Source organism: Panicum virgatum, chromosome 5N (assembly GCF_016808335.1).
Source record: "Panicum virgatum strain AP13 chromosome 5N, P.virgatum_v5, whole genome shotgun sequence".
Classification (NCBI taxonomy): domain Eukaryota; kingdom Viridiplantae; phylum Streptophyta; class Magnoliopsida; order Poales; family Poaceae; genus Panicum; species Panicum virgatum.
Window position 1 is genome coordinate 68,477,156 of NC_053149.1, and position 138,004 is coordinate 68,615,159.

The window sequence follows — 138,004 nt, forward strand, 5'->3', positions numbered from 1 at the left end:
TCCCCCTCCTTCTCTCTCCTCACTCGACGGCTGCAGGCGAGCGAGCGGCGCGGAGCGCCTCGCCGGCGCAGCGAAGGAAGACGGCACCGCCGAGCTCCGCTCGCCGGAGCTGCGTGCCGCAGATGCGGGCGCGCAGCTCCGTTGAGCGTTGCTCGACGGTGCCCTAAGGGCTCCTCACCGGCCGCGCATAGATCCGCAGCGGCGGCGACGGCGAACTTCAGATCCGGCAGTCGCCGGCGTGAGGGGTGGCCCCGGCCGGCACAGTGGTCTCGCGAGGCCGCTCGGGACCAAGTCCCGGGCGAGCGCTCGCCATCAGGGTTGCCATGGCGACGACAGCGGCCACCACGGCGCTCAGGTAAGCCCATGGCCTCTTCTTTGGATCTTAGGGTTAGGATTTGGGGATTTTTCTAGGGTTAGGGTTTCGGCAGTGGGATTTGGGGGGTTCTTTAGTGGATTTAGGGTTTCGGGCTGCACGATTTGGGCGCAAAACTTCATGACAGAGGCATAAACTTAAAAAATATGAACAAAATCACTTCGGTTGAGCATGATTTGTGTGCTCAGAGTACTATATAGGGTTCCAATTCGATGCTAACCAAGCTCTTGATGTCATTGTTAGTTGTTCTAGGATCTTAAGCTCAAAATGGATCCACATAGATAACATACCTTGGTCATTAGGGCCTCCCATCTTCTTCTTTCTTAGATCTTGTCTCTCGTTTTTGCCTCTGTGTGAGCATATGTGTGTGTTTGTGTATGTCGGTGGTGATCCCTGGGGATGGCAGCACGCACGGATCGGTTGTTTTTGAACGGGGTTTCCCCCTTCTATTTATATGCCGCCCACCGGGGGGGACCGACATCCCATGGTCGGTTTCCGTCCCCGATCAGGACGGGACGGGAACGTTCGTTCCCGTTTCATAATTTTCTTTCATTAGTTTATCTTATCGTTTTACTGTAGATCATTTAATGAGCTTACTGTTTAAGCTCACAGATCATCATCCCAACATAGTTTTCACGTCTGCGCTTTTCAATACAAGACTCAAACTCGTCGCATACTCGCATCCATCGAGTTGTCACATTCAGATAAGTTCTTGCTTTGACGAGACATTAGATTAATCTGACATCGCCGAATTGAGCCTGGCTCGACTGTAAAGTTTCTTATGGTCGAACCTACTCACCCGAATTTAAATTCCGACTCAATATATATGATCACATTTCTTTCTTGATTTATTTTTTTCGAACAGATTCGGGGGGGGGGGAGAGATCCCCACCTACTATTTCATTGATCGAAAGAGCTCCGAGACAGAGCCGTTACAATGACACTTACAACGATTATCTCGGCAAGCCGAGGGAGAACAACGTGAGGTCGGCTATGCCGGAAAGAGAGAAAATACAGGAGAGGTTACATGGACACATCACAAATTCTAATACAGCTCAAGAGTACACCAAATGTATTCTACCAATCGTCCATGGGACCAACGCCGAACAACTTGCTTGCCAGGTTCACCGCAGCCAAAGTGCCACCACAACACCCCTCGCAGCTACGCCGCTCTGTGGTCACCCTCCAACGATTTGGGAAGGTTTATCGACCGAATGGGGGCTAAGGGTAAGCGGGAGCATCTTGACCCAAATGTCACCGGAGACGACAACCTCCCTTCAAACTGACGGTACTACCAAATGAGGCACATCCAGACGCCGCATACTGCCATCCAACGCCCTTGGAGGGGAGGAAGCCTCAAAGGAGGGAAGGCCGATAGAGGTGGCGACCGGCATTTGATTTTGATATCCCGTCAACAAGGAAAGCACAGACAAAGTAGAGGCGCCAGCAGCTGGTACTTGTGAAGCAACAGCAGAATCCAAAGGAACACCAACAGGCTTGTAAAATGGTTGGCAGACACGAAGGAGGGAGTGGTGGTCTTCCGAGGGAGCCACTGCCGAGATACTTACTTGCTAGGTTCACCATAGCCAAAGTGCCACCACCACACCCGTCGCGACTACGCCGTCCTGTGGCCACCCTCCAACGAACTGGGAGGGATTGCCAACAGAATGGGGGCTAAGGGTGGGGAGGAGCAGACTGACCAAGACGTCACAGGAAACGACGATCTCCCTTCGAACTGATGGTAATACCGGTGGGGCACATCCGAACGCCGCATACCGCCATCCAACGCCCTTCGGGGGGAGGAAGCCCCAAAGGAGGGAGGGCTGGTAATGGCGACGCCCGGCATTTGATATGGTATCTCCAACAACAAGGAGAGCGTCGATGAAGTAGAGGCACCAACAGCGGACACTTGTGGAAGACAGCGGTGGAGCAACGGTCGTCACCAGTGGCAATGGCGCAAGGAAGAGGAGGCCCTCTTATGACGCCTTCAAGAAGGCACCGGCATGCGTGCCTGCAGGTAAGGGAGCGCTGCGACAAAGCCTCCAACAAGGAACGCGGCACAGCAGTGTCGCCATTGCCGCCCGGCAGAACGCCAGGCAAGGATTTCTCCCAATGCTCCCGCACTAGCAGGCAAGCTCAATGCAGGAGCTCTGAAACAGCGACACAGGTACTGGCTCCCCACGGCGCAGGCGGCCAGAAAGTGGCCACATCTAGCTGCCGGCGACCAGCAGGACTGGATCCACTGGTAGAGCACAACAAGCCACCGGAGCCCCACCCAGCGCCCCACCTAGGCGCCGGCACAAGGGACGCGAGATCCGGCCGGGATGGTGCTGGATCTGCCCGCCGGTGACCTGCAGGACTGGCACCACCGGCAGAGCCCCGCCCGGACACCGGAGCCCCGCCCAGCACCCCACCTAGGTACCGGCAGAAAAGGACGCGAGATCCGGCCGTGAAGGGGCTGGATCTGCTCGCCGGTGACCTGCGGGACCTGCACCACGCGTGGAGCACACCCAGCCATAGAGACCTAGAGCTTGGGGGAGGGCAACTCGGGAGAGGGAGATGCGTGGATGGAGGCCTCGCCGCCGCCGTCCCTGCGCCCGCGCGGACTTCCGGCGGCACGCTCCAGCGACGGCGTGGTGGAGGGGCGGCGACGGGAGGGGCTCTGGGGAGGCGGCGGCGGTCCGCCCGAGCCGCCCCGGGGCGACACGAGCGTTTCTTGATTTATTTCATAATTTAACCAGCACTTTTCTTTCCGTGGTAGATGACGTATCCATCGACAGCGAGATGTTGTTGGTGACTTCATCAATCTCTCGAACCGTCAACGTCTGTGTTTCTTTAAAAAAAAGATTAACCAGACGTCATGCCATGCTGTCACATTTTTTTCTCTTTCTTTATTTGTCTCTCTGTTCATGCGCAGCATTTAGCATTGGTTGGACGGACGAGGATATCCACCACGGGCCAGCGGCCCACAAAGGATTTGATGCTGGTGTGAAATTTTACAGTCGATTTTCTCTCTCTATTCAGCCGACGGCCCACAAAAGAAACTGGGCTTGAGGAGGTGGCAGTTGGGGCCCACGGCAGTTGGAGCTGGGGCGGAAGGCGCGCCAACCAAGCAAATCCTATCCCCTGTTCGCCTCCTCCCTCCAAAACACCAACGGAATCGGATTCCCCATGGCAGCATCCACCACCTCCCATGGCGCCGCCGCTCGCCGTCGTTGGCCCGGCCGTAGCCGCGCCGAGCTTCCGCACCGCCCTCCCCTCCCGCCTACGGCCGCGGAAGCTCCCCTCTTGGCCCCGGGCTGCCCTCCCCAACGACGAGGTCTCGCACGATCACAAACCCGCGCACTGATGCGAGCCGATCATGTTACCATGCCGCATTTGTGATCGGAAGTTTCATTTAAGTGTGTGTTGATGTATAGGATTACTACTTGATCGATGCGGAGGAGTCCATTGGGGACGGCTTCTCCTTCAGTGGAGGTTAGGGCTTGTCAATGACTGAATTCTGGGCTTTTGTCAAGCGGGCTCGATTTGGGTTGCTCAATATTGTTTTTGTTCCTTTTCGTTAAATCGTTATTGGTGCAGGGAAATATGGGGAAGGACCAAGTAAGTCGGACGAGTGGTTTGCTCAGGGGAAAATGGTATGCTGCTGCTCTATTTTCGTGGCTGTTTTGTAATTGGCTAATGGTTCCATCTGACATTCTGACATCGGATTTCACATTTGCAAGCTGAGAAAGGGAAACATGTTGGCGCCTCTTCTTTGAAATGTAGTCTAATTCCATGAATATCTGCCTTTATCCTGCAGGGTGCATTTTGATGTTCCATTTTTTGTGTGCGCACATGCTGGTGTGATGCAATTAGTTGCGGATGCATTAGGTGCAGTAGAGACCTTCAATTTTGATCTGATGGCGTTGAATTGCAATGCAGGTAAATGCTTACCCTGTATATGGGGACAAAGGGAAGGCAAAGGACCCCTTCTTTGGCCTGACGATGGGATCAGGATCTCAACCTTCAGATGATGTTTTCAGGTGAATTGAGCTATATTGGTTAGCAGGGTGTCAGGTACAAAAATGTGTATTGCATTCAATCTTGTACTTTTATGCCGTGTGTCTACTTTCTTGAGAAGTATGTTGACACATTACAGAAAACAGCTGTCGTTTGTGTTTTCACTGTGATGCAGATGGTTCTGTGTGGAGGCTGGGAGCTCTTCTAGTCCTAAAGTGCTTTTAATTCATGGCTTGCCATCTCAGGTGGGGTTTTATCTGCTTATTGCTTATTTCTTGCATGACTAACAGATTGGTTGATTGAAAGTATGAGATATGTCTTTACCTGAGTTCATGTGCCCTATTGAAGATTGGCTAATGTCAGTAGAAATAAAATTATGAGTCTATAATTAAATTAGCATTGCTAAGTTCTTCAAAACCTGCAGTTGCTTTATGAAACTGTAGAGATCTCTTAAACTGAAATTGGCTGAGCTGATCTATATAATTTCATGATTTATTGCTACTATACTTGGTTACAGGCATACTCTTATCGCAATGTGCTGCCTTTACTATCAGACAAATATCATGCCATTGCTTTTGATTGGCTCGGTGAGTTACACACATCTCTTGCAGTCCGATTAATGCAAAAGGTTCTGACTTGGCAGGGAGAAGAACCAGTGCATATATTAATGTTGCCGGTGGCGCAAATGTTTTGGAGTATTGATAGTTATGCCTGATGAGTATATATATACCCATACAGAGTCGTCACTTGTACCAAATATGATCTTTTGGCACCAAAACTCAAAAACAAGCCAACATTTGGTTATAATTTGCCATCTGCAAATTCTACCTCCTGTAAAATCACGCAGCAACATTATAACCTTCTAAAATCCCATTTTGTTTAATCTTGCTACTCTGTTCCCTGGTATTGGGATTGGGGCGCTGAATGATTTGGTTATCTAATTTGAACGCAAAGAAGTTTCTGTCTGCAGGATTTGGATTTTCTGATAAGCCTCAACCGAAATATGGTTTTGACTATACTCTTGACGGTAAAATGATCGAAACATACTGATTGTTCTGTTTACCCAAATATGCGCATAGTCAACAACATAATGATATCAACTCCTATTTTTCAGAGTATACTGCGTCCTTGGGATCTCTAGTCAATGCTGTTGCTCCTGATAAGCTCTCTATTGTTGTCCAGGTTCTTCTCATTGTGACAGTGTTTATGTATGCATCTCTACGATATTTGTTGCATAAGAATGTAAATTTGCAGGGCTACTTTGCTCCAGTTGCAGTCAAATATGCTAGTGAACATCAAGACAAACTGAACCATCTTGTTCTAGTGAATCCACCGGTTAGTTCTTGTTAGTTGTTACAGTCATAAATACAGTTCTTCCTTCACAATCCTCATAGTTGTACGCTGATCTTGAAATATTTTTATATTATAGATAACTGATAAACATGTGAGCCTTCCATCTCCCCTGGCTTCATTCAGTAACTTCTTGTTGGGCGAGATATTTTCTCAGGTTTGCAGACATCATGTCAACTGAGTTGAACCCTATTTGACTGATTTGGTTTTGCATTCAGATGTAATTCCTTTCCTTGAATTCTTTCAGGACCCTCTCAGAGCTAGTGATAAGGTACTGACTAGTTGTGGTCCATACATGATGAAGGAGGAAGATGCTATGGTGTATAGAAGGCCATACCTTGTCTCTGGCTCCTCTGGGTTTGCGCTGAATGCAATAAGCAAAGCTATGAAAAAGGACCTTAAGGTGGTTCCCATCTATCTCATTGTGTTTGCTTCATTGAATTTATACGTTCTAAATTGGATGTTTCTAACACAGGCATACATTGAATCCATGAGAAGCATATTAGGAAGTGATTCGTGGAAAACAAAGACGACAGTATGCTGGGGCATGAGAGATCGTTGGCTCAGCTATGATGGGGTGGAAGAGTTTTTTGGGGGCTTAAACCAGAAGATTGTAGAGCTGCCAATGGTTTGTCATGAAAACTACTTATTTCATGTTTAATCATTTTCATGCTTGTATGTGGCTGGGAGTGTGTGGTTTGTGCTGTATGAACGTATGATGCAATTTCTGAATTTGTTTCTTACTTTTTCTTCATTTCATATTATATTAATTCGTATTCTCCTGTGCAATGACTTGTGCAGGCAGGGCACCATGTGCAGGAGGACCGTGGTGAAGAGTTAGGCAATATAGTCAAAAGTATATTGAGGTAATCCTGTTTCTTGCTTTCCTCCTCTGATAAGTTTTCAAATGGGCAAACTTAGGTTGGCTCTTAATAAAGTTAGGCAATAATGAATTTATATCCCTGCTATTTTTTTTATAACCATCAACTTTTCCTGCTTAGACTGGCTCAGTGATAACAAAACCAAAATCAAATCTGCATGCTACACATTCATTTTAGTAACAGAATGAATAAGCATTCTTCGTACATAATACATGTCAAAACATATTTGATATTACTCAATAACTCCATTTGCAGTTTTGTGCAATGAGGAAAGAAAGCAGCAGACATTTCTTAGCACTTGTTGTCAGTATGCATGTTTGGGCAGCTTCAAGGGAAGAACGAGTTTCATCAGTAGGCTTAACACTGTGCACCCTTGTCTATCTAATTAACTCTAAAACAATATAAAATCCAACTAGCAACGGCAAGGAGACAAGCATCCCAAAAATAACCCTGCAAAATTGAGCAACAATACGGTTAAGGCTAGGAAATTTCAGGAGCAAGCCTTCGACTACTACCAACCTGTAGCCAGATCAAAATACTTACGCAGTACTGAGAACATCAGCATGCAACCCATATTCTTTTGCGAATATAAATGATGTGATGGATTGAGGTAGTGCAGCCTGCAGAAAGTTTGTACAGATATTAGCCTATGCATAAATTCCATACTTCAGGCGGAAACAAAATCTCAAGTTATCAATATTGTACACATATGCTCGCATTACTCACTAGAAACAAATTGAAAACACAATGGGGCACCAAATCCACTCTCAAAAATAAATCCTTTTATCATACGGTAACTCCAACTTGGCGAACGGAAATAATGTTTATCTTTGAGCATACGGAAGCTCCTATCTCTCTAAAGCAAAACTGATACCATTTTACATCCTTTTATCATATTATATATATGACTGGAAGTGTCTAAAATCTAAATGGGGCATCAGTCGATACGGGGAACAGAACAAAGCATTCTCTTCTGTTATTTGACGGTGCTCCACATAAAAACCTTTCTTTCTCCCAAGAAAGCAAACCAATTTTTTTATCAGGTTGCCCTAGTGCATTTTACAAGTGGACGCTCCACAAGAGCAACTAATGGGTTTTAAAACCTTCAGCTGAATTATGTCGTTGGACTTTCTTTATATTTCTATTAACATATTGGACCCGTGTTTAATTAATATAGTTTGATCCATCATTATGCATTATGCTTCTGATGAGTGGTTGATGATGACTTCCCGAGTTGATGCTTTTGACATGGCATTTTGCTTGGCAGATGACCATGAATTGTGTGGGGACAGGCTCCAGAACATGCCAATAACAGATGCGCTACTCTGGTGTAATGATCATGCTGCACTTTCTTGAACAAAGTTCTGTTTGCTCTGTGTATGCTTTAAAAACAATCATTTTTTACCTTCAATGATCTCTTTTCTTTGGCAGGAGTCAAAATGTGGCGAAGCAATAGGGAAATGCACATCTTGTTATGAAAAGTGAGGCTGCACCGACCCATTGAGGCCAGCCCACTCTCACGCTGGATAAGTTTGTCAAGAAAACACTACCCTAAAGTGATCTTCTACATCTTCAGACAACAACAGCATTACTGGTTTTGTGTTCCATGTTCTTGGAATAGGATTCTTGCATTGCTCAGTGTTGGAAAATTTAATATTTGACCCATGTTTCTGTGTGATATGAAAGTATGAGGGTCTGTTTGGATCGGACCCTGGGAAAGCTGCCTGGGCCAGGCAGCGTCTCCAGGCGTCCGATTTTGCTCGCCTGCGGTTGGATGGACCTGCCTGGCGCAGGCAGATTCTCCAGGGCACCAACCAAACAAGCCCTGATTGCTCTGCAGTCTTATACAAGATCAGGATAGCCAATATGCTTATACTGAAATAATGATGATAACAACCATTGTTTGGAATGCGCACTTGCATAAACATCGGGACTAATTAACTACTCTCTTATTGCGCCTTTGGGCCCGCTGTTTATTAAGCTACATATAAGGTTCATGTTTATGGCTGTGCAAGCATTATTGGTCTTAAAGCACAATTGGGTAAGGTTAGTGGTGCTCTGCTGTCCTGGTGCTGACAAGCTCATCTCGAATCTCAATGTGGTGATTTTGTGGTTTTGACATCAGATCCTCCATACCTCTGACATTGCCAACCATACCTCTGATTTGTTATAAAGGCTACTCCGGTTTCCGGTGACCTTTATTCCTGACCCGTCTACACAAACGTTCGGGCGGCTTGTGCGATTTTTTTTTCTTCTGTGGATGCAGTGTAATGTCGGCGCAATGCAATAATGATGGCTGACCTTGGGAAATGTTTCTTTCCCAGGAGTTAAACTACTATATCCAAAAAGGAAGTAATAACTAGAAAGTTGAGGATTATGTCCATGCATGTACCTATCAGTCGTGTGCATCGCGACGTTCAATTGGGAATCGTCAAGGGACGTTTTGTCAAAAGTAAAGTTGCGAGACGTCGGTCTAAAGTGTTGGTAAAAGTTACAGCTAACACGCCTACAGAAGGTAGGTAGATTGACATGTCATCATACCATCAACTCTACGTAGCGACCACCACCAGAAACTGCCTCCTCCTGAGGTTAATTACTATGTAATAAACCATCATATTTGCTCCGCAATTCGTAAGCTAATTTCTTACTCTGTCTGTTTCACAAATCCATAAGAATTTCGTAGGAAATTCCAATGCGAACCACTATTATAATTACTAGCAACTAATTTTTTTTGTGCAAATTTCTTTCCTACCATTGCCAAAGGTGATACATACAGCTATTTTAAATTTCAATGCTAAATTTATAATCCAAAGAGGCAAGCGAGCTGCAAACCGGTACCTGTATGATGGCGACGCGGAGGACGTCGCCGCGGAGGCCGACGGCGATGGAGCCGATGGCCATGGCGGCCGGGCCGAGCGCGAACTTGAGCACGAGGCCCAGCGCCGCAAAGCACGGCCCGCACGCCAGCACCTTCTCCTGCTGCGCCATGAACAGCCCTGCATGCCATGCAACAACAGAAAATGACATGCGCGCCGGCCGTCAGAACTCAGAAAGTAAACCGTCGCAAATCACTATACGTGGCTGGGGCTTCATTATAGTTATTATTATATGAGTAAGGAAACGCTTTTTTTAATGTGGTAAATCGGATTGTTTTTTTTAAACGGATTGCTTTTCACTTTTTTTTAAAGAAGTTTTTCACTTTCTTTTTAGTTATTACGTTACAACACACTCATGCGGCAGATAGAATTTATGCCCTTGCTCGGTTCCTAATCCTACTCCTTTTTATTCCTTGTATTATTTCGGTGATTATCGAATAGAATATGTATTAATGGCTGAAGTATTAGATACGAGAAAGTGGGAATAATGAGTCATTCGAGAAAAAGATTTATCTAGTGTACATGTATCATGCGTATAGATTAAGCATTATTTGCTAGTAGCTTTGCTGCCTGAATAATTTTCACAGATCGATCTATCAGTATATTCAGTCCTATATTCGACAACACTCTTATTTAATTTGTACCAAAAGTTAATTTGTCTACATCTTATTTTTATATATGTTGTATACCATTTTTGGAGGAGATAGAATATGTTATTCATTCAGTACATCTAGTTTGAAACGATTGAATCTAGCGAAATTAAAGCGTACATGCATAAAGCTAGTTTTTGCAGCACATTTATTTATGTTTTGCATGAGTCAGTCAGTGTACTCACCCATGCTGAACATGGCCATTCCTGTGCCTGACTTGGACATGATGAGCACCGAGCCTTCGAAGGCGCTGGGCAGCTCGATGTGCAGCCTGTTCCATTCAGAGACAAAAACAATATAATTTTGCATCGCCAGAGAGATACGCATTCAGATACAAGACTCTGATTTATATATATCAATATATGTAAGTAAACTCGGTGTAAGCTCACATCATGCATTATGTGATGCATTAACCGGAGGCAAGAATTAAAGAAACTGAAATTAGATGTGATGTGGAGTCTGCATTAGCTCGAGCATCGATCAGAGCAGCATCACCATGCATCTATAGCTACGGTCACGAACGTCAGGTGTGCTACACGTCAGATCACAATTCTGGCAGCTAGCTAGCCACCCTGGCTACCACACATTTCGCACTAGCCAAAAGCCAGCCGTCCGGCAAACCGAATGATCCCTAGCAACAAGCCATCGAATCACGCCTGCAACGTTGTGCAGATCATATCTGGCCGGAGTGCATTCAGCATGCATGGACACGATCGACGACGTAGGCGTACCTGTTGGCGACGCAGGCCCAGGTGATGCCGACGAAGCTGGCGTACGTGTTGGGGTTGCGCGACAGCTTGTGCGCCACCACCTTGACGAGCGCCCAGAGCGACGGCTTGCCGCCGACGATGGAGACGGGCACGGCGGCACCGGCGGCGGCCTCGACGTCCTTGACGGCCGCCGAGGAGTCGTCTGCGGCGGCGACGTACATGCCGATGGCGGCCTTCCTGACCTCGAGCACGAAGAGCAGGAGCGTGAGCCAGACGATGGCCTGGAAGACGGAGAGCTGGACGACGAGCTGCTGGGCCCACTCGCCGTACATGGCCCGGGCCATGGGCACGCCGACGACGAGCGAGTTGGTGAGCGTGGAGAGGGAGAAGCTGGTGATGGACCAGCCGACGGCGCAGCCGGCGCCCTTGGCGGCGGCGAACCTGGCCCAGCAGGCGATGACGGCGACGATGACCGCCTTGGAGATGACGTCGGCGGCGACGGCGCGGTAGTTGACCTGGAACGGGTCCGTGTGCAGCGTGAACTCGAAGGTGAAGAAGGGCAGCGCGAAGAAGGCCACCAGGCGGTTCACGGCGTCGCACTGCTCCCGCGTGAAGATGCGCCACCACCGCACGGACCCGTACCCCAGGAACAGCGCGAAGTAGAGCGGCACCGTCGCCGCCACCACCTTGTACACGTCGCCCCACCCGATCATCGTCTCGATCGCTGGCTGCAGCAGGTTGCTTGCTGCTTGTTTAATTATGGATTTCTTCCTCTCTCGATCGAGCTAGCGCTTTCAGCTAGCTACTAGCTAGATAGCTAGGTGACGATCGATGAAGAATCCGGTCAGCAGCAAGCAAAGCTAGCTATAGAAGGAACAGTGCGAAGCGATGTGCAGTGTGAGAGGCAGGGTGTGTGGGGTGGAGAGTTTTATAGAGCGCGAGCTCTAGCTATAGAAGGAAGCCGACGACGTCAGGTGCATGCAGGTAGCGTCAGCAACAAGGGGCAATTGGGCTAGCTAGGGGTGCATGCATGGGTCGGTGGATCCTGGCCGTTGAAACGAGAGCATGGAATAAATATCAGCGACGATAAGCACGAAAGCGAGATGTGAGGTTTAGAGATAGGGAGGTAGAGCTCTATAGACTACAGAGTCTCAGCGCGTGACAGTGGCCGAAAGCAGAGTCCGTGAGGTCTCGCTAGCTTTCGGTCTCATGCGTGCTCTGATGATCAGAGTGGCAACCGTCCGGTGAAGGCGCGTGCGCGCGCGATTTTTCACTACTGAAAACACCCTACTGAAAAAGCACTCATAAGCAGCTCGATCTTTTCATACAGAAGAATTCATTCTCTGAATCTCTGACGCTTCAACGTCTCGGGTGGTCGGCATTGCTGCAAAAGCGCCCTACAAGTAGGATCACTCCTGCAGGTGGACAAAGCAAACCCTAGCTACAATTCTCACGGGCACATATTCGCTCGCGCGTAATGGAGAAGAGACAAAAAGAGACGTAATCCTATGCAGGGTTCACCGATGGATCAGAGCATATATTGGTGCAAAGGAACTAATACTGTACAGCGGTCAGTACGTGGTTATTCACTTATTTTCCTAGCCCTTGCCTGCTGTCCAAATTATTGTTTTTCATTATTTTTGGTGCTTCGATCATGCCTGTATATTTTTTTTCGTGAAACGAGAAATGAATGGCATTGATGTCACTTTGTATTGGCTTTCAAGAGAGTCCTGGAACATATACCATGGATATGTTATGAAAGTACTTTCATAACATATGAATTTTATAAGTTTTTAGGATCATTTTCATACAAGAAGTTAGGGGCAAAGTTGTACGCACTCGAAGACCCTTATTATTAATTGTCGAATGTTCAAAATTCTGACTGCGAATGTTTTTTTGATATTATATCGGTTAGGGTCAAAAGGCTGGAGATCATTAGGCCATGTTTAGATTCTATAAAAATTTGGACGAAATTTACCGTAGTAATTTTCAACCGAAGATTAGAGGGACTAAACATAATCTAATTATAAAACTAATAACACGGATGGACAAAAAATCGCGAGACGAATCTATTAAATCTAATTAATTTATCATTAGAGGTTGTTACTGTAGCACGATATTGTCTAATCATGTTCCAATTAGATTTAAAAGATTCGTCTCGCAATTACACCCGGGGGTTATGGAATGAGTTTCGTCAGTTATTCATATTTAATACTCCTAATTAGTGGTCAAACATTCGAAGTTACTATAATACTAAAAAAATTTGGATCTAAACAATATCCGCTGACCAAGAGTCGTGTTTTTTCAAGAGCATCCCAGCACCAAACAAAAGTAGCAGTTCTAGTCAGACAACAAACACCAAAGTTACTCGATTAGTACTAGAACATAAGTAGCATGTGACGAACTTAAAATCATGATGCAATATGCCCACCTGCATTGAGGACACAGATAAACACAATAGGGTTATTAGCATATGAAGGCACACGTAAAGACCCGGCCTAATTCAGAAACCAAGGCAATAATATTCTCCTTTTTCTTTATGAAATAGGAATACTTCAGCAAATGAGGCAAAGGACAAGCAAGGTAGCGATGTCCACAATATATATTCCGAGAGGATTAGGGAATTAATCCCCAAATGCATCCATCCATGCTGATGCTGATGCTGCTTTGTTTGATCGATGCATGGAACCAACTGCTGACGCCCACATGATATGATGGACAAGTTGAAACATCTGGTTGGTCACGCAGGCAGTACAGAAGTTCCAAAATCCTAATCCGTCTCAACGCAAGTCCCATCGATAGATCATCTGCTACTTCCATCCGCATCCTCCAATGCGATCATGCTGCAATTGCAAATGCCCCAGGCAACTTGCAACGGGCGAATGGCTTCCTCCTCTTCGGTTGCAGAGGGGAATTTTGCCTCCGCCGGATCATGCCCCCCTGCAGCATTCGGCACGAACAGAGGCTCACACGGCGACGGCCTTGCTGCAAAATGGAGATGGCATCTCCCCTCCCATTTGGTTCATGTAGGACCGAGAAATGCGACCAGAGGGGGGGTGAATGGGAGCCTTCGAAACTTATCGCAATTGAAAACTTCGGCTCAAAATCCAAAAGCGCACCCCAACCCAAGAGTCTAGTCGTATTACAGAGTAGCTATAGAAGAGCTGCACGAACACTAAAAACCTTAGGAACAAGTGAAATCGAGCGCGGAAACAAACACACGAAATCAGCTCGATAACAGCACGGTATACTATCACCGGTTGAACCGACGTATACAGCTTAAATACGTCGGTCTATCCGGTGATACAGAGCCGGCAGCAGCAGATAGCAAGCACCGGTTGATCCGACGCCCGGGTTTGAATAGCGTCGGTTCAACCGGTGAGCGATGCCGGTTTAACCGACAAAATCAGAAACTGACGTCGGTGCAGTTGTCCAGAGGGGCAACAAAACGCACCAAATCCGCGCAGTGTGCACCGGTTAAACCGACGTGCACAGAGGCACTTCGTCGGTTCAACCGACGTGCAACAACTGACAAAGCCGAGTGCAGAGCACCGGTTCAACCGACGCTAGGAAACTTGTATACGCCGGTCGAACGGTCAAACAGCACACACAGAAGCAACACCGGACGAACCGATGCTCTAGAGAGAGAAAGCACCGGTGCAATCCAACAACACGCAGAAAACCCCAACTAGCGAGAAACCTACTCACCGGTTGAACCGACGACCTCGAACTCGAGTGTCGGTTTAACCGGTGTTAGGAAGAAATCCAGTCCAAGCCCAGAAACTCTATTTTCCTCTCGGCTCGATCCAAAACTCACAGTTTAAGGGATCAAATCAAGTCCAAACCTTACCAAATTTTGTAGGCATGATCACAAAGGGCTTGTGAACATGTCCACGCAAGGAATTGACGAATCACTCCATGGTTTGGGAGGAATCGCAGGTTTAGTGAACAAGAACGGGGTTTTCTCAAAAACGTAAAAAGCTCAAGAACTAAGATCCTAATGAGCTCGTGATTTCCAGAGGATTTGCACTAGACAAGAAGGGTTAGAATCACGTCAAAGAGCTCAAAGAACTACACCAATCTCACACTTCATGATCCAACAAACGAAATCACAAATCGTCACAACCAAAACATGAAGCGTATGAGATTGAAAACTTACTCCAATTCCCATAGGGCACAAGGAGGGAAGGGCCTCCTTTCCCACGAAAATTCAGTACAAGATCTTCACAAATCCATGGCTAAAATCCTACCTAGAGGAGAGAAGGGAGGAAGAACATGGAGGGAGAAGAGAAGAGGAGGAAGGCTGGCGGCTGGCTCTCTGTTTTGCTTTCACGTTCTGTCCAGCACCCGACCCAGGAGAGGAGGGCGCCCCTTTTGTCCAGGCGCCACCCACTCCCTCTCCCCCTTTGCTTCTCCTCCAAGTCTTTCTCTAAAGACTAAATTACCCCTAAGTGCTAGAATTAAACTAGAAAGCCCTTATGGGCAAAACCGGAAAAGATACATTGAAGACCATCCGATGGCTGCGACGACTTGGAGAAGTTTGCTTCGACCCAACGCAATTCCTCTGATGTCGCCACGCGTCCTTCTGGAATCTTCACAGGGGCAGTTTTGGGAAAACCGCCGAAACCGAGTTCGGGTGCGGTTTTGGAGGAACCGCGAAACCTACCCGCGCGATGTTTCCAGGCACACCCGCCAAGCCCGATGTCGCCACGTGTCCGACCTCCCGCCAGAACCCTAGCGCTTTCGTCATCCCTGACGCCATCACCATCTCTCTCCGACTCGGCCGACGTCGACGCATCTCAGCCGTTGGTTTTTCCCGAGCTACCAACAAACTCCACGCCGTCCCGCCTTGGCGCCAGGAGTGGATCGCTACGCGGCCTAGCAGTGGCCCAAGCATCTGGGCCGTCCTTCTCCACCGCACGGTCATCCGGTCGGGCCTCCAACGCCACCGCAAGGTCTCCCGCCTCCGCATGGTCGTCGAGCTCCCAGCCACCGCAACTCCGCCGCATGGTCCATCGGCACGCGCCTCGCTCTTGTCCAAACCATCTCGCTGCCACCGCGCCATCCGTGTACCTGCACACCACAGACCAAGAACTGGCGTAATCTCCACAGAGTCGCGACTACACACAGTTAGTCCACTCCACGTGTTGGCAATCACTCATCACACCAAGGAGCAGGCCTCCACTGCCTCTCAATCTCCCCCTTGATGAGTGCATTGTCAACACCACACCCCACACGGGCACTGGTGATAGAAAAAGATAACAAAAAAGAAATAGAAAACAAAGTGAGCTAACTCAAGTGATCAAAAGCGAATGAAGGCCAGAAAGGATCACTTGAAGATAGCAAAGCCAAAAGAGTCAGCCCCCAAGACAAGGGCAACGACTCGACGCACTGACTCCAAAACATGCTTGACCCCTCAAGAAGGAGGCAAGGCTCAACACAGCCAAGCATGTGCAAAGCTGGTCCCTCCAGAAAGAGGCAAAGCTCAACGCAACCAGCAAAGAGAATGAGAAAGCTCAAAAACTCCCCCTGAAATGCAGCTCCCCCTCACTATGCAGCTCCCCCTCACTATGCAACTCTCCCCCGATGTGTGCACACTCAAAGTCTAAATCTCTCCCTGAGACCAAACAAACAATCTCTCCCCCTTAGGACAAGGAATTCTCCCCCTAACCCCTAAGGTGAGACACAATGAGACACAAAAGAACATTCTCTCCCCCTTGTTGACAAGGCACACGTCAAGGAAACTCCCCCTGCCTAGATGCTCCCCCTGGAAATATGCCATGAAGTGCAATGCATGCGTGCCTAAAAGCTTCCAGGTACAGATCAGAAGCATTTGCAAGGGTCGAAACAGCACAGCATATGAGGGTGCATATATACAAAGACAAAGCATTGAGAAGCTCATAAGAATATATCTATACAGATCATGAGCAAGCATTTGTCATTTGTAAAAGAAAAGCATCATCATAAAGGACCTAGCATACTAGACGGTAAACAAGCATGCTAGTACTATCAAGAACATACATGTGAGCTACCCAAAGCATATCACAGCAACTGCCACTCAGATATCCTTGAAACCAATTGAAAAATTCTCAAACACAAAGAATTGGTGCCAGGGGTTGAAAAACTTGCAAGTGCTTAACTTAGTGAATGTGCCAAGCCTAGGTCAAGGACCATCAGAAGCTTAAGACACCACTCTCAGTCATCCACAGCCTTGTCCAAGTTCTCCAGAGGAGCAGTCTCGGATCAAGAACAGTGGTGCAAGCAATCCCACCTGGATCTTTTCACTCAGAGCAAACCAAGATATACCAGATTGTTGGACTTTTTGAAATTAGATACCAATTAAAACACACCAACAGGAAGCAAAAGAGGGCAACTTGTTGCATATGATAGCAAAGGACCTAGCCACTAAGCATGAAACAAGATAGCATAAGCATACAAGCCTACACATGCTAGTAGCAGATCCTTAAGGTGACCATGTTTTATGATTTTCAAAGAATAAAATAGCTAAGCTCAGAGCCAATATACAACATATTCAAAGGAGCTAGCTACTCATGGTCAAAGCATATATACAACTCATAGCACAACACAAAACACAAGCAAATACAGATATCATACATGAGAAGCTTAGTGCAAGTGTAATGCATATGAGCAAATGCAATGCAAGATGGTATGTACACAAAATGCAAGAAAAAGCAAAAAGAAGGAAAAACAAAACCTAAACTACAAAAACAACTACCCAACTCAAAATGGGTAGCACACGCCAAGCTCTCCCCGCAAGCGAGCATAGGTGGCTTGTTCCAGGGGCTTGGTCAAGATGTCGGCTACTTGATTATCGGTGGACACATGGGTCAGCTCGACATCACCCTTCTCATAGTGATCTCTCAGGAAGTGGAACCTCACGTCTATATGCTTGGAGCGAGAGTGTAGGACGGGGTTCTTGGCTAAACTAATGGCTGAGGTGCTGTCAATGAAAATGGGAACTCTGCCATAGGTTAGGCCAAAATCGCTGAGAGTGTGTCTCATCCAAAGGATCTGGGAGCAGCAACTAGCAGCAGCTATGTATTCGGCTTCTGTGGTGGAAAGAGCTACACTAGTTTGCTTGCGGGCAGACCAAGACACAAGAGAAGTTCCAAGAAACTGACAGGTGCCTGAAGTCGACTTGCGATCAATCCGACACCCACCATGATCAGCATCAGAAAAGCCAACCAACGCAAGAGAAGAGGAAGCAGAGTACCATAAGCCAAACTCTGGAGTGTATCGAAGGTACCTGAAGATCCTCTTCACAGCATTCCTATGAGAAGTGCGCGGAGAAGCCTGGAACCTCGCACAGAGACAGACCGCGAACTGGATGTCGGGTCTGGTGGCCGTCAGGTACAGGAGCGAGCCGATCATGCTCCTGTACTCCTTCTGGTCCACAGCAACACCTTCAGTGTCCTCATCCAGCGCCGTAGAAGTGCTCATAGGAGTCGGCATGGGACTGAGGTCCCCGAAGTCGAACTTCTTGAGCATGTCCTTGGTGTACTTGGCCTGGTGGACGAAGGTGCCATCTCGGGTTTGCTTGATGTGCAACCCGAGGAAGAACTGAAGCTCACCCATCATAGACATCTCAAACTCCCTGCTCATGTCATCAGAAAAGCTAGAAACAAGAGAGTGAGAGGAGCCACCAAAGATGATATCATCCACGTAAATCTGAACCAACAGAAAATCAGCACCACGCTTGAGGAGAAACAAAGTCTTATCTACCGATCCCATGACAAACCCCTGCTTAAGCAAAAAGGCTCTCAATCTCGCATACCAGGCTCTAGGGGCTTGCTTCAAACCATACAAAGCCTTCTGAAGCTTGAAGACTCGGTCTGAAAACTTGGAACTCTCAAAGCCAGGAGGTTGCTTCACATAGACCTCCTCCTCTATAAACCCGTTCAAGAAGGCACTCTTTACATCCATCTGGTACAGCTTGAACCCCTTCGAAGCTGCAAAGGCTAAAAAGATCCTGATGGCCTCTAAACGAGCTACAGGTGCAAATGTCTCCTCGTAATCTATTCCCTCCTGCTGACTGTAACCCTGAGCTACTAACCTAGCCTTGTTCCTCACAACCATCCCATCCTCACCCTGTTTGTTCTTGAAAACCCATTTGGTACCTATAGGGTGGCAATCTGATGGAGGCTCTACAAGGACCCAGACTTGGTTTCGCTCAAAGTTTTCTAGCTCCTCATGCATGGCATTGACCCAGTTAGAATCAGATAAAGCATGTCCAACATCTTTGGACTCAAAGGAGGCAACAAACGCTGAATGAGCAAAGCCAGCGATACTTGTTACCTTGGACCTCATGGTTCGCTCGTTGAGGTCACCTAACATTTGTTGAGGTGGATGACGACGCTGAATGTGTCGTGGTGCTTCTCTTGACGAAGTCGCCTCGCCACCGCCCTCAACATGGGTCCCGGAGGAAGAACCTTGAGCTTGACGTGGATCGGCCGTAGTCGAAGCTGTGGGGAGCGGGCCGCCATCGTCGTCAGAACTCGAATCTCCAGGAAGTGGGCCTGCAGCCGGCGCAGGGACACCACCATCACCCTCAAAGGCCTCAGGCTCATCCTCATCCTCGAAGATGTCCTGGCCAAACTCATCATCACCTGCACATTCCAAAGGAGCAGACAAAGAAGGAGTGGACTCGTCGAAGGTTACATTACAAGTTTCGACGATCCGGTTAGTCTCAAGAATAAGAACACGATAGCCTCTAGATTGAAGAGCATAGCCAAGCAGAATGCCATCAGAGCTCCTAGACTCGAACTTATCAAGATTTCCCTCCTTTAGAACAAAGCATCTGCAACCGAAAGCACACAGGTGGGACACTCTGGGCTGTCGACCAAACCGCAACTCATAAGAAGTCTTTTTCATGAAAGAGCGAAGAAAGATGCGGTTGGCAACATAGCATGCGGTGTTGATCGCCTCGGCCCAAAAACGCCTAGGAGTCCTATGCTCATCGAGCATCGTCCTGGCCATCTCCACTAGGGTCCGGTTCTTGCGTTCAACCACGCCATTCTGTGGAGGAACATAAGGAGAGGAGTACTGGTGATCGAGACCAAAGCTACGACAGAAGTCATCAAAACGAGCGTTCTTAAATTCAGAGCCATTATCACTGCGGATAGCCCTCATGGCATGTGGAAGCTCGTTCTGTAACCTCAAGGCAAGGTCTCGAAAGTACTGAAAAGCCTCATCCTTAGTCTCCAAGAAGAAAACCCAAGAGTACCAAGAAAAGTCATCAACGATCACAAGAATGTACCACTTCCCACCGACAGAGCGCACACGAGCTGGACCAACGGTGTCCATGTGAAGAAGCTCGCCTAGGTGCGATGTCATCACCTGATTCACAGGTGGGTGCGGAAGGGAAACCATCTTCCCGTGACGACACGGGTGACAAACAAGGTCCTTGTCCAACTTAAGCTTGGGCAATCCTCGGATCAAATCAAGTGAGCTGAGCCTAACTAGTAGGTCAAAACTCAAGTAACCAAGCCTCCTATGCCACTTCCAGAGCTCAGAAGACTGACCAGTCACCAGACAGTGAGAGGTGCTAGAATAAGATCTAGAAAAGTCAATGCGAAACACACGGCCAAAAGGAACAATGCCGCACACAAACTCTCCTCTGGAATCAAGAACATGCGAGCAACCTCTCTTAAAACTCACTTCAAACCCATCATCAAGAAGTTGTGAAACAGAGAGCAGATTAAAACCCAGCTTATCAACAAGAGCAACTTCTCTCAAGGTGAAGTCATCTGAAATCCGAATAGCGCCAACTCCACGTACCTTTCCTCTGCTGTTATCCCCGAAGGTGATGTACTCTTTGTCCTTCATCGGGGTGAGGCTGGAGAACCATCTGTGACTTCCGGTCATGTGGCGCGAACAACCGGAGTCCATGAGCCATATGTCCTCCAGGCCTCGAGTGTCCTGCTCAGTAAGAAGAGAAAGAGCGGGCAAATGGCCCGACACTAGGGTTAGCACAGAAAGAAGCAAACCAGTGTCGTGCCATCTGCTCGAAAGCAGGGTAAATATCCTCAAACGAAAACTGTGGTTGGCAACCACCACGCTGAGGAAAACGTGGTGCGCCTCCGCCACCAAAGCTTCGGCCACGCTGACCATCACCGAAAGCACGGTGTGGAACAGGGCCGGCGAAACCACCAACAGGAGCACGGTAACCACCACCGCCTCCCCCTCCTCCACCTACACGACATGGCCTGGCATCCCGCCTCTTCCCACGTCGAGCTGGAGTGTGTCCACCTGTAGGCTGGTGGAACACCTCCGGAGCGCGCCTCTCAGACTGCCTGCGCTCAAACCTCAACCTCCGGAAGCAAAATTCTGCCAAGTGACCCTCCCTTTCGCACCACTCACACTGGTAAGTCCCTCTACTGTGTGTAGGATGTGGTGTAGGAGCTGGGGCTCTCTGAGGCACTCTGGGGGGCTGAGTCCTCGCCTTGGGTTTAGGAATAGGCTTGCCACTAGGAGGGAGTGTATCCAGTGGGTTCTTGAGGTGGTTAGGTTTGGGAACCCACACTGGTTTCTTAGGTGGAGCTTTGGGTGGCTCAGTGAGAATCCCATCCTTAACTGGTGCTGGCTTAGGAGCTGGTGGAGCTGTGAAAGCAGAAAGTTCACTCACTCTAGGCTCAAGCATCTCACCAATCTTGCCATAGGGTTGGATAAAATCAGCAGGAGTAAAAGCAAAACCAACCCCAACACCATCAGGACGCTTAAACTGCTGAACCATCATGCCCAACTGAGGCTCGCGGGCGGACACCCAACTGAGAATCTCCCGAAGATGGGAATTCTCCTCCTCCATCCGGGTCTTGTCCTTCCGTGCCTCCTCAAGCTCAGAGATCAGGCTTGGGCACACAGTACAATCAGCAGAGCAAGAGCTAGGAACTGCGGATTTCTCCAACTTCCTCAAAGCAGCATTCTTCTCCTTAAGCTCTTCTCTAAGCACTGGGCATTCCTTACAAGCACCCAAGAGGGTAGGCCGGGACTTGAGCTCGTCCAAGGCCTTCTTGCCCTCCTCGAGCTTGAGCAAGTTCTCATCATACTTGCTCCTGAGCTCGGAAAGGTCAGACATCAATCCGATGCACTGACTGCACTCATCCTCCTCAACACAATCCTCCACAATAGGGACAGACTGAGCAATCTCTAAAGCTAGTTTAACTTCCTTCAGCTCCTGTCTCAAAGCTCTAAACTGCCTCTTAGCATCCTTAATGATCAAGTCCTGATTATCTAGAGCAGTGTAAAGATCCTCCAACTCCTCAGGAGTGGGGTGCTCAGGACGTACCTCAGAGCTTGGCTCTGGCTGAGGTGCAGGCTCTGCAGTGGTGGGAGGAGTTCCGTCGGCGTCGGAGTCGATGGCCATGGTGCAGAAACCGGCCCCCTTCCCAGTGTGGAGGCAAAGGCCAGTGAAGCCTTCCGTGGCCTTCTTCTTGGTGCTTCGCTTCTTCTCGCCGCGGTGGTGTGAGTCGGAGTCGCTGGAGCTGGATGAAGATGAAGACGTCGAACTCTGGCTGGTGGAGGAGTGATCCTCGCTCTGGGCGACAAACGCCTGCTTGTCCTTGTACTTGCCAACATTCTTCTTCTTCCGCTCGTGGTGCCGCTTGGAGCGTCCGCCATTCTTCTTGTGGGAGTGCCCACTCTTGTGCTTGTGGCGGTGCTCGCGGTACTCCTCGTGCCTGGAGCGGCCGTCATCATCCCTGGAACTCTTCTTCTTGGGGCACTCGGCGGCGAAGTGGCCGGTCTTGCCACAGTTGAAATAGGTCTTCGCTCGTGCTTGTCTGTTGTTGAAGGCACGCTGGAACTTGTGGATGATCAGTGCAAGCTCCTCATTTCCCAGCACCTCCAGCTGCTCATCTGTCACAGACACAAGAGAAGACAAGCAAAAACCTCCAAGAGAAGAGTCAGAGTTAGCTCCAGAGTTGCCTACAAGGGCCATCGACTTGGAGGCGGAGGCATCAGCATGATTGCCTTCCATCTTAGCTCGAGAGAGCTTCTCCACCTCCGAAGCCTTGAGCTTACTGAACAGCTCATCCACGGTGAGGGTCTCATAGCTAGCAGACTCTATGATAGTCTGGACCTTCACCTCCCAGACCTTGCGATCAAGAGCATAGAGAAGCTTCATAGCCTTCTCATGATCGGAGTAGGCCTGGGTGCCCTGTGGCTGGTTCGCACGCACCTTGTTCACAATCGACTGAAAACGACTGAACATGGTGTCGATGCTCTCACCCGGCAACTGAGAAAAGTTCTCGTACTCCCGCCGGTGAGTCTCATACAGCCTCGACTTGACATGGTTGGTTCCTTCATGGAAATTGGCCAACCGTGTCCAGATCTCCCGGGCTGTGAGAAGGTCGCTAACACGGTCGAACTCAGGACGAGAGAGACAGGCTATGATAGCGTTGTACGCCTTGCTATTGACCTCATGTCTCCTAACCTGAAGCTCGGTCGTGCGGACCGCAAGGTTCACATAATCAGGGTCCACGCAAATCTCCCAGACCTCGGAACCTAGACTCAAAAGATAGGCACGCATGCGCACCTTCCAATAGTCGTAATCGGATCCATCGAAGATCGGGGGTTTGCCTGGTGAACCCATGGTCGCACAATGGTTTCGAACCGGAGAGGGCTATAGAGAAACCGTCCCGGCTCTGATACCAATTGTAGGACCGAGAAATGCGACCAGAGGGGGGTGAATGGGAGCCTTCGAAACTTATCGCAATTGAAAACTTCGGCTCAAGATCCAAAAGCGCACCCCAACCCAAGAGTCTAGTCGTATTGCAGAGTAGCTATAGAAGAGCTGCACGAACACTAAAAACCTTATTAACAAGTGAAATCGAGCGCGGAAACAAACACACGAAATCAGCTCGATAACAGCACGGTATACTATCACCGGTTGAACCGACGTATACAGCTTAAATACGTCGGTCTATCCGGTGATACAGAGCCGGCAGCAGCAGATAGCAAGCACCGGTTGATCCGACGCCCGGGTTTGAATAGCGTCGGTTCAACCGGTGAGCGATGCCGGTTTAACCGACAAAATCAGAAACTGACGTCGGTGCAGTTGTCCAAAGGGGCAACAAAACGCACCAAATCCGCGCAGTGTGCACCGGTTAAACCGACGTGCAACAACTGACAAAGCCGAGTGCAGAGCACCGGTTCAACCGACGCTAGGAAACTTGTATACGCCGGTCGAACGGTCAAACAACACACACAGAAGCAACACCGGACGAACCGATGCTCTAGAGAGAGAAAGCACCGGTGCAATTCAACAACACGCAGAAAACCCCAACTAGCGAGAAACCTACTCACCGGTTGAACCGACGACCTCGAACTCGAGCGTCGGTTTAACCGGTGTTAGGAAGAAATCCAGTCCAAGCCCAGAAACTCTATTTTCCTCTCGGCTCGATCCAAAACTCACAGTTTAAGGGATCAAATCAAGTCCAAACCTTACCAAATTTTGTAGGCATGATCACAAAGGGCTTGTGAACATGTCCACGCAAGGAATTGACGAATCACTCCATGGTTTGGGGGGAATCGCAGGTTTAGTGAACAAGAACGGGGTTTTCTCAAAAACGTAAAAAGCTCAAGAACTAAGATCCTAATGAGCTCGTGATTTCCAGAGGATTTGCACTAGACAAGAAGGGTTAGAATCACGTCAAAGAGCTCAAAGAACTACACCAATCTCGCACTTCATGATCCAACAAACGAAATCACAAATCGTCACAACCAAAACATGAAGCGTATGAGATTGAAAACTTACTCCAATTCCCAGAGGGCACAAGGAGGGAAGGGCCTCCTTTCCCACGAAAATTCAGTACAAGATCTTCACAAATCCATGGCTAAAATCCTACCTAGAGGAGAGAAGGGAGGAAGAACATGGAGGGAGAAGAGAAGAGGAGGGAGGCTGGCGGCTGGCTCTCTGTTTTGCTTTCACGTTCTGTCCAGCACCCGACCCAGGAGAGGAGGGCGCCCCTTTTGTCCAGGCGCCACCCACTCCCTCTCCCCCTTTGCTTCTCCTCCAAGCCTTTCTCTAAAGACTAAATTACCCCTAAGTGCTAGAATTAAACTAGAAAGCCCTTAGGGGCAAAACCGGAAAAGATACATTAAAGACCATCCGATGGCTGAGACGACTTGGAGAAGTTTGCTTCGACCCAACGCAATTCCTCTGATGTCGCCACGCGTCCTTCTAGAATCTTCACAGGGGCAGTTTTGGGAAAACCGCCGAAACCGAGTTCGGGTGCGGTTTTGGAGGAACCGCGAAACCTACCCGCGCGATGTTTCCAGGCACACCCGCCAAGCCCGATGTCGCCACGTGTCCGACCTCCCGCCAGAACCCTAGCGCTTTCGTCATCCCTGACGCCATCGCCATCTCTCTCCGACTCGGCCGACGTCGACGCATCTCAGCCGTTGGTTTTTCCCGAGCTACCAACAAACTCCACGACGTCCCGCCTTGGCGCCAGGAGTGGATCGCCACGCGGCCTAGCAGTGGCCCAAGCATCTGGGCCGTCCTTCTCCACCGCACGGTCATCCGGTCGGGCCTCCAACGCCACCGCAAGGTCTCCCGCCTCCGCATGGTCGTCGAGCTCCCGGCCACCGCAACGCCGCCGCATGGTCCATCGGCACGCGCCTCGCTCTTGTCCAAACCATCTCGCTGCCACCGCGCCATCCATGTACCTGCACACCACAGACCAAGAACTGGCGCAATCTCCACAGAGTCGCGACTACACACAATTAGTCCACTCCACGTGTTGGCAATCACTCATCACACCAAGGAGCAGGCCTCCACTGCCTCTCAGTTCCAGAGCATGATCGCGCAAAGGAATTGTTCTCCCTCTTGTTCCGCTCTTCAGGTGGGGCCAAATAGTAGCCTTTTTGTGGAGCCCTTCTGTCACGGCTACCACTGAAGACTTTGTCAAGCACATTCAGTCATTCAGATTAGTAGACTGGAAGTGGAAGGTCCATGAAATGTAAATTCAGGGTGATTGCATTTCGCTGAACTCATTATTAATTTACCATCATTCTAAAACTTTACCCAAAATAGGAATTTCGCGTTTCTTAACAAATACTCGCAGCCGTTAGTTTGGAACAAATGCATGGATCACTCATGGGCAGAAGACAGGGTGTAAACGAGTGGCAAGAAATCAGAGCTCAGTTGCTGCAGCCTGCAAATGGCAAGATTGAGTGGTCAGAAGCAGTTTTGTCCTAGCTCTGCTATCTGCTCCACCTCCACTTGTACAGTGTATATGGCTGCAATACTAAGGCAAGCGAATGTCAACTGTTGAGGGAGCATATTATCTTATCTTGGTACAGGATTTCGTATATTTTAATCTGTATTCTGCATAACCAAATGAGCGAAAGAGATGTGCATATTAATTTAATCGGATATTCTCTTGTCCACAGACCAGAGTCTTGTCGGTCTGTGGTTCTTCGAAAAAAAAAGAAAAAGAAAAGAGTACTGTCGAATGTCGATCTCCGATGTGCACTAACAGCGGTGTCAGTTTAGCCACATCTAAGGACTGCAAAGACCAACTTATGCAGATAATACCACTGAATGAACTGATGATTGGTGAATCATGTGCTGCTTATCTGCAGACAGAAAGATAGTTACATCACATATAGTACGAGCTCATTGCTTGCCAGAATTCAGGTTTGGGTGTCAGACGATGAGAAGCAACATAACTTCATAGCTCACAAAATTTCAACAGATCTGAACAAGAAATAACATATTGAAACACACCGCCAACAACAGCATGTTTGCTCCATGTCCATGTCCAGTTCAAGCGGCCATAGGTTGTACATTAAAGCAGAAAACAAAGCTAGAAGAGACCAACGTTCTCCTATCCTCTACGAGACCACACCAACCAACAGATGCGCCCAGACCATTTGGTCGACCTCAAGAACTACGCTGTGCGGCAAACCAGAGGATATCTTCGCTTGCATCTCAGGATGCATACACTGGAACTCATCCAGTCGCAATGGTGTTCCCCGCTTACAGTTGGACTTCCCTGCCATATACCCAGCTGAAGGGCATTGTGCCAGCTTTCTTGGCTCTGCTTTGGGCCCTCTCGTCCAGCCTCCTGATCCTTGAAGCAAGGGTGCAAAGGTAGTCCTGGGCCTTGTTCCCCTCACCAGACAGACCAGTCAGGTCTGCCACCTTCCACCTGTTGACAAGGAACTCAAGGATGTCGGCGTAGTCCCTAGCGGTGTACACACCAAGCCTCTGTGCGACCATGGAGAAGTGCTCAAACAGCTTGTCGTCCTGCCCGTCAAACATCAGGTGGGCAGGCATGGAAATCTTCTTCTTCATCATGTCAGCCAAAGCAACGACAGTGCCATCAGGGTCAATCTCAAACAGCTTCTCAACAATCTTGGTGTATGCAGTTTCATGCCGCTTCTCATCTGAAGCGATGATACCACAGATCTGCGCGAGCTTCAGGTCACCATAGTCCTTGGCATGGCGAGCAGTGTTCCCATGTGAGATGAAGGTCGCACGCTCTTGGAATGAGGTGTAGATGAAGCCAAGGTAAGGATTGTTCTCAGTCCTTGGATCCTGAAAAGGGCACATCAGATGAAGCCAAGGTAAGGATTGTTCTCAGTTATTTATAACCAGCAGCCAAGACAGAAAATTTCCAAAGTGAGAGAAAGAATTAACTAATGACACAGCTGAAAATTGAACCACTACTTGAAAATTTTCACAACAAAGGTCACAAGTATGGTGCATATAGTAAATAAACATCATAAAAAAAATCATGAAAGAACCAAACTCTCAACTAACCAAAATAAACACTTTGGAAGCATGAATAGCTGATGGTAAGAAACGTTAAATAGGTAAGAAAAATTGGAAAAAGGAGGAAGAATATGTTACCATTCCGGAGCCAATAAGATACTGAATTGTCTTCTCAATTTGCCTCATATCCACCCTCCCAGTGAGGTACAGATATTTGTTTAGGAGGTCACCATGCCGGTTCTCCTCAGCAGTCCATGCCCTTGTCCAAACTGCCCAGCCGGTGGGGCTTGCACCTGTCTCATCCCTGACACCATCGAGGGTGTTAAGCATAGTCTGGTATGTTGGAAGAGCTTCCTCAGTAATCATGTCTCCGACCAAACAAACTAAGTAATCATCAGGGATTTCCTTGGCACGTTCTCTGAGCTCCTTAACTTCATCATGAAATCCTTCAGATGCTGGGTCAGGGAGGAAATCCTGTGGCTGCCAACACTTCTCGACTGGCTTGAGATGAGTCAAGATGTTATCTCTAGCCCAGTCATCAAGAGACTTGAATATTTCAATCTTCTGGGGTGGCATTGAATGTGTAACCTGGACATGTACCTCCCTTGGAGGAGCAAATGACTTCTTAACCTCAACCCTGGAACAGTTTAGGTGAAGAGGTATGATTAGTTATCAATTACATGGTGGCTCCATCACTCGCTATTCACGTAAGCAAATCTGGAACAGGTGAGCTCGTGGTTCAAAAATTCAGCCAGATAACATGCAGAATTCAAGTCACTAATGAAACGACCGCAAACCACATCTAAGCCCCAGCAGACCTGCACTACTTGCCAGTTTGTTTCCATTGAGAATATTTATAAGCACTCAGATATGCAGACCATTTTGCTGGCTCACATTGGTATGTATAAGGTATGCATATGCTAATGTACTGTATTGCATCAGATAGGCACACAGATGTTTCATATCTATAACTGCGCCGACATGTAAACTGGCATACTTGTTCTCCAATGTATTGAATATAAAAATACTGTGTAAGCAAGCCTGGCCTTAAAATGATTTCAATGGAATCCCGTGCACATGTAAACTGGCATACTTGTTCAATGGAATCCCATACAAATTATGATGTGATCCCCACAAAGTACATACTTCAACAGATCACTGTCCCTTAGATTTATATTAAAAAAACACACACACAAAAAGTTCCAAAGGTGTAAATAAGACGGGTGCAACTAGTCAACTATGGTTCTCTAACCTTACATCCAAATCGATTACAAAAATCAACACGTGGCTCAAAGTAGCCTTGACTAAGCTAGAATTAGCAGGAAAACCTACTTAGATAAACTTCACACAGCAATACCTATGGTATCGTGGTTTCTGAACCACCTCTTAGTAAATAAATAAATAAGTTAACAAATATGTCCCAGAATAGAACCCTGGATGGGCTTCCGTTTTCAAATTAATATGCCTATGACATAGCAGAAGCAGTTTATTTTATCCAACGTTGGACGGTATTTATTGACTTCATAAACCCTGTCGGCCCAAGCAGATGAACAACAAAGAGCCGCCACGAACCAGCAACCCAAGAGCTCAATGGTCCTGTGGGGGAGAGTCAAATTAAATTCCACCAAACTAGACCACCAAAAAAATGGTACGGGCTACAGAGCTACCACATCGAACAACCTCGACAGCAAACAGGCATCTTCACCTCCGACGCAACCTACACAAAACCATGATGGGCACCCCCGTGGACATTTGCACTGAACCACAAACTTCTATAGCCAGCACAACCACTACATCGGCGCAGTGCAACTGTGCACGGTGATATATGGTACCAAGGCCTCCAACAATTCTAGAATGCAAGCCATTAAGAGATACACCGAGAGGACGAGCTGCCAGGGTCCCCTCTCAAGTTGAAGGTCCAAGGTAAATTTAATGCCGAGGAAACACGGCATCAAAAGAAATCTGAAAGGGACCAGCACAACGGAAAGGGGCTCGCTTCGCTTGCGGTCGACGGCAAAGCAACCGAACGCGGCGCCAGAACGGCGCCGGTCCCCCGCCCCCGCCGCGAGAGAAAACGACCGACCCATGCAGAACTTAATGGCCAGGCTGCAACCTTCACGCCTGATCTGCCGAGACAGCGAATGGTGTCGCCCGTGTGAGGACGTCGCGGCCACCGAGACCAGGGGAGTTCGGCACAGGCAGGAGCGAATCTGACAAGCCTGACACGGGGGCCGACCCAGAACGACGAGAACGAAAAGGAGAACAAAAAATCGAATCTAATTCAATTCAACATTGCACCCGGAGGCGGCGGCAGACCTCGCGATTATGACGCGGCAACGCCGGATTACCAATCCGGCACGAACGCGCCTAAATCCTTCCTGCTCAGTGGCGCAGATAGATAGAGAAAGCGGCTCATCCAATCCGAGGAACCAATCTATCTATCAATGGGAGGAACACGGACTCCGAGAGGCGAGGGGGCCGCGAGCCAGGCCCCGAGCGGCTTACTTGGTGGAGACGGTGGAGGGCGTGGAGGCGACGGCGAAGACCCTGACGCTGCCGGTGCGGCGGCGGCGGCGGGCAGCGAGGGGCGGGGAGAGGCAGAGCGTAACGTCGTTGAGGCGGAGCGCCATCCTGGAGGCCATTGGGGAGCCGCGCGGTCCGCCGCCAAGGAGCAGGGCGCCGCCGCCGCTGCTGCTGCTGCTGCTCGTGGCCGAGAGATTGGGATGTGGGTGGTGGTGGTGGCGAGCGCGAGCGGAACAAACGGCGGTACGAGAGATGGGGTGCCCCGCGTGCGATCTCCACCTCAGGTTTGGCCGTTTGGGTTTTGCAGACGGCTGGCCTGGATGCCACTCGGCACGGGCGCCGTATTTATGTCCCTTTCCACCCCTGGAATGACCGTTTCGCCCCTGCGATTTCACTCTCACCTTCTACTTTGCTACTTCTTGTCATTTCTCCGTCTCGGAGCAATGATAATAATTTAGTCCGCTGCTGATTGTAATAATACTTGCAGTCTACCTCTCAGTCCATTTGTATAGTATTTAGTCTATTCGTCATTAATGTATGGCCCACATATCTGTCTCATAAGTTTTTTTTGGTTTTGTGTCAAAACCGGTTGTAAGTTTACAGCCCGCTTTCTCTCTCATCTATCTCATCATTCAGTCTGTTTACAGCCTGTTATAATACTTATTCTCACTAGTCAAATTGTTCTTCTCTTTCACCAAGGTGGCTAACCGGCTATGCTAAACCTTCGGCTTAGTACTTTGAGTGGGAATTAAGAAAGGGAAGCACACGTCTCTCCTTCTCAAGAGACAAGCCGTCGTGGCCGCCTTAGGAGTATCGAAATTCTCTAGATCCCCGTAGATATTCGCTCCACCCTTTGAAATTGCACGCCCTTGATGGAACATGCATGTATAGCAACAAATTGATCTTTTGGATGACATGCAGCGCTCTCTCCGTAACACATGTACACTCAAACACGATTATCATTTAATGTGACAATTATTTTTCATGCGAAAGCTATGATTTTTTTTACACAAAAAATGTTAACAGTGTTTGTTGTTTGTTGTGGTGGAACATTTCTGTTTGGATTTGAGTCTTGTTCTTTAGTAAAAAAATGAGACGTGTGATGACCTCATCAATCTAAAACCAGAGGATCATATTTGTTTTAGGTCTCATTTGGTTTTTAAGTAGTCACATTGAATATTTGAATGTTAATTCGAAAGTTCGGATGCCAACTTAATATAAAACTAATTGTATAAGTTGCAATTAGAGCTCTAGATGAATTTATTAAATATAATTAATACATAATTAGCGAATGGTTACTCAATTAGTAGTCAAATTATGAACTAATCAGGCTTAATAGATTTGTCTCATAATTAAGTCATGACTTATAAAATTAATTATGTAATAAGTCTATATTTAGTACTTCTAATTAGTGTTTAAATAATACAATATGACGAGACTTATGACTTAAACTGAAAAAACAAACGAGACCTTTATGTTTAGATCCAAAAATTTTACACAAAAAATGTCGTATCGAATATTTGGACACATGCATGGAGTATTAAATAAAATCTATTTACAAAATTTTTGCACGGATGGGTTGTAAATCGCGAGATGAATCTAATGCGCCTACTTAATTCATAATTTGCAACATTGGTGCTACAGTAACCATCCATTAATCATGAATTAATTAGACTCATTAGATTCGTCTCGCCATTTACAATCCATCCGTGCAAAATGTTTTGTAAATAGATTTTATTTAACACTGCTAAATAGCAAGATTTTCTTTAAAACTTTTTTGCCAAATGAACTAAACACTAATGTAGACATTTGACATTTCCCTAGACTAAACAGTGTGTGTGTGTGGGGGGGGGGGGTAACTGAAACGTGCGGCCGTTCTGCGGCCATGCTGAAAATCGCTGTCTCTAGCAGCGAATAAAACGCTTGGAGAAAGGAGAAAAACGAGTACGGGAGGGTGGGTGGGATAATTGTCTCCGGTCGAGTGCTGGGCAAGATCGCCTTTGGACAAGATTTCCGAAAGGCAAGTGTGCTGCCTTGGATTAACGAGGAGATCACTTCTGAAAGACCCCCCGCTGGTGGGCAAAAGCCTCAGGGAGTCAGGGGCACCACCGTCCCCTCGAGAATCCTGCGAATCTTCACGGCCGGGCCCGGCCTAGATTTTCACCAGCGCAGCGAGAGCCACCGTGCACCCCCACAGTCCCACGGTCCACGGCGGGGCACGTCTCGCTTCGCCAGTTTCGCCTCAGTGACTGGCTCAGTCAGTACAGTACCCCGCGCTGACGCAGGGGAGCGTCGGGACGGGGGGCGGTGGTGGCAGTATAGTAGGTGGCGATCGGCGGGCAGCGCCGCGCCAAAGGCACCGGACGTCGTCTCCCGCTCCGGGCCGCGCGGCACTCGCGTCACGTCTCGGCACGGCCGCGCGCCGAGGCCACGGCACGCAGCCCCATGCCACGCGGCTGCGGCGGCGCGGCGCGGGTGTCCACTGTCCAGCCAGCCAGCCACCGCGACACGAGGCGCCCCGGTGACAGGTGTGCGGTGGCTCCGCGCCTCCGCGGGAAGTCCGTGTCCAGCCACCGCCCGCTGCCCTGCGTGTACGTGGGACGTGGCTGGCGCGCGGCGGCCGCCGCCCCGCAGCAGCAAGAGGCCAAAAGAGGAAAAGAGCGCGGCGCAGGGGGCAGAAGCGTACGCCCTGGCCGGTAAAAACAAGCGCTTGTCTTCACGCGGGCTGCGGACGGCGGCCACAGCCGGGTTCCGGTGCCGTCGATGAAACCGAGGCTGGCGGCGACGGATCGGAGAGAGACGGGAGGACAAGAGTACCCGGAGCGGAATGATACGGATCCCATCCACGCCGGCGCAGGCGCCCGGCCACCAGATCGCGATGTGCATGTAGGACACGCTGCTCCGGCTCCGACCGACAAGTGTAGGCTCTGCCGGTCTCCCCGCTTTGTCTCGGCTCGTCGGCGAAGGCACGGCTCGAGTGCTATGCGCCTGTGCCAACTCCGTGTCTCCGCGCAAAGGCGTGCATTGACTAGTGCTGTGCCTGTGTGCTCCTGCCGTGTCCTGAACCTGAATCTCTCTGAATTCCAACCTACCTTTCGCAAATCAAGAAGAAATCGTTTGAGATGGATCATGGATGGGCAAAAGCGGTAGGAGCGATTTCAATAGAACAAGTTGTAGAAAGTACGAAGGCGGGTGTCATGTCATGTCAAAAATAGAAGGAAATTCAGAATTGCTTTGCTTGCGAGCAACCGAAGGACATGAACAAACCGACGGCCCAAGAACTCGGACCGAGCCAGGCAACATGAGAAGAACGGCCCACAGTCCTCGCATTTTTCCTTTCCTTTTCAAATACGGCCACTTGAGGGCTGTATATTATTCAGTCCTTTGCTCTTACCAGTACATTTTTCCACTGTGTTCCTGTACTGAACTACTGATGGAAACGTTAACCACGCTGAGATCTAACAATGGAAGTCTGGATTTTGAGCCTGATTGGTTTGCTACCAAAATTTTGGCAAGCCAAAATATAGGCAAAAAATTTGCTATTATTTTGGTAAACTAAATGTGAGATATTGACAGCTTTTGGTAGCAAACCAAGTGTTGGCCAAAAAATTGGCAACTTTTGTCTAACCAAAATATTGGCATGCCAATAATTTGGCAGCCAACCAATCAGGCCCTTTGTACCACATCAGATTCAAAGCATGCACAGCAACTCAACTATACTCTATACATGGAAAGAGCAAGCTAACATCCATAAGTACATTTGGCAGCATGCAAAATGGAGTGGACTCCCAGGCAAGTCCCAATCCTTATTTGAACCGTCCAACGAATGCAACAATATACCACCAAGTCCTGCGCTATGCAGACCAAGAATATCTAAAACTCTCCAAACGAACCAACAGACTAACCAAGTGCAGTTTACAGTTCGGTGCAAAGCGTGCACCCAGGGGCGACCACCAACCAATCAACCAAGCACAGTACTGTACATTACGGTGTGGTGCATCAAGCCATCAAGAAGTTGTCGGGCTGGAGCAGGTGCTCCGGGTGGCGGCATTGAAGATATCGGTATAGCCCACCACGCCGACGAGAACGCCGTCCTCCTCCGACTCTGCATCCGTCACCCAAACGTGCGTGGCCCGGTGAGACAGCATCTGTGCCATGACCGCCGCGAGGGTGCTCGTGCTCTTGCAGGTCAGTGGCGTGCTCCTGCCCCGGTGGAACGAGCTCCGCATCCGCCACGCCGACATCTGGTTCGCCTGGAAACCGATGCTCCTGCTGCTGAACTTCTTCGCCCTGGGTGAGCGCCCAGGACTGATTTCTTCCACTGGTGATGATGGGCTGACAGGAGGCTCCGGGAGGACAGACATGGACATCGCTGCATTCTCATCAGCGCCAATGACAAACTGCCCGGCTGACAGGTTTGCCAGCGCCCATGCTGCTGAAACATAGTCACATTTCCACAGTTTGTAAGTAGATATGTCGCCTAGTATCTTACGAGTTCCATCTGGCATCGTTTCCACTACAGCAACGGCGCATGGGTCCTGCGGGATCTTCTCAATTGCTTCCATGGCAGGCGCAGATGCTTCTACATAACAATATTGTGGATTGATGACTCCGAGGGAAGATATCTGAGTCAGTGGGATGGGCGCAAGAGCTCCAAGGCATCCAATTAGAAACCGGAGAACATCTTCCCTTGAAAGGCAGCAAAACTTGTCTGCTAAACCCATAGATGAGGACAGCTGTCTGCTGCTGCTGGCTGCATTTGGAGAAGTTGATTCCATATTCTTCAGCCACTTGCCATTATAAAGCACTGAAAACCTCTTGGTAATGCCTTTCCAGCTCCCACTCTTGCGAACAAGGAAGCGCTTCACTCCATGCCTCATGAGCTCCAGTGCATCAATCAGCCTTGGAAAACAAAAGAAACTTATAAGTAACAGGCAGTATGGACCATAATACATTTGAAAAGTTAAAGAAAAAAACAATGCAGGGAATATGGCATGAGTAGACTCTTTTCTGAAACAGAAAAAACATAACGGGAAATGCAGGTTCAGGTTGTGTAAACATTCAGAAGTTCTTTCCCTTTTTGCAATTGAACTATCTAGTTATTTGTTAGAATATGAGCTGTTGCCATTTCTGGGTATTTCCAAAAATCACTGACACGTGATTGTACTGCCTTGCATTTGCCATGCACTCATGGGCTCATGTATTGTATTTTACTCATGTATCGGTTACAGCATGTACAGCCTTCCACTGTTCCACACACCTTCATGTTTCTGACATTACATTGTGAAATGGACTCATGTCCCCACTTTGCTCCTCTTTAGGTAAACAAAATCAGAAAGACAAGTTCTGTGCCACATGAAACCCCATCCGGCTTGTGTGAGTTTGTAAGAGCATGCCAAACAACTGGAGCTGTCACCATCACATTACAACATGAAACTGCTGTTTTTCGTTTCATGAAGAAAACTTGCACAGCTCAGCAGATGATTGGGGTCTGTTATATACTGAAATTTATTCAGTTCCACCATTGCGCATTTGTAGCTACAAACTAAATATCAGAGTGTTTTTGTTTGTTTTCTGATATTGTACCATTCAGTTGCCAGTTTGTTCTGAAAATGTAAGCTCAGAAGTCATAAAATTCAAGAATTTACCGGTGCATGAAGTCGGATGCATATGAGAACAAATGGAACTGCCCTACCTATTTATAGTGACTGAGTAATATATTTTCGTGATGAACTAAATAATCTTTGTGGTGAACAAACACTTCTACATTACACTCATAGCCGTAATTAAGGTAGCTGATTGCCTTTTCATTGATGACTTTGTTTTGCCTATCAAACAAAAGCTTGAGGAATCTGTGAAGGAAGGGCTATACGCGCCTACGCTATTCCATACGAAAGTCCCATCCAACTCTTCTCATAGATTGTATTTGTAACAGAAATTGATGACCGTTTAAACTTTTGCTCTTTCAGGTTGTTCCCATGACGACTGATCAAATCTACATGGACACTAAGCGGCATACAGAAAACAAATCGAAGACCTGAAAGAGACATCTATGTTCATATTGAGTCTTAAGATCAATCCTAAACTCAAAAGATCAAATCTAAAGCAAAATGAAAGTCATATTCAGTTTGTCCAAAAAAATGCTGAATCAGCATTCTTTAATGCTGCCTCAAAATGAACATGATCTATCATGTGATGTGGACTACATTGATAAATACTAGCAACATGACGTAACAGACGTTATCCAAGCCTCAAAATCCATGACAAAGAGAGGAAGGTAGGCAGCTTGGGTAGTCAATTAGCATTTGCACTCTGCAACAGCAACCTGGAGTGGAACCCCGATCGAAGGAGTAAATTAACTACAAACCCATGTGATCTCTAAGAACAATTGAGATGGACTGAGGAACAAACTTTGCCCACATCGTCCTCGGAAGGTCAAACTACTACTACGATTTAGAAAAGACAAAGATGAACCACCAGATCCAATTAAAAAAGGCTAACGCTAAAGCAGTAAAAAAACAGTGATCCAGCAGAGCAGGAGCCGTAGTAAAAAAAACTTTTCCCAAAAAAAAAAGAAGACTAGAAGACATATCGGCGCACCGTAGGACGTGAAATTGCTTCCCTGACAGATGCCTATAGATAGATACACATAAAGGCACTAGTTGAACATGATTCAGCGGCCAAAACATGGGAAGATTCAATTCCGCTCACTGATCAGTGAAAAACACATGGAATCGCGCGCGTATTGATCGGTTCAATAATTACCGCGTATGATTGGATTCTAGATATTGGGCATAAGCATCCCAATGGTAACGAATCAGTCGAAGTACGCACTCGGAACCGAATTTTCTGGATATAGGACAGCAGCTAGAAGAGATCGCGCTTTATAAACCACGGATCAAGCAGAGACCTCACCTGGTACCCGGATCGATCTCCCTGAGCAGCCCGGGATTGGGCTGAACGACCTCGCCGACGACCGCTCGCATGGCCCGGTCCCCGATCCCTGCGGCGGCCACGAACGCGGCGATGTCGAGCGCGGAGATCATCCCGATGAACCTGGCCCCGGACGGCGGGTCGTCGGGCGTGGCCCGCGGGCGCCAGACCGGCACGGCGCCCTCGGGGCTGGAAGCGATGGCGCGCGCGGCGTCATCGAGCGTGTCGGTGTCGTGGAGCTCCGCGACCTCCGGCTTGCCGACGGTGAGGTCGCCGACGACGTGGTGGAAGAAGACGGCGGCCATACGCGGGCGCGCGCGGGGCGCCTGATGGGGCTATAAGAGCGAGTGGAGGAGGAGCAGGTGGAGCAGGAGGCTGGAGGGGCCGAGGCTGGGTCTGGGTCGGGGTCCGCCTCCTGCAGCGGGGGCGGCGAAGGAGAAGGAGGCGGGGCGGTCACCGGCGGCGCGGGTGTGGGGATCGCCGGCCATGTCGGTGGGAGGGAAAGCCCATTAAAAGCCAGGGGCAGGGGGAATTGCGGGCGGCGGAGTCCGACGAGCGCTGGGCTCCGGTGAACGAACGATGGGAGGCGGGGGCGATGCGAATGCGGGAGCGAGACGAGACGCGAGAAACACGGCCGAGCGGTGGGGTGGGGGTGGCCGCGCAGGGGAAGGGGAGAAGATGATGACAAAGGGTGTGGGTGGGCAGCTAATGCGGGTGCTTAAGCTTAAATTGGCTCCGACGCTTTAAGATTCGGGACGCTGGCGATTCTGCGAGGAAAGAAGGGGAGAAGAAGAAAAGAAGGGGAGGAAGAAGATGAGAAGAAAAATGAGCCTTTTTTTAGGTGTGTTTGTTAGATTCGTCACCGGATTTGCTTAAGGACTTGACGATGATTGGTTAGTACAGTATCATACGGCATGGTTGTGGAGCTTTCGCTCATCTTGCTCGGCGAGGTTGGTGTACGTTTATACTAGTGACTCTAATACTTTTTTCCTTTTTAACGTGTTATCGTGATCGTAGACTCTTGTCTGTTTTCTCTCTCTTTTTAACGGCATTGGATAATGCTTTTGAAAATAAAAAATAACAGTTTCAATAAAAACGATCGACCAAAGTGCTAGAGTGATGGAAAACAAAACTATCATCACCAGAGACTGAAACAGACGATTACTTCTGAGGTCAGATCTGTGTGCCATTTATTGGTTGTATATATCCCCCACACCCTGTGGATATAGAGACCAGTTTATCCTTTATTAAAAGTATAGAGCACAACGGATATAATTATCATAACCAACGGCGTTATCACCGCCAGAGAATGAAATATGATTAGTTTCAAGGGCGGATCCGCACGCCACCAGAAAATTTTCCACCGGTAGGACAAATTTTATGTACGTCAAAATGCATGTCATTATTGGTCCCCAGACATTCTCATCAGACATACTACTTTAAACCCACTTGCGAACGTCACCTTGGTTTTTTTTTTCTCGGCTAACATCTACTATCGTTTTCGGTCGTTTTGTTGTCTCCGTTAGCCCTGTCGATGAATCGATGTACGTCAGAGCGGTCGCCTATTTTTTTAAACAAATAACACTCGACGAGTGCGTTTCTATTGATATAGCAGAAAAATACAAGGTTATGTCCCTGGAAGGTCATAACCAGGTACCAAAAAAGAAAAAACACACCGACGGGTTGAACTGAGACATCAACACGCGCCAAACTTAACTCTACTCAACAACTCAGCCTGGTCGGATTGGGACATCGACGCAAGCCGCACAACTCATCTGCACGAGACAACTGAGGCCGATCGAAAAAGCACCGCACGACAAACGCAGCAAAACCGAAGTTTTTTCCCGACACCCACCAAACATCCACACTCGTGTAGTTGTCGAGAACCTTCATATGTGACCCTACATTGACAGGGAACCCAAAGAGGACGGTATTGCACCAGGAAGACCACCGCTATGCGAGAACCTCTGCCGCCATACCGCTGCAACAACACCCTCCACCTGACGGAGTGAAACCACCGAAACCGAGCCTCTCGTAGGCTGCCTCGCAGCCACTACCACGAAACACAACGTGCGGGGGCCTCACCGCATCCGCCGTTGGACCTCACTCTCATCGCCTCGAAGAAACACCACGCGCGGGAGCCTTGCCACACCCGCCACAATACTCCACGACACGGTTCCGTTTCTTTTGTCACCATCAGAGGCGAAGAGTAAAGTTGCCCCACTTCCCCGGATCTCCAACAACGCCGAGCCGCCACCCCAGGCCAACTTCATCTCTTTGCTTTACCCACGAAACATAATCTCCACCACCATGGCCGCAAGCCGAAGATGTCGCTTGCGCCGTCTTCCGATGATGTAACGCACCGGATAACTCAGCCAAGCTAAACAACCCACCGTGGTCCGCTGCAAGCCAAGTCGTCCCTGGTGTCGACGCCGCAAGCCAAGTAAAAGAATGGCATCACGTATGATCCAAGGAAATTGGAAACAAATCGCCCAATCGTCTTCCTGCTCGATTGCAGTAATCCGTCCGACGTGTCAATTGGTTGGCACGCCCAATCGCCAACCTTATCCATCGCCAATCACAAGTCTGGTTTGGCCTGGTTGGAAAAAAAAAACAAACCGAACGCGCGGCACAATCATGCATGATCGAGGGCAGTTTGGGTCGCGGATCGGCCCCGCGGCGCACCGAAAGGACGTTTTTTCTTCCGGCCGTGCTGACTTGTCATGGAACTGCCGAGGAGGGACGGAGACCTGAGACCTCACCTAACCTCGATGCGTGGCTTGGCTGGAGGCACGGCGGCGTGGGCAGGCGAGCACGACGGCGATAGGCGGCGACCGGACTGTGTGCTCCGGTGGCGTGTGTGCCTCCGACTGGTGATCGCCGTCGATCGGATCCGAGGCCGAGCACGCGCCTTTGCAGACTGCAGTGAGTGACCGGCGGACGGGTAGAATCTAGAAACCGGCCAGGCAGTGGTTGTGGACGCGCCACGGCGATCCCATGAGGCCATGACCCATCCCATCCCGCCCGACTCGCAAAACTACGACGGCCACACGCCCACACGCCAGCAGGCTGACGTGCCCGGGGGCACGTCGAGCGAGACGCGCCGCAGCCGCCACGCAGTGACGCAGGCGTGGGATGCAGCGCCGGGCGGGCGCGGGTGCGTCCGCAACGGATCCAGAAGCGCGCGTCACTCTTCTTCTCCGCGAGCTCGCCGCCGGAGTTCGGCGATAGGGTTGCCGGCATTCCAATAGACTCCAGGTCTCCAGCCTTAAAAAGGAGAGGGAGGGGGTGGTAGAGAGGTCTGACGGCGGTGGCGCGGTGCGGCTAGGCGGCGGGAGCCACCGACCGCCGATTTTCGGGAAGACAACCGGTGGATCAGGCATCGACCGGGGGAGCACGAGAAGCTGTCGGCGGCGGCGGCGGCGGCGGCGGGAGTCAGCTGCTCGTGGGCCGCAGCTAGCCTTCAGCGACGCGATCGCTCATAGTCGCTAGTCGGACTTAAGTTCCCGAGCGGGCCCCGGTGCATCGCCTGCGGTCTGGGCTGGTGCGCCTGCGCGGGAAATGGGCCGCGATATGAGCTGCCAAGCCGTGGGAAAAACGGCCCGTTATATCGATTTTCCCACTGGGGAACGGAACGATCTTGCTTGTGGGCTGGTTCTCACTAGGTCGCCGGCGGAGGCCTGTGGGCCTCATGCAGCAATCCATGCCGGCCTCTCAGTTCTAGACTCTGAGGAGCATACACACAGCTTCTGCAGTAGTCGCGTTGCTACAGCGCAACCTTTTTTTTTGTCGAAACGTCAAACATCACTTCATCACCTGAATACCTGATCACGAGCCGTTGGCAGCATGAAAGCCAGCTTGCAGATGAGCGTCCTGAGTCCCTGATCAATCAAGCATTGCATCAACCAAACACTTTCAGTCTTTCACGGCCACAGGTGAAACGAGCATCTTGTAACCCAGGATGTAACTGTCCAAACCGTTTAACAAAGCTCTCTCCTTTTTCGCAAAAGAAAAAAGAAAAAAGTGAAACGGGTGACTGTTCGAGATCTTTTCAGCTCATGGTCCCTGCCAGCCTCCTCCGTCTTCCCTGACTCGTAGGTTGTTTACTGACCATGACATCATTCACGAGCCATGACTCGACACAAGACAAGACGATTGGCCCTTGAATGAATCCTATTGTACGAGCATGCCATGTACACGATGCATCATCCACACCTAACGCGGAACATGTATTGGCTTTGTTTGGTTTGTTATAGAGTTTTTAGAATACGCGTCCCGAGCCGAGAATTTTGCACACATAGAGTACTAAATAAAGTCTATTTGCATAACATTTTTAGGAATGAATGTAATTTTTCGCGACAAATCTAATTATGGTAATTAATCAAAGACCTCATTAGATTTTGTCAGGGTTTCTAGCGCAGGGATTTTAAAGTTTGTTTGACATACTTAGGGCATCAGCAATGGGATGAAAAAGCAGTAATTAAGCAATAAATGCACCCCTATTACCTAGTAGCAAACACTGTGAAAGCAGACAAATGCACCCCTATTACCCGGTAGCAAACACTGTGAAAGCAGACAATAACTAATACCCGGTAGTAGCTCTATGACCCGGTAGTAAGAATAAAAAACAAATTATTCCCTCTCCTCTCAGTTTGCTCTCGCCTGCTGCCACTTACGCCTTATTTACTGGTAGGTAAAGATACAATGTGAAACTTTGAACAACTGCTACCTGCTTTTGTTGGATCCCACCATACTTACTGCTTTGTATAGACGATCGAGCTGCATGTCGTTTTCCGTCACCCAGACCCACCTACGGACCTACCTATCAAATAATCCAACCCAAATTACGCCATGCAAGTGGCACCCCTTCGCTCGTGTTCCCTTCCCCCCGATCACCCGCGGGCCGGATGCCCACATGACGTATCATCCGTGCCCATCTCCCTAACGATCGATCCGGTGGCGTCAGTCCATCGACTATCTTTTTTCATTGCCGACGCGATGTGTATGCATCTCACTCGGTGCTTGTTCGACGTGTCCTGGATTATTATTTCGGTCTCGGGAAAAAAATACGGCCTGCTTATTTCAGGGTGACTGTTTATGGGTTCAATAATGGAGACCCCATCTTGGACATGTCCGTTATTAATTCTACATATTTAAAAGTTTCTTTTTTTTGAAAGTTATATTTAAAAGTTTCATTCAGTGATTGTTCTTCACTGAATATATATTCGTCGCCACTTTTTTTTTAACAATTCGCGTATTTTTTGTCTGTCAGAAAAAAGTGACGGTCCGACTGGCATATATATATATATATATATATATATATATATATATATATATATATATATATATATATATATATATATATATATTTGTACCATGTCTTTTTCCATGTCACCTTGAATTTTTCTTCTCCATGTTGGCTCCTCTATTTTTGTCCTTCACATTTTGAGCGTGGAGATGGAGACAAAGAAAAGGTACTCATCAGCAGCCAGCATTGTTGTATCGTGCCACCGCCCAATGGCGATTGTCGGGCCTCTTCACACCTTACACCTATTATTAGGAATTTAGGATGGAGTACTGACTACCCGAATCTTCTGCAATTCTATTGGCACTGACACTGTTGGACACATCGGCAGGTTTCCGGGCGGTGTGCCAACACTGCTAACTCTCCACACGTCAACATGATAATTTCGTCTCTTGTAAGTAAAATAAAATACAATCAGGGTTGGAGGCGTGCACCAAGATCCTTGAATTGGATTAGCTTCCCGTTACCTGCCGCACGGGGCGTCCTGACCTGTGCACCGTATCGTGCAGGACAATCAGTTTTTCGCGACCGTGCCTGAGCACGTATTTCATTAAGAAGAAGCAGTTTACAGACAATTCTTGATGCGATCAAACCGTGCTTGACCGGCACAAGATCACAAAGGACTAAAAACAGAGAAAAGACTGAAAAAACACAGACAAACACCCAACAACCAGAACAAACACACAGCAGCAGAAGCAGGACGGGGGAGAACACCTCCAACCCTACAACCCTAATCGAGGCCGACCCAGCACCAACCAACAACTGAACCTGCAAAAGAAACTACATCGCCAAAGGTGCGAAGATCCGCAACACAATCAAGGTGGCAAAGCATCCACCCGACCAATCAACAACGGCGGCAAAACATCCGCCCGAAGAAAACTCCAACCAACGACGACGGCGGCAAAGCATCCGCTAGAGCAGTACAGCGGCAAAGCAACCGCCAACCGACGACCAACGCGACCTGGACGATGTAGAGGAACTAATCAAAGGCAGGCACAGAAGCGGATCCTCTCCGAGAAGGGCAATCGACCCCCACCGGCAAACAGGACAATCAGTTGACACTGCAGTCGCAGGGAGAAAGTACTATTTAATTTTTCTTCCGTGTTTAACATTCAGAAAGTAACCTGCATAAGGTTCAGATTTCTTATGGCCTGTTGGTAACTCTGAACTTTGAACAAAAACACAGTACAAGTGTCTGCATAACAACTATGACTACCTTTGATGTGTGGAAATGGAATTCAACACCTGATTGCAATGGAATCAGATATGCTACATGACCCGAGTACAAGAGAGGAGGCCATCCCATCTCTACATCCATCACATGAAGGATACGGCACGACACTAGGAGAGCGATGTCTGAAGCCTGAATTGAGCCGGGAATTCAACATCGATGTTGCTCTCTGCTAACTGCAGAACCCCGTGGCCCATGCCCAAAGATCACGCACGTCTCGCCAGCAAGCTGCAAGCCCCGCCACGCTCGCCGTCGTGGGTGGACGTCGCGCACTTGGGCGTGGTTCCAAAATGTCAAGGTCTATCCACGGCCCTGTCGCCATTCCGCTAGCTTAGTAGGACAGAGAGAGCGGACGACCCGACGGAACATGACAAAGAAATTTTTGTAAGCAATAAACTTCGCTTTCCTGGTGTATCAGCTGATTAACTGCTCCCCCAGCCCATCATATTTCTCTAGAATTTATGTAGCAGCTGGTTCGTGATTTGTTGAAAGGGCGACGTTTTTAAGTCATATGCATATCTCTACTACATAGATTTGAAAAGTTTTGGCTATAACCAAGGATTTGACACACCTTAAACCTATGTCACACGACTAGTTGGTCCGGTTGTCAGACAACACACCCGAGGAAATTGTTACTTTGGACATCAACATGGTCTTGGAAATATAGTTGGAGCATCAGTTCATCAAATTTTTGCTCAGCAAATATCTAGGATGAGACGGCGGCGAAGATATATACAAGAGGGTGATTGAAGAACATTTTCTACGAGCAATTATTGGCATCTTGCATAAAGTTCCTTTTCTTCCGTAGAAAATGTGAAATGCTTTGACCAGTGATGATCATGAGGTTTTCCACGTTCAATGTTGGATATTTGATTCTTGTTAGTTTATATATAGTTGCCATTTGTGAAAAAATCACCATTGGAAAATAGTCTGTCCCAAAGTCCAATCTGATCCCCTCGTGTACTATTGTGCGGTACAAGAAAAAAGAGAGAGGATTTCAAAAAAAGAAAAAAGAGAGAGAAATACACTGTGAGCCACAATTAATTATTTCATGAATTAGGACGCCGCCGCGCGTGGCAGTTTCAGAATTGAGGGCCGAGGCCCCCCAGGCCCTTCCCACGCTCGTATCTCAAAAGGAAGAGGCATGGCCGCCCCGGCGTCGCCGCACTGCTCCCACTCGCAGTAAAGAAGCCTACTCCCCTTCCCCTCCCGTCCTCCCCTTGGCTTCTGGCCTTCGTTTCTTCCCTGCACGAGCATCCGCCTCTTCACCTTTTCCTACCCCGCGTCGATCCTTCTCTCGCTCCTTTTCTCGATTCTTTCTCCGTAGGATCTTTGGATAGGAGTAGCCTGCCTCGTGTGCGCACTTGCACGGACATGCTTATTGTTGCGGCTTGAAAGGGGAGAAAAACGGGGATGGGTTCTTGCGCATCGGTTGACAAGAAGGATCCAGGGTTTCCCAAGAAGCAGTTTCTTGCGTCGACCACCAAGGCGAAGGCCGCCAACGGCAAGGGCGGCGGCGTTGCTCCGGTTGGCGATGGCTTTGGTGATCTCAATTCCAAGATCGAGGCGGAGCAACAGCGGGGAGGGTTTGGCCCCAAGAGCCCGGATTCTGGTACGCGTGATGAATCTTTGGTTTCTCTGGTGTTTTTTTTTTGAAGTGAGGTACCGATCTTTATCTTTTTAATCAGTTACTACAGTTTAAAGAAGATCTTTGGAGGTAAAGAATCAGATGGTCAGTCTATGAAAAGGGACCTTTTGGGTTCGCTTACTTATTTATTGGTCTCTGGAAGATTTGATAGCGAAGTGGTGTTGTGTTATCTCTGCACTAATCGCTTCTGGAGATCAGTTAGCTTCCTATTTTTGCAGGGGCTGATGATCTTGAACCGAAAAGGATATTTGTTTATACTGTCTGATTTTTTATTCTTTTAATGGAAGAAGGGGTTCTAGTTGTTACAATTTATTGTTCTTGAAAAGTTAACACTTTCTAAATGACGATGCTCTTCTATCCAAAGTACTTACTCTATTGGTTGGAGGTTTCTTAGCCTGATTACTTCGTTGTTTGGTTAAGCTCCTTAGGATGGACGCGAGTTTTTTTTTTGGTGTAAAATTTGCTGACTAAATCCTAAATTCAAATAACAACTTTGTTGTGGCAAATCAAGAGCTTGCTCAATAACCTCCTGAATATCTTAGTTGCAATGGGCTGTGCTTCAGTGTTTCTTTCCCCATAATAAATTTCTAGCTCCTGAATCATCAATCTGACAGGAAGCATAAAGTTTGTTCTGTGGTTCTGAATTTCGCTTAGCTGAAATTGTTCTCTTCACTGAAACTCGCTCATTTATCAAGCTGATTCAATTTATCTATCCAGTTAGCTGGAAGTACAATAACCTGAATACAGTGGCTCTTTTCGTCAAATTTGCAACTTATTGAATTTAATTTGCAGGTAGCAATGATGAAATGTTCTTTGAATCTCGAGCTTGGTTAGATTCAGACTGCGAGGATGACTTTTACAGTGTGAATGGAGGTAATCAAACCGTTGCGCATGTTTAAATTAGTAACTGCTTAAAGAAGCTTCAGGCCTTGTTTGGCTCCAGGACTTTTTTCAGAAGTCCCTATCACATCAAAAAGAATCTTACTATTTTATAGTATTAAATAAAACCTGTTTATAAATATTTTTTGACAGCTGAGTGCTTTTTCGCGAGACAAATCTAATGAGCCTAATTAATTCATAATTTGCTACAGTGATGCTACAGTAACCGTTCGCTAATCATAGATTAAGATACCTCATTAGATTCGTCTCGCAGTTTAGCCCCAGGGTTCTGCAGTTAGTTTTATAATTAATATTTATTTAATACTTCTAAATACTAAAAAGTCCCTAGGACTTTTTTGAAGTCCCTGTTTCTAAACACCCCCTCAGTCTAGTTTTAGATGAGCATAGTTTTCTTCTATTCTTGTGTGCAGTTGTCCTGGCCCATCATATTGTGATTACATTTGCACCAGTGGTTTAGTTTATCATGCTCATGCCATTACCTTTTTTAGGTTGTCCTATTATTATATTAGTAGCATGTGCATGTGGATTGTTCCACTTGTTACGCCCAAACTGCATGTGCTGTGATAGGTTTATTGATGATACAGCCTCTACTTCTCTCTAGAATCTAAGGGGCCTAACTTATCCTTTGATTGCCTACCGAAACAAAAAGGCGATGCCTTTGATTTTGTCTTTGGACGCTATCATGTTTCTTATCATCTAACATTAAGGACATGGTCACATGGACCCCCACCTTAATTTTCATAACCTATACCTTGTGGTCCATTATCAAATCACTCTAGCATTATCCTGGGAAAACAACACATTCATTTATGGATTTTGATGTTCTGATGCACTCAAGTTCAATAGTTGAACAAGTAGATACCTCATACCTCTGTCAGCCCGTGTGATGGGATTTGCTTTAGTTGCTGCATAATCATAAGTTGTGCTCTTATGCAGATTTCACTCCATCTCGTGGCAGCACACCAAACTATCAACCCAGAACGCAAACAGTGATGACTAACATCTTCCGACCTGACAATTTGGACAAGTCCAAATCATCGGAAGCCTCTCCAACTGGCCGGAGGAAATTAGCTGAGCTCTTGCAGGAGGCAATGCAGAGCGGCGATGAAGAAAGCACCTATGTTGTCAGCAAGGACGAGAAGCAGCAATTACAATCTGTCGCCGTAGATGGGAAGCCGGTGTCTGAATCCACATCCAGCTCCGCTTGCAGTACAGAACCGACACCGACCATGGTCACCAAGGGCCGGAAGGAGAAGGCGTGGTACACCGGGCGCTGTTGCCTGCCGAGTTTTGTTCATAGCCTGACCTTAGATGAGGGTGAGAGGGGGCAGAAAGTGAGCTCCAGGCCATGTGCTGTTTGACAGTGGTGCTCCAGTGCCATCCTGCCCTGAGCGGCTGTATTTAGCATGACATATTACCCGATCCGGACCCTGAAGCTACTGTAAAGAAGGGGGAGGGGGTATTAAGAGTACTCTATCCTTGTAGGAATCAAGTGGATGTACTCGTAAAATTGATGTGCACTGCATGTTGATCAGCTGTGAGAGTAGAGCATTTAGCTCAAGAAATTACCCCTATCTGTGCGTACCTTCTCGAATCTTTATGGGTATAAACATATATTTTTCCAGATGTCAACCGCCAGCTGAGCTAGGGCACGTGGCATGTGGGATACCGGATACCATACCTTTCTACAGTTCATATAATGTGATTGAATTGTGATGCCCTCTTGGCTCTTGCATGATTGACGCCAGACAAATGTATTGCTCTATCCTGTACCAAGTGTACCCTTTGTGTTTGCCCCTCATATATGTGCAATGGCCATGGCATAACATGAGAACTTTCTTCTAAAAAATAATTGGGATTGGTGTCATGAATCGAGCCGGGTGCATTTTTTTTTCAGCACTGATGGAGCTTATGACAAGGACAGGCTATCTGCTCAGAATGCAGAAGATTACAGCACTGCCTTCGTCATTTCTGTTCTCCCCTAACCACCACGCAATAATTCAGGAATAATCGTCAAAGTGTACATGGATGGCCAAATGACCCGCAAATTCTGTGGTTGCTGAACAGACAAGTCTGACTGGAAGTGCAGACATTATGCACATCACGGACGCAGAACAGCAAATTCCAACAATGAAGTGAGCAGCAGCAACAAGCCCATTCTATCAACAAACATGACAACACTGGAGATGACCCAATCCAGGTTCCAGGTTTCACATGGACATTATCATTTATATCAAGATATTTCAGTTTCCCAATTGTGAAATCAAGCATCGGTTGAGCGATAATAACACTGTAGCATTACAAGCTCAGGTTCCTTTAATAAATACAGTATTCAAGGATTACAACCACCGTATCTTGGACACCCGAATATCACGCTAACTACCTGTCTGACCAAGGAACATGTGGACAGCCTCATGAAGATCAATCTGATTCTTTTCATGTCATGATAATGCCATATGCATTGTTTTCCTGCACCCTTGTCCACAACAAGGTCAACTTCCCAGTATTCGTACAATGGTACATGTAGCTCCAACCGTCAGGATAAATGACTACCGAAGTGAGGTAGACGTGAGGAAGGACCGGATACGTTGCAGGAGTTCTGCCTTCACTGAATCAGGCACTGATGCTGTTTCACATGCGAAATAATTGCAAACACTGTATGAGGGGCCACAACAAAGAGGAGCAAATTTTCTCGACCAGGAAAATAAAAGTGTAAAACTGCCCAACAATAAGCATTTTTTATGGGGCAAAAAGACAAGAGTATGCATTATGGATTGTTGAATTGTTTTGTTCCAAGGACGCAAAGAAAGATGAATGCATATGAACACACACTCCAAATTGTATTTTTGACATTTAGTGAAATCAGTTACCTCTTCCTTTCGGAGTAATAACATGAATAAGATCATCTACTGTCACATTATTTCTTCCTTTCTTCCTTGCATATGCCCTACAGACAAACACAAAAAGGAGATGCACAAAAGAGAATGTTGAGCATGGGGAAGATACATAGTATCCAGTTAAAACCACACTTTCTTTATTCCTATCCTACGTAATGCAGTGTTACATGGACACGGGTGCGGGTGTCGGTGTCCGACTCGGGTGCGGGTGTCCGATTCGTTAGAATTTTTGGGGACACGGCAAATAACACTTGAAATCCGACACGGGTGTCGGAATCCGACACGGATGCGGGGTATCCGACTCGGCAAAAAAAATCAAGACACGGGTGTCCGGGTAACACAGACGTAATGTGTAATGTAGCACACATTTCAAACGCTAGTGGCAGCTTAGGGTTTTGAAGATTCCAGAATTAGATTGAATCTTATTGGATTAGCACAGAATTTGGACAGTTAATAAAAGAACCCACTTTCAGCTGAAACATGTCAGTATATGTGCTAAGTGGTTAAACCCTAAATCCCTCATATGAGCAATAACTGTATATGCAAAAGAGTATGTGCTAAGTGGGTTACTCCGAACCTTTAATCTCTACACATGTTTATCTGAGAAATTTTTTGCAGGAAAAAGAATGAACACAGAAACAAATTGCAGATTTTGCATGGATTGTTATAACCGCAGTAGCCATCTTGTAAAATCATTGCAACTATTATTTACTAGAAAGTTTTGAAAAACCAGCCGTAAGTTGTTGTTCTATGGAATTAACTTGTGTGTGCATTAGATCTTACAAATGATCCAATTTATTATGAAGTAACAGAACCCCTGCAATTTATTTTCATGAGGAAACACTTACTTCTTCTTCAGAATTTAGCTGTACTTTTGAGCAAGATAGAACTAAGGGTTTTGACAGATTAACGTGTACCTTTCAGGCTTTCACACATTTTCAGTAGCAAACTAGCAATTCACCAAACTACTAAAGTCAGTTGAGTATAAGACAATCATTGGTAAGTAGGACAAAAACATCATGTTTTCTCAAAAAGTCCAAAAATTTGCTATGCTTAATGCACAGCTCAGAACCCTAGGAATGTGAACCACTTGCTCAGCATCGTTTGAATACAGTTAAGATGAATGCGAGTTATTACTATGAATCATTGAACATACTTTGTCAATAGCAAACATACACTCCGCACAAATGACATTTTAGTTTAATGGGTGAGAAGCCAAACCTGCAGAGCGCCTTCATCTCATCCCTCCAGCCGCACTCGACGAGCCGCTCACGGAGGAGCTCCATTAACTTCTCCTTCTCCCCACTCTCTACCAACTTCACAAACCAAAGCCCATCTCATTATTACCACACCCAAAGAACAACAGCAGAGGTAGAAGTAAAACTCATTGTTTCCTCTTCGTTTCAACTAACCCAGAACCTCCTCTTTCCTTACAACCAAACCCTAACCAAATCTAACGGAGACTATCTACTTGGACCACACGCCAGAAGCTACAGACTCCAGCTTGTGAGCATTAAGACCTCTAGTTTCGAGCCAAAAAAATAAGAAAGCCTGCGATCCACGATTTTCCTGCTCGATTTCAGCAAAGGCGGGGAACAGTACTAGTTAGTACCTTGATGTTGATGGCTTCTTCGAGGGAGGGCTCCTTATCCCGATCCTCCTCCGCGCTCGGCGTCGGTGGCCGATTAATCGAAGCTCTCCTGCCAAAAACCATCGCCCCAGCGCATCACAATCAGAAATCTTTTTCTCAGGCAAAAAAAGATGGGCATAGAAAATTTTCGGGAAACCATTGATAGAACTGTTTGGGGATCAATCTAGAGTGCGCATACAGACAGCAGAAGATGGAATTGGGCAGCTTACATGCTTCAATTCGAGTTGATGCGCCCTCCTCTTGCTTCCTCCCCTCGCTGCTGCTTTGTTTCGCGGGCGTCGTCTTCTTCCTTCGGTTTGGGGGGAGTGCGTCCTGTCAACCTCATCAATGTTTTGGGAGCCGACTCGAAGACTACCCGACAAGAGCTTGATGGGCCGTATTCCGACAAGGGTTGATGGGCCGTATTCCGAGAAAAAATAACGGGGCCTGGGCCCCCAAAGCAGGCTAAGCCCACTGAAAAATATCTGTGCTCTGAAGAGGGAGGATGCGTCTCTGTCCTCTTATCCCCATTTGCCGCTCTGCGCTTCCCGCCTCCCACCTCACCGCCGGCGAGCGATGCCTCCCCCGGCGGGGTTGCTCCCCTGGCCATCGCCGTCCACCACGCGCCTGACCACCCCAACGCCGACTCGCCCTCCTCCACGCACCGCCCGCGTCCGCCCGCCGCCTCCTCCTCCCCCGTACACTCGCGTCCGCCTTCCTCCTCCCCCTCCGCCTCCTACGATGCCACCACCGCCCCGCCTCGAACCCGCCGCGCCAAAACCAACCGCCGCCTCCACCCCCTTTCCTCCGGACACAGTCTCCACCGCGTCTTCGTCGTCCACCTGCCTCGATTGCGTCCACTTCGGAAAGTATGCCTCCCTCCCTCCCTCTTCACACACCCACCCGTGCCGCCGCTCGTGTGAGTTAATTTATCATTGACCCAATTCGAAGGTGCTCAGGCTGCACGCACGAGGTAGACCTCGACAAGCCGCCGGTGCTGCAGGAGGTGGCGAATTTCTTCAAGGGCCACGGTGTCGGAGATTTCACCTTCAGCAGGGGTAGGCTGGTACGTGTGCACTCCATCCAGTCGTGTAGCTTCTAAAAATCCCTTCTGGGTCCCATCCAATTTACCAGTCGCCATGCAGTTGTATGCTGTTTGGGCGGTTTGTTGAGCTCTGCTCCAATTTTGTAATTATCTTAGCCGTTGTCAACCAATAATATACTCGTTTTTGTGGTTCTCGTTGAAACACTCACTTGTGAATAGAACCTCTAACTTATTTCTTCCATGTCCAAAAACGTATATTATCTGACAACTAAAGTGGACATGCCGTTACTTGGGTGCTTTTACTTATTGGTAAATGGACAACTGTGTTTTTAGTCCCAATGGCGGTGCCGGGCAAAGTTAGCAGTTCGTGGAACACCAGAGAACCCGTTGATCGGTTTATACCAGGAAGGGACACATGTCGTTACAGATATTCCGGAATGCAGAGGTTAGCGATCATAATTTACTAATCATAAATTCATAATAGTTATTTAAAGAAGTTACCAAAACTCGTTTCAGCTCTGGAATGTTACACATTATCTGTTTGCAAATAAATCCGTTTTATTTTCACAAATTTTCAGCTCACCATCCAAGCATTAATGCTGCTGTTAAGCTGCTAAGGCAAGGTACATTACCATCGTAAATACATGCTTTCTTCAGTGGACGTGCATAAATACTTTCTTCAGCCTATCAAGTGAAGCTTACTATATTGGAGTTGTAGGTATATCTGAGTTGAATATTCAGCCATATGACGAAGATGCTGGAACTCGTGAACTCAGATATGTTCAGGTAATTGTTAATTTTCTTGAAGTAACAAATAACCATATGAAGAAACTTTATGTTTTTCTAGGCCCAGCATTATACTCCACCCGTGAATTTGTAACTTCTAATATAGAATGCAGATACCATAGAGTGTAGTTGTCTTCCCTACTGTAATGGAGTTTATTTGTTTTGCCATGTTCTCCAGATGGCTGTGACAATGTACAACACATCTATTCCAGTTGATAAAAGATATGAGCAAGGTTAGTCTGATTCTCTAACTCTTCATTTGCTAAATGTTCTTTTCATCAATCTCCATGGCCAAAGTGATCGAAAAATCCCATTACCATTCAGGGAGAGTTCAAGTTTCGTTGGTTTGGAATTCAAGAGATGAGCGTTCCCAAAATGCAGAGAAGCTGGCTTTATTGATAGAAGTAAGTTGTTGAAACTTGAAACTGCGGTTCTGCAACACATGCACCTGTTCACTTTCCATATATTTCCTTGAGAATCTGGTACCAACATATTCCCCTGCTTTGCATGCTGTATCATTTAATCATTGTGAATATACTTCTTATGACAGTTCTTGTGGAGAAATGGTGGGCCAAAAGGTAGTGTTCATCTGATCCATTCCATATGGGCCAATTTTCAGACATCAACAAGCAATGTAAGATACCTTTCTCTTAGTTTTTGTGAATGCAAACCATGTCCTATACTTCTTATACAGTTATACTGCTGCATGCAAATAATACACACCCATTGTTTGGCATTATCATTACAGTCGCTGTAAATAGTTGTATTTTTCTGCAAAGGGAGACAATCAAACAGAGTGAAGATGAAGTTAGGAATTAGAAGTGGATAATCCCTGTAGACATATGGTAAGTTGGTAACCACCCCACATGTCAAAAAATCCAGATATCGGGGCCCACTTGTAAGCAGCATCTAGCAGAATTTCAGCTGGAATTAGGTCATGTCCTTGGTTTGAGTTTCCAGGTGTACCAAGACCACTTTTCCTTGCCTTATTGGATTACATATGCTAGCAGTCACATCTATGCAAGTTGTATGTATACCAGTATATGTACGAGATGCACAGAGCGGGTAAATAATCCTGTTGGACTAGTCAACTAGATTGTCAAAATTTCAAGGTTCTGTTGTTCTTCCTTCTTTGTTACTGTTAGTTGTTTGCCTTGATCAAATATTAGCTGCCAGATCTGTTGAGCAACCAATTTGTTCACTTCAGTATATGATTTTCTTCGCGGGAAAAGGGAACATGTTTTTTTTTTCTTTATAACAATGTGTGGCTTCTTCAGATAATTTTTGGGCATAAATGGAGACATCTCAAAGGGGAGAGAGACCTGTGGGAGCATTATGGAGGAGTTGATATTTCGCTGGACCCTTGTAGCTTTGGCCAGGCTAATACTCTGGTATGTGCGATTAAATCATGCCTGCTCATGTAGCAAAATTTCCTGATATATTGTCTTGGCAATTCAATTCTCTACAAGCTACTTGATACCCTGAGAGCTCCATGCACCACATGCATTGTTGTGTACTTGCACAAATGTCTCAGATATGTCTGGAGCTACAGTGCTACAGTTTATGTGAAGTTTCTCGTGCTATTTTCTTGCTATTACACAGTGCTTTGTTTTCTTTGCAGTCATTTAACTCTTTGCTGCATAAGCTGAACAAGTATGTACCACGTGGTTCAACAGTTGTTGATATGTACTCCGGTGCTGGTGTTATTGGGCTATCGGTTGCTGCTTCAAGGAAATGTAGGTGAGATAAATGCACCCTAACAGGAACAGATGTTATTTCTGTATTACATCTGGTAAATCAAATATGCTGGTCAGGACAGATGCATTAGTACACTGAGAGCCACGTTTCAATATGCTTTCACGTGCTAAAATATTTGCAACCTGATGTAATGTCTTAATGCATGCATTAATTCTAAGAGCTTTTGCTTCCATATGGTTTCTTGGTTGATATCTTTTGTCCACAGCGGTTCGGCATCGCATTATATGTTTGATTAGTTGTAGGCAGCTAACTAGCCAAAACCAGTACTGATGTGGTAGACCTTGCTGAGTGTGGTACTGCTCAGACTTTATTTCTAAAGGCCTCGGCTGAATAGGCCAAAGGCCAGAGACCAAGTCTGGTCCTGCCTTATGTGATTTGGTCCCAAACCCAGCTTCTTTTCTTTTTTGGAGACCTATTATTGACTGAGCTATAAGCATGGGAAAACAAACTATTGTTAATAAGCTAAGAAATATTTTATTATAAAACCTAACATTTACACACACAAAAATGTGTGCCTTACGCTGTAGTTCAGTGCTGTCCATATCCAATTGGGCATGCCTACTTTCAGCACATTACTTTAGGTTGAATGCTTTCCTACCCAGTTTTCATTTAAAAGTCATTCTACTTCCAGATCTGTGAAATGTGTTGAGATTAACAAACAATTGAAGATGTCTTTTGAGAAATCAGCAAGCCGACTTCCAACGAACCTGGGTTGCACCATCACTTGGCACAATACTGATGCTTCAGTTGTAAGCAATCAATCTTGTATTTCTAATGTACATATATCTTATATTAGGTATTCATTGTAATATTCAATTTTGCATCATGGCACCAGGAACCTGTTCACTGGCTTGAAGGGTCAAGCGTTGTTATTGTGGATCCTCCCAGGAAGGGATTGCATCCATCTGTTATCACTGCTTTGCAGAAAGTTGCTTTATCTGAGCGCAAGGCATACAAGGCTAAAAGGTGTAGCTAGCAGCATTATATTGTTTTTGTACTTTCCTGCTTTTATTTCTACTAATATGCGTGCTAATTTTCTGCGATTCTGAATTCCTTCTCCTTGTGGTAATTTTATTAATAAGATATTAATTTTATGAACACAGTTCACTTGCAAAGGTTAAGGATGAGAAGAGACCATGGATCCTACGGGCAAGGGAGGCAGCTGTTCATGTTGATAATGCGACGACAGAAGAGAGCAGCGAAACCTGGCCTGAAACCCTTATATACATTAGCTGTGGGTGGGAAAGTTTTAAGAAGGTGAGACCCAGAACCTGGTTTAGTTATGTAACTTCTAAGCAGTGCCCAGTTTACACCTTTTGGACTCAGTCGTGTGACGTTCTGGTATCTGTAATCATTTCCTCTGCAGGACTGCAAAAGCTTGATATCCAGCAAGGCCTGGCAATTGGAGAATGCCCATGCTTTTAACTTCTTCCCTGGCACAGATAGGTAACTATGTCTGCTACTTGACTAGAAAGCACTAAACGATATTTTACTGCAACAAATATCCTTGCGTGTCGCACCAAGTTGTGGACTGCAAGAAGAAAAATTGGCCCTTCCAACTTTGAAGCTGCTATGAATTATGATTGATCCTAATTGCCACCTGTTTTGGGTCATTATAGACTTGAATTTTCTGTAGTAAAGTTGATCATTCTTGTGTGTTGTATTCGTATCTGGAATTTTTCAAGGAATTTTGCCATCATTTCATATCTAACCGATGTGCTTACTGATGTGTATACTGTCAACTTTGAATCATACTAAATGGAATTGCTAGTGCAGCATTGAAATCCTGGCAATCTTCAAACGTGAATCAGAAGCTGGTCAGAAGAAAAAGAAGAAAGCAAAAAAGAAGAAGGCCAAGTAGACTATAACGGCAGGCTAACCCAACTGTAACTGGAAGACTGAAGTGTTATGACCTAAGAGTTTTGGCAAATCTTTAATGCTGATCCAGAATTCCAGATATAGCATGGAATACTGTCATTGGCGCTCTGAGGAATTTTACACACTCCAAACCAATCAGCTCAATGATCTGTGACTAGCTGTCTAAAAAAAAACTGACCTGCGAGGGGCAAGCCGCGCCCCGGGCATTAATGTAAGAAGAAGACCTCTCACGTAGGCCGAGAAAACCCCCGAACTCCTGCCCCACCTTTACACAGGGGCGCCGTAACCCATACCGTAACCCGTGTGAGAGCGGGCCGGGGTGAGCCGGGACCTATTTCCATGTGCTTTGGCGTGTAGGCAGGCGAGGGGATTTTTTAACCTCAGTCTGAAATTCGCTCCCACCGGAAGTCGAACCCAGGACCTGAGGAGTGCTACTGATGCCACCTAACCAATCCGGCTAGGCACCCTTTCGCGTGACTAGCTGTCTAGCTCATGGTAATTTTGACACAAGGTAACTCAGAGAAACTTGCTCAATATATTCAACCGACGAATCTATTTTACTCAACCGATGAATCTTCACCAACTGTTGATTTGCTATTTCTAATAATCCAAAATGTAGCCGTCCAAGAGGGGCAGCTTATCAGATTGTTAGGGTGATCGTGTCCGAGATGCACTATCAGCAGTGTGCAGACAACTAGAGGCGGGAATTTCAGACAGCGAGGAGGTCCTTTTGTATAAATATAGTTAGTAGGTCGTTTGCTGTTTTTTTTTCTGCAGTCGCTTAATGTAGTTTGTGTTTTATGTCATGTATTTCACTGTATATTGTTCAGATACAAGTATACAACTATAGTTTGCATGTATACGATGGAGCTCCTCCATTGTGCTTATCCTTTGTACTTCGTTAAAAAAGGAAATCCTTTTTACAGTTGCACATCTTTGGTTATGCCATGAGTTCAGGAAGAAAACCAGATTGCGCTGCTCGCACCATCTCTTTCTGCTGCAACAAAGTAGATAATGGAAGGAAGAGAAGCGGATTGCACTTCTCGCGCCATGTCTTTGCTGCTGCAACGAGAGTAGGTGTCTAGATACTGAAAGCTGAGTTGCACTTGCGAACCGAAACTGAACGCCGCTTCCTGTGTTATTTGCAATGCAATACGGCGTTTCAATTTTGGACCTACAAGTTTAAAATGACTACTGAAATTTAAAATTATTCATGAGCAATCACAATTAAAAATTACTCCTAACTCAAGTCTCAAGTATAGAACTGCAGTACATGAAGCATTATGTAAAACAAAGAACGATCCTGTTGCTTAAAAATTATTCACCAAATCACAATACTGATTAACAATCACAATTATTAAACGAAGGCTTCACAATTCAAAGTAGAAAAAAAAGGAACAAGTGTGACGTCGCAACTTTTTGTACCACCATACCAGCCATGTCATATTTTGCACGGCAAATCCGTGGTAACATACAGGCCCTCGGCACTACTACACCTAGCAGAATTTTCCATAGCTTCTTCCATGGGTCCGACCGTCCGAACAAAACTATACCCATCACTGATATCATTGAAGACAAAATGACTGGGCAAAGATATACTGTACAGAAAGGCAAAATGACAAAACTCGCACCACGTCAGGCTTCATCGGCGCAGCGCTACAAAGAATATAACTAGAAAAAAAAACATATCTATGGGTGCCAACAAACTTGATGTGGTTCAATCACCAATCTGGGAGTGGCGAGAGTGAAATGTGGCATCAAAAACCATTGCCACTCATATTGGTATTGAAAGGGGGCTGCTCCCCTGAATGGTTGGATCTCCTTGACCTTGATTGCTTTGGGGTTGAATATGGTGAACTTCCATCATTGAATCTATGAAGGGATGAGGAAATCCCATGGGCCCTTGGTAGACCAATCACATCAGAGTCAAGGGAGTAGCCACCCCTCTCAACTGCCTCAGCGTCGAGTGGTATCTCGTCCAAAGTCTGAATAATGCAGAAGAAACGTGTGAGGTGAAAAAAAGCAGGTGTTGGTGAAAACAAGTGGCACCAGACTTTTGAATGGAGGAATTAGTCACGAAAACATACTTTGTAAGCTTGCTGAAGAACCTTAAGATTTTCTTTTATCTGCTTCCTCTTTATGGTTATCTCATCAGGTTCTTTGAGCAAGTCCTCCAAGAGATCATCTCTGAATTGGGTAATAGAGAATATTTAAGCGTTTGGAGTGAAATTGTACCATAGCACATAAAATGTATTTGCTTATACATAGAATAGAGTTTAATAAAACAAGAGTAAACATGTACCTACTTGTAAAGTTTTGTTATGAGGTAATTATGCAGCGCCCTTTTTGTGTGATTAACCTGCAACAGAATCAGTGTCACAGATCAGTGAAATGTTACAAGACAACTTTCTCAAATCCATATCCCATTTTTCTTAAAGAAATTTGGAACGTATAGGAGCAATCTGGTCACTGGAATGCAATGTTTAGGACTGATGAAGAAACCAATCACTTAAAGAAGGATTGATTTTCAATGACCATGCACACATGATCAATCCAGAACAGTAGTGGCCCCACCAAGGATAACAGTGCTATTGGTAATCAACCATACTTGATATAGACATACAGTTGATACAATAGATTCAGGGTTCATAACACTTCCCTCTAAGCCTATGCATGCCATTAAAAATATAGCACAAGGATTGCATAAGAAATGACATGCACACAGAAATAGAGAATCTTGTGGACAAATTGGTTAGTAATCACATACCAGGAAATGCATAATTGCTTTTGGTATGAAGTCCTCCACATTTTTCCTGACTATATTGTAATATGACTTCAATAGCAATTTTGTGATTGCTATTTCGAGTGCTTCCTGCTCAGACTGGTGTTCTGAAGGTTTAAGGACGACTGGTGGCTGTTCAACAAAAGTCCCTCCATCACTCAGTGTATGTGAACAGCATTAATGGGAAAATTAATAAGATTCCTCACCTCTCTTAACTGTATCGTGGAGAATGAATGTTCCAGATTGGGTGCAGGCACAGCATACGATCTGCTAGCTGAATTATCTTTTGCAGATGCATGTGTACGGTCCTCATTGGAAGTAAATATTGAATTCCAAAAGGATGTGCTTCCACTACCTAAAGATACCAGGTAATTTGGAGTAATAAATGGTTTCAGAACACTAGGATGATAAAAGATGCCAGGTAATTGGACTGAGATAGATTGTTTCAAAAACACCATGCCAATAAAAATGCGCAGGAAAAATCATAAAAAGAAAAGCAAAAAAAGAAAGAAAGAAAGAAAGAAAGAAAGAAATCAAAGACACAGAACTTTCTTCTACATGGTAACACACAAAACATATATTTTACATTTGCAGTAAAATTCCTTACCAGAAGATCCTGGTCTCTCAGCCTCGGACGCAGGCCTTACACCCTTGTAATTAAAAAAGAGGAAACAGTCAAGGTACAGGTGCCAAAAAAATTCCACTAATTGAACAGACATATAACAGCTAAAAGATGGTGATGAGAAAAACCTGGATGTGATCAGTAATTACTCCATTTACAGTTCTACCCAATACTGCGCGTGTTTTTTGAGTTTTTTCAGAAGCCTGTACCTTATCAGCATCAACTCCATCCTGCGATTCAATATATTATTAAATATTTGTGGATAATCGGTAAGACGTGAGCTGAACTAACTTGCAAACAACTTCTGAGAGAATATAATAAAAAAAACTACGTGATAGAAGGCCTCCAAAAAAATACTTCATTTTACAATATATGATGTTTAATTAGTTCAAAAGAACTCATTAGCTTGCCCTAAATGTATGAACAGACTAGTTTGTCCTAAGCCCATATATATTTAAAAACGAGGGAAATAAGAGAAAAGCAACTTTTTCCACAAAATAAAAGGCCAAAGGCGCGTGAGAAATAAGTAGCAGACTAAGTGGAATAAACCTACATAACGCTAAAAGTGTCCCAAAGATAACCTACTGCCTTTCTCATCAAACAAGAAACAGCAAGTGGTCACAACTCCAATTATTCATTCTATCACCAAGAGTTGTAGCATGGTCCTACGATTTTGCTTAACCATTTGCCAAAAAAATTCCAAATGAGAAAAAAAATAAAGTTTGACATCAATCTATTGATGTCCATAAGCATAACAGACTACCCCCATTTGCATGCACTATTCCAAAAATGTTAAAAAATCATGGACATGGAACATGTGATGTTAATATATCATTGCTGGTATAGATTCTAAAGGTCACTCATAACTAGATTTGTAATAACAGTAGATGTAACATGCATACCTTTCTTACCACCGATGATGACATTTTAGCAGACCTAACTTGCTGTTGTGCTTGCTCAACAGCCTTGCTGCCACCAATAAAATTTGGGTGTGATGTGTTTATGTAATCCTCCTGCACAATTTATATCATTGCTAATGAAGAAAAACAAGAAAAGATGTATGAATGCAAAGAGTCAGGTAAAGTATCATGCAGGTGATTACAGTTATGGTCTATTTGAAAGGTGGTTTTAGGATCTAACTCCCTAGGATTTAGTAGAAACTACTGTAAACTAAATCCCAAAAGTTCATACACCACTCCATCTTTTCCAAACAGGCCATTAGAAACCACAAAGATTTACCCAATTCTTCTTAAATTATTCACAATTTTAGTGCGCAGTAAGGAATAGATTTGGAGGTTCAGAACTTCAGATCAGGGATGGGTAAGCATATCAAGTTTCAGAAGTCAGGCAGCTGCCAGGGAAAAATTAAGTTAATAACCACAGTGCAAGAGTGTGTACCTCCATCTCAATAATGTGTGCTATCATACTTTCTGCTGGTTTAAGCCCATCCCGCAAAAACTTCCCAATTACTTCATCCATGCTTCTGCGGAGTATAGGAAACTGCTGCAGCTCTGTTGCAAGGCAGTGATGGCTCATCTACAACAAAAGAGTGAAGTTATGAGAAGTAGCAATAGAAAGAGTATAGCAGTATGTTAGATAGCACACTAATAAAGTGATCAAACAAATACGTATTTCAGTTTCCAAAAATATACAACTGGACATTATTAGGAATTGTCATGCCTAGATACATTACAAAATCTGAAATCATATAAGGCGTGTAATAAAAAAACTGTCCAAAAAAGGCCATAAAATTGATGTGGAATACCTTTACTAGCTCATCATATATGAATTGTGCACACTGAAGACTTGGATCAAGCAATCTGCTGATCTGCCTACGTACAAGGACTTCAAATGGTACCTAAGAGATTGTTTTCAAAAGAATTGTCAGCTAAACTGTTCAAAGGCTAATGGTATGTCTCAACAATGCACGCAAAAAGACAGGTGTGTCTTACTTCAGGTACAAACAGCGCACTTCTAGGACCAGTTGCATTTTGGATAGCCATGCGGATGTCTTCATCGGTAACATCCTCGCAAGGGTCAACCTCCTGTTGAGGCACAGATTTTATACTCATGTTAATATGTTATTGTACGATGCACATATAATGAAAAACACTATGCAGTATGGAACAAAAGAAAACAAGCCAGCACATCAACTGTAACTACGCACCTCTAAGCTTTTTACAAAGATAGACTGAAAAATATAATGGATTCTTGCTCCTCCAGAAAGTTCAATGGTTGATATATCTTCATTTTTTCCTTCCACCATCGAGGAGAACGCTGTGGCATACACAAGCTATTAACAACCTAATGCTTAAAAATAAAGACACAGCACAAGAAAGTAATAGACACATCTATCTTTTATAGAGGCATACATATAGCTTCCATGTAAAAATGGTCATGGTTCAGTATTTACCTTCACAGTATTTAGCTAGAATGTTCAAAAGCTTCGCACCTTGCCCGGCCTGCAACCATGAAACATATTGATGGGCCGTCACAAGGAGACAAAAGGAATGAGAATACAGATGAACTAGAAACAAACAAACAAGCAGGTAGTTCTATTTATGTTATCACTTTGTCCAAAAGAAAACTAATGTAAAACAGACCTTTGAATCAACAGGATCACCATATATAGCAAGCTCCTTAGCAACAGCAGTCAATTGACTGCTTATGCGTGACTTAAGCCCCGGCAGAACTGTTTTTATATGTTGGACCAGGATCTGAAACCATATAAATGGAATTAGTTTTGAATCACAATATAAAAGCTGTACTAGAATGGGCATCTCAATCAAAACCATACCTGGTTTAGCTTCTTTGCTAATTGCGGTATTCCGCAGTACTGAGTAAGACCATGATATGCCTAAGAAGGGGCAAACAAATTCCATTAATATGGAAAACAGGATTGTGACAGAAAAACCAAATAAAAGAAAGCAAACTCTAGAGCAGCATACCGGCTGAGTACGGAAGAATTTTTCTTCACGAGCCAGAGCATCTTTGATACTAAGGTCAGAGTTGATATCCTGCATCATTAACAAGGTATAAACTAGTCTAAATAAAAACCTTCGACAACACCAAGGAAAATGCATGTATTTGATTGGTAAAGCAAGATTCAGATAATAATCGTTCATCTTATTAACTAAATATAAAGAGTTCTTTGCTAGTTTCGTAAAGCTACAAAGTTTTCATCCACTACCAGCAACTAGGAGGCAGAAATTCAACAACTGAATGTTTCAATTATCCAAGTAAATACAAAATCGAACTATTTCAACAAGACGGCTACAGCCAAAATTTTAATACAGTTGAACCCTTCAGTTACAAGATTCTGTGAATTGATCTTAACCAAGAAAGAAAAAGTACCTGCTGGCTTCGGTTTACCACGCCAACATAGCCGAGTTTTAAAGGGATCACATTTCCCAGCAGAAAGTTGCAGGCATCAGTGCCCCTGTCCATTATGTCCAGCTGGAAGCAATAGAACAACAGACAAGACCACAATGAGGAGGAGACAATATATAGATAAAAAGCCTGTGGAGTGTGGACTTGAAATTAAGGCTCAGGAACAAACCTTTGTGATAACACCGATTGTTCGAGAACCTACAAGAACAATAAATCAGCCTACTAAGATATACAACTGTGAACTGAAATGTTCTACTGGACTAGACGTGGATTTTGCAGTGCTCACGTACCATCAGGATCAGCAACCCGAGCCATTTGAAGAGCATCAGAATTTGCTAAATCTGCATTTGCTGGTGAAACAGCTAAGATGATACATGTCTTGTGTCTGATGTACGACATTATCATAGTCCTTATTCTGGCCTCAATATCAGTTGGTTGGTCACCAACTGGCACCTTAGTGATTCCAGGCAAATCGACCAAAGTAATGTTAAGAACATTTGGTGAAAAAATCTTCAAACGGATCTGCCTATCTGACACACCCTTGTTACCACCCGCCTCCCGATCCGTTTCTGCCTGCATATATGCAGAAGAGGAACATTTACCAGCGGGTTCATATAATCTAGCAATTATTGCAACTCAACCATCAACCCCCACGATAAATAAATAAAACATCATAATTGAAGTAAAACAATACCAAACTGATAATATTGTTATTTTATCAAATACTGCATGAACCCAGAAAGCTTCTGCACTCCCAAGTTAGAGTTCACAACTTCACATATCCACAAATCTTCCTAACAACCACAGATGGCAACCAAATTGCACTGCAAATAGCATCAAGTATATCCACATGAAACTACCAGATGATCCAAATAATTTCAAAGTCCAAAAAAATTGTTAAGACAACTCCGCAAGGGCCAACCTAGAAATGACTAGGTAACCCTAAGATGACATTATGTAGTCTGATACAACCACAAAATCATCTGAGGACCAAGCAACGAAACAGCATCACCACTAACGCTAAACACGAGAGATGATGCCACATAACCCAGCATTACCATCGTTACAGTCCCAGAGCACCATCATGACTCCTAAACAAACATCTCAAACCCTAGCAAACGGTCTCAGCACAACATTATTGTCACTATACTCCCTAGCACCAATCCTATCCACTGAAAGCAAAGGCCAAAACAACTGATTATTTCCAATACTGATGGGCTGAATCGCTGAACGCGGTGGTGAGAAAAGGGAGTGCCGACCTGGATCTCACGCCGGATATCTCTAAAGTCGTAGAAGCGGCGGCCCGAGAGGTGCAGGAACTCGCCCCACTCATCGGCCTCGGCGTCTGTGGGTCGTCGCGGCTGGTGCACGAGCTGAAGCACGAGGGGGCGGCGCGTGCAGATGTCGGAGCCCCGGGGGAGGAAGTCGCGGCCGACGAGCGCCTCGAGGACGCTGGACTTGCCGCTGCTCTGGCTCCCCACCACGGCCACCTGCGGCAGGTCGATCGTGGAGCTGCTCCCCAGCTGCGCGAAGATGTCCTGCAGCTTGTTGACGATCGGGATCACCGACGACCCCACCGCCGCCGCCGCCGCGGCCGCCGCGGCCGCCGCAGCCGACGGGGCGGCGGACGACGCGGAGGAGTAGTGGTCCTCGGCCATGGTCCGGGGCGGGCGAGCTCCGCCGCTAAGCTGGCCTAGGGTTTTGGGGGGAGGAGGGGAACGAGAGGCCGACGGGAAGGGGATCCCTAGATCGAGAGCTTTTCCTTTTTCCTCTTCTAATTTTTTCCGACTTCGGGGTGGGGATTTCAAATCGAGAGGCGTCGAGGGGGGGTTTCCGGATGCCGGGGGGAAGGAGACGTGCGGGCAAATTACCTTTATAGCCCCCAGCTTCTTGGCTTAGGGAACAAGAAGAACGTGCTCCTCTTTGTAGGCCTGGACTGGAGAGTGGAATCCGCTACAGAGACGTCTGCCGGGGTTTACAACTGTTTATACCCCAAGTCCCCAACTGATGTGATCCATGTTTCTTGATGAGGAAGAATTACAGCGGTAAATCGGCAATTTTATTTGGATCATACACATACTAAACCCAGGCTGTGTTCAGTTCCCACAAAATTTCCAAACTTTCCATCACATCTCTATCACATCGAAACATTAAATATAGCAAATGACCCATGCATGGAGTACTAAATGTAGGTAAATAAAAAAACTAATTGCATAGTTTTGATGTACATTGCGAGACGAATCTTTTGAGCCTAGTTAGGTCATGGTAGGACAATATTTACCACAAACAAACGAAAAGTGATACAGTATGCTATAGTGTTTTTTCTAGCACTACAGTGTTTTTTCAGGGAACTAACACACAGCCCCCGTTGTATTCGATCAGAAAATCAACCACGAGTCTAAGGACTACCAGTACTTATGAAGGTGCCAGCATCTTTGGATGCCGGCTGGCCAAACTCATAGTGAATGAATAATACTAAACTGTGACCAGAGGTTTACTGCAAATTATATGAGTCATCGAATAACCCAAAATCTTGAAGGATAAAACGGGTAAAGGCCAGTTTTGTCCTTTTTTGCGAGACTCGCTGGAGCCTGAGCGGTGGCGGAGGTAGGATGGGGGACAGAGGGCTGAATCAATGGAGTTGTTAATTTGTATGAAGATTTAATGGTGATTTAATGTTTTGCTACAGTATTTTAAGTGTGATTAGTTGCTTTAGGGGGCTGGAACCCCCCAGCCCCCGTGCATCCGCCGCTGAGCCTGAGCACAAGGACACAGGTTGTAGAAGGTGAGCACGGTGAGCGCGACAACACAACCTCCCCCCGTCGCTCGGGCAGAAGAGTAGGGAGCCGGGGATGCCCGTAAGGGGCAAGGAGCTGCCGCCATCCTTTTTTTTAAGCCTCTCATCTGGATACAGCTGTAAAATTTATTCATATACAACTCATATTAAATCTACACACGCACATCACGCTCACACCATATGTACACAAACAAACCTACAACTACACTCAGACCACCGGGTCCATCCAAGACTCCGTAGGCGACAGACACATCGCAATCTCTTTGTAACTCCACGCGTGAGAGACAACGAAATTCAACGAGAATGTACTGTTTCCGGTGGGAAATCCCGGGACGAGCAGAGCTCCAATCAGGGTTTAAAATTTCGGCGGCATACCGCCGAAATTTCGGTGTATTTTTCGTTTTCGGTCTTCACCGGTTTTTGGTTTTTCGGTGTTTTTCGGAATTTTTCGTTCCGAATTTAAAAAAAATTAAAAAATTTATAAATAACCATTAAAAAATCAGCAAAAATTATGATAAAAAACTAGAGGTTTTTATTAGCTAATAGCATTTGAAATCATTCAAATCTAAATTAATTTGGTAGGTTAAATTGATGATTTGGGTTCATATCCATTACAGACCCGTTAACCCATTAAGAAAATATCCACTCCCCTTTCACTCCCCGTGACCAACGGCCTCACCCACTCCTTCCTCCCTCTCCCGCGCGCTCACCCACGCTCTCCCTCTGCTCGCGCATGTAACAGTCTACGTTTTAGCGTTATAAACCTAAGTCAGGAAAATCGCATAACTTGCAAACCACAAAATGAACGAAGGTGAAACTTCATGGGCATGTCACACAAATCATAACAAACCAAAATCCCAACAAAGTCAGAGAGAGAAAATAAAATTTTACACATGAAATGACGAGTTGTTCCAACTCCGATTTTCAAATTCAATTAACTGAAAACCGGTTTAAATGGGCTAAAAACCAAATTGCAATGTGTTGTATTAATTGGACTATGGAATTAATTGTAATAATTTTAATAGACTTTGTACTTTGGACTAAGTACGTGTGCACTTTGGACATGAATTATGTGTTTCGTTTTCGTATTTCTCATTGTGTGCTGGAGTTTCTTATATATTGTGCATTATAATCTATCAATATAGACAAACTCCCCAAAATTTTCAATTTCTTTTCATAAATACATAATTTCCCTATTATTTTCCAACTGTTTCCATCATTTTTCGGTGAAAAGCACCGAAAAACCGGTGAGATGCACCGAAAAAACCGGCCGGTATACCGAAATTTCGAAATTTTGAATTTGAGATCACTTCCCATCATTTTCCGACGGTTTCCATCATTTTTCGGTGAAAAGCAACGGAATACCGGTAAAATGCAACGAAATTCCGGCCGGAAAACCGAAATTTCGGAATTTTGAATTTGAGAGCTCTTTCCGGTCGAAATTACCGGAAAACCGCGAAATTTCGGCCGATATACCGTTTTCGGTGGCCACCGAAATTTTTTTCAAAAACGAAAACGTAAACCCTGGCTCCAATCCGCGACCGGTGGCCTCCGCAGCTGGAGAGCACACCAACCGAGCTAAGGCTCGGTCCCCGAGCTGCCGCCATCCGGGCCGTCCAGCCTGAGAGCGGCGACGAGGTGGGCCGTCCACTTCAGGAAGCAAGTGCGCGGCACTGGCCAGTAGCCCACGAGTGACGAGCCCACCATGGCATGGCAGCACGGCTCCGCCCAAAAGGGGCCCAGCCGATGTGGACGGCCCATGGGGCCCATCTTCAGACGCGCGCGAATCATTTGGGAACTAGTGGTCAGTGGCGCGCGAGGCCTGGATGATCTGGCACGAGTTGTTTGGAATGTGCCGCTTTACTGAGTTTTTTTATTTTTATATTATTTATTTTTTGATTTTTCAAAAATATATACCGCAAATTTTTTTTACAGATCTAGTCTCATGTCGTCAGTTCAACTGGCGGTAAAAGCATACCACCGGATGAACCGGCGGTAGAGGTACTCTAGCGATGTTATCGCCGATTCATCCGGCGGAATTTTTTTGACCTGGGCAGTTCATTTTCAAAAAATTATAACTAATTTATATGAATTTGGATGGAGATAAATATTATATGAACATTATATGAACTTAGATCGAGATCTACAACTTTGTAGTACAAACTTTTTCCATTTGGAGTGAAGCGTCCCCTCATAAGAGAAAACTTGAAAGTGATACAATATCAGTCCCAGGAGGCTCATAACACTTTATTACATCAGATGATACATCACCGTACAACTCTACGCGGAAGTGGGCAGTGAAGCGCCACTATCGCGAGGATAACAACTAATACCCACACAACGATATTAACTACGAAGAGGGGGTCATCAGAGCCTTGCGCATACGGAACTTCCTGCGGGTGACCCTATCCATAGGCAAGGTTGGGTGCAGGACGGGACCTCTACTCAACGTCTTCGGGAACGAAGTCTGGGTCTTCCTCTGTAAAAATTTAAGAATGGGGTGAGTACAAAAGTACTCAGCAAGTCCAACCACACTCACGGAGGGGTATAAACAGAATATAATGCACAGGGTAAATCAAGGATAAGGCTAGGGTTTAATTTGCGGAAAGCAAATTTTTATACAGGGGTTTATTTGAAAGAAAGGATTTTCAAAACAAGTTTTTCTTGTACCGGGTAACACATAGTGTTGACCCACATAGGATCCAAGTTTTAAGCTGCTACCAGACTCCTCATCCACCGTAGCACACGGCACAACTGCCGGACACTTTTCCAAAACCACTCGCGCCAACCCGTCCATTCCCAGAAGAAACACTAGTTATGTGACCACCACACCGTAACTCGGTCCTTAATTGTGACAAGATAGATATCTCCCTTCCTTATTCAATCACACAGGCACGAGCACACCATTTGGCAATTCACACAGAAGTGCCATCCATCCTGTCTAAACTTATTTTTCAAAAAAATTCACGTTTTCCCTTCCCACACATACTCACGCATTTTATTTATAAAACAAGTTATACCGTGTATAAGGTCCTAAGCGTTCTAGCAGCGATTAACGTCCAAACAAATCACATTCAGACATTAATCTAGGTGGTCAAGGAATGATTATAACAAATCAAGGGGTGGCTATCCAACCATATTTTCAGCAGGCAAAACATATGCAATTTTATAAAACAGACCAATAGGTTGTGTTTATAAAAATTAGGACAAAATATGCATCAAAGGGTGGAATTGAACTTGCCGTCTTCAAAGCCTTCCGAGAAGTCCTGATCGTGGTACTGTCCTTCAGGTTCGGGGTCGCGGAACTGGTCCTCGTTCACTTGCTCGCAGTACTGCTCGTCGACGGGTTCTTCCTCGTTCTCGCCATGATCTACGACGCATACAAACAAGCACACAATCAAGAAAAAGAAATAAAGGTTTATCGCTGAGCTCGATTTGGAAACAATTAAATATGGAGACAGGAGTAATATTTTTGGGCGGTTCCCTAATGGCATGGCCAAAACTATGTTAGGATTGGTGTGGTAAAGTTTCAGGTCGATCAGAGATGGTTTGGCGCATGAAATGATAGGTTACAGAGAGGTTTAGGGGTTAAACCGGGATCAAGGGCTTATTGGTAAATATTTTTGAGAGGGCAAGGGCTTGATTGTAATTTTCAAAAAATATCAGGGTCACTCTTAGATAGAGTAAGGATCTAAACATAATTATATTCTTTATTGTGGAGGGACTGATCCGTAATAAGGGAGAATAGGGGGGCTTCTTTGAAAAAGATCTAAAGAGGAAAGGGTTCATAAAAGAAAAGAAAGAAGGGCAGGGGTCTAAAGGAAAAACTGCCTTTCTTCCTCCCCTCGTCACTGAGAACAGAGGAGGGGGGATTGGGGCGCCGGCGGCCCTATGGCCGGCGTCCTGGGCCACGGCGGCGGCCGGGAAAAAGGGGAAAGGGCCAGGGGAACGCGAGGGTTCGATCCCCTTCCTCAATTTCGGGAAAAGGGGCCCGCGGGGAGGAGTGCGACGGCCATGGCCGCCGCGGCGGGCGGCGGCCATGGGTAGCGTGAGCAGGGGCGGCCAGGGGTGAGTACTCGTGGGGAAAAGGGAGAGGGAGGGACCGGGCACCTACCTCGGCCCTTGGCTCGAGCAGGGAGGTGCGGAGCGGGCCGGCCATGGGAAGCAGGCTTTGCGGCGGTGGCGCTGCTGCGCAGAGGAGGAGGGCGCGTGGCGGTGGAGGTAGTTGTGGAGCTAGGGAAGCGGCGCGGGAGCCTCTTTATAGGCCGAGTAAGGCGGTGGGGAGAGCCGTGGGGCGGTGGACGCGGTGTGGTCGGCCGGCGAGCTTCGCGGGCGCCATTAATGGCGTTTGGCCGCTTGCGAGCGTCGCGGAGCGGCGCGCAGGCGGCGAGGCCGGCTCAGGATGACAGACGGCTCGGGCAGGAGCATGTGGGGGAGGGCCGGCCACTGTGCGCGAGCAGTGCGGCTCGGCGGCGAGGCGGGGCGCCGTACTCGGCTCTGTCCTCGGCGGCGCGAGTCCACGAGCGTCGAGGTCGTTGGCGAGGACGTGGAGGAGGGGCCGGCGCGGCTGAGCAACGCCGGGCACTGCGCGAGAGCAGTGCGGCCCGGGCGGCGATGCGGTGGCGCTGTGCCGGGCGGCGCGGCGAGCTCAGGGCGGCGGCGTGGTGCGCGTGGGGCGCGTGGAGGGGAAGGCGGCGGCGAGCTGCTTCGACAGCGTGCAGGAGGGCGAGGTCGGGGAGCCGGGGGCCGGGCGTGCGTGGGCCGAGCGGCGCTCGGGAGCACGCGGTAGGGAGGAGAGGGAGGAAGGAGAGAGAAGGGAAGGGAAAAGAAAAGGGAAATAGGAAAAAGAAAAATGGAGAAAAAAAGAGAGAGATGGCTGGAATCGCGGCGGCGACCGCGGCCGGACGCGCACGCGCGCCGGTCGAGCGTGATGCGCGGGACGAGGGCGAAAAGGGAGATGGGACAGCGATGAAATCGGATGTCGGGACCGGTTTTTCGGGAGATCAGGAGATCAGGCGGAAAATGTCTGAGCTCAACGATGAAAAGAATTTCGAAAACTATTTTTAGCGCGTGATTTATTTTGGTAGATTTTCGGGATGTCACAAACCTACCCACTTAAAATGAATCTCGTCCTCGAGATTCGGTTGGCTCCTAAACAGATGGGGAAACTCCTTCTTCAGAGCATCTTCGCGCTCCCATGTAGCTTCTTCTACTCCGTGTCTGCTCCACTGAACTTTGCAAATCCGTACTTCGGAGTTTCTTGTCCTCCTAGTGACAGTGTCCAAAATCTTGACATGTACTTCCTGGTACCGAAGGTCCGTCTGTAGATCTATCTCTTCTTCTGGCACATGCTCTTTCTCTGGTACTCTCAAACATCTCCTTAGCCGGGACACATGGAACACGGAGTGTATATCTGACATTCCTTCTGGTAGCTCCAGTCGGTATGCTACGGCTCCGACTTTCTTCAGAACTTGTTACGGTCCAATGTACCGAGGGGCCAACTTTCCTTGTACCTGAAATATTCGAGTTCCCCGAATAGGTGAAACTTTAAGGTAGACGAACTCTCCCGGGTTGAATCTTATTTCTCGTCTCTTCTTGTTTGCGTAGCTCTTCTGTCGAGACTGGTTGGCCTTCAGTTTTTCTCTAATCTCGGCCACTCTTTCTTCGGCTTCCTTTATGAGTGCGGGTCCAACTAGGGCACGTTCTCCAACTTCTGACCACATCAGAGGAGTTCTGCATTTTCTCCCATAAAGAGCCTCGAATGGTGACATGCCCAAGCTTGCTTGATAACCATTGTTGTATGATAATTCCGCATAGGGCGAACTCTGCTCCCAATCCTTGCCATAGGTAAGGACGCATGCTCTCAACATATCCTCCATAATCTGATTTACTCTTTCTGTTTGGCCATCCGTTTGTGGGTGATAGGCGGAGCTGAAATCCAATTTGGTGCCCATGGCTTTATACAAACTTTTTCAAAACCTAGAGGTGAATTGGGTCCCTCTATCTGAAACAATTCTGCTAGGCACACCATGCAACTTTACTATGTTTTTCACTTAAAGCTTGGCTAGCTTTTCTCCACCGTAATTGGTCTGTACGGGTATGAAATGAGCCGCTTTATTGAGTCGGTCCACTATTACCCATATGGAGTCATGTCATTTCTGTGTTCTGGGCAAACCCACTACAAAGTTCATTCCTATCTCATCCCATTTCCAAACCGGGATGGGTAGGGGTTGCAACAATCCTGCTGGCTTCTGATGTTCGGCCTTGATCCTTTGACAAGTATCACAATGGGCGACAAACCGTGCAATATCCGCCTTCATTCCTTTCCACCAATATTTTTGTTTTAAGTCCATATACATCTTGGTGGATCCTAGATGGATGGAGTAGGCCGAGTTATGGGCTTCATCCATAATTATCTGCCGGAAGTCTCCTTTCTGGGGCACACAAATTCTATTTTTATACCATAAAGTTCTCTCATTATCCACTCTAAAATCCGGTGCCTTATTTTCTCCAGTCTGCATTCGGATTCCCATCAAGTCCTTGTCCGAACTTTGGGCTTTTCTAATTTTGTCCTCCAGAGTGGGTTGAATGCTTATCTTGCGAATGGAATCTCGAGGGATAATGTGCACATTCAATCGTGACATTTCTTCCTGTAGATGGGCATCTTTGGGTCCATAAGATTTCCAGCTTAAGGCATCAGCTACCACATTAGCATTGCTAGGGTGGTAATAAATTTGCACATTATAATCCTTAACCAGTTCTAACCATCTTCTTTGCCTTAAGTTCAAATCTGGCTGAGTGAAAATATACTTCAAACTCTTATGGTCGGTGTAGATCTCGCATTTATTTCCAATTAGATAATGCCTCCAAATCTTAAGGGCATGCACTACAGCTGCAAACTCCAGATCATGCATTGGGTAATTCTGCTCATGGGGCCTGAGATGTCGGGAAGCATAAGCTACTACCTTCCCATCTTGCATGAGGACACATCCTAAGCCTTGTCGGGATGCATCAAAATAAATGACAAAATCTCGATGAATATCCGGCAGGGTCAGCACTGGGGCGGTTGTCAACCTATTCTTCAATTCTTGAAAACTTTTTTCACATGACTCTGTCCAGGTGAATTTCTTATCCTTCTTGAGCAGCTCTGTCATGGGCCGGGCTATCTTGGAAAATCCTTCAATGAACCTCCGATAATACCCAGCTAATCCAAGAAAACTTCTGATTACACTAATATTGGTTGGTTGCTGCCAGTTGGAGACTGCTTCGACCTTCTCAGGGTCCAGTGCTACTCCTTCTGCGGTCAGAATATGGCCAAGGAAAGCTACTTTCTCGAGCCAGAATTCACACTTGCTGAATTTGGAATATAACTTATGTACTCTCAGCTTTTCCAATACTACCCGCAGATGTTGCTCGTGTTCCTGGACACTCTTGGAGTAAATAAGTATGTCGTCGATAAAGACTACAATGAACTTATCTAACTCGTCCATAAACACCTTGTTCATGAGATTCATGAAATAAGCAGGTGCATTGGTGAGTCCAAAAGACATCACCGTAAACTCAAACTGTCCGTAGCGGGTGACAAAAGCTGTCTTTGGAATGTCACTTTCTCTAATCTTGAGCTAAAAATATCCTGACCTCAAATCAATCTTGGAGAAGTACTTGGCTCCTTTTAGTTGATTGAAAATGTCATCAATCCTGGGGAGGGGGTACTTATTCTTGATGGTAACTTCGTTCAATTCCCGGTAGTCTACACACAACCTCATACTCCCATCCTTCTTCTTGACAAATAGGACTGGGCTCCCCAAGGCGACGAGCTTGGTCTGATCAAGCCAATTCGTTGTAGTTCTTCCAATTGCTTCTTTAATTCTGCCAATTCAGAGGCTGCCATCCTATAGGGTCTCTTGGCTATAGGAGAGGTTCCAGGGACAAGGTCGATGACAAACTCTATATCCCTATCTGGTGGCATTCCGGGACGTTCTTCAGGGAAAACGTCTGGGTATTCGTTTACTACCGGGACTTCTTCCAAGGACTTGGCTTCTATGCTAAACAACATTGGGTCAGATCCACCTTCTCGGGTATGGCAGGTCACTCGTACTCCTTCTGGGTTCGTTAGGTGTACTACCTTGTTAGTACAACCTATGAGACCATTGTGTCGGCTTAACTAGTCCATTCCAAGGATCACGTCTATTCCTTTAGACTTAAGTACTACTAGGTCTGCTAGAAATTCTACCCCACTTAAATTGATCCTTACCCGCAGACAACCTAGTTGACACTTGATGTCACCTCCAGGTGTCCGGGTTAATAGGGGTGTTTTTAGTAGTACTGTAGGTATATTGTGTTTTTCCACAAAACTTGAGGATATGAATGAGTGCGATGCTCCAGAATCAAATAGTACTGTTGCAAGAGCTGAGCTGACTAGGTACTCACCGAGCACTATGCCCTGAGCTCCTTGAGCCTCTTGTGCGTTGATGTGGTTGACGCGGGCTCGTCCAAATGACTACTGGGGCTGCCTCATCTACTGACTGTTGTTGTTGGTGTTGTTGTTGTTGCGGATGGGCACTCGGTTGGCACCTGACAGAACTAGCCTTGGTCCATTCACCGTGTTGGAGAAGGCTGATGTAGCAAGCTTGTTCTTGGCATATGGGCAGTTGGCAATGAAATGCCCTGTCTCACGGCAGTTGAAATAGGCCCTAGCATTGCTGTTGTTGGTGGTGACTTGGCTGGCATTGCTCTGCGGGGCCTTCAGGGTGTTCTGGCTTCTGAACTGTGTGGTAGGAACCTGGGAGCCTGTCACCTGAGACTGGGTCCTATACTGCATTGGGACCTGAGATCTTGGTGTAGGATAGCTGAAGCTTCTTGGTTTCTGAAAGCGGTCCTGCTGGCGGGCCTTGCTTTCCATAAACTTGCGCTTGTTATTCTTTCTCTCTTCAGCTTTGGTCCTTTCTGTGAGAATGGCCTTGTTCATCAGAGTGTTGAAGTCCGGGTAGATCTGAGGGGTAAGTAAGGTTCGGAGTTCTGGATTCAATCCCTTCTTGAACATGTCCTGCTTCTTTTCATCATCGTCCACTTCCTCTGGTGCATACCGGGCCTGCTCCATGAACTGGTGAGTGTACTCTTCTACTGACATGCTTCCTTGTTGCAGTGCGCGGAACTCATCCGCCTTGCGCTTCATGATGGCCGAGGGGATATGCTAGCGGCGGAACTCCTTTACAAATTCCTTCCAAGTGATGGTGGAGGCGTCTTCGGCAGTGGCACATTAATTCTCCCACCAGGCTAAGGTAGTCCCGATGAGTTGGTGGGCTGCCAGAAGAACCTTGTGTCGGTCCTGGCATTCGAACGGCTCGAGCTTTCTCTGGATCACACGCAGCCAGTCGTCTGCATCCTCAGAAAAGCTGTTAGCTTGTCATTCATGGTCTGCTCTCGTGTCCGCTTGCTTACGAGGGCATTGGCCAGTGTTTCCAGTATGAGGGTCTGGTTGTGTTTATCTGTGCCAGGTCCCCGAGGGGGGGTGGTGGTGGCAGTGGCACTTCTTGATTTTCTCCTCCGTTCTGGCTCACTTCCTGTTCCTTCTGAGGAGGGTTCTATCCATTAGGTTGTCCTCCCGCGCCAGCGGCTGCAGGGGTCCGGTTGTGGGAGGCCCTCGTACCGCTTCGGGAAGCCATCTGTAGATTGGGTAGAGTCTTTGTGAGATTGTGATTAGAATTAAGTGATGTTTAAGTTGTTTAATTCATATTTTTGAAAAGGCAGAATCTACCTTCCGCCAAAAAACACACAAGCTAACAACAAGCACATAAGCTAGCAAGCAACAAGCACAAACAACTTTATTACTGCAAGGGGGTACAACACTGGGGCAAGGCTAAACGCATACTACACGTCTGGGTATAGGGTCACATTTAAGGGTACAACTTAGGCCAAAGGGGCTGGGGCGGCTTCGGGGCATGCTACTCACGGGGCGAGCCTTCTTCGGAGTGTGCTTCCAGGGGAACGAGCAGTCCTTGCTCGCCGTCCTCTAGGTTTCTGTTTTCCCGGGGTTGCGCAGCAGCCTCTCTTTCAACGGCGGCAGTAGACCCTTCAGGGTTCTCGGGTGGGACTTGTGGGGTTCTCAAGAGTGGTCCCCATCCTATGACGGGCGTTCCAAGTAGGACATGGTCTTCCCCAATTGCCAGGACTGGCGTTCCACTTCTGGTCCATTCTTGCATACGCCGGTCCCGGGCCTGCCTGTGGCTCTCCTGGGCAACCGCTTCGCTGCTGACTGCGGCTGCAGCTCTTGCCTCGGCTTGGGCTGCCCGGATCTGTTGCAGTCTTACCGCGAGCTCTGCTTGCTCGGCTCGATGGGTCTGCTCCCTCAGGATGCTGGCTTGCTCATCAAAGAGCTGATCCAAAGAGGCTAAGTAGGTAGCCACCTGGTACAGGGGGTCTTCTTCATGGCGGCGCCATTCCAGGCTTCTCATACGAGCTTCCCAAACTGGGGTTCTGATGGCCGGAGGGAAGAACCTCATTGGTGTGGGGGCTAGGTGTCCTTCAAAAATCCGACACAGATAACAGAGTGCCTTCCTGACGGCTAAGGGATAGGTGTCTTGGTGCCTAAACCCTGTGGCGGTCACTCGTCATGACTGGATGTCGGGGTAGCGGTCACTTCTGGCGATGACCAGGATCACCCTGCAGCGGAGGGTATCATGGTGCTCGTACTCTCTGTTGTAGTACCTTGGGCGTTTCGTAATGCCAGGACTTTCTAGGGCATTGATCAAGAGGCTGGGGAAGCTAGGTGCAGCTTGGCAAAAGCCCTGGGTCCATCCTTCCTCAGCCATCTGAAAACAAAGATAAAGTGAACAAGTTTTGCACAAATATTTGGGTACAAAGGGGATAGATGGTATTTATTATTACAACATGGTGGGATACAGATTTCCTGGATACACGATTATTAGGATAGGGGTTCTAGCTCGGAGTGCTACTCCTATCATGGGGACTCTTCTTCGGTCTAGATAGGGCGTTTCTTTGGTGGAAGACACTGCTCCATCACATCATCTTCAGTCTGAGTACCCCTATCCCAATGGGTTTCTTCGGGTTCTTCTTCTATCCACCCACCTATTTCTATGCGAGCCTCGTATTCTTGCCATTGGGCTTGGAGAGCGGCTAGGGAATACTCGGCTTGTACGGCTCTTGTCCTGTGGATTTGGTGCTTCAGTTGCGCCGCCTGTTCGTGGTAGAGCTCATTCAGGCCGGTGAGGTAGATGGATAGGTGGGAGACCGTATCTTCTAGGTCTTCTTCTTCTCTCCCAAGTACTCTCATCCAGGCAATCCATGAGCGTCCTCTTCCTTCAGCAGGCGGAAAAAATCCCATAGGAGTCCGCTAAAGATGATGCTTGTAAACCACACGCAGACGTCACAGGGCTTTACGGGCGGCTTTTTGGTAGGTGTCTGGGAAGCGAAAGCCAGTGGTGGAGATGAACCAGGGGTCCACGTCAGGGTAGCGGGTGCTCTTTCCCACGAAGATCATCAGGTCGAATCGAAGAGTGCCCCTGGAGTCGTACTCCCGTTAGACATATTCTGGTGGGTCCACAACTCCAACGCATTCCAGGCTGAGTATCAATATCTTAGGAAGGCCGGGCTCTGCGTGGCAGATTTTGCCACTCCATCCATTGTCAGCCATCTGGAACAGGACAAGAATCAGCTGTGAGTGGTTGTGTGAAAGAAGGATTAAGAAAGGAAAAGCCCTAATGTGGAAAGACTAGAAAACGGGGTCTCAGTCCTAGGGTCATGTCCTACGGCCAACCTACGGCTCTGATACCACCTGAAACGTCCCCTCATAAGAGAAGACTTGAAAGTGATACAATATCAGTCCCAGGAGGCTGATAATACTTTATTATATCAGATAGTACATCACCGTACAACTCTATGCGGAAGTGGGCAGTGAAGCGCCACTATCGCGAGGATAACAACTAACACCCACACAACGATATTAACTACGAAGAGGGGGTCATCAGAGTCTTGCACCATACGGAACTTCCTGTGGGTGACCCTATCCACAGGCAAGGTTGGGTGCAGGACGGGACCTCTACTCAACGTCTTCGGGAGCGAAGTCTGGACCTTTCTCTGTAAAAATTTAAGAATGGGGTGAGTACAAAAATACTCAGCAAGTCCAACCACACCGACGGAGGGGTATAAACATAATATAATGCACATGGTAAATCAAGGATAAGGTTAGGGTTTAATTTGCGGAAAGCAAATTTTTATGCAGGGGTTTATTTGAAAGAAAGGATTTTCAAAGCAAGTTTTTCTTGTACCAGGTAACACATAGTGTTGACCCACATAGGATCCAAGTTTTAAGCTGCTACCGGACTCCTCATCTGCCATAGCACACGACACAACTGCCGGACACTTTTCCAAAACCACTCACACCAACCCGTCCATTCCCAGAAGAAACACTAGTTATGTGACCACCACACCGTAACTCGGTCCTTAGTTGTGACAAGATGGATATCTCCCTTCCTTGCTCAACCACACAGGCACGGGCACACCATTTGGCAATTCACACAGAAGTGCCATCCATCCTGTCTAAACTTATTTTTCGAAAAATTCCACGCTTTCCCTTCCCACACATTCTCACGCATTTTCTTTATAAAACAAGTTATACCGTGTATAAGGTCCTAAGCGTTCTAGCAGCGATTAACGTCCAAACAAATCACATTCAGACATTAATCTAGGTGGTCAAGGAATGGTTATAACAAATCAAGGGGTGGCTATCCAACCATATTTTCAGCAGGCAAAACATATGCAATTTTATAAAATAGGCCAATAGGTTGTGTTTATAAAAACTAGGACAAAATATGCATCAAAGGGCGGAATTGAACTTGTCGTCTTCAAAGCCTTCCGGGAAGTCCTGATCGCGGTACTGTCCTTCGGGTTCGGGGTCACAGAACTGGTCCTCGTTCACTTGCTTGCAGTACTGCTCGTCAATGGGTTCTCCCTCGTTCACAGCGTGATCTACGTCGCAAACAAACAAGCACACAATCAAGAAAAAGAAATAAAAGTTTCATCGCTGAGCTCGATTTGGAAACAATTAAGATATGGAGATAGGAGTAATATTTTTGGGCGGTTCCCTAATGGCATAGCCAAAACTATGTTAGGATTGGCGTGATAAAGTTTCAGGTCGATCGGAGATGGTTTGGCGCATGAAATGATAGGTTACAGAGAGGTTTAAGGGTTAAACCGGGATCAGGGGCTTATTGGTAAATATTTTTGAGAGGGCAAGGGCTTGATTGTAATTTTTAGAAAATATCAGGGTCATTCTTAGAAAGAGTAAGGATCTAAACATAATTATTTTCTTTATTGTGGAGGGGCTGATCCGTAATAAGGGAGAATAGGGGGCTTCTTTGAAAAAGATCTAAAGTGGAAAGGGTTCATAAAAGAAAAGAAAGAAGGGGCCTAAAGGCAAAACTGCCTTTCTTCCTCCCCTAGTCACCGAGAACAGAGGAGGGGGGGGGGGATTGGGGCGCCGTCGTCCTAGGCCACGGCGGCGGCCGGGAAAAATGGGAAAAGGGCCAGGGGAACGTGAGGGTTCGATCCCCTTCCTCAATTTCGGGAAAGGGGGCCCGCGGGGAGGGGTGCGACGGCCATGGCCGCGGCGGCGGGCGGCGGCCATGGGCAGCGTGAGTAGGGGTGGCCAGGGGCGAGTGCTCATGGGGAAAAGGGAGTGGGAGGGCCCAGGCACCTACCTCGGCCCTTGGCTCGAGCAGGGAGGCGGCGGAGCGGGCCGGCCACGGGAAGCAGGCGCGGTGGCGGAGCAGGCTCACGGCGGTGGTGCTACTGCGCAGAGGAGGAGGGCGCTCGGCTGTGGGGGTGGTTGTGGAGCTGGGGAAGCGGCGCGGGGGCCTCTTTATAGGCCGAGTAAGGCGTTGGGGAGAGCCGTGGGGCGGTGGCCGCGATGTGGTCGACTGGCGAGCTTCACGGGCGCCATTAATGGCGTTTGGCCGCTTGCGAGCGTCGCGGAGCGGTGCGCGGGCGGCGAGGCCGGCTCAGGACGACAAGACGGCTCGGGCAGGCGCATGTGGGGGAGGGCCGACCGCTGTGCGCGAGCAGTGCGGCTCGGCGGCGAGGCGGGGCGCCGTACTCGGCTCTGTCCTCGGCAGCGCAAGTGCACGAGCGTCGAGGTCATCGGCGAGCACGTGGAGGAGGGGCCGGCGCGGCTGAGCAATGCCGGGCACTGATCGAGAGCAGTGTGGCCCGGGCGGCGAGGCGGGGGCGCTGTGCCGGGCGGCGCGGCGAGCTCAGGGCGGCGGCGTGGTGCGCGTGGGCGCACGCGTGCAGCGCGTGGGGCGCGTGGAGGGGAAGGTGGCGGCGAGCTGCTTCGACAGCGTGCAGGACGGCGAGGTCGGGGAGCCGGGGGCTGAGCGTGCGTGGGCCGAGCGGCGCTCGGGAGCGCGCGGCAGGGAGGAGAGGGAGGAAGGAGAGAGAGAGGGAGGGAAAAGAAAAATGGAGAAAAAGAAAAAAATGGGGAAAAAGAAGAGAGAGAGAGAGATATGGCGGGAATCGTGGCGGCGACCATGGCCGGACGCGCACGAGCGCTGGTCGGGCGTGACGCGCAGGACGAGGGAGAAAAGGGAGATGGGACAGTGATGGAATCGGATGTCGGGACCGGTTTTTCGGGAGATCGGGAGATCAGGCGGAAAAGGTCTGAGCTCAACAATGAAAAGAATTTCGAAAACTATTTTTAGCGCATGATTTATTTTGGTAGATTTTCGGGATGTCACATGGAGCCATCTTGATGCTCAAATAATCGATAAATGCTCCAGATTTAAAATTTAATTTTGGATCTAAAGCTTGTGACAATTAATTGAGCACCAAGGTGGCTTCGAATGAAATAATTTTGAACTACAAAGTTGTAGATATTGTTGAGTTCTATAATTTTTATATAAAGTTTATCTCCATACGAGTTCATATAAATTAATTATGATTTTTTGAAGGTGTGTTGTCTAGTGTTCAGACCAAAATTTAAATTTCAGATCTGAAATTTGTGTCGATTATTTGAGCACTAAGATTGCTCCAAATGAAAAAAGTTTGAACTAAAAAGTTGTAGATCTCGTCGAGATCTACAATTTTCATATAAAGTTTATCTCTATCCAAGTTTATATAAATTAGTTATGATTTTTTGAAAGTGAGTTGCCTAGGTCAAAAGAAATTCCGCCGGATGAATTGGCGATAATATCGCTACAGTACCCCCTATCGCCGGTTCATCCGGCGGTATGCCCTTACCGCCAGTTGAACTGGCGACAGGAGGCCAGATCTGCAAAAAAAAATTCAGGTATATATTTTTGAAAAATCGAAAAATAAATAATATAAAAATAAAAAAACTCCGTTTTACTTGCTCACGCTAACGAAAGCAACAGCTGCTTGCGAGAAACCTGAGGATTAACTGGTCGTCAGCTAATGATACTCTTTATTTTCTGCTGATGAATGCCACCTGGGACGGAACAAACAAGCAACGCTATCTTCTTCGATCAGTTGTTCATTGCTCTTGCTCCTAGCTTGGTTCAATCGGCTAGGTCAGCTTACCTGGCATTCTTCCATGGGAGCACTCGGTTCAAGGGAGCAAGACTAATTTGGAATGGTTGGGCGCCCTGAATGTTAAATTTTTTACTTGGTTGGCAGTCAAAGGTTGTATTTTGGACAGCTGACCGTAAGCATCGTCGTGGGCTAACTACGGATACAGACTGTCGATTGTGTGACCATGAGGTTGAGATAGCTGATCATCTCCTCTACACTTGCAGCTTCACTAAGCAGGTTTGGCACTCCCTGTTCACTTGCTTGGTTACCAATGCAAAGCCCTCCGCCTACTGCAGATTTAAGCTTCCTGGAGTGGTGGCTTACTTTGCGTTAAGACCTGTCCAAATAATAGAAGAAGGGACTAGATACAGCCGTGATACTCGTCTCTTGGATGGGGTGGAAAGAGGTGTTTAACAATGTTGAGCGGACTCCAAATTGTTAGTTGTCCGACATCATAGCCGAGGGAGGCAATTGGATTCAGGCCGGTGCGATGAAACTTAGCTGGAATTGGCTGACCTCTTCGGTCGTCGTTAGGGGAAGTGTCACCTCTAGCTAGTTGGTTGGGCTCGACCGGGTGTTCTTCGATTGTTTATTAGGACTGTATAGTGCTTTAAAGTTCGGTTGAGGTGTGTGCGCGCTCTTTTTGGTCCGCGTTGTAAACTATGAACAATCTGTTTCTTCTTAATGCAATGATACGCAGCTCCTGCGTATTCTTCAAAAAAGGGTTGAGGGTGTGTTTAGTTCATTTTGAATTTTGGATTTTTGGATTTTGGAAGGGAATCTTTCAACATTTGAAGTATTAAATGTAAATTAATCATAAAACTAATTATAGATCTCGTCTGTAAACTACGAGACAAATCTAATGAGTCTAATTAATCTATCATTAGCACATGTTTACTGTAAATTTACTGTAGAAATTTAGTGTCTGATCACGCCCTAATTAGGATCATTAGATTCATTTCGTGATTTACAATCTATTTGTGTAGTCTATTTGTTATTTGTGTAATGCGATTTATTTTTCAACTATATTTAATACACTATGCAGACGATTTATAAAAATTTTGGATTTTGGATCTAAACACGCCCTGAAATGTCAACTACTCGAAAAGACACTGTAATTTCGTGTTCTTTCATTGGTGCGAAATATGCGTGAGATGGACTGGCAACAATGCAGCGTCATGACGTCAACGGACATTGCCGATCACTAGCATAGCATGCGCGCGAGTCGTCACGTTAATTTCTTGAGCTGTGCAGGCAGGGAGGTTTTGATCAAAGCAAATGCCCAATCAGTGCCTACTTACCCCATGAGTTGTTTCAAGTTGCCTGCCAATGTTTGTCAAAAGATGAGAACTTACATTTCAAACTATTGGTGGGGGAGTTCAGTAGACAATCATAAGATTCATTGGCAGAAATAGTCTAAGTTATCATGTCCAAAGGCTGATGGAGGAATGGGATTTCGGGATTTAACTCTTTTCAACAAGGCTATGCTCGGTAAACAAGGATGGAGACTCATGACTCGTCCTGATTCGCTCTGTGCAAGGGTAATAAAAGGAAAGTACTACCCGAATGGTGAGTTTTTGACAGCAACCAGGAAGAGGAAATGCTCGGAAACATGGAAAGCGATTTTATTTGGGAGAGAAGCTCTGAAATTAGGCATGATCAAGCGGATTGGACCGGGGGACACAGTTAATATCTGGACAGATAACTGGATTGTGGGGTTGGATTCTTTCAAACCTACAATTAGGTTGGAGTCGGTCTCTGTTGAACGTGTGCAAGACCTGTTCAGACCGGGTACTAGGGAGTGGGATGAGCAGCTGGTCCGCTCCTCCTTCATTTATAGAGATGCGCTGGAGATACTAAAGATCAAGCCGGGGGCCAGGATGCTTGAGGACGTGGATGCTTGGGCTTTTGAAAGAACGTGAGTTTATTCTGTTCGTTCCTGCTACCGAGCACTGAAAAAGGAACAGGAAACAACAGAATCATATGCAACCGCCAGCGCCGGCTCATCAGATGATGCGCGGTGGTGGAAGAAGCTGTGGGGTTTGAAAATCCCGCCAAAAGTTAGGGTGTTTTGGTGGAGGGCAGTACATGGCTACATTCCTACCAAGGGTGAACTAAAAAGGAGACATGTTGCCGGCGAAGATCATTGCGAAACCTGTGGAGAACCGGGTGAGACTCTGTACCATATTGCATTGCAATGTTCTTATGCGGTGCAATTCTGGAAAGCTGTGAAGGAAATTACTGGATGTAAGTTACCTCCACTTCATCCAGCGACATGGACTAGGGACCTGTTGGCATCTGATATATGTGTGCAAAAGGATGCTGCTCTCATTATTTGTGGAGTTTGGTCTCTCTGGACAGGACGGAATGCACGGCGTCATGGGAGAACACGCTGGAGTCTGGGTGCGACAGTAAGACATGTGGCTTCCATGGTGGAGGACCTCCTGTGCCTTGAAGTTCCGGCAGTTAAACCGACAAGGGTGTCGGGCCGCTGGGCCAAACCGCAGGAGAATTAGATCAAGGTGAACACTGATTCGGCCTTCCATGTATCTTCCGCGACCGGGGCAGGGGGCGTTGTGATCAGAGACTCGGATGGTCGCCTTCTTTCAGCAGCAGCTCATTTATACTCGCATATCCCTGACGCTCTGACTGGGGAAGCATTGGCAGCACGAGATGGCTTGCAGCTAGCTGGAGAGCAAGGACATGCAAATGTTATCCTGGAGGTAGATAACTTGGTGTTGGTAAATCTGCTATGTTCTGAAGACGGCGGTCGCAGCGTCATTTCAGGACTCTGGCAGGAGATCCGAGAGCTAGGTAGGGGTTTCAGCGGTTTCAAACTCTTGCATGTAAACAGGGAAGGCAACGTGGCGGCTCATGTATGTGCAAGCTTGCCCACGGAGTCAAATCCTGAGTTCTTTTGGTCGGACTGCTTCCCGACTAGGCTAGAGGAAGCTATCAAGAACATTGTAACCCCTCTTGATTATTAAAGCTCTTGTGATGTGCTAAAAAAAAAAGTCGTCACGTTGTGACTTTGCGGACCGTATAAATTGACCACGCGGTGAAACGGGCCGAGCCTTCCGTGGGCCAGACTTTGGTTGGGCTCCGGGAATCTCTGTCTTCGTTCTTCTTCAACCAAAGGTGACGTCACGAAATGCTCTCGATGAATAAACAAGCCACAACATATACCCTGCTTTTTAACCTTCCGGAACCAGTCAATCGCGACTTTTTGTTTACCACTACTTTCCGCAAAGGTCATTGATCCGCGAGGTGGAAAAAAGGAGACTGACTGCTCCGGAGCCGGAAGGTATCAGTATTCAGTAGTAGGTCACCAACATTTCGTCAACGCACGGTGCCATCCGAGTTTGACAAGATGACAAGACCAAGCAATAATTCAGCTGGAACAACAAACCAGCTCGACCCGTCACCCCCAGTTAGATCATCTTTATTTTGCGTTATCCGGGCTTCGCTCAGCAAGGGCCACGCGAAATCGTATGAAAGCAACCGAAGATGATCATAGTTCATTAATTAACGTATTTTTAGAACAAGGTAGTAGCGTGAAGCTTTGAACAAATTAATAAATTACTGTACTTAAGAACAGCAGAACAGGCGATAGAAGGTTGTAGGTGTTTAGTAGTGCAGGCTGCTGAGGTGTCCAACGGGCAGAACGAGATTAACCTACATGCATGGTTAAAAAGAAAGGAAAAGCAGTGATTACTCATGCATAAAATCTTTAGTATGAGCCCACGTAAAAAAATACCGCCACCTCTGAGAATGTACAGCACATCACGCTGCAAAATTTGCCATTTAATAAAAGAATGATGGTTGGTAGCGACGTAGTACAATATATATCCAGTAGGAAGTTTCTGAATCTGATGCACATGGACCAATAGGTTGCAGACTCAGATTACTGAAGAAGCACAGGACATTTCCATAATCAAGGCCGAGAAGTTTGACCCTCCACATGAGCATTAGAAATGCACATGTAAAGACAGTGAGACATAACCATACACCAATATCCTACGCTGTTTGTAACACCACTGAATCGGTCTCATTGGCTAATGTCACCCTCCTTGACAAGATCAACACCCTAACGCACCAAATTGTTAAGTTTCTCTCGTAGGATTTTTTAAAGGGGGGGAAGGAAAACGAACCAAAGAGTTGAGCAGGCAGTTTCCCCTCTACGGCACTCCTCTGTACCCCTTCTCTGTTCTTGGCTTCTCTCGGTGGCGTTGGCCGTTCGCGGGTTGCGATGTGGAGCCAGCAGAACGCGCTTCACCAGCTCGTGTCCTTCATCCTCGGGGCGTCCGCCGCCGCCGTCCTGCTCTTCTTCCTGACGTCGGCGAGTAGCGGCGCGCGTTTCACGGGGATATCGAGCTGGGCCAATGGAACCACGGCGCTTGATGCCGCTTCCGCCCAGGAGGCGAGCCCGGCAGGAGAACCTGCTGCTCCTGCTCACGCCGAAGCAAAGGTTACTTTTTTTCTGGTCGCAAAGGCAGCAGCTTTTGTTGATTATATCTGTCTTGGCAGCTGATTTTCCCCCTTTTTTTTGCCTCATCCAGGGATCGCCTGCGCCGGAGCAGGACGAGCTGGAGCGGCTTCTGCGCGCCGTCGCGGACGAGGACCGGACGGTGATCATGACGTCGGTGAACGAGGCGTGGGCGGCGGCGGACTCGCTGCTGGACCTCTTCCTCGAGAGCTTCCGCACGGGCGAGCGCATCTCGCACTTCGCGAACCACCTCCTCGTGGTGGCGCTCGACGGCGGCGCCCTCGAGCGGTGCCGCGCCGTGCACCCGCACTGCTACCTCCTCCCCGCGGCCACCGGCCGCAACCTCTCCGACGAGAAGGTGTTCATGAGCAAGGACTACATCGACCTGGTGTGGAGCAAGGTCCGGCTGCAGCAGAGGATCCTCGAGCTCGGATACAACTTCCTCTTCACGGTACGTACGCAGCCGCAGTTGGACTTGGTTGGAATAGTAGTTCTCGGAACAGACCAAAGGAACAGTTGGTCCAATCCAATGTGCGCACATTTACAAAATTACCCTTCAGATGTTACCTCGTAATTACCTTCCTCAAAAGACTGAAATGTCTAGAACGTGGATATTTTCCAACAATTTAAAAAAAACTGAACTGTTCATTCATGAACTTCTCGCATTACATGAACTTCTCGCATTAGCTTACGGTGTAGTGAAATCAAATTGCTGGTGCAGGACGTGGACATTCTATGGTTCCGCAACCCGTTCGAGCGGATGTCGGTGGCGGCGCACATGGTGACCTCGTCGGACTTCTTCTTCGGCGACCCGTACAGCCCGATGAACCTCCCGAACACGGGGTTCCTGTACGCCAAGTCGAGCCGGCGCACGGTGGGCGCGTTCGAGGCGTGGCGGCGGGCGCGCGAGTCGTTCCCGGGGAAGCACGAGCAGCAGGTGCTGAACGAGATCAAGGTGGAGCTGGTGTCCACGCGGGGCCTGCGCATCCAGTTCCTGGACACGGACCACAACGCCGGGTTCTGCAACAACACCCGCGACTTCAACACGCTCTACACCATGCACGCCAACTGCTGCGTCGGGCTCGGCGCCAAGCTCCACGACCTCGGCAACCTGCTGCGGGAGTGGCGCGCGTACCGGAGCATGGACGAAGGGGAGCGCAGCCGGGGCCCGGTGCGCTGGAAGGTGCCCGGCATTTGCATCCACTGATCATATCGAGCAGGGGTTCGCGGCGATGAGAAGGCCACCCGGCGACGCGTGCGCGTGTGACGATTGCGCAGCGTGGATGGTGACATAAGTTTATTGTAATTTTTATGATTGTTTGTATAAAATCGGGGAAATGAGATAGTTTAATTTGCACGATTTCGCATACTCTTAGTGGGAGTATCATGGAAGTATCATGAGTATTAAATTGCTCATATGGTAGAAAAGAGAGAAAGGAAGTGTTATAGGATATGAGAGAAGTGTCGTCACCTGATACTTTCTATAGTTCGGTTAGCTAGTATACAGTTTTGGTCACTGTATGATGACATTTCTCACTAAGACTGGCTTAACTAGCAGGCCCGAAACAAGTTCCAAATATCCAGCTTTAGGAAATAACCAGCCTAAAAACATGAGCGTGTTCGCGGACATGACGACGTGGAGCGAGGTGTTATCCGCCGGCGACGTCGACAACCTGGGGGTACAATTGGCCCAACACGGCGTTGCCCTACGTCAAGGCGACGAGGCGGGCCGTGGAGCCGGTGCGGCGGTGGCGCAGTTCCCGCCGAACCACGAGCGGTTCATGCTGCGCTGCGACGTTACATTCTTGTGGAAAAGTAAGTAACGCTGTTGATTCATGAATATAATCTGAAGCATCACCAAATCTACAGTGATCTTACGCATCTTTGTTTCAGGGGCGAAGGTCCAACTTAGAAACTTGAGCCAGATTCCAGATACGTCGTCAATGAGACAAATAAAATACTTTCAGATCCAGCCTAAACCATCAAACGATTCATCACAAAACCATGCATGTAACCCGAACAACACTCAAAGCAGGCTCAGATTGCGAGTACAGTTCCATCACCTGAAGGAAAGAAAGGCGTACTCAAAGGCGAGCGAGCTTTAGTTTGCATCGACGCACATCATGGTGGAGTGCACGTGGAAACGCCTGCTGGTCGGCGGCGTTTGGGAACCCCTGCTGCCATCTTTGGGCAGCTGCGCGACGGGCCTACTAATATGCGAGCATATGCATTCAGTTTCGCCCATCTAGTCATCGTCTCCGTCCTCTCGATCTGCCTTCCTCACCGGGAGCGCACGCAGATGGGCAGCATGAGCAAGCGGAGCGGGCTCGGCCGCCATTCCGGTTCTTTCCTGCTCGGGGCTCTCCTCCCCACCGCCCTGCTCTTCTTCCTCGCCTCCGACAGGGTCGGCGAGCGCTTGACAAGCATATCGAGCATCGGGAATGGGTATCTGTTGAACTGCCCCGCTCGACAGGCAAATCTCTCGGCACCTGCCGGAGACGACGAGGTTAGTTAGGCTTCGTAATATTTTTCACAAAGTCGCAACGCGATCTATATGCTATTTCCATGGGCCGCAGCGCTTCTGTGCAGGACTCGGCCCAGTGAGCCCACACACATCCTGGGCTTCCTGGTGACGGGCTGACGTACGTAAGTCTGGGCCATGTTTCTGCTGCAGGAGGAGCAGGACGTCGACAGGTTTCCCGGGCTGGCCGAGCTGCTGCCGAGGGTGGCCACGGCCGACCGGACGGTGATCGTGACGTCGGTCAACGAGGCGTGGGCGGCGCCGGGGTCGCTGCTGGACCTCTTCCGCGCGAGCTTCCGGAACGGCGAGGGCATCGAGCACCTGCTCAACCACACCCTCATCGTCGCCGTCGACGCCGGCGGGTTCGACCGCTGCAGGGCCGTGCACCCGCACTGCTACCTCCTCGAGGTCAGGTCGGCCAACGTCAGCGCCGCCAACCGCTTCCTCAGCAAGGGCTACCTGGAGCTCGTCTGGACCAAGCTCTCGCTCCAGCAGCGCGTGCTCGAGCTCGGCTACAACTACCTCTTCACGGTACGTAATTGTAGAGGTGTTAATTGGTGATTTTAGATGTACCTTCAACTTTTTTTTAGTTTAAAATCTTGTAGTACTTTCTTAAAATTAAATTAAATTTTAAAAATAGAATAAAATTATGAAATAAAGAGAATTAGAGATGCATCTAATAAGAATCACTAATTTGCACCTGTACGTAATTGATTGGTTTATTTCACGAAACGAATAGATCAAACCCAGAGGTAGCTCTGAATTATTGAGCTGATCGATAATAATGGAACGATCACTTGCAATGCAAGCAGGACGTGGACGTGATGTGGTTGCGCGACCCGTTCCGGCACATCAACCAGTACGCCGACGTGACCATGTCGTGCGACCGTTTCTCCGGCGAGCCCGAGTCCCTGAAGAACTCGCCCAACACCGGCTTCCACTACGTCAAGTCGACGGAGCGGACGGTGGCGATGGTGCGGTACTGGCGGGCTGCGCGGCCGCGGTTCCCGCCGCACCACGACCAGAAGATCTTCGACAACATCAAGCGCGAGCTGGCGGGCAAGCTGGGCGTCCGGATCGCCTTCCTCGACACGGCGCTCTTCGGCACCTTCTGCGAGTTCCGCGACGGGATCGACGGCGGGGTCTGCACGATGCACGCCAACTGCTGCATCGGGCTGGACAACAAGGTGCGCGAGCTCAGGGGCGTGGTCGCGGCCTGGAAGAACTACACGGCCCTGCCGCCGGCGGAGAAGGAGGCCGGCAAGGCCAGCTGGCCGTACCCGACGCGGTGTAGGGCGGCGCGGCGCGCCAAACCGGCCCGGCCGGCGCCGATCAAAAACTAGCAAACCGTACGTAACACGATATGGTAAATGTTAACCCGGTATATGGAGTACATCAAAAGCTGAGACTTTTCTCTCGTTGTTTGAGAAGCTCCCGTAATATCTAGTTGCAAGATAGTCCAAAGCAGAAGCTCCAGCTGAAACGTACAAGATCGCACGGACCAAATCCGGCTGGGTACCTCGTACCTGATCGAATAACCACCAGCGCCGCCGCCCCACGGCCCGTCCAGTCCAGTCTTCTCACGCTGGACATGAGGAAACCGACCGCCCGCGGACGTACGCCGCTGGCTGCCTCGCGCGCGTCAAAACCGTGGCGTGGCGGGGCGGGGCGGAGCACTGCCTACTGGCTGGCTGCCTGATCGCACGTTGCTTCTTTGAAAACGAGCCCACGTTTGTAGAAATGGATGGATGGAATAGTAGCCGGGGGACATGTATATACAAATACTTTTGTGTTCGCTTGCCGATCGATCGGCCACCTCGCTCGCCCATTTGCGGCTCTGCTCGCGTGGAGAGTCGAGACATGGGACTGCTGGGGTTTGGGAGCAAGGAGGCGGGCGCCCACGCGGCGAGCTTCCTCCTCGGCGCGGCGCTGCCCACGGCCCTCCTCTTCTTGCTCGCGTCCGACCGCCTCGGCGAGGGGCTGTCCAGCATCTCGCGATTCACACCTGATGTATATAGTGTACTCCATGAGGCATGCACATGCCGGTGCGTGCAATCTTTTATTTGGATGCGCGTCGTATGTATCGTGACATGCACCTTGCTTGTTCTTACACTTTGCATGGATTTTGTTTTTGTTGTCACGCAAGTCTTTTTCCGCGGATTGCAAAAGTCTAATTTACTACTCTCAACAATTCAGTTAACGATCTTGAGAACTTCAGTGAATAAGAGGATGGAGTGCGAACGCACCCCCAGCCCGCCCACACGCCGGAGCGCCCGTCCGCCGGCCGCCGGCGGCTTTGCCGGCCCCTGCCACCTCCCCAACCCCTACTACGGAGGCTCTCACCACCCCCTCCCCAGCCCGCTCGACCGCCACTCCGGCACGAGCGGCCACCCCGTCGGCGCCGGCGTCCTGCCGCCCTGCGACCCCCCTGTCAACCCAGCTCGATCCTCCTCAGATCCAGCAGATTTCCACCGATATCGAGACCTCGGATACGGATCTGAGCCCGGAGCCCCTAGATTGGGGAAGTATTGATGATGAAAATGGCGCCTACGGCCCTGGCATGGCCCTTGCTGGGGATTGCTCCCCGATCTGCGTGCCCGAGGATGTTACTCCGACCTTCATTGTGACTGCACCCGCGCCGGTGGATCTGAGCAAGTCGGTCCCGTGGAGCGCACGCCGAAGACCACCTTCACTTCCCCCCTGCCGGAGTCTGTGGCTGCTGGGGTGGTGGAGGGACGCGCTCCACCGTCCGCCATCAATTTGGTTGCTCCCTCCTCCTCCGGCGAAAAGGTTTCCTCTGCCTTGGAACTCTTAGACGGCGGGTGTCTTGGATGGTCGCCCCCCGACCCTTGGCCGTACTCGCCAGTTCGGGGGCTGCCGCCCGACGACGGAGCCTATATGGTGGGACCAGGACCCCGATGACCACCACAGTGCCCCCGCGCCCGCAGGACGACCAGCTGGACCGCGGGCGCGCCCCTGCTTCTTCTCGCCTGGTCAATGGTGGCCAGGGGGACATCGTGCGACGCCGCTCCCGTTCACCACCTGCGGGGCGCCACCGCCAGCTCCAGGAGACGGAGCTCCGTGGGCGCCCTTCGGTCAGGTCACCACTTCGGGTGTGGCGGCCGCGCGACCCTCAGCGGCGTGATGACGAGGGGTGGGAGAGACGTCGCTCCTGTTCCCCTCACCTTGCTCATCGTCACTCGGCCATCCTGGCACCGCTGGAGACCGACCCTATCACCGACTTCTACAAGGTGCTCGACCACGACCCTTCTCCTGTGAGCAGGCATTCTTCACCTGTCTGTTTCGACCCTATGCTGCACGAGTTTTCGTTCGCCTCGACTTTGGTGGTCAGGCCACTATCCTTCTCGCCGGAGCGCCTCGAGGTGGCTGAGGGCTCCCCGGAGTACAGGCCGGTGTCGTCGCTGTGGACACCGCCGGTGCTGCACAAGTCAGAGCGCATCAGGGCGGGGAGGGAGCCAAGCCCTCGTCTGTTTGTTCCGGCACCGGGTCAGGATACGGATGTTGTTTTTGGGCCTGGTGTGCAGTTGGACTGCCAGGCCCACCAGGCTGGACTTGAAGACATTTCGGCCCAGGTCACACGCATGGAGATTGACGCGCCTGGGCCGGAACCAACGCCTCCACCGCCGTCTTCGAGGACCGACACCTTCATCGACCGTGTCTTCTCTGCCCCGCCCTGTGCTGAGCTTCCTCCACCGGCACGAACTCTGCGTCGTGAAGCGGTGGCCCTCAGAGAGCCCTCGGCTCGCCTCAAGGCAAAGGCGCAGAGATCAAGTAGCAGGCTGGCGGCGCGTCCGACACCCATTCCGGCGTCCAAGCGGGCGCAGCATCGGCTCATCCGTGAGCTCAATTTCATCTCCAAGGAGGAAACAGTGGGGGAGGATGTCCTGACTGCCTACATCGACACTTACAAGGACACCCTCCCCTCCAAGGCTATCGCAGCTCTACGTTCAGCCACTCGGCTGGACAACAAGGCGGCAATTTCGGCCCTGGAGAACCTGGCTGAGGAGGAGGCGGCGGTTGCTCTGGAAGCAGCGTGACCGGCGACGGTTTCCTTGCTGTAGTTGTCTGTCCGGTTGTTTTATGTTAGTCCAGATGTCTGTTTTTCTTTCTGCAGTAGTGCCAACACACGCCGACACTCGGTCGGTCGAGTTAGGTCAGGTGTTTGTTTCTGCATCGTTGGGGTTGTGGACCGTTCTTGGGGGAGCCATGTCTTGGGTTCGTTGGTGGTTGGCTTCCCCGCCATGGTGTGCTATGGTCTGGTGTCATTTCTTAATAGAATGCTTAGTGTGTTGGCTGAATAGTGCTCCTTTTTCTCCTTATGAGTAACAACAACTTAAATCTGCTATGTTGGAACGTGCGCGGCCTGAATGAACCGGCAAGAAGGGAAGCAGTCAGATTGCTCTTGCAAGACAGTAGGGCAACTTTGGTCTGCCTGCAAGAAACCAAATTACAGGTGGTCACTAATTCTCTTGCTGTTGAGACGGTTGGGCAAAGACTGAACATCTCTTTCTATCTTCCTGCTGATGGTACCAAAGGCGGCATTCTGCTGGCATGGGATAAGGAATTGTAGGACCGAGAAATGCGACCAGAGGGGGGGTGAATGGGAGCCTTCGAAAATTATCGCGATCAAAAACTTCGGCTCACAATTCAAGAGTGCACCCCAACCCCAGAGTTCTAGGCGATGTGCAGAGTAGCTACAAGGGAGCTACACTAACACAAAACAAGCCTAGGAACCAAAGCGATCAAGCGCGGAAGCAATTGCACGAAAGCAGTGCAAGAACCAAGCAAGGTATATATCATCGGTTGATCCGACGCACACGTTTGAACGACGTCGGTTAAACCGGTGATACAGAGCCTGCAGCAAACAACCAGTGAGCACCGGTTGAACCGACGCTGGGTTTTGAACCTCGTCGGTTAAACCGGTGATCGAACGTCGGTTAAACCGACAAAATCGCAAACTCACGTCGGTGCAGTTGTCCAGAGGATCAACAAAATGCACCAAACCAAGCAATGAACACCGGTTAAACCGATGCTCAAAAACCTCGAGCGTCGGAGCAGTTGTCCAGAGAGACAACAAAACCAAAGTAAATGAACGCCGGTTGATCCGACGTAGGCAAAACCCTATACGTCGGTCAAACGCCCAAAACTGCGAACCAAAATAGTACCGCCGGTTAAACCGACGTCGGGGAGATCAAAGCACCGGTGCAATCACACATAAACCCCAAAAACCCTAACCCGTGACAAAAGCACTCACCGGTTGATCCGACGCTCAGGAACGCCAGCGTCGGTTCAACCGGCGTTAAGGAAAAATCCTGCCCGAGCGGAGCAGAGTTTTTCCAGCCCGCGACCTGAGAGAGATTTGACGTTTGAAAGCCCAAATCAAGTCGAAATCTAACCAAATTTCGCAGGCACGCTCACAAAGACCTTGTGAACCTATCCACCAAAGGAATCGACGATCCACTCCATGGATTGTGAGGAATCGACGAAGAAAGAGGCAAGAACGGGGTTTTCAGAATTTTCCTAAAACTGAGTTCTTGAAGGCTCGCGATCTAGATGAATTCTAGCACTTGGTTAGGATGATTCTAGTCGCCAAGAAAAACCTTAAGAACCACAGCAACAAGTAGTAGAAACACCAGAACAAGGAAATCAAGAACTAGGATGATTCATGCATGTAGAGCTCAGATGAACATGAAACGAACCTTGATTTCAAAGCCCCGAGGGCACAAGGAGGGATGGGCCTCCTTTCCCACAAGATCTCCTTACAAGTTCTTCAAAAATCCATTGCAAGAATCCTAGAGATGGAAGGGGAGAAGAAGAACTTGAGAGAGAGAGGGCTGGGAGGAGGTGGTGCCTGGCTCTCTTCTTCTGTTATGTCCAGCGCAAGAGCAACCCAGGGAGGGGCGCCTTCCTTTTCACTAGCCAGGCCAGCTGCCCTCCCACTTTTCCTTTCTCTCCAAGCCATCCTCTAATGACTAGACTACCCCTAAGTGCTGAAATTAAACTACAAGGCCCTTAGGGGCAAAACTGGAAAAGATACATTGAAGATCATCCGACGGCTGCGACGACTTGGAGTAGTTTGCTTCGACCCGACGCAATCTTCCCGATGTCGCCACGCGTCCTTCTGGAATCTTCGCGGGGGCAGTTTTGGGAAAACTGCCGAAACCGAGTTCGGGTGCGGTTTTGGAGGAACCGCGAAACCTTCCCGCGCGATGTTTCCGGGCACACCCGCCAAGCCCGATGACGCCACGTGTTCGACCTCCCGCCGAAACCTCTTCGACTTGGCCGACGTCGACGCATCCCGCCGTTGGTTTTTCCCGAGGTACCAACAAACTCCACGCCGTCCCGCCTTGGCGCCAGGAGTGGATCGCCTCGCGGCCCAGCAGTGGCCCAAGCATCTGGGCCGCCCTTCTCCACCGCACGGTCGTCCGGTTGGGCCTCCAACGCTACCGCAAGGTCTCCCGCCTCCGCATGGTCGTCGAGCTCCCACCACCGCAACGCCGCCGCATGGTACATCGGCACGCGCCACGCTCTTGTCAAAACCGACTCGCTGCAACCGCGCCATCCGTGTACCTGCACACCACAGACCAAGAACTGGCGCAATCTCCACAGAGTCGCGACTACACACAGTTAGTCCACTCCATGTGTTGGCAATCACTCATCACACCAAGGAGCAGGCCTCCACTGCCTCTCAATCTCCCCCTTGATGAGTGCATTGTCAACACCATACCCCTCACGGGCACTGGTGAAAGAAAAGGGTAACCAAAAAGAAATAGAAAACAAAGAGAGTTAACTCAAGTGATCATAAGCGAATGAAAGCCAGAAAAGATCACTTGAAGATAGCAAAGCCAAAAGAGTCAGCCCCTAAGACAAGGGCAACGGCTCGACGCACTGACTCCAAAACATGCTTTTGACCCCTCAAGAAAGAGGCAAGGCTCAACACAGCCAAGCATGTGCAAATCTGGTTCCTCCAGAAAGAGGCTAAGCTCAACGCAACCAGCAAAGAGCATGAAAAAGCTCAAAAACTACCCCTGAAATGCAGCTCCCCCTCACTATGCAACTCTCCCCCGATGTGTGCACACTCAAAGTCTGAATCTCTCCCTGAGATCAAACAAACAAACTCTCCCCCTTTGGACAAGGATCAAGAAATTTCACCCTAACCCCTAAGGTGAGACAAAAAAAACAACATTCTCTCCCCCTTGTTGACAAGGCACACGTCAAGGAAACTCCCCCTGCCTAGATGCTCCCCCTGGAAATATGCCATGAAGTGCATGCGTGCCTAAAAGCTTCCAGGTACAGAACAAGAGCATTTGCAAGGGTCAAATCAGCACAGCATATGAGGGTGCATATACAAAGACAATGCATAAAGAAGCTCATAAGAATATATCTATACAGATCATGAGCAAGCATTTGTCATTTGTAAAGGAAAAGCATCACCATAAAGGACCTAGCATACTAGAAGGCAAGCAAGCATGCTAGAGCTAGCAAGAACATACAGGTGAGCTACCCAAACCATATCACAGCAACTGCCACTCAAGCAGCCTTGATACCAATTGAAAACTTTCAAATTTCGGTGCCAGGGGTTGAAAGCTTGCAGGCGCTTAACTTAACGAATGTGCCAAGCCTAGGTCAAGGACCATCAGAAGCTTAAGACACCACTCTCAGTCATCCACAGCCTTGTCCAAGTTCTCCAGAGGAGCAGTCTCGATACAAGAACAGTGTTGCAAGCAATCCCACCTGGATCTTTTCACTCAAAGCAACCCAAGATAAACCAAATTGTTGGACTTTTTGAAATTAGATACCAATTAAACTATTCCAACAGAAAAGAGGGCATCTTGTTGCATGTGAGAGCAAGGGACCTAGCCACTAAGCATGATCAAGATAGCATAAGCATACAAACCTACACATGCTAGTAGCAGATCCAGAAGGTGACCATGTTTTATGATTTTCAAAGAATAAAATAGCTAAGCTCAGAGCCAATATACAACATATTCAAAGGAGCTAGCTACTCATGGTCAAAGCATATATACAACTCATAGCATAGCACAAGGCACAAGCAAATGCAGATATCATACATGAGAAGCTTAGTGCAAGTGTAATGCATATGAGCAAATGCAATGCAAGATGGTATGTACACAAAATGCAAGAAAAAGCAAAAAGAAGGAAAAACAAAACCTAAACTACAAAAACAACTACCCAACTCAAAATGGGTAGCACACGCCAAGCTCTCCCCGCAAGCGAGCATAGGTGGCTTGTTCTAGGGGCTTGGTCAAGATGTCGGCTACTTGATTTTCAGTGGACACATGGGTCAGCTCGACATCACCCTTCTCATAGTGATCTCTCAGAAAGTGGAACCTCACGTCTATATGCTTGGAGCGAGAGTGTAGGACAGGGTTCTTGGCTAAGCTAATGGCTGAGGTGCTGTCAATGAAAATGGGAACTCTGCCATAGGTTAGGCCATAATCACTGAGAGTGTGTCTCATCCAAAGGATCTGGGAGCAACAACTAGCAGCAGCTATGTATTCGGCTTCTGTGGTGGAAAGGGCTACACTAGTTTGCTTGCGGGCAGACCAAGACACAAGAGAAGTTCCAAGAAACTGGCAAGTGCCTGAAGTCGACTTGCGATCAATCCGACACCCACCATGATCAGCATCAGAGAAGCCAACCAACGCAAGAGAAGAGGAAGAAGAGTACCATAAGCCAAACTCAGGAGTGTATCGAAGGTACCTAAAAATCCTCTTCACAGCGTTCCTGTGAGAAGTGCGCGGAGAAGCCTGGAACCTCGCGCAGAGACAGACCGCGAACTGGATGTCGGGTCTGGTGGCCGTCAAGTACAGGAGCGAGCCGATCATGCTCCTATACTCCTTCTGGTCCACAGCAACACCTTCAGTGTCCTCATCCAGCGCCGTAGAAGTGCTCATGGGAGTCGGCATGGGACTGAGTTCCCCGAAGTCGAACTTCTTGAGCATGTCCTTGGTGTACTTGGCCTGGTGGACGAAGGTGCCATCCCGGGTTTGCTTGATGTGCAACCCGAGGAAGAACTGAAGCTCACCCATCATAGACATCTCAAACTCCCTGCTCATGTCATCAGAAAAACTAGAAACAAGAGAGTGAGAGGAGCCACCAAAGATAATGTCATCCACGTAAATCTGAACCAACAGAAAATCAGCACCACGCCTGAGGAGAAACAAAGTCTTATCTACCGATCCCATGACAAACCCCTGTTTAAGCAAAAAGGCTCTCAATCTCGCATACCAGGCTCTAGGGGCTTGCTTCAGACCATACAAAGCCTTTTGAAGCTTGAAGACTCGGTCTGGAAACTTGGGACTCTCAAAACCAGGAGGTTGCTTCACATAGACCTCCTCCTCTATAAACCCGTTCAAAAAGGCACTCTTAACATCCATCTGATACAGCTTGAACCCCTTCGAAGCTGCAAAGGCTAAAAAGATCCTGATGGCCTCTAAACGAGCTACAGGTGCAAAGGTCTCCTCATAATCTATCCCCTCCTGTTGGCTGTAACCCTGAGCTACTAACCTAGCCTTGTTCCTCACAACCATCCCATCCTCACCCTGTTTGTTCTTGAAAACCCATTTGGTACCTATAGGGTGGCAATCTGGTGGAGGCTCTACAAGGACCCAGACTTGGTTTCGCTCAAAGTTTTCTAGCTCCTCATGCATGGCATTGACCCAGTTAGAATCAGATAAAGCATGTCCAATATCTTTGGGCTCAAAGGAGGCAACAAACGCTGAATGAGCAAAGCCAGCGATACTTGTTACCTTGGACCTCGTGGTTCGTTCGTTGAGGTCACCTAACATTTGTTGAGGTGGATGACGACGCTGAATGTGTCGTGGTGCTTCTCTTGACGAAGTCGCCTCGCCACCGCCCTCAACATGGGTCCCGGAGGAAGAACCTTGAGCTGGACGTGGATCGGCCGTAGTCGAAGCTGTGGGGAGCGGGCCGCCATCGTCGTCAGAACTCGAATCTCCAGGAAGTGGGCCTGCAGCCGGCGCAGGGACACCACCATCATCCTCAAAGGCCTAAGGCTCATCCTCATCCTCAAAGATGTCCTGGCCAACCTCCTCATCACCTGCACACTCCAAAGAAGCAGACAAAGAAGGAGTGGACTCGTCGAAGGTTACATTACAAGTTTTGACGATCCGGTTAGTCTCAAGAATAAGAACACGATAGCCTCTGGATTGAAGAGCATAGCCAAGAAGAATGCCATCATAGCTCCTAGACTCAAACTTATCAAGATTTCCCTCCTTCAGAACAAAGCATCTGCAACCAAAAGCACGCAGGTGGGACACTCTGGGCTGTCGACCAAACCGCAACTCATACGAAGTCTTTTTCATGAATGAGCGAAGGAAGATGCGGTTGGCAACATAGCATGCGGTGTTGATCGCTTCGGCCCAAAAACGCCTAGGAGTCCTATGCTCATCGAGCATCGTCCTGGCCATTTCCACTAAGGTCCGATTTTTGCGTTCAACCACGCCATTCTGTGGAGGAACATAAGGAGAGGAGTATTGGTGATCAAGACCAAAGTCACGACAGAAGTCATCAAAACGAGCGTTCTTAAATTCAGTTCCATTATCACTGCGGATAGCCCTCATGGCATGTGGAAGCTCGTTCTGTAACCTCAAAGCAAGATCACGAAAGTGCTGAAAAGTCTCATCCTTAGTCTCCAAGAAGAAAACCCAAGAGTACCGAGAGAAGTCATCAACGATCACAAGAATGTACCACTTCCCACCGACAGAGCGCACGCGAGCAGGACCAACGGTGTCCATGTGAAGAAGCTCGCCAGGGTGCGATGTCATCACCTGATTTACAGGTGGGTGTGGAAGGGAAACCATCTTCCCGTGACGACACGGGTGACACACAAGGTCCTTGTCCATCTTCAGCTTGGGCAATCCTCGGATCAGACCAAGTGAGCTGAGCCTAACTAGTAGATCAAAGCTCAAGTGACCGAGTCTCCTATGCCATCTCCAGAGCTCAAAAGACTGACCAGTCACCAGACAGTGAGAGGTGCTAGAAGAAGATCCAGAAAAGTCAATGCGAAACACACGGCCAAAAGGAACAATGCCGCACACAAACTCTCCTCTGGAATCAAGAACACGCGAGCAACCTCTCTTAAAACTCACTTCAAACCCATCATCAAGAAGTTGTGAAACAGAGAGCAGATTAAAACCCAGCTTATCAACAAGAGCAACTTCTCTCAAGGTGAAGTCATCTGAAATCCGAATAGCGCCAACTCCACGTACCTTTCCTCTGCTGTTATCCCCGAAGGTGATGTACTCTTTGTCCTTCATCGGGGTGAGGCTGGAGAACCATCTGTGACTTCCGGTCATGTGGCGCGAACAACCGGAGTCCATGAGCCATATGTCCTCCAGGCCTCGAGTGTCCTGCTCAGTAAGAAGAGAAAGAGCGGGCAAATGGCCCGACACTGGGGTTAGCACAGAAAGAAGCAAACCAGTGTCGTGCCATCTGCTCGAAAGCAGGGTAAGTATCCTCAAACGAAAACTGTGGCTGGCGACCACCACGCTGAGGAAAACGTGCTGCGCCTCTGCCACCAAAGCTTCGGCCACGCTGACCATCACCGAAAGCACGGTGTGGACCGGGGCCGGCGAAACCACCAACAGGAGCACGGTAACCACCACCGCCTCCCCCTCCTCCACCTACATGACGTGGCCTGGCATCCCGCCTCTGCCCACGTCGAGCTAGAGTGTGTCCACCTGTAGCCTGGTGGAACACTTCCGGAGCGCGCCTCTCAGACTGCCTGCGCTCAAACCTCAACCTCCGGAAGCAAAATTCTGCCAAGTGACCCTCCCTTTCGCACCACTCACATAGGTAAGGCTCTCTCTTGTGTGTAGGCTGTGGTGTAGAAGCTGAAGCTCTCTGAGGAACTCTGGGGGACTGAGTCCTCACCTTGGGCTTAGGAATTGGCTTACCACTAGGAGGGAGTGTATCCAGTCGGTTCTTGAGATGGTTAGGCTTGGGAACCCACACTGGATTTTTAGGTGGAGCTTTAGGTGGCTCAGTGAGGATTCCGTCCTTAACTGGTGCTGGCTTAGGAACTGGTGAAGCTGTGGAAGAGAGTACATTCACACTCGGCTCAAGTATCTCACCAATCTTACCATAGGGTTGGACAAAGTCAGCAGGAGTAAAAGCAAAACCAACCCCAACACCATCAGGACGCTTAAACTGCTGAACCATCATGCCCAACTGAGGCTCGCGGGCGGACACCCAACTGAGAATCTCCCGAAGGTGGGAGTTCTCCTCCTCCATCCGGGTCTTGTCCTTCCGTGCCTCCTCAAGCTCAGTGATCAGGCTTGGGCACACAGTACAATCAGCAGAGCAAGAGCTAGGAACTGCGGATTTCTCCAACTTCCTCAAAGCAGCATTCTTCTCCTTAAGCTCTTCTCTAAGTGCTGGGCACTCCTTGCAAGCACCCAAGAGGGTAGGCCGGAACTTGAGCTCATCCATGGCCTTCTTGCCCTCCTCGAGCTTGAGCAAGTTCTCATCATACTTGCTCCTGAGCTCGGACAGGTCAGACATCAAACCGATGCACTGACTGCACTCATCCTCCTCAACACAATCCTCCACTACGGGGGCAGACTGAGCAATCTCTAAAGCTAACTTAGCTTCCTTCAGCTCCTGTCTCAACGCCCTAAACTGCCTCTTAGCATCCTTAATGATCAAATCCTGATTATCTAAAGCAGTGTAAAGATCCTCCAACTCCTCAGGAGTGGGGTGCTCAGGACGTACCTCAGAGCTTGACTCTAGCTGAGGTGCAAGCTCTGCAGTAGTGGAAGGAGTTCCGTCGGCGTCGGAGTCGATGGCCATGGTGCAGAGACCGGCCGCCTTCCCAGCATGGAGGCAAAGGCCAGTGAAGCCCTCTGTGGCCTTCTTCTTGGAGCTCCGCTTCTTTTCGCCGCGGTGGTGTGAGTCGGAGTCACTGGAGCTGGATGAGGACGAAAACGTCGAACTCTGGCTGGTGGAGGAGTGATCCTCGCTCCGGGCGACGAACGCCTGCTTGTCCTTGTACTTGCCGACGTTCTTCTTCTTCCGCTCGTGGTGCCGCTTGGAACGTCCGCCATTCTTCTTGTGGGAGTGCCCACTCTTGTGCTTGTGGCGGTGCTCGCGGTACTCCTCGTGCTTGGAGCGGCCGTCATCATCCCTGGAACTCTTCTTCCTGGGGCACTCGACGGCGAAGTGGCCGGTCTTGCCGCAGTTGAAGCAGGTCTTCGCTCGTGCTTGTCTGTTGTTGAAGGCACGCTGGAACTTGTGGATGATCAATGCAAGCTCCTCGTTTCCCAGCACCTCCAGCTGCTCATCTGTCACAGACACAAGAGAAGACAAGCAAAAACCTCCAAGAGAAGGATCAGGGTTAGCTCCAGAGTTGCCTACCAGGGCCATAGACTTGGAGGCGGAGGCATCAGCATGATTGCCTTCCATCTTAGCTCGAGAGAGCTTCTCCACCTCCGAAGCCTTGAGCTTACTGAACAGCTCATCCACAGTGAGGGTCTCATAGCTAGCAGACTCTATGATAGTCTGGACCTTCACCTCCCAGACCTTGCGATCAAGAGCATAGAGAAGCTTCATAGCCTTCTCATGATCGGAGTAGGCCTGGGTGCCCTGTGGCTGGTTCGCACGCACCTTGTTCACAATCGACTGAAAACGACTGAACATGGTGTCGATGCTCTCACCCGGCAACTGAGAAAAGTTCTCGTACTCCCGCCGGTGAGTCTCATACAGCCTCGACTTGACATGGTTGGTTCCTTCATGGAAATTGGCCAACCGTGTCCAGATCTCCCGAGCTGTGAGAAGGTCGCTGACACGATCGAACTCAGGACGAGAGAGACAGGCTATGAGAGCGTTGTACGCCTTGCTATTGACCTCATGTCTCCTAACCTGAAGCTCGGTCGTGCGAACCGCAAGGTTCACATAATCAGGGTCCACGCAAATCTCCCAGACCTCGGAACCTAGACTCAAAAGATAGGCACGCATGCGCACCTTCCAATAGTCGTAATCGGATCCATCGAAGATCGGGGGTTTGCCCGGTGAACCCATGGTCGCACAACGGTTTCGAACCGGAGAAGGCTATAGAGAAACCGTCCCGGCTCTGATACCAATTGTAGGACCGAGAAATGCGACCAGAGGGGGGGTGAATGGGAGCCTTCGAAAATTATCGCGATCAAAAACTTCGGCTCACAATTCAAGAGTGCACCCCAACCCCAGAGTTCTAGGCGATGTGCAGAGTAGCTACAAGGGAGCTACACTAACACAAAACAAGCCTAGGAACCAAAGCGATCAAGCGCGGAAGCAATTGCACGAAAGCAGTGCAAGAACCAAGCAAGGTATATATCATCGGTTGATCCGACGCACACGTTTGAACGACGTCGGTTAAACCGGTGATACAGAGCCTGCAGCAAACAACCAGTGAGCACCGGTTGAACCGACGCTGGGTTTTGAACCTCGTCGGTTAAACCGGTGATCGAACGTCGGTTAAACCGACAAAATCGCAAACTCACGTCAGTGCAGTTGTCCAGAGGATCAACAAAATGCACCAAACCAAGCAATGAACACCGGTTAAACCGATGCTCAAAAACCTCAAGCGTCGGAGCAGTTGTCCAGAGAGACAACAAAACCAAAGTAAATGAACGCCGGTTGATCCGACGTAGGCAAAACCCTATACGTCGGTCAAACGCCCAAAACTGCGAACCAAAATAGTACCGCCGGTTAAACCGACGTCGGGGAGATCAAAGCACCGGTGCAATCACACATAAACCCCAAAAACCCTAACCCGTGACAAAAGCACTCACCGGTTGATCCGACGCTCAGGAACGCCAGCGTCGGTTCAACCGGCGTTAAGGAAAAATCCTGCCCGAGCGGAGCAGAGTTTTTCCAGCCCGCGACCTGAGAGAGATTTGACGTTTGAAAGCCCAAATCAAGTCGAAATCTAACCAAATTTCGCAGGCACGCTCACAAAGACCTTGTGAACCTATCCACCAAAGGAATCGACGATCCACTCCATGGATTGTGAGGAATCGACGAAGAAAGAGGCAAGAACGGGGTTTTCAGAATTTTCCTAAAACTGAGTTCTTGAAGGCTCGCGATCTAGATGAATTCTAGCACTTGGTTAGGATGATTCTAGTCGCCAAGAAAAACCTTAAGAACCACAGCAACAAGTAGTAGAAACACCAGAACAAGGAAATCAAGAACTAGGATGATTCATGCATGTAGAGCTCAGATGAACATGAAACGAACCTTGATTTCAAAGCCCCGAGGGCACAAGGAGGGATGGGCCTCCTTTCCCACAAGATCTCCTTACAAGTTCTTCAAAAATCCATTGCAAGAATCCTAGAGATGGAAGGGGAGAAGAAGAACTTGAGAGAGAGAGGGCTGGGAGGAGGTGGTGCCTGGCTCTCTTCTTCTGTTATGTCCAGCGCAAGAGCAACCCAGGGAGGGGCGCCTTCCTTTTCACTAGCCAGGCCAGCTGCCCTCCCACTTTTCCTTTCTCTCCAAGCCATCCTCTAATGACTAGACTACCCCTAAGTGCTGAAATTAAACTACAAGGCCCTTAGGGGCAAAACTGGAAAAGATACATTGAAGATCATCCGACGGCTGCGACGACTTGGAGTAGTTTGCTTCGACCCGACGCAATCTTCCCGATGTCGCCACGCGTCCTTCTGGAATCTTCGCGGGGGCAGTTTTGGGAAAACTGCCGAAACCGAGTTCGGGTGCGGTTTTGGAGGAACCGCGAAACCTTCCCGCGCGATGTTTCCGGGCACACCCGCCAAGCCCGATGACGCCACGTGTTCGACCTCCCGCCGAAACCTCTTCGACTTGGCCGACGTCGACGCATCCCGCCGTTGGTTTTTCCCGAGGTACCAACAAACTCCACGCCGTCCCGCCTTGGCGCCAGGAGTGGATCGCCTCGCGGCCCAGCAGTGGCCCAAGCATCTGGGCCGCCCTTCTCCACCGCACGGTCGTCCGGTTGGGCCTCCAACGCTACCGCAAGGTCTCCCGCCTCCGCATGGTCGTCGAGCTCCCACCACCGCAACGCCGCCGCATGGTACATCGGCACGCGCCACGCTCTTGTCAAAACCGACTCGCTGCAACCGCGCCATCCGTGTACCTGCACACCACAGACCAAGAACTGGCGCAATCTCCACAGAGTCGCGACTACACACAGTTAGTCCACTCCATGTGTTGGCAATCACTCATCACACCAAGGAGCAGGCCTCCACTGCCTCTCAGGAATTGCTTGATGTATCCAATCCCGCTTTTGGTCATTTCTCTATCACTGCCAGGGTAACTTGCAAATCGTCTAATGCTGCCTTCTCCCTCTCGGTGCTTTATGGACTTGCGGAGGATCAGCACAAGTATGTGTTCCTCCAGGAACTAATAGATCTCAAGCCTCCCCAAGATACGACGTGGTTATGTGTGGGAGATTTCAACCTCATTCACTCGGCGGAAGACAAAAATAACCTTAACCTCAACAGGCGGTGGATGGGGCGGTTCAGACATGCCCTCGACGCCTGTGATCTGTTGGAGCTGCATCTGCAAAATCGACGCTATACCTGGAGCAATGGACAGATCCGCCCCACCCTGGTTCGGCTGGACCGATTCTTTTACAACCTGGAATGGGACACCCTATTTCCCAACTTCTGCCTACAAGCGCTCTCCAGTTCCATCTCTGATCACTGTCCGCTTTTCTTATGCCAACAGAACAGACCTCGTGTCAAGGCACATTTTAAATTTGAAACGTTTTGGACAAAAATTCCAGGTTTCTTCCAAGTAATTGAAGCTGCATGGGCTAAGCCGGTTGGGGGCAGAAACGCCATGATGATCCTAAACAAGTTATGTAACACTGCTGCAGAGTTAAGGAAATGGAGTCGCAGTGTTTTTGGCGAAGCTAGAATGCAACTACATATGGTTCAAGAAATCATTTTTCGCCTGGATCAAGCACAAGAACTAGTACCCCTAGGATCTCGCCTGGATCAAATCGGCTTTCGGAGGAAGAAGCTGGACTACTAAAAGACCTAAAGGTGAGGGTTCTGGGGCTGGCGGCGATTGAACGCGCCAGACGCCGACAGACCTCTCGCCTCGCCTGGCTCAAAAATGGCGATGCCTGCACAAAATTTTTCCACTTAAGGATGTCAGCTCGGAAACGACGAAACTTCATTCCGGCATTGAGAAGAAGGGATGGCACTTTTGCTTGGAACCATGATGAAAAGGAGAAAGAAGCGTTTGACCACTACAAGACTCTGCTGGGCACCAAAGTGAGCAGAGCTCGCTCGCTTAACTGGGACGTTTTGCAACTCCCAGTAATTGAGGAGGGGTTGGATGACCCTTTCACGGAGGAGGAAATAAAAAAGGCCATCTCCTGTCTGCCTTCGGATAAAGCGCCAGGGCCGGATGGCTTCACCGGTGCGTTTTGTAAGTCTTGTTGGCACATCATCAAGGCAGAGGTCTTGGATGCTTTTAACTGTCTGTACTCCCTCAACACCGGCCCCTTGGAGCGAATGAACTCGGCTATTATCACCCTCGTTCCCAAAAAAGAAACCTCCGAAACCATCACTGATTTCAGGCCAATTAGCCTCATCCACTCCTTCGCCAAACTCATTTCCAAAGTCCTGGCAATCAGGCTCTCCTCCCAAATAGATAAACTCATATCCATTTCACAAAGTGCATTCATCAAGAAGCGTTGCATCCAGGACAACTTCCTGTATGTACGCAATTTGGCCAGAGCCTACCACAAAAACAAAACGCCAGCCTTACTATTCAAACTCGACATTGCCAAAGCGTTTGATTCAGTTTCTTGGGAATATCTCCTCGAGCTTATGGAAAAAAGAGGTTTCTCCGTCAGGTGGAGGAACTGTATCTCCTTGATCCTTTCCTCTTCTTCCTCCTCGGTCATGATCAATGGCGTACCAGGCCCCTTTTTCCACCATGAACGTGGACTACGCCAAGGTGACCCTCTATCGCCCTACCTTTTTATCTTGGCAAATGATACCTTGCACCGCCTTTTTGATCTGGCCACTGAAGAAGGTGAACTCACGGAGCTTCGCGGAAGACACGCCTCTATTCGTCTGTCCTTGTATGCGGATGCTGCTGCTCTCTTTCTAAACCCACGCAAAGAAGAAGTGGACATAACCTTGGCAATCCTGGAACATTTCGGTGCCGCTACGGGCTTGAGAGTTAACTTGGCTAAGAGCTCAGTGGCGGCGATCCGTTGTGCTGAACTTAATCTGCAGACCATCCTTTCAATTTTTTCAGGAATGCGGGTTAATTTTCCATTATCCTACCTGGGCCTCCCATTAACGTTGGGCAGATTAAAGACGGTACATCTGCAAACAACTCTGGACCGAGTCAGAGCCAAACTTGCTGGTTGGCAAGGCAAGCTTCTCTCCGCTGGCGGCCGAAGAGAGCTAGTCCGGTCGGTCCTGTCCTCTATGCCGATCTACCTTTTAACCACCCTCAAAGTTCCCAAAGGTTTCATCAGAGAGTTGGACAAAGCGCGACATCGTTTCCTATGGGCGGGAGACCAAGAGTACCACAGAGGCAAATGTAAAGTCAATTGACCGACAACATGTTTGCCAACTGCTGCTGGCGGCCTGGGTATTTTGGATCTCGAACGCTTTGGAAGAGCTCTGCGGCTGCGTTGGCTATGGTTTAGCTGGACTAATCCTGAGAAACCTTGGTCCACCTCTGAATTGCCGGTGGACAATACTGATAGGTCTCTTTTTGCAGCCGCTACACGAGTACGGGTGAATAATGGAAAAAAGGCTCTCTTTTGGCATTCAAGCTGGCTAGATGGCCACGCTCTGATCAACCTGTTCCCACACCTATACAGACACAGCAGAAGAAAGAGGAGGACTGTGTATGATGCTCTCACGGATCACAGATGGATCAAGGACATCGCACATAATTTGACCAATGATCTGCTGTCTGAATTCTTTGGTTTTTGGACCAAAATTGGTGCTCAAAACCTGAACTTGGACTCCTAGGACGACAACCAGATTACTTGGACACCAACTGCCACAGGCATTTATTCGGCAAAATCAGCCTACAATCTACAATTGCAAGGCAAATGCAGATCGCCGGTGGCCAAAGCGATTTGGAAGCCATGGGGACCAAACAAATGCAAATTCTTCTTATGGCTCCTTTTACAAAATCGAATTTGGACAGCAGACCGGCTGATGCTACGGGAGTGGCCTAACTCATATTTTTGCCCCCTTTGCTATCGGAACCTCGAGACTGCTTTTCACCTGGTGGCCGAGTGCCCCTTCTCCAAACAGGTGTGGTCGGTGGTGGCAACCTGGCCCTTTTGCTCTAACCTCTCTCCAGACGGCTGGACTGCTGACCAAGACCTACAAAAATGGTTCAAACTTTTGACAACCGTCAGTGGCCACCAAGGAAAGGGACTCCAAACTTTGGTACTGCTGGTTATTTGGTCCCTATGGAAGGAGAGAAACAATAGAATTTTCAAGCAAGAGGAGCTATCGGCACCAAGATTCATTGCCCTGCTACGCGATGAAGTTAGGACCTGGATTTTTGCTGGTGCAAAACACCTGGATTCACTAGTTGGTAGTATTTTTATTGAGTAATTAGCCTTGCTTTATGGCCCTTCCAGCGATCTGCCTGGGAGGGATGCTGTATTTTGGCGCCTTCTCCTCTCTTATCAATGAATGCTGGACAATGTTCCAGGTCTTTCAAAAAAAAACAATTCAGTTAACCCTCCAAACAAAATATCGATTCGATTGACTCCTCAGCACAGTTCAAATTGGACCAAGTCACCCCCTAATGAACTTTGTCTTCATTTCCCCTCCACGTACAAGTTTTGTTTGGGTTTCAAAATTTGTTGGGTGACAGCTGGCATTATGTCACAATTTTATTTGTGAGAAATTGTCCAATTATTTTATCGACTAGAAGCATTCAACAATACTTCAACACTGTAGGTACGAATATACATGGGAAATAACAACAAAGAAAACAAAATATTTTTTCGAAAATAGATTATGATGCCTACTAATCCCCCTAAAAAGTTTTGAACCAGAAACATATATGTACATGGAGCATCAAATAAAAGACAAATCCATTAGGGGGTGAATAGGACCATTTGAATAGTTTGAGCTTAGAAAGAATCGATTTTTTTCTTTTTTTTGCGATTTCACAGTAACTCAGATACTCACAAGGTAGCACACTCACCCCTACGAACACACGCAAACCCTACCCTTATGAGCATCTTCGAAGACTGAGCCAGCAAATCCTCGAAATCACGCAAACCCTACCCCTATGAGCATCAAACCATACCCCTATGAGCATCTTCAAAGACTGAGGCAGCAAATCATTGAGATTGATAAAGTCACCATAGGTGCCTTGCTATCGACGGGAACGTCGCCTACCACTGAAAGCACAACGCCATCAAATCCTGAAATATTCGCTTCCACAGGAATTCGAACCCCGGACCTGAGATGCTACTAAGCCTCCTGTAACCACCAGGCTACATACCCTTTTGCAAATATTTTCCTCTCTTTTATGATCATTTTCCATTTATACAAGATTGTGTGTGCCAAGATAGCTAATCGAGACTTGGTACACCACTGAAAGGGTCAAATTTATTTGGTTTTAACAGTCGAATGACCTTTCTTATCCGATTTTACAGTTGAAGTTGAAAATTAGAATTTTTTTTGATAATTCGAGTGTGTAAACTGATTTTTCCCCTTCTCTTATTATTTGACACGCAGATCATATTCAAGGGCCTACCTGAGCTTCTACCTAAAGTGGCCATGGAGGACAGGACCGTGATAATCACTTCGGTGAACGAGGCATGGGCGCAGCCCGGCTCCCTGCTCGACCTCTACCTCGAGAGCTTCCGGAACGGTGTGGACATCGCGCACCTCCTCAACCAACTTCTCGTGGTCGCCCTCGACGCCCGCGGGTTCGAGCGCTGCAAGGCCGTGCACCCTCACTGCTACTTCCTCAACGCCACGTCCGTGGACATGAGCTCCGCCAAGCCGTTCATGAGCCCGGACTACCTGGAGCTGGTCTGGACCAAGCTCACCTTCCAGCAGCGCGTCCTCGAGCAGTCGAGCTCGGCTACAACTTCCTCTTCACGGCAAGATCAATCATACCCCCAAACACTTTCAGTCTCCATTTTTTCATTAACGAATCTGAAGAACAATCGATGGATGGTCGATCGATCAGGACTGCGACATGGTGTGGTTTCGCAACCCGTTCCGGCACTTCCCCGTGTACGCCGACATGAGCTGCTCGTCGGACGACTTCAAGCCGTCGCGCGCGCCGCTGGACAACCCGCTCAACACCGGGCTCTACTACATGAAGTCGACGAACCGGACCATCCAGATGATGAAGTACTGGAGGGCGGCGAGGGAGAGGTTCCCGGGGCAGCACGACCAGGCGGTGTTCGTCAACATCAGGCACGAGCTCGTGAGCAAGCTGCAGGTCAAGATCGAGCCGCTGGAGACCGTCTACTTCGGCGGATTCTGCGAGTACCACGACGACCCGGAGAAGGTCTGCACCATCCACGCCTGCTGCTGCATCGGGCTGGACATCAAGGTGCACGACCTCAAGGACGTCGCCGCGGATTGGAAGAACTACACCAGCCTGACGCCGGAGCAGAGGCAGAAGGGTGGTTTCAACTTTCAAGTGGACGTACCCGACCAGGTGTCGAGATTCCATGGGGTGGCGTAGGCCTTGAGACACGCAATGGTCTCAAGTGGGTAGTATTTCGCGGCCGGTACACTTGTAACATGATGGGCAGATGGAAAATATGAAATTTAACGCTGAGATCTAAATAAACTACTTAGGTCTATATGCTATCTAAACTCACTAGTAGTCTGGAGAAAATAGAAAAGGTGTATTCTGGTACACTTTAAACTCACGTCCTTATAATTTGAATGTTGGTGAGCCCTCGGATGTGTTAGGTTTCATTTTCAGATGTGATGTCATTATCTCTGATGAGGTGATAAGATACAATAAAAATTAACTAGACAGGCGCGCCCGCCGTGCGCGCCTGTATCAAAGTTTGATGTAAAGCAATATTAAAAATGTTATCGTATACAATTTTTAAAGCAACATTGTATTGATGTATGGAATGAAATCTGAAAGTTCCAGTAGATCGGCGTAGTAGTTTAAAGTCTGAGAGCACGCTAGATGTTCAGATAGTTTTTTTTAGTAATTCATTTTGTTATGTTAGTAGGTATATGTAACATCCCGCCTCCCCGAGACCGGGCCCGCTTACTTCTGGCAGCTTTATATGACATAGACTACCCTCACAGACCAACACCAGTCTTTTCTGTACACTTTGTCCTCACTCGTGCGCACCCGGGAAGAACTTTCCGGTCGGTCACCCATCCCGAAATTGCTCCAGGCCAAGCACGCTTAACTTTGGAGTTCTTTCGAGATTACCTTCCGGAAAAGAAGTTGCAACTTGTTGACATGATTATTCTATCAATCCAATTAAGCCCTGTGCCGGGATGTCACATCCTCACCCCCTTAAGAGACCGACGTCCTCGTCGGTCAATCCCAAGCCAGGAACGTACTCTCTTGGCCACATCTCGTACGTCCAGTGCCAACGGTCCCTGTGCGACGTCCGTGCGTCCAGTGCCAATGGCACATCCCAGATGCCCGCGCACTGACCCGTCATGTGTCCGTCCACATGCCGGTGGCATCTGCGCCCCCACGCGCCCGTCCACATGCCCGTGCACTTACGCCCGTACGTGCCCGTGAAACCGCGAGAGTCAGCTCTGATACCATTCTGTAACATCCCGCCTCCTCGAGGCCGGGCCCGCTTACTTCTAGCAGCTTTATAGGACATAGAGTACACTCATAGACCAACACCAGTCTTTTCTACACATTTTGTCCTCACTCATGCGCACCCGGGAAGAACTTTCCGGTCGGTCACCCATCCCAAAATTGCTCCAGGCCAAGTACGTTTAACTTTGGAGTTCTTTCGAGATTAGCTTTCGGAAAAGAAGTTGCAACTTGTTGACATGAGTACTCTATCAATCCTATTAAGTCCTGAGCCAGGATGTCACAGTATAGTTGATGGATTGTTTTACATTAATTATTGGTTTTGGTTGGGGAAAAAGATAATTAGCAATCAATGGATGATTCAATTATATTTTGCGAGTTTTCGAAGTGAAAGCAGAATCTAATAAATATTTAGTAGAGACTACCACATGTAAACGTAGTATATGAAGTGTGGTTATTATTTCCATATGTAGAAAATAATTAAGTATATTTTATGCATGGATTCTAACTGAATACTACGTGGGTACCATCTGAATAGCATGCGGACCCCACATGGGTTCTACCTGAATAATACGCGGGTCACACGTGGGTCCTGTATAAATAGAAATTCATTTTTTTATGTTAGTAGGTATAGTTGACGGATTGACTTACACTAATTATTGATTTTGCTAGAAAAAAGATAAATTAAAAATGAATGTATGATTCAATTATACTTTATGAGTTTATGAAATGGAAACAAAATCCAATAAATAGTAGAGCTACCACATGTGAATGTAGTATATATAATGTTTTTACTATTTTGGTATATAGAAAATAATTAAATATATTTTATGTGCAGACCTCATATAAATAGTATGTTGGTCCCATGTGGGACCCACGTACGGTTCATGCGGGGCCCATGTGGAACCCACCTAAACAGTACGCGGGTCCCGCGTGGGACCCACCTAAACAGTATGGGCCCGTGTGGGTCCCACCTAAACAGTACGGGTCCCATATGGACCCCGCATGAACAGTGGGCCCCCGACTCATGAGGATGCTCCAAATCTTGGCACATTAGTATATTATATAGACAAGAATTTTTTTCTCGGATATGCAGGAGAGCTGAGAGCTGCGTATCTTTGTATTAATAGGTTCGAGAAAAGGTTTTACAAAGCGCAGTGCCTGAACAAGCTCAACTTTTTTTTTAACGAACCAGCAGGGAAGATCTGCCAAAGACATGAAAGTTCAGCTTCTATTACATGAAGGCTCAACCAAAGACAGAAAAGGAAAAAAAAAACGCAACAACTCGCAAAAAAGGCAACCTAACTTCTTGGCCCCTGATAGCACCATAAAGAAGAACTGGGGTTTCGTCAATATGAAACCAGCCCGGTAAGTGAGAGATCAACCATTGATAATAGATATCATGTGAGAAAAAATGGACCGTTTAGATAACACATGTGGTCTTGCTTTTCCCAGATGAAACTACATAGGCACCAATCCAAACACAAAATACTCCCATGCTTATTTTCCCTATGAAACAACAAAAATACAAGAATTCATTAGTTGAATGCTCTTTTGCAGATAGGAGTGCAAATAGGTGCACCTAAGGGTATCCACCGTCCCTCTTTAGTCCAAATGTTTATACTGGTTTTTCAAAGTGTGGGAGCTCATTTTGAGAAACAATATCCATTTCAAAATGGATACCCTAAGGGACACCCCATTTACACCTTTATTATTTGCACACATGGCACTGTTGGAAACAATATCCATTTCAAAATCACAATAAACTCACATTTCAAAATAATCCTAAATATACCTTCGAATTAATCTACTAGGCAGTGGAACTTTCGAGTCAACTAGCAATAATAATACAAACCTAAATCATACCCGGTTTGCGTGGACTGTACTAAGAAATTTAAATTAAGTTAGTCGCATATATAAAACCTTGAGGAGGAGGTAAAATATCCGGATATATTGAAATAGTCTCTCAAGCAAATAGCACAAGGACAAGACAACTTGCCCAAGGATAATTTTGATGCCAACAAACATTTATTCATGCCAACGTCAATCGGACAAGCGGTCCTACTCCTAGCCTTGGAACCATTGGTTGGGACCTCGTTATTCGCCGATGTTTTTGAACTTCACATCAACTGGTCCTATTCTTGAAGTGTGCATATATATAAATTAAATGTGCGTGTCTTTGTCGGTTATAATTTGTCTGTTTTGCGTTCAGAAAAAAAAAGAATATTCGTGTTATCTCGCTCCAATATAACTCATGGTATACAATAAAAGTCTAGCCGGGAACTTTCCAACCAATCGTGTAGGAACGAAGGGATCAGAAAGTCTGGGTGGCCACACATGTTTCCGTATCAACACTCAAAGCGGCCGGGCTAGCTAGCCGCCTGAAGCTGCGCCGGTCTTCCTCCGATCGCTACACCTACACGGGACACGGGGGAATACATGAAACGCCCAAGCAGTGACGCGAGACCCCTCGCGCGTCAAACCGTTGCGTGGCCTGGCGGAGCTCGCATCCTATTGGTTCGTCGGGCGTGTGTGTCTCGCCTGACAGCGAGACCAGGCACTAACAGGATCCATGGAGCTGGGCGTTTAAGTAGAGACCACCGGATGGACCGGTTGATAATTAGCAGCTTCAGCTCGCGATCGAGTTCCAAAGAGGCAAATCGGTCGAGCCGTCAAGCGACATGAGCCTGGGGCTTGGGAGCCGTAGTAAGGTGGGCGGCAGCCATGCGGCGGCGTTCCTCCTCGGCGTGGCGCTGCCGACGGCGCTTCTCTTCCTCCTCGCGTCCGACCGCCTCGGCGAGGGCCTGTCGAGCATCTCACGCAGCTGGGGCAGCGCTGGAACGACCCAGCTACCGGCTGCTGATGCTGCTGGTCCTAACCAAAATCAAGAGGTAACCGTAACGCAAACTCTATCATGTTACAGGGAGCTTATTAGCTCTGTTTTACGGAGTACTTCGCAAAGAGTTTGCCTAGCTAACCCAAACTTGAATTGTTTTAGTTATTGTGACTTAATTAAGTCTAATAAAAAAACATTTTACTATCTAAAATTTTCATTATGTCCTTTTGATCCCTATACAAAATATTTAGCCGAACATTTGAGGCCTTTTTCATTGTGACCTTCTCACAGCAGGCCAAGAAAACTCCCGAACCCTTGCCCCACTTGTACACGGGGGCCCGTCGCCTTGTGAGTTAGGCCGGACCTCAAACCATGCTTTGAAAAATGGAAACAGACGATGGTATTTTTTTACCCCACGGACCGGAAATTCGCTCCACACGGGAATCGAACCCCGGCCGCGGGGGTGCCGCTAGTGACCTTAGGCATTTGATGGATTTTTAAATTTTACTTCTTCTCTAAACAATGCCCCAAACAGCCCGGGCCGGTACACATGGCGGGCCTATGAGACAGCAGGCCGAACTAAGCTAGCCCATCTTAGCCCAAATACTAGTGCTTTCGTCAGGTCCGTTTGCCATACGTTACTCCCTCCGTCCCAAAATAAACACAATTCTTTGACTTTTAGAAACTATGTTTGACCGCTCGTTTTATTCAAATTTTTTATGTAAATTATAAGACAAATAAAATATTATTAAAATATCATTAGTGATGTAATAAGTCATAACAAAAGTGATAATATTTGTAAAAGAAAGTTGAATAAGACGAGCGGTCAAACACAGTTTCTAAGAGTCAAAGAATTGCGTTTATTTTAGGACAGAGGGAGTACTTGTTTGACTACTCGAACCCAAACTGTATGCTCATTGAATATATTGAAAAGTACGAACCACTACTGGCGCGTTTAGTTCCCAAAAATTTTCACCTCGAAATTTGTGACTTTTTCTTTGGACACATGCATGGAGCACTAAATGTAATTAAATAACAAAACTAATTACACAGTTTGGATGTACACGATGAGACGAATCTTTTGAGCCTAATTAGTGTATGATTAGCCATAAGTGCTACAGTAACCCCACATGTGCTAATGATGCGGTCAAAGGCCTCAAAAGATTTGTCTCGCGGTTTCCAAGTGAGTTCTGAAATTAGTTTTTTAATTAGTGTCCGAAAAGCCCTCCCAACATCTGGTCAAACCGTTGACGTGACACCCAAAATTTTTTTGTTTGGGAACTAAACGGCCCCTTGATAGTAGAAATCTTTTTGACCAAATCTCGACGAGAATTAATTGGTGGAATTTTGAAGTCCAAACTACTTACTGTATAATTTTGACACAATGCATGTAGGTCGAGTTCGAGGGCCTCGCTGAGCTGCTGCCGAAGGTGGCCATGGAGGACAGGACCGTGATCATCACGCCGGTGAACGAGGCATGGGCGCGCCCTGGGTCCCTGCTCGACCTCTACCTGGAGAGCTTCAAGAACGGCGAGGACATCGCGCACCTCGTCAACCACGTCCTGGTGGTCGCCCTCGACACCCTCGGGTTCGAGCGCTGCAAGGCCGTGCACCCTCACTGCTACCTCCTCCGGGTGCAGGCAACGACGACGACGAACATGAGCTCCGCCAAGGGGTTCATGTCCAGGGACTACCTGGAGCTGGTCTGGACCAAGCTCACCTTCCAGCAGCGCGTCCTCGAGCTCGGCTACAACTTCCTCTTCACGGCAAGATCGATCGATCATCATGCACAGACCTCTGAACCATTTTTAATTTCTGAATTGATGAAACTAGCTAGATCTGAAGAACAACGAGCGCGGTGCAGGATGCAGACATGATATGGTTCCGCAACCCCTTCCGGCACATCGCGCTGTACGCCGACATGAGCTGCTCGTCGGACGACTTCAAGCCGTCGCGCGCTCCCATGGCCCAGCCGCTCAACACGGGGCTCTACTACATGAAGTCGACGAACCGGACGATCGAGATGGTCAGGTACTGGCGGGCGGCGCGGGCGCGGTTCCCCGGGCGGCACGACCAGTCGGTGTTCGTGATGATCAAGGGCGAGCTCGTGAGCAAGCTGCAGGTGAGGATCGAGCCGCTCGACACGGTGTACTTCGGCGGGTTCTGCGAGTACCACGACGACCCGGACAAGGCCTGCACCATGCACACCGACTGCTGCATCGGGCTGGAGAACAAGGTGCACGACCTCAGGGACATGGCCGCGGACTGGAAGAAGTACACGAGCTTGGCGCCGGAGGAGAGGAAGAAAAGGAAGGGCGAGTTCAAGTGGACGTACCCGGACAGGTGCCGGAAGTCGTCCCACTGGCGCAAACCTCGATAGAGGCGCGCGTTCGGCTTATGATCTATTTTCAGCTTATTACGGTTTCGATTTATTCTCTCTCGTGGAATATTATTGAATTAGCCGAAATATACACACACACACATTTTTTTTTTGAAGGTCACCGGGAGGGGAGAGTGTCCCCACCTGAATTTCTGCAGTGGCCCTGAATGGCCCATCAAATGCTTAAAGAGTTTTACACACACACATTTGTAACATGATGTAGATTCCTGGGCTCGGCTCAAAAATTTATCGGACGTCTCTGATATCGGCTCCAAATCCGAGCGATGAACGCTGCACGTCTGAGTCTGACAAAAGGCCAGAGGGTGACGGAATCTTCATCAGATGATTCATGATTATGCGTCAATATATAACTCGATACTGATCCTCCGGATAACCTATCTATCGCCCGCTGCTAGCTGCGTGGCCAGCTGGTTTCTGCAGGACCGCTGCCAGAGCTAGCGAATTGGAACGCTCGCGCGCTCGCCGAGTAGTAGGGTTGGTGAGTTGATTACTTGATTGGCATTGGCAATGGCAAGGAGAGCGAGATAGCCATTGGCGGCGGGGCACTGGTTTTGCCTCGGGCACTGTTCATTCGCGGGTCAAACTGGCATTGCGTTAGTTGCGCCCACCCGTACGCACATGCGTGCGTGCAAATTGTGGGCTTAAACTACTTACTGATATACTACTACTAGATGTCTAGATCAGATATAAGAGCACGTACAACTACTCCCTTTGTTTTTATTTTTTGTTTTTATTTACATATCGTATAAAATTTGTTGTAAGTTAAATTTAATAACTTTGCCCAAATCTATATAGAAAAATGTATTAATAACTATGCTATCCAACATATACAGTACTATCAATATTACAAATTTGGTATTTATAAATGTTGTTATTTTTGTTTATAAGTTTGGTTAAAATTTACGAAATTTGATTTACGATAAATCTAATACGATATAAACAGAGTGAGTACTCGGCTAACAACTGCATCTTAGATTCTTAATTGTCTCATAAAAAGTCCACAGCGACCTGTTCGTCCTATAAAAACGACAAGTCGGCAAGACAGAGGAGAGAATCAGAGACATGTTCTCTTAAAACGGGAGAGGTAGGTTGGGACGAGGTGTGGAAGAGACGAACAGTAGCATAGTATATATGCGTGTGCGTACGATCTCCAGGCTTCTGCAAGATCCAGTCATCCAGATCGAGTCTTAGGTGCAGATACAAGTATAGATAGAGCGTTTTCGTTGCGGTTGCAGTTTCGACGACCCGGAGGCGATCGGCATGGGGTTTGGTGGCAAGGAGCTGGGCAGCCACCTGGCGTCCTTCCTCCTCGGCGCGGCTCTGCCCACGGCGTTCCTCTTCTTCCTGGCGTCCGACCGCCTCGGCGAGGGCCTGTCCAGCATCTCCATGAGCTGGGGGAGTCGTGGGACGACCGGGCAGCCGGCTGCCCCGCCGGCTCAGGAGGCTCGTGATCAGGAGGTAAACAATCCAGTGTAGATTCAACTCTACAACAATTGCAACCTTACATTGGATATATTTTTGGTGGCTTATGATCATCGATTGCAACCTTACAACAAGCAAACTTGTGGCGTCCATCTATATATCCTATATAGATGGAATGCACTAAGCATCGTTAACTCTGATTCTAATGCAACCACGTGAAGCCACATCATCACTTAAATCTAAACTATCAAATTTTCATCATATTTGTTGTCCTGTATGTTCGATGAGCACACCTGATAAAGGAACCTCAACAGTCAAACTTTTCATTTATTAATTAAATATTGCTATATCTAACATACATGTGTTAAAAGGGAACATATCTGGTGAAAACCGCACCTCCGTGAAAACCCGTGCAAACCACGATAATAAAGTTGTCTAAATTCACCAAAAAAAACCACACATGTAGATGATATGTTGATACACAATCTTGTAAAATAATTTGTCCAAACTCGACTTCGTTTGTAAGATATAAAAATAACAAATTTCAAGCCAGAAGCTGTCCAGATGATTTGTTAGAAATTTGTTATTTTTATATATATCTCGCAAAAGAAGTCGAGTTTGGACAAGATATTTTGCAAGATTGTGTATCATCATATCATCTACATGTGTGATTTTTTTGGTGAATTTAGATGATTTTTTTACCGTGGTTTGCACGGGTTTTCACGGAGGTGTGGTTTCCACCATATATGTTCCCGTGTTTAAAATCCCCTCTATTTATTAACTCTGCCCCCAGGTCGCCGGATTCGCGGGCCTAGCTGAGCTGCTCCCGAGAGTCGCCATGGAGGACAGGACGGTGATCCTCACGCTTGCGAACGAAGCATGGACGCAGCCCGGCTCGTTGCTCGACATCTACCGCGAGAGCTTCAGGAACGGCGAGGGCACGGAGCGCTTCCTCGACCACGTCCTCGTCATCGCCGTCGACGCCGGCGGGTTCGACCGGTGCAAGGCCGTGCACCCTCACTGCTACCACCTGGACGTGACGAAGCCGACCAACCTGAGCTCGGCCAACAGGTTCATGACCAAGGAGTTCCTCGAGCTGGTGTGGCTCAAGCTCTCCTTCCAGAAGCGCATCCTCGAGCTCGGCTACAACTTCCTCTTCACGGCAAGATGATTTTTTCCAGATTAAGACTCACGATGAATCGTTGAATTTGCATTATATTGGCCTCCTACGATATGGTAACTTTTTGGACCTTACCATTGATATAGATCATGCATCGTTTACTTGCAGGACGCCGACATCTTGTGGTTTCGCAATCCGTTCCGGCACATCTCCGTCTACGCCGACATGAGCCTGTCCACCGACTACTTCATGGACACATTTGCTCCCCTGAACAACGAGCTCAACACGGGGTTCTACTACATGAAGTCGACGAACCGGAGCATCGAGATGATCAGGTACTGGCGGGCGGCGAAGGCGAGGTTTCCCGACGGCAGCGAGCAGGGGGTGTTCAACAACATCAAGCACGAGCTCGTCAGCAAGCTCCAGGGCAGGATCGAGGCGCTCGAGACGGCCTACTTCAGCGGGTTCTGCGAGTTCCACAACGACCTGAACAAGGTCTGCACCATGCACGCCAACTGCTGCATCGGGCTGGCAAACAAGGTGCTCGACCTCAGGGATAAAGCCGCGGACTGGAGGAATTACACGGCGCTGACGCCGGAGGAGAGGAAGAACGGGGTCTTCAACAAGTGGACGCCCCCGGCTAGGTGCTGGAAGACAATCGGTTGGAACGTGTAAATTGTCGTTGACGAGTCTGTCCTAATTAGAAAGTGCGAAATCCCGGGCCAGATGACATGCATGCCCACTACTCCATAATAGTCTCACATGAGGTACATAGATCTGATAATGGGCCACCCTGCCCCGATGAACCCAACTCGATCCGCCAGAAAAAAAAAAACTGACCTGATGAACCCAACTCGATCCGCCAGAAAAAAAAACTGACCTGACGAATGTATGGGTAGGCGAAATTTACAACCCAAGATTCAAAAATCTTACCTGATCTAAACATTATACATGAAAAATTAGATTTTACCCGACCATGTACCGGGTCAGGCTTCGATCCAAAAATCTGACCTGATGTTTTCTTTTGATCCGACCCGAACATGATCTGACCCGATGGATGGATGATTAGATCTTAGTTCTAGAGGCCTGCTCACACGAAGGCCCTACGCACACAAAACTTCGGCTGTATTTGTACTTGTCTAATGGATATGATGTTTTTTCAAGTAGTCCTTTCACAAAGGAACAAGGGGTCCTTCAATGAAATGAACTGGCCCTTTCGCAAAAGGACATCAGTCCATTTCGTGAAGTGGCCCATCGCCAGGGACATTAGACCCTTTTGTGATAGGACATTCGGCCCTTTTGTGAGGACAGACATCATGAACATGCATCCAGAGATGACAATCACTCATGACCCCAACAATTGTGGGTTGAATTTATTTGATCCAAATGTATTTAAATAGGTTTTCAGTAACATAATTAAAACCAAAAAGATAACCACACGTATTAGTGACAAATTTAAATGCATAACTGTAAGGATGGAAAATAGTCAAAAGCTCTATCGAACTGTCATATATAAATCTCGAGTCTTCGTTTTAGATTAGAGAGGAACAGGATTTTCTAAGGGGGGTTAAGGAAACAGCACTGGTTCTCACTATGTTCAGGAAATAGCACTCCAAATCCATATGTACTAAGGTCAGTCTCAGTGCTAGTGTCATAAGAGTGTCGTAAGTATTAAAAACTATGGCATATCAACAAAATTGCTGATTTGGCAACAGTGTTAAGAGAAGAGAGATGACCTGAGCTGTTACCATGACCCTCTCATGGCACGGTTGCCAAGCCATGACATGGGGATAACACTCCCACTAAGGCCGATCTTCGTTGAGTCATAGCACATTTGATCACACGACCATTGTACTATTTACTGCTGTAAGTTGTCTATAAAACTGTGCCATGGCAGCACTGTGAGTGACTATATCATTTCAGTGTCAATCTAATGTGGTACTCTTAGCAATTGTACGATGACACTTCTCACTGACATTAGCCTAGAAAACGGCACTGGTTTGCCTGAATGGACTAAAAAACATCCCGTATAGTACTCGTATGAAGCGGAGAGCACACTACTACAGAAACGCTGATTTGTCCCGATTGGGAAACCTCTGTTGTCCCGGTTTCCCAACCGGGAACGCCAGATCGGGACAAAAAGCACCCTTTTGTCCCGGTTGATAACACCAACCAGGACAAAAAACACCAACCGGGACAAAAGGTGCTACCAGCGCCACCCTTTTGTCCCGGTTGGTGCCAACCGGGACAAAAGGTCTATTTTTTTCTGTTCCTCTTTTCTCAATTATTTTTCTATTTTGATTATACTTTTACATTTCAATGAAACTTATGTATTGGAATTCGGTGTGTAAGATCTCCACTAATATATACATATATATAGTTACTTATATAATATTTGTCCTAGACAGTTTCCATATATAAACATATATATATACACATATATATTATTGGAGGGCTTAAATATATAATACATACATACTCATAAATAGAAATATAATACATACACACATATATATATTTACATAGATATATTCGTTCTTAATTATATATATACACATATATTATCATATTTACGGCAATTGTCAATATTAGATAGTCCATCATAGTAGAATTCGCCTTTTGGATCGAGGACTTGCTCAACAATAAATCTGGACAATTGTTCTTGAATCGCCATAATCTTTTCCTCCGGTATGAGTTTATCGCGCATCTCCTCGACCTATGGAAAAAGGGGATAATTAATTTCGACTAATTAAAATACGAGTTCAAATATTAACAAATTTTTTACTTACTTCCTCCTCCCAATCTGTCCAGGCCCTTGGAGGACCTACCAGACCATGGATGTTCTCGCATACATGGTATGCGCATAAATTAGTGCCTTGTTTCTGCCTCATACACTTTAAGAGAGAAGAAATTATCAGGTATTTACATGAATATATAATAAAACTAATGAATCATGCAACGAATCATCCAAGTGCGTACCGCAAAATCTGTCTTGATCTTCAATTCTTTGTCAAATTTGCCTGGATGATTTTTAGCGAATTGTTTCCAAATCATGTGCATGATTAGAACAATTATAGTCAAGTAACAAAGTGATTCAAATTATCGGTCATCGACGGAGTAGTGGTAGAATTATTTTTTCATCATGTTAAGAAGATTTTCGTATTGTTTTGGATTTCTCCTCAATGAGTCCATAACTACGAGTAGGCTCTTCTCGGGAATTATGACAATTAGGACCCAGTGTTCACTGCAAGATTATATGGAGGCAGTTCTTGGTAGTTAAGGTTTAAACAATTCGATTACAGAATAGAAAGAGTTAGACGGAAGTAATCACTCACGCAAAGTTGTAAGGAAACAATATCATTTGCTTGTTGTGATGAACGCTTATGTACTTGAATAAGTTTTGGAATATCTCATCGGAAGTGTCGCGTAGAATCCTCCAATTACAAGTAATTGGGTCGATGAAGCCGAGATGAGAGTATCCCTTTCTCCTGCAAGTTTGTATCTCCATTCTACATGATACCGAATAAATCAAGGGATCAGTATGTTGAGATCATGCAAAATAATACATAAGGAGAGTAAAATACTTACAGAACCCACAAGGCGACCATAGAGATGTCGAGGTCCTCCTGATGGAATAGTTGGTAAATTTCTTCCCAGGTTATCCATATAATGTCCTCCCCCCGTAAGAAATCGTCATCTTTAATCTTTGCGCCCTACATGAAGATGTAATCGGCCATCGCACGCATGTAGTGCTAGTGCAGCTTATATATTTGCGTTGGAAGCACGGACACTACTTTGGGGGGTACAAGAGATTTGCCCAGCTCATACGTCCATTTGACGATCCCATCGGCCTTTGGAATATCTTCTCCCCCTGCAATTTGAGCCGCCGTCAGGTTTGATTCTTTCAAAAATTAACAAAGTCTTGTTGTTGCGTCGTCTGTCCCACTATGAGAGGCTATATTGATTGTTTCTTTTGGGCTCCGAGCTGTGGAACATCGGACGACGACGACTTTGATTGTCTCTTCTTTTTCTCAGTAGTTTTGATAATTGTGCTTTAGTAGTCTGAAGGGGGATCTCTCGGAATGAATTTTCTCTTATTTGCTTCGCACATTCCCTTAAAAAATTTCAAATCTACCAGATTTATCACTTTCTCGGGCTCCGGCTCCGGCTTCGGCTTGAAGTGCTCTTTAACTCTTTCTTGAGTTATCCGATCGCATTCTTCAAGGCTCATGTCCCAGGGTTTAATAGGAGCCTCCTTGGTTTTCTTCTTCTTTACCTTCTTCTTTGGAGGCTCCGATCCTTAGCCGGTGCAGCTACCTTCTTTGCTGGCGGCTGTTTCTGCTTCTTTGCCGGCGGCGGAGGGGGTGACCATGGAGGCGACGGTGACGCTTGAGTGTTCATCGGCGCATGAGATGATGGTGATGGAGAATGTGCCGGTGAACATTGCTGAGACAGTGCTGCCCTTGGGGGGTTTTGTGGAGATGATGGCCTTGGAGAGGCATGCTGAGATGCCAGTCTTGGTGTTCGATCATCCGACTTTAGGACAATGTAGCGCTTATCCCATAGGATGTAGCCATGAATGGCTTCTGCTAGTGTCCTCTCCCCATCGCCTTCAGGAATATCAAGCTCGAGCGTCTCCCAACCCTGGCACACCTGCTCCACGCCAACTCTTGTATATCCTGCTGGAATTTGCTGCCCGTGGTACACGTCGCCTGGTTGGGTTGGCATGGCGGTACCGTACGCAATAATGAACATTAAGTTCTTAATGGCAGTCTGCAGGTCACAAGGTGTCCGCTGGGTGATCTCATCCACTAGAAATCGCTGCGGGGCCGTCGCTTCAACTGCAGCCAGGATCCCCGTTGGCTCGACGGCGACGTCTGTGGAAGCGCAGCTGCTTTTTCGCTGAGACATGTGATCGGCTACGACATTAGGCTCTGGAGGCACCGTTTGCGCTTGCTGTTGCTGGCTCATTGCTATGGCCACTTGGCGTTGAACCTCTTCCTCCAGTCTTTGATCGTGTGACATGAGCCGTTCCTCTAGCCATCACAAGTGCTCCCGCTGATCATTCTTTCTTCTTTGCCGGCTACTATATGATTCAATGTAATCCCTGAACCCATACTTCCACGGAACCACGCCTTTGCCTCTTGTGCGACCCGGATGCTCTGGATTCCCAAGGGCGTAAGTCAGCTCGTCCCTCTCTCTATCCGGCTGGAATGTTCCCTCGGCCGCTGCTTATATGGCCTCTTGTAGTCTCTGGCCTGCTAGCTGGATCTTTGGCCCATAGATGCAGTCCCTAGTCAATGGGTTCAAGCTTCCCCCGTGACCATAAAACCAGGTCCTTAACCTTTCAGGCCAGTTCATGGTCGCAGGTTGGATGCCTCTGTCAAGCAGATCCTGCTCCATCTTCTCCCATTTGGGTATTGCAAGCTTGTAGCCTCCTTGGCCTAGAGTGTGATGGTACACTTTCTTCGAGGCGTTGTCTTTGGCCTTCTGCACCTTCTGAAGCCCAAGCTCTTAAGACTTGAATTCCACAAATGCATTCCAGTGACCGCTGAGCTTTTTGAGCTCGCCGGTAAATACAGGTGTGGTCCCGGTCTTGATATATTTCTTCCTCAAAATTTTCTTGAATGATTGCAGCTGTTCGGCCATCTTACTCAGGGTCCAGCGCTTGCATATCTCTTCGGATTCAGCTGGAACCGTGAAGTTTTTCTTAAGCTCCCGCCAGCACCATTCTTTTTCTCTTTCGGGTACCACATCCCGTTCATCGCTTGGATTGGAAGCTTTCCAGAACCTGAAGCTAATCGGGATGTTGTCCCTGACAATACATCCGGATTGTCTTATGAATTTTTTGGCGGCAGCTTCTGGAGCGATCGGTTCGCCATCTGAACCAACTTCCATTATAATGAACCGCCCTTCCAGTTTTTTTGTCGGGCCTCGCTTCGTCTTTTTCTGCTGCGACGATGATCCAGACGGTTATAAAAAAACATTCATAGTATTCATATAGATTCAGATGAAAATATGATTTTCACTACAAATAAGTATAGTTGTGATATGTACATTAGTACTTTGTTCACCAGCAGCATCATCCTGAATAGATGGTGGCTCAATTCCATCACCGGACATATTCAAATATATGTCGGTATTGCTGCCATCATCAGCTTGTTCAGGGACATCTCCTTGACCTTCGGCAATCATATTCAACAGGAACTGTTGGTCTTCCGCGTCTGTGTGTCGCAGGTCTATCGTAACTAAAATATGAATACAAATAAAACCCTTAAAAAATTCTCTAAATAATCCACATATTTGCGAGCATTTGACTAAGTACCGATTGATGGATGAGGTCGAGTAATATTCTCTAAGTAATTCAAGAAATAAACTTGCCTTCCTCAAATTGCTCCTGCTGCTCGAAGTGTCCCGCGGAAGGTGGCTCCTGGTACTCCCCCGACTGCTCAACATCTACTCACGATCGCAATGCCAAAACAAAGTCCAGCACATACACATACATGCAAATAAGGCAAAAACTAAGAAATAGTACAACAATACATAAAAACAGCAAACAAAACTGAGCTAGAACTATTCTACGCATTACAACGATCGTGTGGACATAAATAACGCCTAAAACGGAGCTAGAACGCGAAATCTAGGGCTAAAACAAGGTCCAGGGACTAAACTGCGAGAAAATTGGAACTACAGGGGGTTCTGCACAAAAAATAGGGACCTAAACATAATTAAAGGTTAGATCTAGGGTCCAACGTGCAAAAAGACAGGGGCTGGACTGTGGACCCAAAAACTGGAAAGCTCAGGGGGTTCTGTGAAAGATTCTGGGCTGATCTGGAATTATTTTTGAACTAACGTGGACCGCGGGTTAATTCAAGAAAAATCCACGGACTCTTTAGCTAAGTTTCCAGGACGAACCGGTACCAAGGGGTCCGGATCGTCGGATCGCGATCGAACGGCTTGGATCATAACGGTTCAGGATCTAATCGTGAGCGTTGGATGCGGATCGGGCGGCCAGGGCTTATCGGAGCGCGGGTCGGCGGCGAGGCTCGCCGGAGACAGAGCTCCCGCGGCGGGGTGCTGCCGGAGTTGGCCAAACTCGGTCCTCTAGGCTGGGATTCAAGTGGGAAAAGGGCCAGGGAGGCTCAGTGCGGCACGCGTAACCCACCTGGGGTCACAGCGGGGCTCGCCGGGGCGCGAAGCAGTGGGCACAGCTGCGGGGGCGGACCTGCGGCAGCGTGCTCGCCGGTGAGCACGTTCGTGCGCAGTTCTGGGCACGGGAACTGGGCAAAAGGGCGTGTGCGCGTGCACAGTGCAAGGATGACGCGAAACCGGGTCGGTGCGGTGCTGTGCAGGGCCACTGGGGCATGGCCGTGGTGGAGCAGCGGCGGCGGAGCGTCGGTGTTCGCGTTCTGGCTGTAGGGGTAGCTACGGCCTACCGGAACCGGCGTAAAAAGGATCAGGGAGGCAACGTGGTGCTCACCGAGGGCCTGAAGTGGAGGATGTTGCAGTGCAGGATGGCCAGCGTCGAGATCCAGCGGCGGCGCTCGACAGAGCTCGTGGGCGAGGTCATTGCAGGATGGCTCCGGGCTTCTGATCCCCACGAGCGGGTTCTGCGTCACGATGCGAAGCCAGGGAGGTGGTCAGCGCGGCTGGGGGGACACCGGCGGCGAGGAAATTCCACGGCGGAGTGGCTCACCTGAGTTGAGCTCCGGGCGAAATTTCGGTGCGTGCAAGGCGGAGACCGAGGGCAGTGGGCTCGGAGCAGGTCCTGGGCACGGGGCGGAGCTCCTGCGGTGGCTCGGGCGGGCTTTGGTGTAGCGGGGCGGTGGTTCCACGGTGGAGGTCGAGGGCGGGGTCCGGGATGACGGCGCGGGCCCGGCGAGCTCGGGCGGCGCGCACGGGTGGAGGGCGAGGTCGGGGCCGGCACGGGGGCAATGGTCGGCGATGACAGCACGATGGGGTGGTGAAGCTCGAGCAACGGGACGACGGCGCGCCGGCGGAAATCAAGAAAATCGCAAAGTGTTGGGGGAGGGGGTGAGGAAGAAGGAGAGTTATATGGGGGGGCTTTTGTCCCGGGTGGAGCCACGACCTTTTGTCCTGGGTGGTGGCTCCACCTAGGACAAAAGATGTTTTTGGGCGGGCCGGGAAAATTCCCAGCCCGCGGCCCACCTTTAGTCCCGGGTGGATCTACCACCCGGGACAAAAGGGGCCCGTTTTCCCTCATTCCCGCCAAATCTTATGTTTGTTTTTGTTTCTTTTTACTTCGCTTTTAAAATAGGCTTTCATTTGTTTATTCAGTTAATAACATTATGATTCCAAAAATTATGGAAGAAAATTTCTTATCTCTATATAAACTTGATACACGCAACAAAAATAATTAATTTTCATTCAAGTGATTGGGTCAACGAAATATCTAACTTTTTTGAAATCATATTTGTTATTTTGACCATGCAAAAATATATTAGGTGAACAAATTTTTTCAAACTGTTGCTTTTCGACAGAAAGTGGATTCTATCATGATATTATCGTTTAAAAAGTGAATTTTACATAAAATTAAGCAATTTCATGATATTAATGAGTAGTGTGTGAGTTTGAGAGATAGTTTGTGTGAGTTTGAGAGATAGTGTGTGTGTTAGCGAGATTATGTGTGTTAGTGACAGAGTATAGTGTGTTAATGTGAATGTAATTTCAGGAAATAAATAAAATTAGTTGAGTAATCCATTATTGAATGAAAATTATAATTGAGTCTGGTAATTAAGTGAAAAATATAAAAAATGATATATATAACACATAAAGTATAATTATACAGTACATATATAATAAAAGTATTCGAATTGCGATTACTTTTTTATACAATAATATAAAATGATTCAAGTACAAGAAGGATTAGCGGTAACAGATTTTCTCTTCACAAATGTCCCTTGATTATAATCACGGCGCAAGTATGGAGCATCATCATTGGCTAGCAGGATGCATGGATCAGCATTTACTTCGAAAGGTGGAATGGCAACAAAATTATTATATTCTTCTGACAAGTCTGTCTTGTCCTCCACTCCAACGATGTTTCTCTTTCCTGATAGAACTATGTGTCGTTTAGGCTCATCCTTTTGCTTGTTTATCCCCTTCTTTGGCTTGCTGGACATGTCCTTAATGTAGAAAACCTGAGCGACATCCTGGACTAGGACAAATGGCTCGTCTCTATACCCAAGATTGTTGAGATCAACTATTGTCATCCCATACTCATCTTTTGTTACCCCTCCTCCAGATAGCTTAACCCATTGGCAACGAAATAGAGGCACCTTGAAATTGGGACCGTAATCCAGCTCCCATATCTCTTCAATGTAGCCGTATTATGTGTCCTTTTTACATTATTGTCCGTTGCATCCATACGAACACCGCTGTTTTGTTTGGTACTCTTTTTATCTTGGGCTATCGTATAAAATGTGTTTCCATTTATCTCGTACCCTTGGTATGTTAAGATAATCCAAGATGGTCCCCTAGCCAATAAGAACAGTTGTTCACTTATATCTATGTTATGCATTAGATGCTTCCGCAAGCAGCTGCGGAAAGTGTTCATGTTCTCACGTGTAATCCATGCCTCAGACTTTTCCGGGAATTTGGAGAGCAGAATTTTCTTGTGTTCCTTGATATATGGGTCAACCAAAGATGATTGTTGAAAAACCGTATAATGCGCTTTCTTGAATGAGAAATCATCTGTGTAGACATAAGATTTCTTTCCTAATGTACCCTTTCTAGTTAGTCTCCCCTCATATCGCGATTCAGGGACTCCAATCGGTTTAAGGTCATCAATAAAGTCAACACAAAAGTCAATGACCTCCTCAGTTCCGTAGGCACTGGCGATGCTTCCTTCTGGACGAGCTCGATTACGAACACATTTCTTGAGTACCCCCTTGAACCTTTCAAATGGGAACATGTTGTGTAGAAATACTGGTCCGATGATATCAATCTCTTTCAAAAGGTGCACTAGAAGATGTGTCATGACGTTGAAGTAAGATGGTGGAAATATCAGCTCAAAGCCAACAAGACATTGTACGACATCGTTTTGCAGCTTTATCAAATTCTCCGGGTTAATTATCTTCTGAGAAACTGCGTTGAGGAAGGCACATAGCTTCACGATGGTTAACCGGACGTTATCAGGCAGAATCCCCCGCAGCACAACCGGAAGAAGTTCGGTCATAAGCACATGGCAGTCATGGGACTTGAGATTTGTAAATTTCTTCTCTGCCAAATTTAAGATTCCTTTTATATTGGATGAGTATCCAGATGAAACCTTTATACTGCTCAAGCAGTCAAACATGGTTTTTTTCTCTTCCTTGCTAAGAGTATAGCTGGCAGGACTTAAGTATTGTCGTCCATTATCTTGCTGTTGTGGATGTAAGGCATCTCGTTCTTCCATACGTTGCAATTCTTGATGTATTTCTACTGTATCTTTTGTCATTCTGTACACTCCCAAGAATGCTATCAGGTTGATGCAAAAAAATTTCGTGAGGTGCATCACATCAATTGCATGACGAACATCTAAGACTTCCCAATATGGTAGCTCCCAAAATATAGATTTCTTCTTCCACATGGGCGCCATTCCGTTTTCATTCGAAACAGGTTGGCTACCAGATCACTTTCCAAAAATAACTTCTAGATCTTTTACCATGTTGAAGATGTCTTTACCACTATGGTGCATCTGTTTTGTTCGGTGGCCCGCTTAGCCTTTGAAATGCTTGCCCTTCTTTTGTACCGCATGCCTGATGGGAAGAAACCGACGATGACCCATGTATACAACCTTCTTACAGTGAGTCAACCATATATTATCGGTATCATCTAAATAGTGTGTGCATGCTTTGTATCCCTTGTTCGAATGTCATGACAAGTTACTAAGAGCAGGCCAGTCATTGATCGTTACGAACAGCAATGCTCGTAGGTTGAAGTTTTCCTATTTGTATTCATCCCACATCCATACACCTTCATCGCCCCAGAGCAATAAGAGTTCTTCGACCAATGGTCTTAGGTACACATCAATGTAATTTCCGGGCTGCTTTGGACCCGGGATAAGCACTGGCATCATGATGAACTTTCATTTCATGCAGAGCCATGGTGGAAGATTGTACATACAAAGACTCACAGGCCAAGTGCTATGACCACTGCTCATCTCACCAAAAGGATTTATGCCATCTGTACTCAAACCGAACCTTATGTTTCTCGCATCCAAATCAAATTCAGGGTACGTTCTATCTATTTTTCTCCACTGCGACCCATCAGCGGGGTGTCTCAACATCGAGTCTTTCTTGCGTTACTCTTTGTGCCATCGCATCAACTTAGCATTATCTTTATTTCTAAACAGACGCTTCAAATGTGGTATTATAGGCGAATACCACTGACCTTCGCAGGAACTCTCTTCCGGGGAGGCTCCCCCTCGACATCTCCATGATCATCTTTTTTAATCTTTGTAACGCAATGCACTGCATACGGGACATGCATCCAAATTCTCGTACTCGCCTCGGTAGAGGATGCAGTCGTTGGGGCATGCATGTATCTTTTGCACTTCCAATCCTAAAGGTCAAACAAGTTGTTTGGCTTCATACATTGTGGTAGGCAATTCGTTGTCCTTAGGAAGCATTTTTTAAACAAGTTTGAGTAATTCACCAAATGCCTTGTCGGTTACGCCATTTGTCGCCTTCCATTGCAGCAACTCCAAGGTGGTGCCAAGTTTCTTCAATCCATTTTGCCAATATGGGTACAACAACTTACAGTAGTCCTCTAACAACTTCTGGAACTTTAACCTCTCCATTTAGCTCTCACAGTCTGCCTGCACATTGTGCAATGCCTGCCCCAGATCGTCGCTGGGATCATTTTCTGCTACATTTACTTCAGGCTCTTCCATGGGAATATCGTCATCGAATGCACTGATTCTAGCATTCCCGGGAAAGTGGTCGTCAAAATCTTCTTCTTCATTGTCTTCTATGGTAACCCCCTGTTCTCCGTGCTTCGTCCAACAAACATACTTCTCCATGAAACCATTTGCGAAAATGTGGCTGTGTAGGATTCTTGAAGATGAGTGTCGGTGTCCCGACCCGGGGGCCTGGATCCCAACTAGTAAATGCTGCGTGTTTCATCGTCCCAGATGATGGTGCAAGAGGCAATCACAATAACGCACAGTTTATCCTGGTTCCGGCCGTGGGGCCGTACGTCCAGCAGAGGGGGTGTGCGAGGGCACTGTATTATCTTGCACCCGGGGTGCTTGCAGTAGGGGATACAAGCGGGGCGAGAGTGGGAGGAAAGCTCCCAAGTCTCTGCTAGAAGTGGAGTTAGTTGAGATGAGTACTCAATCGTGCTGAAAGTTCTGAAAGGGGAAGTTCAGGGAGCCTGCTTCCACCCTTCGATTGGAGAGATCCGTCCCCCTGAAAGGGGAGCCCATCCTCTCCTTTTATAGTTGTAAGGAGAGGCGGTGTACATGAGTGTAGGGGCGCGGAAGTCGTCGTTTTCCCTTGAATTGCGGGGTACAGTGGTCGAACACTGTAGAAAGTGTACTGTGGGAAGGCGGCGCGTGTCGCTGTCGTCCTGGATTTTCGTCCTTGGTCCCGTGGAGATGGCGGCGGCCGTCCTGCAGTGTACCAGTGGTAGTAATGGCGTGGGACGGTCCCGGACCCCCTGGCCGGAGTGCGGGTGTGCACATTAGAAGGTCCGGGAGCGCGTAGAAGTCCCGGACCCCACGAGGGGGAGGTCCGGGGTCGTGCCCGTGCGTGCTGAGTGCCCCTCTTGGCAGGACACGTGACATCGTCGGACCCCTTCCCCAGCGGGAGATGGGTCCGGCGATGGATGTCGGCAGAACAGTAACGGGGGCGGCGCCAACTTGCCTCGTGCCGCATTGAATGCCCACAGTACTGCTACAGCGACTGGGGTGGCAGAGCGGTGACCGGGGTCGGTGGACGGGACGCCGGTCACATCCACTGCGGGAGTGGCAGTCTGACGCCGCCTGCCCTTTGAGCCGTGGTGGAGTGGCTGGCTTTTAATGCCTTCGTACGGCGGTCGGTTGGGCGGCGGGGCCATTTGTCTCTTGTGCCGAGAGATGGCCTCGAGCGAGGCGGAGATTGGCCACCCGCTCGAGGGCAGGTCCGCTGTCCTCGAGCGAGGCGGAAATGCGATTGCGCGGTCGAGGGTCCCGAGGGGAGCCCTCGAGCGAGGCGGAGATGAGTGACCCGCCTGAGGGTAGATCCGCTACCCTCGAGCGGGGCGGAGTTTGTTCGGTGGGCCTGAGAGGGGCCCTCGAGCGAGGCGGAGATTGGCCACCTGCCCGAGGGGGATGTGGCTGGGCCACATGCTGGACTTCTTTGAGTCCTTTCCTTTCCTCTGAGGGAGAAATAGGCCGTGGGCCTTCGTGGGCCCAGTTGCCTTAGCATATGTTTGTGTTTTTGAAAGTGGTTTTAGTACCTCAATTAGGGTGTCCCTAATTGTGGCACCCGACAGTAGCCCCCGAGGCTTTGGTCGAGTCAAGGGATTCGGCCAAAGGGTATTTCGGCGATTTCTCCTTCGATGTGATCGGAGACTGTCGTGCCCCCGCCAGGCGCGCCTGGGCGCCGGCCCCGCGGATGTGACAACTCGTCAGACGGGGTAGTGCGCCTGCGGGCAGGGTGCTCGAGGCGCGTGCCCTTTTGTTTGTTTGTTTGAAGGACGAAACGTGTCTACGCACTGAGGGGGGCCAGGGCGACGGTGGCACCCGCTGCTTGGCAGCTGGTGCTTCCATCATGCTGTCCCGTACGTAGGGCCTTGGCCCCAGCGTTCCTGGTTGCTTTACGGCGCGCCGTTCGAGGGCATCCGGCCAGGGCCGATGCTGCACCGCTTTATTTCGTTCGGTCGTGTCTCGGTGCAGGGACCGAGGATATCTTTTGCTCGTGGTGCGCTGTGTCGTCACGGGCGATACAAGCCACCGCTCTTCGACAGGCTTGAAGCTTTACGCCCGGCGCAGCTATAAATAGGGATCGTGGGGTTCCCTTTCCTCTCCAACCTCCCAGCTCTTTCTTCCAGCATTGCCCAATTCTTGTAATGTTTCCTTTGCCTTTTTGTGACCGCCCCCCAGATGGGGTGGCCTGGCTTTTTTAGGCTTTCGGTGCTAGAAGAATGCTTGCGAGCGGTTGGGGAAGACCGGAGTGGGCGTGCGCACCATCCCTCAGCTTCAGTGGGATCAGCGGAAGAGCATTGGGCCCGTGGGGTCCTGCTCCTGCAATGTCCCCTAGCCTGAAGGGGGATGGAGACGCCTGACCGGGGCGCTGGCGCCAGGTCCGGCGGCTGTTTTTCGCATCGTCCCCCCCGGTGACAAGGTTGCTCTCGGGGAGACGGTGCGGAGGGCGCTGTTCGCCAGCTTGACCCCCCGCGTGGTCTTCGGTGGAGGAGACGCTAGAAGAAGGCTTGCGAGGAGAGCGTCCCGCTGGACACGTGAGGTCTGGGGGCCGCTTCTCGCATCCCTAGCAGCCTCACCGCTGCGTCAACTAGGGGCTTGGTGCCTTTCTTCGTCGCTCGCTCCTCCCCAAGACAGGGAAAATTGCCACATAGGTGGCAAGGTGTTTGTATCTTTCGATGGCTTCGCGCCGGTGACCCTTTGTAATCTTTACTTGCATTTGAACAATAAAGTTCCTTTTCTCCTCTGCGGGGAGGATTACCGAGGGTATAGGGGTGTATAGAGAGTCACGACCCTCAACTATGTGTGAAGTCACCTTCGCGGGGGCGCGTCAGCGCACCCGCGGGTGTAGCCCCCGAGGCCTTGGAGGAGAGTTTGTGCTCGTCCAAGGGCTATAAACGTTGTTCCGCTGGGTAGCTCTACTGGGATGGCCGTCCAGCGTCTTTTTCAGCTGGCATCGGCACTTTTTTAGCCGGCCTCGGCACTCTTAGTGCTGGTACGGCGATCTGGCGTTCAGCTTTAGCTGTTAGGGGGACGTACGCTAATAGCGGTGGGTTCGGTTTACGCGTGGAGCTTCATAAGTGATGGTTGTCGATTTATTCGAGGGTGTGGTTTTGAACCATGGTGTGCGAGGAGCCCCCGAGCCCGGGCCCGTGTGAAGGCGTTCGGGGGAACCCTCAACTTTAATTACGACCCTCGTCGCCCTTTCGCAGGGAGGAGGGGTGAAGCGCACCATGCTACCCATGCCCGGGCCGCGAGCTATGGCTGCTTCAGTGAGCTATTAGCGGGTTGTTCAAGCGGACGTCCGTGCCCCGTTTGATAGGGGTCGGCTCGTGGTCCGTAGACACGTCTCATAAAGCGCTCGCGAGGGTTCGCTAGGCGGGGCTCGAACCCATTCGGTAGGGTTCGAGGGCTCGATGCTCTCCCTCGATGGGATCCCCCTTCTAGGCACCCTCGACTGGCCTTGAACACTGTGTAGGATGTCTCGAACTCCGTGTTCGAGGGTAGCTTGTACGGCACATCCCAGCAGTCCCTGACTCTGGTGATCTGGGGCGCCTGTCGAACCCCCTGAAGGGCCAGGCTTCGACCCCCTGATCAGTAAGGCCTCGAAATGCGATTCCTTCGAGGGTAAAGAGACCTCATGGAGAAATATTCCGTCGTGATCTGAAAACGTCGCAGAGTCCTGAGCCACGCGTGTGCGCGGGTTTTCCGCCGGTAGCGGGCGGCGTGGCCCGATTTGTGCGGCACGGTGTGGGCGCGCCCTTTCAGGCGACAGCCTCGGGCAGACGAAGCGGCTGGGGCGGCGGCTGACGGATGGGATAGCGCAACAGTCGCGCCGCGCCCGCCGGTTACCGTGCCGCATTTATTGCTGCGTGCGCGCGTGGGAGACTCCGCGGCCGTGGGGCCCACCCGTCAGTGATAGCAAAATCTACCGCACTGAATGCGGTAGATTTAGGCCATGGCGGTGGGTGCGCCCCCCGTGGTAAATAAATATGAAGAGAAAGGGGGCGTTTTGGGTTCACCTGTCCATTTGCCTCCATCCAGCTTCGCCTTCGCCTTCGCCTTTTCCGCCTCCGTTGCTTCCTGAACCCGTAGCCAAGAGCGAGAAGGAGAAAGGAGAAAGAGGGAGAGAGAGACTTAGCCACTTCGGAGCCTTCCTTTCCCCATCCCCCCTTGACTTTCGGAGATGTCGGACATCCAGGAGCCCTTGCCATGGGGGAAGTCCTCCGCCACCGTGGCCGTGTTGGAGCAGCTGGTCGCCGACAGGCTGTTGCCACGGAACCCGGACTTGGGGGCGCCGGCGTGGATTTCCCCGCGCCCGGACGAGACCGAGCCGAAGCCCCCGCAAGGCTATGTCGTGAGCTTCGTGCGCCTCCACGAGCGAGGCTTCGGCGTTCCCGCCAGCAGGTTCATGCGGGCCTTATGCGACTACTACGAGGTGGAGCTGCATAATTTCAGCCCGAATGCCATCTCGCAGGCGGCGGTCTTCGTCGCCGTCTGTGAGGGGTACCTCGGCATCGAGGTCCACTGGGACCTCTGGATTCATCTGTTCCGCGGCGAGCTCTTCGTCGAGAACGCGCGGAACCAGCCGAGGCGGTACGCGCGCGCCGGCGGCCTGACGTTCCACATCCGCCCGACCCGGAGGAACTTTTATATCACAAGCAAGATGACGACGAACAACTCCGGGTGGAGCCGAGGGTGGTTCTACCTCCGGAACCACAAGGGCGCGCTTCCGGAGTTTACCAACAAAGTTCTCCGGGAGCGACCGCCGAAGTGGGACTGGGGGGTGTCGCCTCCAGCGCAACAAGCCAGGCTCGAGGTCCTTACCGACGCGCTGGCGCGCTTGGCGAGGAAGGGGCTGACAGCGGCGGCCGTCATCGCGAATTTTCACCGGCAGAGGGTGATCCCCCTCGTGGAGAGGGCCCTGCCGATTTACGAGCTCACCCCCGGGAGCAAGGTCGAAGGCTCAAGGACGTCGAGCAAGCTTCTCTCCCACACCAACGCCGCCCGGAGGGCTAAGTACGCGGTGGCGGAGTTTCCCCAAGATCCCGCGGATCTTTGGAGGATCAAGATGCGCCCCGAGCCGGGGTATATCTCGTTGGTAAGTTTTGGCTTCGAACTCGTCGTGCGTCGTGTAGTTCCCTTTTTCCTGACCCCCTCTTCGGGTGTGTTTTACAGGGTTTGAGGTGCGGCGCCTCGAGGCCCCCGGTCCCAGAGCAGCGCCTGATCAATCGCCTCCACGCGGAGAAGATGAAGAGACGGAAGGACGCGGCGGAGGTGAAGGTCGAAAGGAAAAGGAAGAGAAAGGCGGGGCACGACAAGGCGTGCAAGCTTGCTCGCGCGGAGGGGAAGGCACAGCCCGCCACACCCGAGTCCTCGGAGGAGGACGAGGAGGAGGTCTCGGACGCCGAGGACCACGTTCCGAGGGGGGACGGGGAGGGCGCGAGCCCCCCACCGTTCTACCTGTGGGACGAAGAAGAGGAAGCGACCGTGGCGCCAGAGGAGCCGAGGGCCGCAGGGGGGTCGTTGGCGAACCTCTCCCTCGAGGGTGTGGCGCGGGAGTCATCCTTGCCGGCGGCCGGCGAGGAGTCGCCTGCGCCCCAAGTGCTAATCCATGGCCACGAGGCTGCGGCGGGAGAGGAGTCGTCCGCGCTGGCAGCCTCGAGGGACCGGGCTGACACGAGGGGGGCGGCTTCGGGGCAGCCTTTGAGGGACAGCTCGATGCCCCGAGTCCGGAAGACCGCCACGAGGAAGCGGAGTATGAGTGCTCGATCTGGGTAAGCATTTTAGATTCCGTTTTTTGTTATGCATTTGGTAGACTTCTCTATCCTGCTTAACTTGCGTCTCTTGATTTCCAGCTCCGGGGCCGTTCCCAAGGATGCAGTGCGGCTTGCCCCGGTCAAGGCTCTCAAGACCGGGCCTCGCAGTACTCCACACACGGCGCCGCAGCCCCCGCCCATCGTGGATCTCGAGGCGGCGGCCGCTAGGCTACGGGAGGCCGTGGCCCGAGGGGCTCAGGCGGCTCAGCGAGCCCGGGAGGAGGAGGGTAACGCCGGTCAGGGCGACGCCGGCCAGCGTGGTGCCGGGGCGGCCGCTCCGGCGGCCGACGCTAAGGAGACAGGCCCGGGCGGTGCCGGTGGTGCCGCCCAAACGGCTATTGGAGTTGAAGCCGGTCAGGGCGACGCGGACAGCGCTGCCCGCCCGGCCACAGAAGGAGAAACTGGCGGGGGCGCGCAGGAGCGCCCTGCCGGTCAAGCAGCCGAGGAGACCCTCATCTTCGAGCCCTCGAGGGCCGAGGACGAGGGCCTCACGGAGGACATGGCGCAAGAGGCGCCAGGGGTAGAAGGAGCCCCCATCTCGGAGCCCACCGAGGCCCGGGACGAGGGTACCGTCGCAATAGTGCCCGTGCCAACGGCGCAGGAGGGCGCGACGGCGGTGGTAGAGCTGCCGGACAGCAGCGGGGAGTACGGGGACTCAATGGATATCGACCCCGCTGCTGCGGCGAGCGCCGCCGCCCACATCGTCGAGTTCGCGTCGGCCAGTGCGGGTGTGTTCGAAGCGGGGGCGTCTGAGGGGAGCCACCTCGGGGTGATCGTCCCGTCCGGTGTCCCCTCAGAGTTCCTTCGCAAGGAGCGGGAGGAGGAGGAGGCCTGGAACAAGCAGATGGGAGTCGGGCGCGAGATCTTGCAGGCCCTCGACCGCGCCTATCAGCTTCATCAGAATGCAGATTACCAGGTCAGCCAGGTAAGTATTTCCCCTGGAAATTGCTTCGGATTGGTTTTAAATTTTCGCGCGTCTTCACCCACGCCGTCCCCCTTTGCAGCAGCTGAGGGAATTCTCGCGCGAGAAGAGCGTCGAGATGAACCGGCTGTACTCCCAGATAGGCCAGCTCGGGCAACACAACGCCGAGCTGGTGCTCAAAAACATCGATGCCAACACAAAAATGGCCGATCTGGGAGCGCGTCAGCGGGCGCTGGAGGAGGAGCTGGCTCGGGTGGCTGGTGAGCGGGACGTCCAGAGGGCGGCAGCGGAGGAGAAGGCCCAAGAGGCCGAGGCACAAGCTGCCGAGCTGCAGCGCCTTCGGACGACGCTCGAGGGTAGGGCTCGTGAGGCGGAGGGGCAGAGCGCTGAGCTGCAGCGCCTCAGTGCCACGCTCGAGCAACAGAAGGCCGAGCTCCTCCACAAAGAGGTGGCCATGGTTGCGCTCGCTGGGACCCTCCAGGAACAGGGTGTGGCCCTCGAAGAGAGGGAGGTGGCCC

The 138,004-nt window shown here is 48.6% G+C and overlaps 13 protein-coding genes and 1 pseudogene across 16 annotated transcripts in view; 8 read left to right on the forward strand and 6 right to left on the reverse strand.

The window, feature by feature from the left end:
• The first annotated feature begins 3,498 nt into the window (after window positions 1-3,498).
• Window positions 3,499-8,567, forward strand: LOC120672831 (haloalkane dehalogenase 2-like). 2 transcript variants are annotated; one of them, XM_039953436.1, is made up of 15 exons: window positions 3,499-3,692; window positions 3,793-3,850; window positions 3,956-4,011; window positions 4,298-4,398; window positions 4,551-4,620; window positions 4,893-4,962; window positions 5,346-5,402; window positions 5,490-5,557; window positions 5,630-5,710; window positions 5,805-5,882; window positions 5,973-6,128; window positions 6,201-6,353; window positions 6,527-6,591; window positions 7,874-7,936; window positions 8,038-8,567. In XM_039953436.1, exons 1-14 carry the CDS (start codon window positions 3,567-3,569, stop codon window positions 7,875-7,877), a joined length of 1,143 nt encoding a protein of 380 aa, XP_039809370.1. In that variant the 5' UTR covers window positions 3,499-3,566; the 3' UTR covers window positions 7,878-7,936; window positions 8,038-8,567. The 2 variants fall into 2 exon arrangements, 1 of the variants encoding a protein (XP_039809370.1); XR_005674342.1 differs by having other exon boundaries at window positions 3,570-3,692; window positions 4,298-4,432.
• Window positions 6,740-11,971, reverse strand: LOC120672832 (probable auxin efflux carrier component 5a). Its single transcript, XM_039953437.1, has 5 exons — window positions 10,864-11,971; window positions 10,318-10,403; window positions 9,445-9,602; window positions 7,150-7,226; window positions 6,740-7,056 (listed from the first exon to the last, which is right to left on the reverse strand). Exons 1-5 carry the CDS (start codon window positions 11,553-11,555, stop codon window positions 6,984-6,986), a joined length of 1,086 nt encoding a protein of 361 aa, XP_039809371.1. The 5' UTR covers window positions 11,556-11,971; the 3' UTR covers window positions 6,740-6,983.
• A 14,539-nt stretch (window positions 11,972-26,510) lies between these two features.
• LOC120674416 (stearoyl-[acyl-carrier-protein] 9-desaturase 2, chloroplastic-like) lies at window positions 26,511-30,430 on the reverse strand. Its single transcript, XM_039955604.1, has 3 exons — window positions 30,089-30,430; window positions 27,722-28,220; window positions 26,511-27,406 (listed from the first exon to the last, which is right to left on the reverse strand). Exons 1-3 carry the CDS (start codon window positions 30,223-30,225, stop codon window positions 26,846-26,848), a joined length of 1,197 nt encoding a protein of 398 aa, XP_039811538.1. The 5' UTR covers window positions 30,226-30,430; the 3' UTR covers window positions 26,511-26,845.
• Window positions 30,431-33,796: 3,366 nt separating this feature from the next.
• Window positions 33,797-37,755, reverse strand: LOC120674415 (CBS domain-containing protein CBSX6-like). Its single transcript, XM_039955603.1, has 2 exons — window positions 37,022-37,755; window positions 33,797-35,008 (listed from the first exon to the last, which is right to left on the reverse strand). Exons 1-2 carry the CDS (start codon window positions 37,342-37,344, stop codon window positions 34,114-34,116), a joined length of 1,218 nt encoding a protein of 405 aa, XP_039811537.1. The 5' UTR covers window positions 37,345-37,755; the 3' UTR covers window positions 33,797-34,113.
• A 6,902-nt stretch (window positions 37,756-44,657) lies between these two features.
• Window positions 44,658-47,798, forward strand: LOC120673326 (uncharacterized protein At3g27210-like). Its single transcript, XM_039954110.1, has 3 exons — window positions 44,658-45,187; window positions 46,016-46,096; window positions 47,060-47,798. The coding sequence occupies exons 1-3, from the start codon at window positions 44,989-44,991 to the stop codon at window positions 47,482-47,484; spliced, it is 705 nt and encodes a 234-aa protein (XP_039810044.1). The 5' UTR covers window positions 44,658-44,988; the 3' UTR covers window positions 47,485-47,798.
• Window positions 47,799-48,310: 512 nt separating this feature from the next.
• On the reverse strand, window positions 48,311-51,027 carry LOC120673327 (transcription and mRNA export factor ENY2-like). The gene is made up of 5 exons (XM_039954111.1): window positions 50,881-51,027; window positions 50,633-50,720; window positions 50,242-50,336; window positions 48,994-49,070; window positions 48,311-48,749 (listed from the first exon to the last, which is right to left on the reverse strand). Coding segments are annotated over exons 1-5 (339 nt in total). The 5' UTR covers window positions 50,883-51,027; the 3' UTR covers window positions 48,311-48,672.
• Window positions 51,028-51,171: 144 nt separating this feature from the next.
• On the forward strand, window positions 51,172-57,004 carry LOC120673325 (uncharacterized RNA methyltransferase pc1998-like). Of its 2 annotated transcripts, none has more exons than XM_039954109.1 (15): window positions 51,172-51,519; window positions 51,602-51,716; window positions 52,029-52,140; window positions 52,274-52,318; window positions 52,414-52,481; window positions 52,660-52,714; window positions 52,806-52,885; window positions 53,032-53,115; window positions 53,759-53,872; window positions 54,103-54,221; window positions 54,871-54,988; window positions 55,075-55,205; window positions 55,343-55,496; window positions 55,606-55,685; window positions 55,978-57,004. In XM_039954109.1, exons 1-15 carry the CDS (start codon window positions 51,227-51,229, stop codon window positions 55,985-55,987), a joined length of 1,578 nt encoding a protein of 525 aa, XP_039810043.1. In that variant the 5' UTR covers window positions 51,172-51,226; the 3' UTR covers window positions 55,988-57,004. The 2 variants fall into 2 exon arrangements, with proteins under 2 accessions (XP_039810043.1, XP_039810042.1); XM_039954108.1 differs by having other exon boundaries at window positions 56,016-56,977.
• A 399-nt stretch (window positions 57,005-57,403) lies between these two features.
• Window positions 57,404-64,752, reverse strand: LOC120673132 (dynamin-related protein 3B-like). Of its 2 annotated transcripts, none has more exons than XR_005674525.1 (20): window positions 64,171-64,748; window positions 63,202-63,484; window positions 63,081-63,109; window positions 62,876-62,977; window positions 62,470-62,538; window positions 62,319-62,378; window positions 62,125-62,238; window positions 61,935-61,983; window positions 61,689-61,798; window positions 61,474-61,566; window positions 61,287-61,379; window positions 60,920-61,057; window positions 60,424-60,534; window positions 59,650-59,751; window positions 59,507-59,549; window positions 59,106-59,254; window positions 58,885-59,031; window positions 58,420-58,476; window positions 58,205-58,304; window positions 57,404-58,102 (listed from the first exon to the last, which is right to left on the reverse strand). XR_005674525.1 is itself a non-coding variant. In XM_039953827.1 (20 exons), exons 1-20 carry the CDS (start codon window positions 64,567-64,569, stop codon window positions 57,875-57,877), a joined length of 2,472 nt encoding a protein of 823 aa, XP_039809761.1. In that variant the 5' UTR covers window positions 64,570-64,752; the 3' UTR covers window positions 57,404-57,874. The 2 variants fall into 2 exon arrangements, 1 of the variants encoding a protein (XP_039809761.1); XM_039953827.1 differs by having other exon boundaries at window positions 58,424-58,476; window positions 64,171-64,752.
• Window positions 64,753-85,385: 20,633 nt separating this feature from the next.
• On the forward strand, window positions 85,386-87,261 carry LOC120676655 (uncharacterized protein At1g28695-like). The gene is made up of 3 exons (XM_039957973.1): window positions 85,386-85,722; window positions 85,814-86,191; window positions 86,462-87,261. Exons 1-3 carry the CDS (start codon window positions 85,504-85,506, stop codon window positions 86,945-86,947), a joined length of 1,083 nt encoding a protein of 360 aa, XP_039813907.1. The 5' UTR covers window positions 85,386-85,503; the 3' UTR covers window positions 86,948-87,261.
• Window positions 87,262-87,368: 107 nt separating this feature from the next.
• On the forward strand, window positions 87,369-89,604 carry LOC120675102 (uncharacterized protein At4g15970-like). The gene is made up of 4 exons (XM_039956192.1): window positions 87,369-87,555; window positions 87,990-88,246; window positions 88,415-88,792; window positions 89,074-89,604. Exons 1-4 carry the CDS (start codon window positions 87,369-87,371, stop codon window positions 89,602-89,604), a joined length of 1,353 nt encoding a protein of 450 aa, XP_039812126.1.
• A 16,600-nt stretch (window positions 89,605-106,204) lies between these two features.
• Window positions 106,205-110,130, forward strand: LOC120675103 (annotated as a pseudogene).
• Window positions 110,131-113,470: 3,340 nt separating this feature from the next.
• LOC120673620 (uncharacterized protein At4g15970-like) lies at window positions 113,471-116,523 on the forward strand. The gene is made up of 3 exons (XM_039954557.1): window positions 113,471-113,949; window positions 115,289-115,660; window positions 115,759-116,523. Exons 1-3 carry the CDS (start codon window positions 113,740-113,742, stop codon window positions 116,272-116,274), a joined length of 1,098 nt encoding a protein of 365 aa, XP_039810491.1. The 5' UTR covers window positions 113,471-113,739; the 3' UTR covers window positions 116,275-116,523.
• Window positions 116,524-117,555: 1,032 nt separating this feature from the next.
• LOC120675104 (uncharacterized protein At4g15970-like) lies at window positions 117,556-119,613 on the forward strand. Its single transcript, XM_039956194.1, has 3 exons — window positions 117,556-117,753; window positions 118,511-118,879; window positions 119,006-119,613. The coding sequence occupies exons 1-3, from the start codon at window positions 117,556-117,558 to the stop codon at window positions 119,510-119,512; spliced, it is 1,074 nt and encodes a 357-aa protein (XP_039812128.1). The 3' UTR covers window positions 119,513-119,613.
• Window positions 119,614-136,733: 17,120 nt separating this feature from the next.
• Window positions 136,734-138,004, reverse strand: part of LOC120675105 — a 4,063-nt gene continuing 2,792 nt past the window's right edge. The window contains exon 3 of the mRNA XM_039956195.1: window positions 136,734-137,051. Within this exon, the coding sequence (XP_039812129.1) occupies window positions 136,734-137,051 (318 nt within the window). The remainder of the gene's footprint in view (window positions 137,052-138,004) is intronic.

Coding starts and splice junctions, on each gene's coding strand:
- LOC120673326 (XM_039954110.1), top strand. CDS start 44,989: ATGGGTTCTTGCGCATCGGTTGACAAGAAGGATCCAGGGTTTCCCAAG. Junction 45,188..46,015: donor CCCCAAGAGCCCGGATTCTG/GTACGCGTGATG, acceptor TTTAATTTGCAG/GTAGCAATGATGAAATGTTC. Junction 46,097..47,059: donor CTTTTACAGTGTGAATGGAG/GTAATCAAACCG, acceptor GCTCTTATGCAG/ATTTCACTCCATCTCGTGGC.
- LOC120673132 (XM_039953827.1), bottom strand. CDS start 64,569: ATGGCCGAGGACCACTACTCCTCCGCGTCGTCCGCCGCCCCGTCGGCT. Junction 59,255..59,506: donor TGAGAGACCAGGATCTTCTG/GTAAGGAATTTT, acceptor TGGTATCTTTAG/GTAGTGGAAGCACATCCTTT. Junction 58,477..58,884: donor AAGCAATTATGCATTTCCTG/GTATGTGATTAC, acceptor ATTCTGTTGCAG/GTTAATCACACAAAAAGGGC.
- LOC120674416 (XM_039955604.1), bottom strand. CDS start 30,225: ATGGCCTCCAGGATGGCGCTCCGCCTCAACGACGTTACGCTCTGCCTC. Junction 28,221..30,088: donor CCCTCCACCGTCTCCACCAA/GTAAGCCGCTCG, acceptor AAACTGTTCCAG/GGTTGAGGTTAAGAAGTCAT. Junction 27,407..27,721: donor ATCTTATTGGCTCCGGAATG/GTAACATATTCT, acceptor TGCCCTTTTCAG/GATCCAAGGACTGAGAACAA.
- LOC120676655 (XM_039957973.1), top strand. CDS start 85,504: ATGTGGAGCCAGCAGAACGCGCTTCACCAGCTCGTGTCCTTCATCCTC. Junction 85,723..85,813: donor CTGCTCACGCCGAAGCAAAG/GTTACTTTTTTT, acceptor TGCCTCATCCAG/GGATCGCCTGCGCCGGAGCA. Junction 86,192..86,461: donor GATACAACTTCCTCTTCACG/GTACGTACGCAG, acceptor TTGCTGGTGCAG/GACGTGGACATTCTATGGTT.
- LOC120672831 (XM_039953436.1), top strand. CDS start 3,567: ATGGCGCCGCCGCTCGCCGTCGTTGGCCCGGCCGTAGCCGCGCCGAGC. Junction 4,621..4,892: donor TTCATGGCTTGCCATCTCAG/GTGGGGTTTTAT, acceptor ACTTGGTTACAG/GCATACTCTTATCGCAATGT. Junction 4,963..5,345: donor CATTGCTTTTGATTGGCTCG/GTGAGTTACACA, acceptor TTCTGTCTGCAG/GATTTGGATTTTCTGATAAG.
- LOC120673620 (XM_039954557.1), top strand. CDS start 113,740: ATGAGCCTGGGGCTTGGGAGCCGTAGTAAGGTGGGCGGCAGCCATGCG. Junction 113,950..115,288: donor GTCCTAACCAAAATCAAGAG/GTAACCGTAACG, acceptor CAATGCATGTAG/GTCGAGTTCGAGGGCCTCGC. Junction 115,661..115,758: donor GCTACAACTTCCTCTTCACG/GCAAGATCGATC, acceptor AGCGCGGTGCAG/GATGCAGACATGATATGGTT.
- LOC120673327 (XM_039954111.1), bottom strand. Junction 49,071..50,241: donor GAGATGAAGGCGCTCTGCAG/GTTTGGCTTCTC, acceptor GTTTGTCTGTAG/GGCATATGCAAGGAAGAAAG. Junction 48,750..48,993: donor TATTACTCCGAAAGGAAGAG/GTAACTGATTTC, acceptor CATGTGAAACAG/CATCAGTGCCTGATTCAGTG.
- LOC120673325 (XM_039954108.1), top strand. CDS start 51,227: ATGCCTCCCCCGGCGGGGTTGCTCCCCTGGCCATCGCCGTCCACCACG. Junction 51,520..51,601: donor GATTGCGTCCACTTCGGAAA/GTATGCCTCCCT, acceptor CCCAATTCGAAG/GTGCTCAGGCTGCACGCACG. Junction 52,141..52,273: donor AGATATTCCGGAATGCAGAG/GTTAGCGATCAT, acceptor ACAAATTTTCAG/CTCACCATCCAAGCATTAAT.
- LOC120674415 (XM_039955603.1), bottom strand. CDS start 37,344: ATGGCCGCCGTCTTCTTCCACCACGTCGTCGGCGACCTCACCGTCGGC. Junction 35,009..37,021: donor GAGATCGATCCGGGTACCAG/GTGAGGTCTCTG, acceptor TTGTTTTCCAAG/GCTGATTGATGCACTGGAGC.
- LOC120672832 (XM_039953437.1), bottom strand. CDS start 11,555: ATGATCGGGTGGGGCGACGTGTACAAGGTGGTGGCGGCGACGGTGCCG. Junction 9,603..10,317: donor AATGGCCATGTTCAGCATGG/GTGAGTACACTG, acceptor CATGGCATGCAG/GGCTGTTCATGGCGCAGCAG. Junction 7,057..7,149: donor GCTGATGTTCTCAGTACTGC/GTAAGTATTTTG, acceptor TCAATTTTGCAG/GGTTATTTTTGGGATGCTTG.
- LOC120675104 (XM_039956194.1), top strand. CDS start 117,556: ATGGGGTTTGGTGGCAAGGAGCTGGGCAGCCACCTGGCGTCCTTCCTC. Junction 117,754..118,510: donor AGGAGGCTCGTGATCAGGAG/GTAAACAATCCA, acceptor CTCTGCCCCCAG/GTCGCCGGATTCGCGGGCCT. Junction 118,880..119,005: donor GCTACAACTTCCTCTTCACG/GCAAGATGATTT, acceptor GTTTACTTGCAG/GACGCCGACATCTTGTGGTT.
- LOC120675102 (XM_039956192.1), top strand. CDS start 87,369: ATGACGACGTGGAGCGAGGTGTTATCCGCCGGCGACGTCGACAACCTG. Junction 87,556..87,989: donor CGTTACATTCTTGTGGAAAA/GTAAGTAACGCT, acceptor TCGCCCATCTAG/TCATCGTCTCCGTCCTCTCG. Junction 88,793..89,073: donor GCTACAACTACCTCTTCACG/GTACGTAATTGT, acceptor CAATGCAAGCAG/GACGTGGACGTGATGTGGTT.